This window comes from Balearica regulorum, chromosome 15, assembly GCF_011004875.1.
Source record: "Balearica regulorum gibbericeps isolate bBalReg1 chromosome 15, bBalReg1.pri, whole genome shotgun sequence".
Lineage (NCBI taxonomy): Eukaryota > Metazoa > Chordata > Aves > Gruiformes > Gruidae > Balearica > Balearica regulorum.
This window is the reverse complement of record NC_046198.1, coordinates 15,084,392-15,228,570: the sequence shown is the minus strand read 5'-3', so window position 1 is coordinate 15,228,570 and position 144,179 is coordinate 15,084,392. Positions and strand designations below refer to the sequence as shown.

The window sequence follows — 144,179 nt, the reverse complement described above, 5'->3', positions numbered from 1 at the left end:
ACTTGCCCGTTTAGGCCCTGAAGAACCAAATTAATTCCTGATCACCCGAATCAAACCTAATACGGAAGCAGTCAAAAAGTTTACCTGAAGATCATTTCCTCATGTTTTCATTAACATTTCACAGAAGTTACGTAGGGGTTAATAAGTTACTAAGAGATGCTACAGGTATTACTACACGTGGCATATGTATTCAAGTGCTTGGAGCATCTATAGCTGTTGTGGAGGACTACAGGTGAATGAAACTGCTCAGACTCTGCGCTGTAACTAGAATCCAGTTCCTTCATTTTTTATTTTCACCTTTAGTTCTAGTAATATTTCTGAAAGATCTGAAATATAGCTTGTCCTTTTGATAGGTTGTGACGGGGAGAGTGGAGAACACAAGGACCTGATAACAGGACACCCAAACTAGAGCTGGTTGGAAATGCTTTAGTGGAACAGATTCTCCTCTAAAAAATATAGCTTGAGGGGTGGGGATGGGGATTAAGTATTAATTAGAACATGTTGATATTTGACCAAGAAGTCTGATAAGGGAAAAACCAGAACAAATATTTTTTTTATTTTCTTGCTTTCATGCATTTATTTTATTATTTATATTTTAAATAATATAATGTCTACTTTGAACCTTTAATAATAGTAATGTTATGTTTTAAAGTTTTGACACTTTTAAAATATTTCTATATTGGTAAGAAATTACCAGAATTCTCATTCTGCAGGTAAATAAAAATTTTGACTTTCTGTTCCAATTCAAAATAAAAACAGATTTTGAAATGGCAGCTTTTCCTGCAGAAAGAAAATCCGCCTTTCTAAACAGATGTACATGTGTCTTAATATAGTTTCAATATCACAAAGATTTTCACTGCAATTGACACTAATTGGAGGGGACAGGTGGTGGTGGCAGTGGGGAGGAAATCTCTCCAGGATTGTGTAGAATTGATAACAGGATACACAGAACTAGAGCTGGTTGAAAAATGCATAAATATCAGTTATGTAAGAAATTGATTAGCTAATATTAAAAAAAAACCCCAACAAAATAGCAGAAACTGCAATATAAGGTAAACTAACAGGAATAAGAAAGATACTTTTTCTTTTGTGTCTTCACAAAGAATCCCTAAAGTGTAACTCAAAACGCCTAAGGGGCTCCTGTGACTGCTCCTAAACACCTCCCAAGTAAGGAAACTCACCGCAGTGCAAAAAATGGAGAGTTTTTGTGGTGAGAGGCATTGGAGGAGCTTCATCACCTCGTTGGTTATAGATACGTGTGTTCATGTTTGCATAGAAATGACTGAATCGCTTTTCATCTGGGAAGGCAAATCTTTGGGGAGCACTAGAATAAATTCAGAGTTCAAGGTTAAAATAAATGCAGTTGGTCAGCAATCATTTCTTTAAATTCTCGGTAGCTTTCCAAGCGCGCAAAGTCCTGTGCTCAGCGAGGGAGAAAGCTCGAATACGGACCCTCTGGTAGGTGAGAGCCTGCCAAGAAGCCCGAGTTACTGCAGCATACATTAACACAAGAGGGAGTCTGAGAGATGTCTGTAGCAGGCGTGCTGTGGGAAAGTCTGTATTCCAGAGCTGAAGAAGTGAAGATATTATTCCCAGTAAGATACAGGCTGTGAGAGAATAGTGGGAGAATAGATTTAAGAAGGCTAGATTGATTGCATTTACTTTGAGGATCCGCTGGTTTTGCCAAAGGAGAATGTGAACTACTGAGTTTTCAGGCTTTTAAACCAGCGGACTGACTCCACAGAAACAAAGTGGGCGCTGATAAAAAGCCATGGCAATTAACTTTCAAAAGGTAATTTTTATTACCAGAAATCAGATCACGTTATCGTTAGTGTTTAATACTCATAAACCAAGATGTAACTGAAAATTTTCACAAGACTGAGATGTTTTTCATACTGTAAATGTTTATCTCTAGACAGCTTAAAACCGAAATATATATGAGAAGTATGTAAAGTCGTACGAGGAATTGAAACAAAAGTGCAACGGCCTAGAAACCACAGAGAGAGAATGGTTGGTTGATGTCCCATGGCTTGAAAAACAGCTGCTTTTAAAACATGAACCTCAGCTTTCCTTCCCATAGCCACTGCCTTTCCTCCAGGCACTGGCTCAAAGTGAATCAGCTCAAGGATTAATACTTTTGCACAATGTTTTTGACAAAGTGTGCAGTGCCAGACGGCATGAGCTTGAGCAATGCTGAGCAAGGGGTTTTACAGAGGAGCAATATAGCGCCTTGGAACATCCGCGTTAGCCACAGAAATACTTCAGACCCTTTGATAAACAGCTCTGGAAACAGAAGTGATGTCTCTGCCTGAAATGCTGGAGAGGAAAGCAAAAAGAATGGGTAAAACCAGTCTCCAGCAGCGGGTTCTCAGCGTTCCAGGTTTCTCCCAGCTTCAGCGATGCTGCTGAGATTGGTCTTGGGGTATCTGTGGTTTCCAGCAAGGATGACAAAGTTGCACAGCCAGCTGCTGGTGGTGATCTGGAGTGATCTGGGTTTGCTAGGGCGTTTCCAGTTGTGATGTGTGTAGGTGGAGTAGAGGCAGTGATTTAAAAGACTCTCAGCCTACATCTTGTCCCTGTCAGCTCTTTTGGGATGAGACATGGCTAAACCCCATGGTGAAAGTGGTCTGTAGGAGCCTGGCTGTGGTGGGGAGAGACCTGCCATTCCCCCAGGGACCCGGGCCGACAAGGGCTGCCCTGCAGCGAGCCCATGGCCGGAGCTCTTTATTTATTTGATTTTTTTTTTTTTTTTGGCAGCTGGATGAGGACAAGGACTCAGGTGTAGGTCTGGTGCAGTGGCATACTGCAGTTATTTATCACCGCTGTATATAACCTGCAGCGCTGAAACAACATTATCGCTGACTTATCTTATCTAGTGATTGCATTGTTATAACGCTTCCTTTTTATGTACTGCAAATGAGAAGCTGATAGGAGAAAGACAACCGTGCAATAGGCTTTCCAAAGCAGAATTGACAGAGTGCTGTTCCTGCAGGGGTACATCTCCCAGCGGCAGCTTCCCATTGCATATGGAAGAGGCGATGATCTATCAGTGACTCACTGAATGCTTTTCACTTTATCATAGCAAATGATCAAAAAAAAAAAAAAAGAAAAAATAAAATTTCCATGGCTTTATAAATGTGATAGGAGCCTGTGATTAAAAATAAGGAGCTTAGCATGGGAAGGGTAAGAGCACGGCAGCAGGAGCAGCGGGTTAGATGTTATTGCTGTTATTGAAATGGAGCACAGGGGTGACCACACTTTACAGGAGCTTTATTGCTTCACTCTAGTAAAAATGAATCACATTTCTCTCTCTCAGCTCCTCATTTTTCCCCTCAAAAGACTGATAGGAAAAAAGATAATAAGAAGCTCCAACATGAAAAAAAATTTGACTTTGCACGTCAGTGCTGTGTACAGATGAATGATTCACCAGAATCCATCTCTGTGGTTTTAAGCTGGCTTTTTGTTTGAACTGTAAACATGTCAGACTTTGTAGAGATTCCAGGTTCAGGCCTATGCTAATACTTGCTTTTATCAGGTAAAATGTTACGTGATGGCGTAGAAGGGACTCCTGCTGAAAGTGGTCCCCTTTGCTAGTTTGATGGGAAAAAAGAGAAATCTATATGAAGTCTCCATTTGTGTGCTCTGAGAGATTATTTCCATGGAGGTTTATACTGGCCCCTTAAATGGCATCTAGAGGCGCTTTACAATATTTGACACCATCCTTTGCAGTATTGGAGGGGGTGAACTATACAATTTTCCAACTCTGAATCAATTTTGTGACTCTCCATTCTCCGTTAAGCAGCTTTTACCTTTTGTTGCCGTTACAGTCTGGGGAGTTATGGGCAGCAGAAGGCTCCAGCTATGTACAGACCATTCAAGTCAAGGCTTTGTGCTAGGTGCTGCAGGGACTGAAAGTCATTATTTAGGAAGCCGTATCATAAAAGTACTTGCAGATGTACAAAGGACAGGGCATTGGCACCAGCCTGCAAGCAGCGAAGAAAAATTGAGTTTGTAGTCCTGTAATATGTGCATCTAAACTATGGATCTCGTTGTTCCTACTTGCAACAAAATTGTACTCGTCAACGTTCAGTCTGCAGCAGCGCAGCCTGCCAAAGCTAAGCCGTGCTGTCTGCAATAGGAACACTTTGCTTTCTGCGGTGCCTGGCATCTGACAGTCCTGAAGCATTTTGCAGTACAAATGTTAATTAAGCTTTACAACAGCTTTGTACGGTAGGTAAATACTGTTAACAGACATTGCAGCTAAGGCAGAGGTCTGCCTCTCCTGTGGAAGCGTATCAGGGTGCGAGAGGAGACCCGTTGGGAGGGTAGCCCAGTGTCCGGGGCCAGATTTGCGCTGGAGAAAGCCAGGCTTCAATTTCTGCGTGGCCTTTTGTGCTAGCAAATTGGGACCTACATCACAGCTGGGACTTCTGCTATTATTACAGCAGGAAAACTAACTATAGTAATAGAATTGCTCCATAGACTGGAATAGCAGGATGATCTGTCTGCCAGGGAGTTATTTTGGATTTCCCCCCAAATGAGACTAGAATCCGGCTTTTGATATGCATAACAGCTCCTCTTGTTCCCACTTAACACGCAGCTTTTACTTGTTCCAGAAGCGTGACCTTGTGCCTCAGCTGCGGCAGCGGCACGTTGCGTGGGCTTGCTCTCTGCCAAGCTCGCCGAGCAGCACGCGCGTGCCCTCTGGTCTGGCGTGAGCCTTCATTTCATTCACCCGTTGGTGAACCATTAGCAGTCTGTGTGCAGCTTGTCAGCCCTTCGTGTTCTTCCTTCTGTGCTCTTAGTTTCCTAGCAGGAGGAAAAAATGCTCCGGGCTTGTAGCTGTCACATGTCCTTGTCCAGAGCTTCTCCTCCTAAGGGTGAACGCTCTGTCCGACAGCTCGCCTCCAAGCTGCAGTCCGACGGCCGAGGGCTGTGCCGGGCGTTGTTTAGACCCGTCCGAGTCTTACGGGTAAACTCTGCAGCATCTCTTTGCAGAGGGGTGGGAGGGAGGAGGAGGTAGACAAACTGCCCGGTGCCCTATTTAGCAAACACCTAAAACCTGGCCGGCTGCGTTGCTTTGTCAGACGCTGTATGCTGCAAAACTGATTAAATAAAAATGTAACATGTTCGGGCCAGAAATCGCCCAGTTCAATGTTAACATTGTGTAAACACTCTCCAACTGACTAAATTTCAGCAGATCCAAAAGTTGCCAGAAGCATTCTGATGCTTTCCCTTACTGCCAAAGCTAAAATGGCAACTCCAGCCCCATTACCGTCTCCCTGGGACTCATTAGCATGGTGCCGGCGTCGTTTCTGCCAGCGGTAGGCAGCCGCAGGGGAAAGTGTCACACGTGCAGCTGGTGGCAACCTTCACGCAGGAACAAAACTATGAAGCAAAACTGCAGCGGAGGGGAAGGATCATGCTTAATCGCATGCAAATCAGTGTAGCATCTCACAAAGATTTGATTTGCGTTTTGAGGCAGCTGCTAAAAATGTTGTTTTAACCCCTCTTGGGAGCGTAAGTATATCCAGTAGACGCAGACTAGATAGAGGGTGATTACATTTTCTAATAACTTTAATTTTTCAAGGTAGAACATTTGAAAGCTGCCATGTCTTTCATCCTTGGACCGAGTTTGTTGGGGAGATGTCCATGTAAGGGTAATTGTATTAATGTTAATACAGCACAACCCTGCCAACTCATGCAAAAAATTGCACTAAGAAATGCCCTGCGGATTTGTCAGGACGTGAGAAAGTTTTGCTATAAATAATGAAACATGAAATATAATTTTCAATGCACAAAGGACACGCTTTCTCCTTGCTTTTTATTGTTTCATCACAGGCAGCCCAATACTCAGCGGTGCTGCCTGGGCTCGATCATTACGCCATCAGGCTGCGTATCCTCTTCGCCGAATCAAGCGCTTACGTGCTACCCTGAGAAACTCAGCCAAGCCTAGCTGTTTTCCCATTTGTAAGGGCAAACGATTGGGGTCCTTTGCCTTCCTGTAACCAATTCCACGTGTTGTTAAGCTTGTGTAACTCAGGTGGCTTTTTATTGCCTGTCTCTCAGAAAGCAGCACTAGACTTAATGCAGTTGATTCAACATGACCCAGCTGTAAGAGCGAGCAATATGACGGCCCAGTGCCGGTGAGGAGCAGAGAGGTGCTTCAGGAGGCAGAGACCTACCTGAAGGCTGAGCCCCCAGTGCCCGCAGACAAAGAAATGAGCAGCACGCTGCTGCGCTGGCACTCGGGGAAGAGTCGTTTGCGTCCTGCTCCGCTAAGTTATTGTTCAGGAGATAGCAAATTGGTTTTTCTGTGGCTTCAATCCATTTTGATTTGTTTTCCTGTATTGAAATCATCTGCCTCCAGCTGCTTTCTTTGGGTTGAGTTTGACAGAGATGCACAAATGGACTCGTGGCTCACCCTGTTCTGAAGAACATCTGTAGTTCTCCTCCCTTTAGTTTCTGGTTTGGGCATTTGCGATAGCAATGCCACTGTTAGGGGCCAGGATTCCCTGCTCTGCAAACACAAAACCAAAAGGCAGCCTTGGGCTCAGGGAGTTTCCAAGCTTTATTTTGTTTAGACACACGTTGCTGATTGCAGGTGTATCGGTGGACTTCATCGTACTTCGGTACTGCCCTTGACAAAATCTTCCTAACTGTTACAATGAGGCCCTGCTGAATGAGAAGAGGGCTGCCCAAAGGCTTTGCCATACTCAGGCAACCTTTATGGCAGCAGCCCATTTCATTTCAGCCCTGCAGGGCTTGTCTCCTCCTTCTCCACCCACAGACGGCCGCAGCGAGCAGTTGTGCCCAGCTGCAGGGTTGGTGCCTTCAGCGCCTCTCCATCACGGGAGGGAGGGAGATTGTATCACCCCGAGACAATCTACTGCTCTTCCCCGGTGTTTGCTCAAACGTTTCATCGTTATATTACATGTCTTGCAGGGCACTGTTTTGAATTTGCCTAGACTCATTGAGATTACAGAGCCTTTTATTAACAACTGTTCTCCTCCTGCCTTTCCCTCGCCCTCTCCGAGGTCTCCATACATTGTAAACTGGCAGCTCTTGGTCTCTGGTTTGGGGTCTTTCTCTTGCAAAACCAGGCATGTTCTCTGATCCTCTAACAAGTTTTGTGGATTTGCACCTTTCCTGGTTTTCAACGTTATTTTTTAAAATTGAGGTACCAGGGGATTATAGAATATTCCATCATCGGTCTCACAAGTGCTGCAAATGGCAGTACGTTTAACTCCCTATTTGTTCTTTACTTGTTTATACATCTAAGGATCCTTTTCTAGGTTATCGTCCCTTATTCTGTAGCTGTGCCTAGGTACACTTCTTGTTCCTAGATAAATAACCACAAATTTAGCTTTAAATGAACCTGGTGAAAATGAATGGATTTCCCTGAGATATCAAGGTCTATTAAAAATTAAAAAGATCTCATCTAACTCTGCTCCAGCTCCTCTGTGCAGATTCTCCTTAACTGCCTTAAAATGTTTATTCCTAGATCTTTAACATCCTCTTTAGTTACTCAAGGACTGGAAGAGGTTTAATTTTCCTACTGCCTTTTTCCTATATGGAATGGAAATACGTATTGAACAATTTTACCTCTTCTGCATTATTATTATTGAAAACTTTGCCAGCTATATAGCTGCTGTGCCGCTGAGGTTCTTTTGCTCTGTTTAAACTCTTTGTCCTCAGCCAGGCCTGCGATTGCTTTTTCTCTGTCCTTTTCAGGTTTCCTCATAAATATTTCATCTTTTCTAATTTTGTTTACAGTAATTCCTATTGATTTCCTCCTTTTTAGTCATTTTATATCGGCTTTTTGTTCCTAATTGCCTCCTTCACTTTGCACCAAATGCAAATGTGCTTTTAGCCAAACTTGTTCTTTTTTTTTAATTGTGGTATTGTGGCTTTTGGCCATCTCATGATTTTTTTCCCCAAGAACTCCCAATTCTCATCCTGTCTGCTTTTTCTTTTCAGTCAGTTTTTGGGCGTTTTATGTTCTCGAGTTTTTGGGCAACAGTCCCTTTGAAGCCTCAGGTATAAAATTACGTATGTCACATTTACTCTTCTCCTTTCTGTTCTGTCCTCGCTTTTTAATATCTTTTTTATTATGTTTTGCATAGTATTAAACTGCAATATCTGGATCAGCAACAGTCTTACCAATATGTTTGAATAGCACTTGGAAAATCATGTCCTGTATCTTTGTGGTCCAGACTGTTTGTAGAGACCGTTTTCTGTTCTATCCTTTTCTCAATTAACACAACGAAGTTGAACTCTGAGCAATTTGTTCTGATGTTGTTTCCCTTTCAGCCCTGAAGAAGTACCCATATGCTTCAGGCTGTATCCGTGCGGTTTTTTCTACGTAAATTAATTGGCATAATAAAGGATATTCCTCCTTCTACAAACCTTGCTTGCATCCTTAGATTCCTACAGCTACACTGTTGGAAAATAGGATTTGGTTATAATCCTTTTTAGGAGACTACACTGAACAAGGTCTCCTGACAGTAGGAATATACTTGTGCAATGGCAATTTTATATGTGGAAGAGACTACCACAGGGATAAAACTTCTTGTTTGGGCTGCTGAGTTATGAGACCTGTTGCTGGGAGATGCTGAGAGCTGGCATACGACTAGCATATGCTCCTCGATCTGCATCCAAAGCCACTGCTGCCCCAATTGCTATGAAATAATTTACTCCTGCTGTGGCAGCAATTTTGGGTAGTATTTGGCAGCTCAAGCTGCCAGAATGATCTTGTTCCTATTGCATGGGTGTCCAGCGAGCTATGCAGCAAGCTATAAAGCTAAAAATTCAGTTTTGCAAGAACATGGCAGTTTGAGTTTGCATTCCTCATCAGTCTCTTACTGAGTCACTTTGCCTTGTCATGGCTCTGAATCACTGACGCTTACCTGATGGAAACATTTTTTTTTAATGCAACAGATGTCAGGCCTCGTTCAGGGGCCTGGTGAGTGATCCTGGACTCCAAGTGACTGACTGGGAAGGTTCTTCAAGTCAAACTGATCTGCACAGAGACAACCTTACTTCCTCCCTACTGCACCTGGCAGTGCACTGTAGAGGATGCTTTAGCGGCTGAGTGTGGTCAAATTGAACACCATGATCATAATTTCCTGCAGTAGCCCCCCCCGAAGTATCTCTCTTGAGCATCTTCTCTGGGATTTGAGAGGGCACCATGGTTTTTCATGTGACAGAGGACATCTAGTAGCTCTCTAGATGTGAGCGAGGTCATCATGCCGCATTGCATGAGGTATAAACCTACCCACAGGGGACCCTGAAACACAAACAGCATAAACAAGGTCTGCTGCCAATGAGCTTCTCTGCTCCCCCCTTCCTACCGTGCAGCCGTAGCTGGAAAGGCAGAATCTGGCCCTATTTGTCTGTGCTGATAGTGTCTTCTACTTGGCATTTGTGCAATATCTCTTCCTGCGTTCTTGCCTCTCTCAAAATGCATGTCCCTAGATATCTAAACACATCCTACCAAGAGCGCTCAGCGAGCACGGAGCAGATTGACTGCGAGCCCTTCTGATGCTGAATTCAGCTGACAATCAGCTCCTAATGCCAGCAGCTATTCCTGTTTTGTATCCTCTTCCTTCAATCTGATGTCGACAAGGTCAAGTTTAGAAACTTCTAACAAATGTTACTTTCTCATTAACAGACAGCCTGTTGGGTGGCAACTCCTGTTTTGTATATGCCAGTTGCCATTTTAATCAGCTCTCTCTTCTGTAAGCTGCGTATTTGAATAGCTGGTAATGCCAGAGTGGCGAATGGCGTAAGAGCCAGCAGGTCTCTCTGCACATGTCGTTTAGCTCTTCGTATTTTTTATGGCAATTAGTATTTGAATCCCATTTTCCGAGTGACCTTGACTGTTCTCTGCTCTTTGAGGAGGGAGGGATGAGGTAGCAGAGCAGGGGACATCAGGGGATGGATGGGTGGAGAGCATCATGAACGGTTGCAGCTGGTCCACAGAGCTGTGCTGTTAAAGGGAAACTTCTTCCATGTGGAGAAGCCCTGGTTCCAGATCCCGTAATTCCAGTTTTCCTATACTGCACCTTCAGCATCCTCCACTGATCCTCCCTTGGCTGAGGGCCACTGAAGTTTGCTAGGGACTCAGCTGAGTATCTTAAAGTTGTGTATCCTGCACATGAGGAAGATGAACTCCCTGGTGTATTGGTTTTGGATAATAGGCTGAAGTAAGAGCCCTGCTTTATCATGACTCGAATGGTGACTCTTCTCATCTAATTATCACTGTAATCTCTAACCCAGTGCTGCAGGCATGGATTCAGATATGCACGCACAGCAATTATATAAGCGAATGAATCAAATATAGGTATAAGATATATAAATATAGTGATTTAAAATTGTATTGTGAAGATGTATATAGAAACTTACAAATCCCTTGAATTCCTTGAATCAAATCCCTTTTGAATCATTGGGAATCCTTCCACTGCTGTCAGTAGCCTTTGGTTTGGCTTCTTAATGGTTTTCATTACTGAGACTTACAGAGAGTGCATCTTCCTATGGACGGCTCCGGGCTGCCGGGTCCTGGTGGATGCTCCGTCTGAATGACGGTACTGAAAGTTAACGTCTGGTCGTGATGCGGAAAGTGTGTGAGATTGTTCTTCCAGTCTTGCTGAGGGGCAGAGTCAGGGCTGTTTAAGGTTGAATGAGGGTGGAATGACTTTCCACAGGTTGGAAAGAGGATCTCCAGAAGAGTGTTTTTGTCCAGTGTGCTTTGGGATTGATACCTGGCATCAGCTGCAATGAAACGGCCTCTCACTAACGCTAATCACACTTCCCTCTTGCTTTTCATATTAGATAATGAACGTAGTTATGTACTGGAAAGCCTGCTCTCCCTTTTTCTGCTGTGACAGCATTAGATTGTTGTGATTTATACTCTTCATATAGGTAGTAATATGATTATTCAGTTAATCTATTATTCATTTCACTCATGATCTATTCTTTTCACATTCTTATTCTGTGAGTCAATTTCTCTCTCTGCTATTTTAATAGAGTAGCATTTTAAATTGTGAGAACACCGCATTAAACATGTATAAGATTTAATCTAATTTAAAATGCTTTCTTCTAGCAGGATATGCCTAATAAGCATAAAACCAATAATGTTCAAAATGCTACGGCATATTAACATGACAAACTCTGAAGGATGCATTTTTCAAATAAAGCTAAGCACTAATTAACGAATATGTAAAAAACTTTCTTATCCCTTATCCTCATGCTGTATGATTGACTTGGAAAAAGATCTTTTGACAGAATAGTATTACATACAAGCTGTCTTGAAGTTTACAAATACTATTTCTTGCTGTCTAATGTGATATCTTTAAAGTAACACAAAATCAGTCATACCTCACAGTATTAATGTTATATGGCCACTGAAGTGCCTGTGAATAATTAATCTGCCCTTGATTTAGTGCTGGATGTATGTGTGTGGCCCACTGCTTGAAATGGCTTTTAGATTTCCTATCTGCATTTTTCTGCAGAGCCCATGAGTCTGTTCCAGCCTGCAGCGGCACGGCCTGGCTGTTGCTGCTTATGCTTGCAGCTGTAGAGACTCTTGCCGGGGTTTAATTATCTGGGCAATAATCATTTTTGCTAATAATTTGTTTGACAGAAAATTAAGTTTTGGGCTGACTGAAAAGTTGTTTGAAACAAATTCAGCCTTCTACCTACTGCCTGAGAACTGAGTAATTTTGATGTGTTTTTACGTGAAACATTTTTATTTCCTGCTTTGAAATCATGCTTCCTTTTAGAAAGTTTGGTCAGTGCAAAATGTAAAACCTGCCCAGATGCAAAAAGAATATTTTGCTATCAATTGCACAAATACTTAATCTATCTACAACGAAATTGTCTATTTTTCTGTTTCATTGACAGTTTTCGTGACCCCTTTTAACATTCAGGTTTTGCCCATGCAAGCAGCCCCACTGTGAGGATACAGAAAACAGGAAACCTCTGATCCTACAGAAAGTCAGGCACAAGCCGAGGGTTTATTACGGCTGCGCCGTGCAGCCCCCAGGAGCCTGCGTTTCCTTTCTGCGCGGAGCAAAGCGGAGGGTAGGCAGGCAGCAGAGCCCAGTCCCGTACTATGAGGCTGGGTTGTGGCCAGGACGAGCCCCCCGCCGTGCAGATTCGGAAGCCTTCTCAGCCCTGTCATTTTAGACAAAGGCGCTGGGAGCTGCTTTGTAATACCCAGTGGGAAAACTCATGTAATTAAGCACGTCTCTATGTCTCTGCAGTTCCTGAATCTGCTTTTTAAACCTCCTATTCATTATCATGGTATCGGTTTAATTATAGATTTTCAGCAGAGGCTGACATGCAACAGGAGGTCTAATTGTGCATTCGGTTTCCGGGATTGCTCATTCCCAGCAGGTAACTCCAGGCGCATATGGTGGAATTAGCCATTTGCTTGCACTGCTGACCTTCTCCGCGTGCACGATCTCGGTGCTGCGACCCGCTGCACTCCCACACTTTCAGAGGAGTGAGTCTGAAGTGAGGAAGAAGAAGGCTTGGGCAGTCAGATGAAGATCACTGAGACGGCTTGCTTTATGCTGTGCCTCAGACGATGTAGAAAAATGAGTAATGCTGCAAATTCCAGAATACAAACTCCCGTGGTATCAGGAATGCTTAAAAAAAAATGCTTTCTGACAACAGGTCAGAAGGATATTGGTTCTGAGTGTGGCTTGGATTCAGCGGTGTTTTTCCTTAAGCATCTTGAAGTTCTTGCTAAAGTCAGAGCTTTGCTGAATAATTCTATTTATTATTTGTACCTTGCTAGTTGCTAGGTACTCCAGTTGTAGTCCAGGATCTATTGTGCTGGTTCGAACATAAGAGAAAAATGAGAGTGCTTTACGTTTGAGGAATGTATTAGGAATGTACTTAACTCTACATATCTCTGCCCTGGAACTTGCATAAAGTAAACTTTTATGGGAAAACAACTTTTCTGAACATTACAAAACAAATATTTGAGAAGGAGTATGCATGTATGGCATTTTTTTAATCTAAGGAGGTGCAACTCCCCTTTGTAATTATTCGTCCCAGGAGGAGCTGTGTTACAGGGGTTCAACAACCCCAGACTTAGATGCTGGGACTTCAGTGATGGTTGTTGGTGTGCTGGAGAGACAGATCGCGAAACTATGGTCATTCTTGCAGACATACAAAGTTAAAGCAATCGCCACTTTCAGAACTGGGAAGGATTTTTTCCTGTGTATTCCCCAAGTATTGCTAGGTGCTGTGGGTCCGCCCGCTGCCCACCCCACAGTTTTTCTAACCCTGCAATCCCAGCGAACTTAGAAAAAAACCATCGGCTAGACGGTTCAGTTTTCTGTGGCTGCGGGTGAGTGGCATAACTGGATCTCAGTCCTTCTGCCACCAGGACTGTGTTTCTATTTGCAATGACATCTGCGCCTCTGCAGCACTAGAAACCAAGGTGAGTGGCAGATCTCCTCCACCCTGTGCTCCGCTTAGCAACGTGCCCCAAAACCTGCCCAGAAACTTCCAGCAGTGAAAACCGCTATTGTTTGATTACATTGCTTGGGTTTACAAAATACTGCCCTGCAGGTGAGACCCTTCAGACAATTAAAAGAGCCGGCTTTGATCTATACAGCTTTTCCTGTTTAGGATCCTGGATGCCTCAGCGCTGACATCTCTCAAGCTGACAGTCGGCGTCATTGACTGTTTGGGGAGCTTAGGCCCTGGGCACACAAAGATGCAGCACTCTTCTCTTTCGTGTCTACCTCTCCTCACTTCCATCCATCTTAATAGAGAAGTTATTTCTAGCCCTCATTGTTTTGTTTCTGCTTTCAGCAAATAATGTAAGAGAAAGGTCTGTGACAATTTTGGGAGGCTTTATAGAAAAAGGTTATTGATGGCTGCTACTTCTTCTATGGGCATTTGGAAAAATCCTTGAAATGATGTTTGGTGGCTTGGTGAAACGAATTATTACTATGGTAACAGCTGCTGAAATGTTACAGAAAAGTTTATCTCTACTTTTCCTTTTTTGTTTTTATGCTGACATGAAATCATGTAGCCTTACTGCTGAGATGGTGGCATGACCATGTCAGTAATATTCGTTATGCAGCTTAAAAAAAGAGAAAGGAGCAAGCGTGTCAAAATCTTCGTACTCAGGATCTGAGCACAGCGGTGGAAATAAACACTATCTCACTGAAATAAATTAAGAAGCTCGGAAGAAGAATCCATGCACGTTGACTGGAGGAATCTTATTTTAAATGCTAGCGATTTTTTTAATTAAAATATTATTTCTTACTGGATTTATATCACAATTCTACAGTTATGAGCTGCTATTGTGTTACAAAAAAATTGCCTTTACAGTAGAAATGTCATATTTCTGCCAGCACGCCCAAATCTGCCTTATGGTAGTCAGGTAAGTTGTAGAGAAGGAAGAGCTGAACTCTCTGCCTGCCTGCCCTGGGGCTGATTTGGCACAAAGTGTCGTATCCACCTTGATGGAATAAATGGCCCTAAATTATCAAAAGTGTAAATGCCTGCTCGAGCACACAAAACACAGCAGGAAGGCAAGCTCTGGGCCTCTGAGTGTAGAAGTCTCAGTTCAGTTATCACAGTGGACACTAAAGGATGTGAAAGTGTGGAAATTCAAAATTAAAGTTAATAAAAGTTTATTGCAGCCTTTCTTAAGGGGGAAGAAAGAGTTTTCTTGTTCAGTTCTAGGGTGTAAATGATCAGGACACTGAAGAGCTGCTGTGGTTGACAGTGTAGGTGGACACAAAGAAGCGCGTGGGCAGGAAATGCAGCTTTTTTGTCAGTGTCCTCAGAATCCAGCTGGACTGTCCATCACGGATAGATACTCCAGCCCCGGCAGCTCATCTTACTGCAGGGTTGAAAGAGCCCTTGCCAGGCCAGTAGTTCATTTATCTGCTGTGAAACAGAGTCTGCACTTGTGTACGTCCTCTGGACTTGGGAAGAATTCAGCACCAGCTCAGTTATCAAAGCAGCTTGAGAAATATAGAGCTGTTTTTCCATCTGAGATTGGAGAAGCTTTGTAACAAAAGAAATAACTTTGCTGGGTACATTGCAAGCTCTGCACAGTGGTTTGCAACACTCATTCCGAAATGAAAGTCAAATCCAAGTCAAGGGCAGGAGCTCTTTTTAGCACAGTAATTGCTGATGCTGGTGCTTATGAGCAAAAGAAGGTGCCAGTCTCCTAGGTTTTCCCCAGGACACTTGATTAATTATATATTAATTGTGTTGCAGGAAAGCCTCGAAACAAGCCCATGTGTCTGAACTAGGTGAAATGTCCCAGACTCTGAGGTTTAAAACCTGAATGGAGGCCAGCCCGAACGTTGCACGTGATACCAACCCCGGAGCCTTCATTCAGGTGTTACCAATCTTGAATTGGTCCAGAGTTTGAGACCAGATGAAACACTTTCAGTGTGTCTCCAGGCTGTGTATTGCTTGCACTGCTGCTGTGCGTGTGTAAAGCCTGTCGTGTAGCACGTGTAATGATATACAGTTCAACTTCTTTTCTTTCTTTACAATTTAATAATATTTTTGGATTAAGACAATGAAAGGAGAGGAAGACGTTGTGGAAGACACAGTAATCTCCTGAGAACTGAGGGCAGCTGGGATGCTGTGGTCATTGGGAGCACAGTCCTGCTGCTTAGCCGTGGACTTGGGGGAGAATCCTGCAAAAGCACGTGGTTAAAGGATCTAAACCCAAGTTTGAAATACAGATTTATCATGTCAACGGGGAGAGAGGCAAACTGGAATCTGCTCCCTGGAGTGGTCTCCTGAAACGGTGGGCAACTTGACGCACAACTTCATGTCAGGTATCACGTAAGGCTCAGGCTCGTGCCTTGGCTCAGTGGCCTGACCCCGATATGCTAAAAAGCTATTGAGGTATTTCAGCATTTAACTCCTGCGTGAAACTGCAGCCAGACCTACTATATGTGCAAGTACCAGGCAGGTAGAGGGCTTGATTTCAAGGAATGACTTCTGCTCTGTCCTTTTCAAAACCCTGCCTTTAATGGGCTTTTACAGGTTAAACCTTTGGTGGTGATGAAGGTGACGGGCTTTGTTCTGTCACAAGCACTTAGAAATAATTGATTTGAAGTGACACCTAGCAAACTTTGGGATATTACTGTCAGTTTTATTCCAGTATTTGGGATCTTAGTCCTCCTGCAGCAGTGTAGTATTTCAGGTAATTTTATTTTGTGCAGCAATGGCTGGTTGGGGATGTCTGGCTACCGCTAATTTAAGAAATGGATTGAGGAATTTTGTGCATGGAAAATGAAAAAGCTACAAGTGGATCAGATGGTGGGAGGAAAAGTGGGTTGGCGTATGCAAACACCCGCTCGGCCCCGAAGTGCTGGCACCAGAGATGTTTTTTTACAATTCCTGATTCTTATCCTTTATAAATCAGTGGCAATTAGGAGCAATTCCACTGAAGTGGATGGGATTATCCATGTAAATAGAGATGAGATTATATTTATGGTTCTTTGCAACCAGTCTTAGCAGGGAGTGGATCCTGAGCAAAACTAAAAGACTCAGGTTTGAATACATTTTTAACTTTTTTTTTTTTTTTAAAAAAAAACCCCACCTATCTCTCCCATCACTCCTGCTTCTTTAAATCCAAAATAAAATATCACATGGAGCGCTTTCATAAATAATTTACTTTCTGCCTGACACCAGTCAGGGAGGCATAAAGCTTCCTGTGTGTACATGCTGCTTCTAGAGCTCAGCAGTAACTAGATCTGAATTTAAAACAAAAAATCTGAAGCTTTTTATTTTTCTATGAGGATGGAAGAGGTTCAGAGACTCTGAAAGGGTCAATTCAGGCCCCACCACGGTGGGTGTTGGAAAAGGCACCGTTCATTCATCCTGACCCCCCCAGAGGGGAGCGGGATGACGTGGGCAGGTCTGCCCTTGTGGTTAAGGAACTGGGTGGAACTCCTGGGATTTTGGCTCAAGTCTCTGCCCTGCTCTAGGCGACGTCGGCCGGGTACAATGCAGTCCTGTGCTGAGATTTCCAGGCTACCTCCAAACAAGCTGGGAAGCAGAATAGCTGCATTGATATGTTACGGCCAGGCAGAGATACCTGCTGCCCAGTGGGGTTAGCTAACACAATAGGTGTGTCTTGTTTTCCCAAACGACCTTGCAAAATTACTAAATTTCCATCTTTGACAGGGAGAGTAATTATTGAGCAAGCTGTGGAGTTTGGAGCTGTTTTTCCAAATGTCCTGCATGACCTTGGGCAAATCACTTAGGCAGAAATTTAGTGAAGTATTAGAGCATTTCAGTCCTATTGAGGGCTTATCTCCGGTTCATTTCAGTGGGATTTAGGCTTCCACTTTCTACTTAAGTACCTAAATCTCTGTGTGATCCGTACAAATCTTAAATTTTCTCTTTGAAAAAAGGGGATCATAAAATGTCTTGTCTCACAGGGATGCTTTGAGGAGAAATTAAAGATTGTGAAAAAAATAAAATGTTTGACTATGAGGCTATGTAGCCTTGATAGAGAGAATAGTCATGCATTCCCTAAAACAAAATCTGGAGGACATGCTTGGCGTGAGTGTTGTACAACTGTTTCCAAGCTGGCAAGAGCGCCCAGTCTCCACGTTGCACAAAGATCATTCTATAATTTACAGCAAACCTCTGGAAAATATTTCTTTCACTTAAAAATACAAAAAAATTCTGCCTGTGGGATGGCATCTGCAACATGCTTAGCAAGCAGCATGAGCTCTGTATAATTCATCAAAAAGGCCACACAGATAATGAGACAGGGCTCCTTGCTGTAGCTAAATATTTCTTCCCAATGCTGCTTCAAAATGAAAATTACGGAGATGACGGGCGAAGGGAAGACTTGCTCCAGCACCGGGGCCCGGTGTGTCCCGGGAGCGAGCAGTGCACAGAGCAGCGCCCGTGTCTGGAGGCACCATTTGTCGCCCTACTCCAGGGATGCTCCAGCCCAAAGTACCAAACCGTAAACCTCTCCTGCCCAGCTCTGGCACAGAATTTGGGCTAAAATGTCCAAGCTGAGGCTCAATGAGCTTCAAAAAGCTGTCAGAGCTGCCTTGGGAGCTCTGCTGCTGCCCTCTGCCACCACCAATGCCTTCAGCTGGGGCTGGGATGGGAGAGCTTTCTGGCCCTGGAAAGACCCGAAAAATGTTGCTGGAAGAGAGGGAGAGCTGGGGTTTGGGCTTGTTTTGTTTCCAAATGACATGGTGAGCAGGGCTGAGCTGAGCCTGTTTGTGGCCCTGGGGAAATAAAATGTCCGTGGGAAATTATTCTTTCGCTTGGCACCATTTCCAGTGGGAATCGGTGAGGATTTCAAAGATGTTCCCCCTGATGTGCTAAAGCTTAGCTTAAAAAACCACAGAGATGAAAGGGCAGCCTCCTCTGGCGCGCGATGAGATGTGACAGGGTGAGCGGCTGCTGTTGCAATGAGCTGTAATGAGTTCCTATAAGGAGAGTCACAAGCGCTAAAAAGTCAAATGAACCGAAATGGCTGCGTGCAGAGTGATTTCGGCGCTGCCTGTACACGTGGTGCGTTCAGTCCTGCTCCTTTCACGGCCGTGAAGTTCCCTGTGGGGGGACCTGGAGGGGTCTGGGGAGGGAGGGGGCATTGCCGCGCTGCATAGGTTTGCTCTGCGTGCTGGCCACCTCCCTGGCTGGCTGTTTGTTTTTTCCTTCTTCGTCTTTGAAATGTAAACCGCGGAGACTTTGATACTGTAACAGAAGAGGAGAGTTAGGTGACTGCACTCTACTGAAAAGCAGTTAGGTTATTTCCTAGTCTTACAGCAGTTTTTTTCCAGTCTGCCGTAACTACGGCTGAAGCTGTACTGCAGAGATGCGGGATTTTCCATCACGTTGCGTGAATTTGGCGGGGTTGTCGGGCTCTGTAATTACGCAAACTTTTAAAAGTGCAAACTCTTTGTCGAGTTTGGGGTCTCTGTTCTCTCACGTGTATTATGGCAAACTTGTAGGTGTAATGTGTTTGTATCAATGAATCCATGGTTTCCTTCTCCCTTCTCTCGTGTTTAGTTTCATGAATCTTCCTGAAAGTAGTAAGGAAAACCAGGAAATGATGGCCCATCCCTCTGGCTGTGGGATACCAAGGCAAATGGAAGAGGGCGTTGCAGGAGATAACACAACAGTGAAGAGTGTGATGGGATGGAAGTGCTTCCACCTGCTCTACCTTCCCTGCATAAACTCTGCATTTGATTGCAAACTAGAGAATGAGGGAAGCGACCGTAGAGAGAGGTGTATGAAGGCATCGCTCATAGTTACAAGCAGAGCTCTGCTTACCCTCTCCCCTCCGGTTTGGAGCATGCCCTACAGTCTCAAAACACACTGACTGTGCGACGAGCGCTTCTGTCCAGTGGGTGACGAATGGCACACGGTGACTAGCAGGGACTGGGAATGGCACTACCTATATCTGCTTCCGAAGTGGGGTAACCAAGCTAACCCTGTACGCAGTGGAGATGTAGGAGTTAGTGTGGCAATAACCTGTTGAGTCACTGTTTTTTATTATACAATTATTTGTGTTCAGATCTGATGCCTAAATAATGTGCGATACTGAAACACTGCAGAAAAGGAAATGAATGCAGAGAGCATTGCTGCACACGGCTGAATGTCCCTGCTGAATAAAATCTATAGCTATTTCCCTTAAGCTCTAGTTAATAAGGTTCTAAAAATGATGGGTGAACTCCTTCGGGGCTGGCGTCTGAGTGCAGTTCAGAAGAATAACCCGAATTTCAGACACTTCTTGAAAGCTTCTCTCATCCATTTGAATGTCACGAGTCCTCAAACCTGGGCTGAAACCCCTGCGAGGACACACTTCTCGGCAGTATTTCAAGTTCTCAGGTTCCCACTGGAGAATAGAACTGCAAAGGCACACAAAACTCACACCGTTTCAAGCTTAAAAACAAAAGTTGGTGGTGTAGTGGAAACAGGCAGAGATTTAGGGTGGAGGAGCATCTTTGTGACTGGTTTCAGACAATGGGAAATCTCATCTTTGTTTAATGTATGGAGAGCGGGGAGCCTCTAGATAACAAAGAGGGGAGGGCTCTGCAACCTGTCCCTGTTTACTCAATGTTCATCTTCTTATGAAATGTCCTGCCCGGGGTAGGACAGGTTAACACAGCCCAGGTCACTGTCATCATCTGAACGCAAAGGTAAAACATGGTCCCACGTCTGAGCTGCTGGGATTCCTCTTGTAGCTCAAATAGCGCAGGCAGATCCTTTTACGCACAGAGCCCCAGGGCTCGGTCCTTTTACACGGACTGAGAAACAGGCAGGTCCCTCCTCCCGGGCAGCGATCTGTAGCCAGCTCCCGTCAGCACCACTTGGATGCGGTGCACGTATCCCTGCGTGGTGCGACCTGGTCACGTACAGACCTGGGCTGTGGCTTTCCATAAGGCAGCACCCTTAGGAGCGACGGCAGGTTTCCATAACAGATAAAGTTTCAGTAGGGACCTTCTACTCGAAAGAAATGCTCTTTTTTTTTGAGAGAGAGAGAGCAAGCCATACAGAGCCTGGCAACGCTGGATTTCTGGAGTAGCATCTGTGCTACTTGTCCTGAGTTACTGGCAGACCTGCAGTGCTCCCAAACGCCTCAAAAGATACAGCTAGCACGGTGTTCTGGCAACCGTTTTTTATAACAGAGTTGTTATAAAAGTCCCAATGAGGACAAAGAACTGCAAAGGTGCATTAACGATAAGTGCAATTCTGGCAGTGATGCACTCCTGGGTCACTCACTTCATAAAAGCCATCTTGATAAGCGGGAACCTGGAAGGATAACTTTCAGAAGCAGAGCTCAGATTGTTCCTAGCAGGACCCTTCCTGCTTCCCTGCCTCGCAGTAGCACCCACGGCCTCCTTGCTCTCTGGGCTTCTGAAAATGTCCAGGCGCTATTGGCACAGTTTTGCGAGGAAATCTTGAAATGCATTATTATTTGCATTTTCCTCTTAAGCCACCTAAAATAAAGCCGCCTATTTGTTTTCTTGACGGATTGTCTGTGTGGCAGTTGTCTTTTAGGTTGTGACAGCGAAGCTGGCGTTAAATGCTGTATTAGAGAGAGGACGATGCTATAACCTGTACCTGTCGATGCTTTGGCTTTCAGAATGTTTTGTGGGTTTGCAGGCAAACTGGCTGCAGGGTGTTGAAATGTGAGGACCCTTGTTTCCTCCCTCCCCTCGTGGTGTCTCCGACTCCTCCAGAGCACCAAAGCTCGTCCTCCTCGAATCCGCGGAGGGAAGCCGAGTAGTTTCAGTGCAGTTTACTGGATCCTTCATGCACTCTTGAAGGCTTTTTGATTGCAATGTCATTTCCTCTCAGAGCCAATGTGGTTCCCTCTGTGCCACAATAAAACCACTTAACAATCTTTCTTCCCTTTCAGCAGAAAGGAAGCAATTTTAAAAAATATATAGCCACATACATCTCCAGCATTTCTAGGCTAAAAAATATATCACATTTAAAATGTTGTGGCTGTGGCTCTGCAGGCTCTCCCACATCCGAACAATGCAATGTCATGCTCCAAAACTTCATGACTTCTGAGATTCGGTGCTGGACTGGTAACATATACATTGCATTTTATTGAAAAGCTACAGTGCTGCATATCATTAGAAAGAAAAAAATACTTATTTTTCCACTGATATTGAGCGCTGATTAGTAGCCATGTCAAAGCTGAATTAGAAATATTTTAAATTGTGGCACTCACCAGCAAATAAAAGGCGTATTAGATTATTTTAGAATGTTTTTATGGCTCCATGTGAGTAATTCAACAGATGGTACTAAGGCACTTGGTTATAATGCTAAAGGAACATAAAAAATAGTTTTGCTTAAAATAAGAAAGTAAATTCTCAAAAAATTCTACAACAGTTTTATAGAAGTGTGGCATGAGCGGCATAGATAAAGAATGGAATGTGAATCCATAATGGCGTAACCTGCCTTAAACCCCAAGTAAAATCTCATGCAAGTAGTAATGCTGTCCCACATGCACGTTGATGAAACATTTGCATTCCATGGGGCTGCATCCCTCGTGAAGACAGATGTGAGCACGTAGGTACAGGCTGTGTTTTGCGGAGTGTACGAGTTAGCGCAACAGATCCAGCTGCTGTGAAATCATGCTAACTTTGAGGCATAAATTAGGTGGAAATTTTCCAGATTTGTATTTAAAAATGACATACTCAAGAGCTTTGGAACTAAACAAGCCCCATCTGTTTTAAAAATTGTACAGGACTAAGAACGTGCCCCAGTATATGTCAAAATTTGGGATGTTGTATAAAAAACAGCAACTCCTAGGGAAACAGGAAGATTTTAAAAATATTATTTTGTATGTCTCTTCTTGAAGCAGTTGGCTAAATGCACTCATTGCCTAATCTACTGTTTGTAGCGCTGATCATGAACTATATTCAAGTTGTATTTTCTGATGGACGTGTTTCTTCACATCTTAAGACTGAACCGTATTAGTTGGAAGGGCCTGCTCAGCTAGGAGGGGGCTCACTGGCTCCAGCCAACCCAAGGCCCGTATGCTGCATAATATCTATCTTTAAAACAAAGATGCTTTGGCTGTAGATGCTTCTAAACTTGGTTGTGGTTGGTGCTGCTGAACTGGGAACATCTGATGACGTCTGAATTTTCCATAGCCTTTGCGTCAAGCAACAGTTCCTCTTGGGACACTCTTGTGAGCACAGGGAGGAGAAGGTCATTGGGAGCAGTCAGCACAGGTTGACCAAGAGTAAACAAGCCTGACCGATCCGATTGCCTTTAATGGTAAAACAACAGGTTTCGGGGATGGGGGAAGAACAGTGTGTGTCATTTACCTTGACTTCCGCAAGGCTTTCAGCAGTCTCCCAGAATACCCTACTATCTAGTGTGGGATATTACATTGTGGACAGAGAGACAACTAATGGATTAAAAAACTGAGAAACCTCCTGGGCTCCCCTCCAGCCTGCTTTATCCTGTGACTCTCTGGTCCTCTAAGAGTTTAACATTTTTGGGTTGAACATTTTTTTAGACTCATGGGTGGTATAAACCGGAGTTGACCACAGCAAAGTCAGACCAACATATATTAACAAGGGATTTGGTATTCCAAGTCTCCTGAAGAGTCTAGGATAGAACAGGAGAGAGAGGCAGCTCTGTAAAGTGACAAACTTGTCGTCCATTTGTTGACTGAGTCTAACAGGGCTGCTCAGCTCTGTTTGCTTTCAAGTTTCTCTGCTGGCTCAAATGCTGCGACACGTTACTGTAATGAACAGCAGAACAGCGGCCACACGTCTGTGGCTTGCAGGGGGACTTCTGCACGTTCATTGTACCCAGGAGACACTATATTGCCTGAATGTAAAGTCGCTGTTCTAGGGAGAGAGGGCGGAAAACTGAAAGGTTGTCTCAAAGCTTGCGTAAATAATTAATAGCAAGTACACCAGGGTGTGAGCATATAAGCTAACGCCCTGAATTCCTTTGTGTGATGCAGCTTGCTTTGCTCAGAAAGCGCAGTGAGGCCTGGACAGATGCCCTTGTGCGGGTCCAGCTGAGCCAACGGAAGATGCTGTTGATCCAGATGCTCCTCAGTGCCGCTCTGCCAGAGGTTGCTGCCCGTTCTGTTTGCTGGCAGAAGGGGTGTGCAGGAGCGCGTACGCCTCTGGTTCAGGCAACAGCAGCAGGGCTAGCGCAGGCTGGCCGAGTGCTTGGCGTGAGCTGGCCCTGGGATTTGGCCGATGTGAATTAGGGAACGGTCCCATTGGTTTGCTCAGCGTGGCACACCCAGTGCAGGGCCAGGGACAAGCGCTAGTGAGCGCTCCCCGCACAGCTCGGGGGAGAGGGCAGCGCGCCGAGGCTAATGGCACCGTGCATGGCAGAGCGTCTGCCTGAAAAACGAGTGCAGAGGAAGTAGCGAGCTGTGAATTCACACCCGTCTCGCTGTGCATGAGCTTTCTCCCTTTAGGAGGGTGAATAGATTGCTGTGTGTCACCGCCAGTGAATGAGGATACCCACTTTTTCTGAAAACTCTCTGTAGTGTTGTACACAGGCCTTGATTACCATCCTTTCTCCTTGGCTCTCAGGAGTAGGTTTTACAGAAGCACAGACGTTACCCAGAAAATTCCAGAACCATGGAATTGCCTCATAGTTTTTATGCTTTTTGCTTCACTTTGATATTTCCCCAAAGGATGCTATGCCTTCTTCCATCTCTTTCTGGACAGAAAGTCTCTTTGTAATGTCATGATATTGCTGATGTTTTTCTTCTTCTTTTTTTTTAATTTAAAAGCTTGCTTTGGAGTTGTTTCTCCTTCCATGACAGTCGGTCCCCAAGAATTATAGTAGTTTTATATAATTTGCACATCTGTGTTCTGTCTGTGGTGTGAAAACCAGCAGAATGCTGGTTGTTAATAATAAAAACTCTGTATCTGTTGCTTTCCTATTGCCACTGTGACCCTCCCAAAGTCATTGACAATTCATCATCTCGTAGCAACTCAAAATGAGCAGCACGCAAGGGGTGAATTCCTGCTGGCTTAGTGTGGCTATGAAGTGTCCTCATTGCATCTCACACCCTGACGAGTTCTTGACACAGGAGGACGGTTTCGGTTCACCTGTCGCTGAACTGTGGCCACCCCTGCAACGGGCACGGCAAGTTTTGAACAGGCTCCGTTTGATCCAAACTAAGCTCTCCGGAGAAGGGTAGGATCCGTTGATGATTATTTCTGGCAGACGTTTGCCTGTCCTGTAATGCCGTGGGAGAACAGCTCTTTAAAACACAGGAATGTCAGCGGCTGCAAACACCTGCAGATGTGGGATCTGTAATCTCTCAGACCTCGACATTGCTGTTTAATCTCTGCTATTTGTGACTACAGTTTTGGTTTTTTATGGGAGTCATGTAAAATCCTCTGCAGGAAGGAATCACTGCGCATTTCTCATTTGAATGGCAGAGGATATCGCACAAATACACAAATACATATACACACACACCCGTATGCACATAAAAATAAAACCACAAGGAGCTCTAGTGCACACTCTGGAAAGCCAAAGGGAGGCAGCAGCCAGCACACGGGATGGAGCTGTTGGCTTTTCAAGTGGTACAATAATGAAAAGTAGCCGTGCCTCGGAGTCCTGGGCAGCCCTGACGGCGACAGCCATGAGGGCCCAATACGTGCCTCAGGGACAGTACACCCGGAGAAATGTCATCGTTCCCTGCTAACGTGCTCGTTGGTTTGGAACCGAGGGCTTTCTTTACTGATCAAAGAGCTGCCTTTGATTAATCAGTTTGGAAATGAATGAATTTCTAAGTTCTCGGGTTTTGCTTTTCTTAGGGGACATATTTCAAAAGCCTTTTGATCTTTGGTGATCGGTATTTAGGAGAAGGCAGGTACGCTTTTACAAAAAGAACCATGGAAGTCTTGTTGTAAAGGGTGATGTGGATAAAGCCCTGATGAGAAAACATTCGGACACGTGTTCAGCAGGTCCACACACTTCAGTGGGCATCCGCACACTCACAGGGTTGTTCTTGTCTCATTCTTCAGCAGGATCAACGGTTTTAAAAAGTAAAATCAGGCTGCTGGTCTGTGGGGGAAAAAAAAAAAAAAAGGATAATATCTACTGCAAAGGTCAGAAAATATTTCTGTGGCATCTTACACTAACAGAGTACAGGCAGCACAAATCTTTACAAATAGGCGTCCTGCTGGAACCAATTGAAATGTAGGAGGCAGTTAGTGTCTCTCAATAGTAAGTGTCATTTGATCCCCAGGGAGGCATTTAATGGATGCTATTTCCCTACTGAGAGTCCTGTCTTTTCTTTCTGTACATCATTAGTAATAGTTGAGGGTCCTCCTGTTCATAAAAAATGTATGCACTGCTTACCTGATTTTTCAGACTGTATTATGCAAAAGGCTCTCGTTCCTACAGAACTAAATAGAATACTTTACCTTTAATTATACGGTGTCTTCCTGTCTGCAAGCAGGTTTTCCCCACTACTTAGTACCAAGCCAAAGGGAAGGAAAGAACAAAACAGGGAAAACAGAATAATACCCAAATAAAATAATGGTTACTTGCAAATCCACTTGCCTCTGAAAGTTTCCCCCCTCCCCATCCAATGCCTGGCCTGGATTGGCCTTAAGGATACTTCAGAGTGCAAGTCCGATCTGCGGTGAGATATTTCCGGGCATGGATGCCTTGCTCCTTCTGTGGAGCTGGACCTGCGATGTGAAACACTCATCTTACCGAGTATGAATCATTTTATCCATAAGTGAAATCTTGCAGTTGTTTGACAGGCTGGGGCATGACTATCCTACCGCTGTTAGAGGGAGAACAAAATCGCAAGAAAGCACTCAGAATATCACAAGTAGATCTACCTGGAATAATTTCAGCCTCACAGCTCAAGCTGTAGGGAACCCCAAGCCCTTCCCCGGTGGCTCAGGGACTATATTGACCTATCGCCGGGGCCCAGGATCAGGGGCTGCCATTCACTTTCTGACACCGCCTTGGTTACCAGCTCTCCTGTTTTCCCACAATGCTTTCACTCGAATTTACTTTCTTATAACCTTGATCAACTCCACAAGCGTATAGATTGTTTAATAACAGAAATACCTTACTTTAATGGCCTGATTAAGTAACACGGTAATGCAGAGCCTCCCAGGAACTGCTCGGGCTGCTGCTGGGGATCAGTCGAGGAGCGCGGATGCCTGCCTTTGTGGCACGGGGCACTCGCCTGGGGCGGCAGAGAATGCGCCATGCCGCCTGTCATAAACCAGCCCTGTTTGTCCCCTGTGACCCATGAAAAAGCTCAGGATTCATCGCAAGCGTGAACCGCAAGTGAATTCATTGCACGTGGAAAAAATCCGATAGTGGGCTAAGAAATGGGTTTTGCATTAGACGCTGGCTCTCCAGGCGCTCGCTGTAGGCTGTTCGACATGATCCCGAGAACTGGGCGTTCCCACCAAAGCAAGGCTGCTTTCCTTTCCTCCGGATGCTTTGCACCATCCTGAGGAGCTGCTCCTCCAGGTCTGCTCCTGCGTTTGCACTTGAGCCCATGATTGAGCGCTTTGCTGCAGCAGAATCAAACCGGCCAGTTTCAATATTGGCTTGTTTTTGCTAAATTGAGCGTGTTGTGTTTTGTTACGTAGCTTGGGGTGGTGAGAGAAATCCATTAAGCTTGAAGTTAATTAGTATGGGATGACTGTAATTTATCAAGATTGCCTGAATGAAAGTAAGGGCATTGCTATTTAATTAGCGAGTGCATTTGGATTTTTTAGGTGATTTTTTCTTTTTTTGATATAATTCAAAATATTATAAGTATTTTGCATTTAATGAAAGAAGACTAGACTAAGGGCAGGAAACAGAAAAGACATTAAAAACCTATGGCATAATATTTTTTTGCTATTAAGTACAGGGCGTTGATCAGATAAGAGAGCTTTTATTGCTGTGGTCTGTTCTCATTTTGTATCTAAATCGTAGCTGAAAAGATGCTTTGAATGAGAGAGTCCTAATTTATATTACCAGGAAGGAGTGAGCTTATAGAGCTATCAAACCAGAACGTGCCTGCTTGTTGCTTCTTCTGCTTCCCTGTTTCTGGGACCTTCCATTGAAGCAACGGGGGCCTCCACATGATTTCAAGAAACGTTTACCCTCAGGTGTGTTTTATACAGTGGGCTGCTTGCTTCTTCATTTTCCTGAATTTAAGGTAAGTCATTGTAGATTGAAACTTCACAGTTACTCTCCCTTATGGGAAGCGATACTGCTTTCACTCACAGGAATGGGCCGAGTCCCACCAGCTTCCGATCACGCAGCCTGCGTCCCGCTGACGTAAGGGACGGTGGAACGGGGTGTTGGCGTGTCAAGTGCGCTGAATAAAGTACAGCAAGCTCCGTCCCAGGAGCGTTACTGCCTGCACAACTTGCTCATTCTGTCCATCCATCGCCTTCCAGTGAGAGACGCAGGGCTCAGCCCACACGGGGCGAGCGTTTCTCTGCGTAGCGATCCACACTGAGTCATTAATTTCTCATAGCTGCTTGGGGTGGCGCCCAAAACTGCGGTACTTGTATTGTGAATAACAGGCATCTTTTACTGAGTCTGGTTGTGCTTTTAGCTTACATGCCACAGCGAGGCGTGCATAAAAATGTTCACTGGAAGTCTTACCAGCAGCTCACGCCTGCCATCGTGGGGGTGTGACTACAGTGGAAATATTCTTGTGCATTGGGAGACACCTGCTGTGCAGTCCACAAATCGCAGCTCCACGCTGCCTGTACGCGCCCAGGCTCCTTGTTACAGCTACGGCACGGAGGCCTGATGCCTGCGTTGGTGTCTGCAAAAGGCAGCCTGAATGTGGTGCCCACCTCGCTCCACGGGCTGTAGAAAGAACCAAGATTAGGTGGATGGCCTGCACGGTTCCTTAATCTTGTTAATCTTGAATTTTATGCGGGAATCCGCACCTGCCTCTGCACAAGCAAGCTCCGTATCTCTGTAGGGCTCCCTTTTGCCTCTTGCGAATAGTGATAATGTCATTTCCCTGCCTCCCAGGGCTGCTGGCAGTAAATGAATTAGAAATTTCTTTGGCTGGCATAGTCGTGGGACCAGAGAGGTCTTTCACTAGTGCTCTAGTATAATTTGCTCCCGTAGTTGTGTCAGTTGTTGTGCAAGTGTGGTATTTTGTACAAAACGCAGGATACACTGCGACTGCTCTCCTTACGCACGCTGCTGTAGGGATTACGCACGCTGGCGATGAGCATACCCAGCTCTGAAAGGTGAGGCCCGAGAAGTTTCTGGAACGTCTGCGTTCCCCGCGGCGGTGGCTGCAATTTTACAAATCCCCGTTTGTAGCGCTCGGTGAGCTGTCAAAGCCGAGAGCTGCAGGACTGAACCAGTGTTGTGACGGCCGCAGGACAGCACTTCAGTTTCCACGGAAACCGGCACTGCCTTTCCCAAATCAAGGTGAAGTGGCGGCTGATTATCTAATAATAATGCTGAGCATTTAAATATGAAGTTCTTCACCTTCCTCTTGCTGAAACAATTTCCATTCCTACAGCACCCAGCAAATGCCATAGAGGGCTTGCAAATTCAACCCGTTGTCACAGCTTGGGCTGTCCCCTCTGCTTTCCAGAGATGAAAGACAGAATTCAGCCTTGACCCGTTCAGCCACGGAGCCTTATGCTCTGCTGTTAAGATCAAGGGCTAATTTGTCCCCACATCTACTGCACAAACTGGTACCGTTGTTTATGTGATAAATTACAGAATAACAGAAGTTCTTTGGCTTTACCGTGTGTTTTTATACTGTGCCTTTCCAGAACGTTTTTGTCCTCCAATGCGTTTCCTTGTAGTTAATTCTCATTGCATAAACTTAGCTGCTCGCACTCTTGCTTATCACCTGAATTTAATCGCTCTTTGGTTTTGCGCTCACTGGACTCTTGTTTTGAATCAGTGAGTTTCATCATTTTGCTGAACGTTCCTTTTTCCAGGTCATTGATTTCTAAGGTTAACAAAATGAATCCTCCTGCCGATCCCTGTTACGTCCCACTAATCTCCTTGCTATATCCTGAACCGCTCAATTACCTTTTGCCTTCGGTTTCAGAGGCATTTATTGAACCCACAGATCAGTCTTTTGTGCAGGAAGCAGTTTCATATTGGATTCAGGAACATGTTCATGTGAATATTTCTCATACTTATACCTCAATTTGTTAAGGTTGTTTAAATTTTCTTGGTTAATTTGCTTCTTGACATGCTCTTTTAAGTGTACTATCTCCACTGCTTATTTTTTGCAGGAGATGTCTTTCTTTCTAACCTCTATTCTTTTCCATTGGCTCTTGAATAATGTCTTCCACTATTTGATAGTGTTGACTTTCCACTTTGCAGCACTTTATTTTTTCTGCCTTTCTGAATCGTTTGACTCCATTGCCATCCTTTGTTCATTTTAGGAAGAGAGTAAGAGCCAATAGTCTTCTGAAGGACATTGCTCTGATCTCCTTGATAGGAAACGGGGATTTTCTTAGGCCTGTCTTTCATATCACTAACTCCATGTCCCTCTTTTTTTTTGACTGGGGGTTGATAGCCACTTTAGCCAGGATTATAGAATCATAGAATCACAGAATGGTTTGGGTTGGAAGGGACCTTAAAGATCATCTAGTTCCAACCCCCCTGCTGTGGGCAGGGACACCCTCCACGATCAGTCGTATCTCAGCGTGGATGGACTGGGGAGAGCACGGAGGCACAAAACCAAAGCAGCGATGTTCATGGCCTGACACCCCATGATACCCTTTCAGCCAGCTGGGTGTTAATGAAAGCGGGGCAGAGCATAGGTCTTACTGCCTTGACACGATCTTCCTCCAACGCCAGTGACCCGTTTCAGGTACCTATAACTGAGTCTGCTCTCTCATCGTTATTGTCTTTGCTAGGAGTGCAATATGCAGAAGAAAAGGGTCTTTTTACACATCCGTTAGTGTGCCAAGGGGTTGTCTCTAGGTGTGTTAGGGTAGCAAGGCTCACACGTCTGTCACAAATGTAGTAAAAGAAGCAGCCCAAACTAAACTGGCTGCAGAGCGCCACTGTGCAGCCTGTCTAGGGCCACTGTCACTCCGAGGTGCATTTTTCACATCAGAAATCTGTTATTTCCAGTGCCCCAGGACTGTGTAGCCATTTACAGAACTTACTGACATCCCAGAACAAGTCACGTAGCTTTGGCAGTGGCACTGATGTCTGGCATCTCAGGAATAAGCAATAAAACTGAAGCTGGGGAGAACAACAGCTGCTTTACTAGCTTAAGGAGAGGCACGTTTTTAACAGTGACTGGATATGACTGAAGATCAGGGTTTGACACCAGGGCACTGAGAAGGAATACAAAGGACACCACTCCTAATCAAGAAGCTTGCTTATAAATAGTTTCTCTTTAGGAAAAAAGCCAAAAGAAGTTCTGCTTGGAAAGTACTTTTTGACAAAAACTTGGTTTTACTGGATCATTTGTTATCTTAGATGATCTTACTCTATCTTGAATGTATCAAGTTAATTAACAAAGCCATTCTGAGGTCATGTAATTTCATTCACAGATGAACTAAAGCTCTGGGCTTCTCTGAGGAGACGCAGAAGCTGAATGCATGAGCTGAGCATCCCCAAAACCTCATGGTAAATCCCCTCATATTCAGACAATTCTGTTGCAATCAGTGCATTTGAGAAATTATGACATGTTTGAAAACCCCCAAGCCTGCGACACCCATAAGATTTAAATCAGAGGTGGGGAAGGTGTGTCACATTTAAAAAAAGAAATGGCCACAAAGGCACTTTTGTTTAAAGCCTCCCAGGTACTCTGAAATGTGTCGTAGCAGGGGGTGAAGCCTGGGTGAGCAGGAAGCCAATAGTACACAATAGTCTACAACAGGCACGGAGTTTGTCCAGCCTTGAACATTGACTATGAATTTGAATTTAATATGTTTGCTGAGCTGCTTTGAGCTACAGGTTGTTGCATTTTTTGGAAGAGGAGTTTTGGTGACTGGCTGGGTAGTAATATAAGAAAGAAAAGCATGAATAGCCTGGAAAAAAAAAAGCAGCTACTTAGACAGATTAGAGTTGTGTACTACTTCACGAAGTGCTGGAGACGTGGAGTGTTCTACAGCAGATGCTGCAATCCTACCAAACTACTGCTAGCAGCTAGCTCTCCGTGGGCAGGTCACTAGCCACTACCATCCCACAGAAGCCCATGAACTTAAAAAAGGGTCTTTTAAGACAGGAGGCGAAAAGACAGCATGATTAGGTAGTATGGTTCATTGGAAGCACCTAGGCCTTTCTCAACCTGGATAAGTCAGTTCCTTCCTAGAACAAATACACGTTCAACAACATTTTGTGTGACTTCCATTTCCAGTAATATTGTTGTAACATAGGAGAGAGAGGTATGTTTGTCTTAAGCATTCTCTTCTTTGAAACAGACAGCAGAAGGAACAGAGGAATTACAAGAGGTAGTGAGTGTAGCAAACCTGCACATAAAACAATCTTTCATAAGAATAAAATGCTGTATTTACAGCTGTAAATGTATACACCCGTATAATTTAAAAATACAAAGCTACTTTTACTGTGTTTCAGGGTTTGCTTTTTTTTAGTTCAGAGAGTGAAACACTCGAGTGCTGGACTTAAAGTGGTTAACTTCATTGCATTGGCAAAACCAAACCATCCATGCAGCACTGGGCTTTTAACTCGTCGTAAGTGAGAAAGTTAAACTCAGCAGTTAGTGTAACCAAAGTGCACTTGTGTTCTTCACACTGTGTACGTTTTGACTGGCTTGTAAAAAGAATGTAGAAGTTCATGACTCTCCCTGGCAGCTTCTTGAGATGAATGAGGAAAACATGATCTGCAACATATTTGGCCACAGCCTGACTCTGAATGAGAAGACAGGTTTTTATCAGACAGTGGAGAAAAGTCGAAGTCAGCTACCTGCAAAAGGAACATCAAAGAGATCATTTTTAATTTGGGTCCTACTGGCTCAAGTGAGTCCAGCAAGAATACTTTAGGGCAGAAATGGCACTTGGTCCTCAACCAGTTTCAGTCACCAACTTCAAATAGATTTCCGATTTATATCTGCTGCACACCTGGCTCACAGGCAGTCTCTCTAGAGGTATATTATTCATATTGTGGTGTGATGTAAAGTGTATTAGATACTTTCCAAAGGGCCAAGAAAGCTACCTTTCATTTAGGAGCTCGTGCTTCGTATAAATACGATAATGTAGCAAGTGAAAGCTGCACCAGAGATGGAAGGGAGCTGGGGAGATAAAGGTCACATACTAGGGTCAGGTGGCAATTTAGTGCCACTTTAGGTAACGTACCCCCCCTTTTTTACTATCCTGTATCCTCTCTCACCACCCCCCTGCTTTCTTCATGTAACCACTCTGATGGAGATCCTCTGGAAGGGATACTTCAATGCAAGTATCTGCTTGGGAATATTAACAAACTGCCCGTGACAGCCCTGGCAACTTGAATTATAGTTACAGCTCTCTGCAACAAGCCAGAACCATGCCTGTTGCCTACAGTGTTTGCCTGCACTGTTCAGATTTTTCCATGGAATGGATCAGACATACCAGGGAAATGCTCCCTCCTGCTCTGTTTGCCTGGGGATTAAAGAAGGGACATGGCCGAAAGGTATCTAATTCCTATCCCAGCTCAAAGTAAGAGTAAACTGAATACCTCCACAAGATCTTTTTGTTGTGTGTTACTTCGAAAGGTTGTGTACAGCACCAGTCCTAGCATCACTGAAGCCAGAGCGATGCAGAGCAGGACGAAGAAAGCCGGGTGGATGCCTAGGAAAGAGCACAAGGGCACAGTCCTGGAGTGATACAATATCCTGGGAAGAGGCAACAGGGAGAAGGAAATGATGTTTTAGGAGAAGTTTTCCTATTTTTAGGACAAAGGACATCTGTGTAACAGGGAATAAAGTTTTCAGCCCAGATCACTTCAGGTCTTTCTGAAATCTCAGAAGTGGGAATGTGAGGTTGTGAGGCTGTAAAGGTCTTTCCCTTTTTACCCCTCTTTTCCCTTGAACAGCCTAAAAAACCCCCACCCAGTTACACACGTTAGCCCAAACTCCCCAGGGTGTTGGTACCTCTGCATGAGGATAGGAAGGAACCTCATCTTCAGGGCAGCCTCCAGCAAAGAGGATTTACACCCTTAGCCCTGAACGCACACCGGTGCCGTCTGGAGTGGGCTGCCCTGTCTGTATACACATGCTGGCCCACGGTGAGATGGTACAATATTCTGTGTCACAGCCGGGCTCTCTCCTGGTCTGGTCCTCTTGGCCACCTAACGGCTTTCTCAGAGGATTCGGGGACCCAGTTCAGGGCATGTGTGTGAGCAGGCATGGGGGAGCCCGCAGGGATTGCTGGCTGGGGGGACAGAAACCTGTAATGAAATGGAAGCCTAGAAAATTTACCCTTAAATAAAACATAACTAAATGAAAAAAAAAAGGAGACTTGAGACTGCTTAATGAAGGGAGTGTTACAGACATATATGTTTTCCTAGTAATCCTCTCTAACTACAAGAGCCAGATTATTTAAACTGAAAAATATGTAATTTAAGTAACAGCCTTCCCAGGGAACTCATTAGCTTCAAGATACTCTTGAGACTAAGGGTTCAACAGGATGCAGGAACCTCAGAGCAATTACAGTAGGCACATTACAGGCTCTCCTTTCTCTTCATCCTTCCTATGCTTTTAAGGACCTATACCAGCTTCCAGAAACCTCATCTGCAGGCTGGTTAATCCATAACTGTCCTGGATGTGTTTGAGACTGTCCGTTCCCTGACAGCTGGGAATCTCCATGCTGCTCAGACCAGCTGCTCCTCACCTGTTGGCCACACTTTTATTTCATGGTACGTCTGCAGCATCGTCACGCCGTTCTCCACTCTGACGCTGAGGCAATACTGTCCAGCATCGCTGAAGGTATGGCTGAGATTGTAGCAGGAGCCATTAATCACCACCAGATGGCATTTTTCACCTTCCAGTGGAATGCACTCGGACTTTATAAGCCAGCATAATGCTAGCGGCGGGCTGAAATGACAAAAGTAAAAAGGGAAAAAAAAAAAAAATCAGGTGAAAACTTTGCAAAAATTTCAGCTAAGAGCTGATGAATCACTTGGTTAAAATAGCATAATAATTTTGCAAATAATGAAGTTAATCTAAATACAAATAGAGAAGTAATTAACTGCACAATCGTTTGGTTTGTAGCATTTGTCAACTGAAAAAGTTCTTTGTGATGCTTCTATAAAAGCAAGCCTTTCAGCTGAGAGCTAAATACCTGCGTGGGTCATAGGAAGGCCATTGTGTGTGGAAAACCCCGTAGTCCTTCTCCAATAAAGATAAAAGGAATTTTTTTTCCCTGGACTTCCAAGTGAGTATAGGTTGTTTTTTCTTTGTTCTCCTCACCAGAAGAAATTACTGTCTGTGCTACTGAAGCACATCCAAGACTTTTCTGATTTAAAAACCCCCAACAACCAAAACTGGAAAGAATGTAAGATGAGCTCTGTACAATGGACTAATAGCTGGAAAAGGTAAATAAATTGCAAGGATCACAGTACCCCTTACAATAACAAAAAGGTTTTTATTTGCTATCAAGCAATCTAGGTGCTATCCATTTTATGGCCATGTGTCTTCTCACCATGTCTAGTTGATGCCTTTTATTTACATTTTCAGACCCTTGTTCCGACTGACTCTGCTTGGATTCACCTTATGTGCTATGGACTTTGATTCTGACAACAGATAGAGCTTTTCTTCACCCTGTCTTACTAGTGTTTTGTTCCTTATCTCTTTAGGACATTCTCTGCTAAAGCAAGCAGCATGCTTATGCGTTTAGCTCATTTTCTAGCCTTGTTTTTGATAACCCATCTCTCAAGCCTTTGTCGTTGCTTTTGTAGCATAAACTCCTATTGCATCAGTCCCAGTCCCGTGGCTAGGAGGTTAGGTCTGCCAAACATTGTCCACCCTAAAACCAAGCCTGCTTTTAGCGATCTCAGGTTTGCCTGCAATGGGTTTTGGCTGTTCGTATGTACTTGCCATCTCCAGTTTCCGCTCCTGCCAATGTGCCATTCACCTTCTGAACGCAAACTCTGCTGCTTTGTCTATTGGGACTATTTATGCCTTTGGCAAATGACTCTGCGTTGGGTGCTGCTCACTGATCCTACAGCCCTACAGCACTGATCTGTTTTGGGTTGGCGGTGTTTTTTGTTTTTTTTTCTAAATGCAGCATTAGGCTAAACAGCTCCCAGCAGGAGAATGTGAAAGTGTCACTCTTCTGGAGAATAAGTCACTTCTGCAGTCACGAAGTTGTTATGGTGAAGGAGCTTTCCCAGATGTTTCAGTGGTATTTAAATTGCTTCTGTCATACCAAAACCCCTCACGTGTTCTAAATACTGCAGCTTGAGAAAGCTTGTGCTAGGATCAAGGTGCTCATGACTCTCCAACGTTCCTATGATCCTCACTACATGGAGCCTCTCCGTCTTACTCATCTGGTGGCAATCTCACCTTTGCCAAAATTCTTCCCCAAACCCCTACTCCCGTGTGCCAGTCAAGGGTGGCTGCTATTCAACAGGACACCCTGTCCCTTAGCTTACGGTTTAATTTAGTGCTAGGGAAATTGGTCAAGGAGAAACATTCAAAAGGAAGTTTTAAAATGTAATTATTTCAACTATCTTTCTATGGCTAGTTTTCTTTTAATATGCTCTTGACAAAGATATAAAACTAACATTTGCTTTACATAGGAGGATTCTACTTTTCTGTAAAGATGCAGGCTCTTTCAGGCTCTTAGAGTTCATGGTACTTCAAGTCAGGAAAAAGCAATATTCAACAGTATTTTGTTCAAAGGAAATTTCTTTTTGTTTTAAGAAACAATTCTGGGGGGTGCAACTGACTACTTTAAGGAAACAGTGGGGAAAAACACTTTAATAGACAATGCTTTTGGGGGGAAGTTGTGTTTGCTACTTACGTGCCGTTGATATGAAGAGACAAACTCAAGTTTTCCATCACATGAGTCTCTCTGGAGCCCACTACATTAATACTTTTAACAGCATCTGAGAGGAAGCAAAAAAGCACGTCACACTCCACATGTAAACTTGAAATTAACTGGTTTGTTTTCATAGCCTTTGCAGATTCTAGTTGCATCATCACACAAATAATAATACTTGCCACACTCCCAAAAAGGAATCCTACCAGTAGAGTTGTAAGTTTTCTGAATGTTTTATGATTTTTTTTTTTAGTATATAATCAACTACTTTATTAATCCTTTACATTTTTACTTATGTGTTTATTTGCTCCAGAAGCTGATCAAATCAATGAGACTTTCCTAATGCTTATTTTTTAGGGATAGCCAGCATAAATTAAACAGACAGATCCTTCATAACTTATGGTAAGCATTTTATTGTAAATTTTAAGTGTATGTGAGGAAGATTTTACATATGTTTCCCCATTTTTTCTGCACTAGAACAGTGCAAAGTCCATTTTGCAATGGAAACTCTTCATTGAATAATGTTGACCAGTTCTTGCATGTGAAACAATGCTGAAGTTGTATTATCACATTAAAGCTAGATTGTATCTATACATATATAGCAAGTTCTGTTTTGAATATGCAAAATGTTTTATAATTACCTAACAGCTCCAGGGAGGTGGTAAAATCACCAGTTTTCTGCACCGTTTCTTTTTCATGTATGATGCTTCCAATTTGCTCCCATTCAGCTATGACTTTCAGATGTACCGTGCGATTCCCCATGGTAGAGCAGTTATAGTAGACAAAGGGTTCCTTGGTAATCTGATAAACTCTGTGTATAACATGAAAAGATTTAGGATCAAAATTGCCTTTTACCAAGTCCTTGCATATTTCTGATTTAAAAAGGAACAAGCTCGAATGTATTTTCTTTATAGACAATGCTACAGCAGGTATCAATGAGGATTAATGTCCATGGTATTACCAATAAAACTACAATCAGTATAAGACCTAGAGTATATTTATGCATTTTTATTCAAAGAAACTAAAGATAATGCTAAAAGAATTCACAAAATGGAATAAGAATAGTCAGTAAAGTATGGAAACTACCATTATAGCAAGTGGACTATAAGCTACCCGAAGCACTAAGGCGGGTAACAAAGAACAAAAAACTTCAGTATTCAGAGACTAAAGCTTACATTTCTATTTGCACAAACTTATTTGTATTGGACGTATATTCATCCTCAGAGAAGGAAAATAACCGAAGGTCTTTTTTCCTCCCTACTGCCGAGTGTCTTAAGGGCTAGGTACTACCCACAGGTTTATTTCTGATGGTTATGAGCTATGTTGGGTTTTTTTCCCCTCCATTTTGTTATCAGCTGCGTGTTAACGTGCACAGCCATATTATTGGAGAGACCTAGCCACTTCCAAAAGCTCCTCACCCAAGCTGTCGTATATTTATGAGTAGCTGGTCATAGCAACAGCTACTTACTGACTGCCCAACCGCAAGACAGTATGCTGCTTCCATTTTCCTTAAGTGGACAAATTATTCACGTATTCAAAAGCAACAACCTGCTAATGGAGATCTGCAGGCATAATGATGTTTTAAAATAACAATTTATAAGAAGTTACTTTTTCCAATTCATTCAGATCAGTTCAGCTCGTTGTGCACGCAGTAATACACCTAAGCATGTATTTCAACAAGAAATGTAGGTCTTTAAAACATCACCTTTTTGTGAATATGCAGTGACTTCTGTGCCAAAGTTACCGTAACTCACCTGGTCGACATGCTGAGAATGTACCAACTGACTCTGATTCAATCAGGATTTTCTCTAGATGAGCATCTGAATGAGAGCCATCTTGAATATTCATTAAAGCAAACAAAGTAACCACACCTACCCATCTCCAAAATCCCAGTTGTAGACAAATGATGCTGACTTGAAGTAATGGCTTGGGTCATGAAGACAGAAAGAAATCCGGGTCACGGCGCTCGTGGAGGAACTAGAACCACGCGTGATAAATCTACTGTCTTCTATCTGGGCAATGGTAAGAGTCCCTGTGATAAATTCTGCAGAATGATAAGGTGGAGAAAGAATGACAGCATAGGTCACTTTCATAGCATGCTCCGCGTGAGTATCAAAACAGTATTTAAAATGCACTGCGTAAGTCTTTCTGCTTACTAGTCCAAGTGGTTCAGTGTATTTTATATCTATTACTCAGTGTTGTTACACGTCTTAGTGAGGCAGAGAGCTTAAATTACTTATTTAGGGTTATACAATGGGTCGTGATAAAGCTTCTAATGGAACTAAGAGAAATAATCTTGGACTGATTGAGGTCAATATCAGTTTTTTCTATTGATTTAAAAAGAACTGGGATTAACTTCAAGTATCTAGATCAAGGGATTCAGAATCAAACCAGTATATACGCCCTTCATGTTTGGGGCGGGGGTTTGGTTTGTTTTATGGGGTTTTTATGTTGCTGGTTTTTGGGTTTTAGTTTTAGCTACTTCGACAGAAATGAATAACAGATGCGCTATATATTGTGAATACCGAAAAGGTGAAATTTTGATTTTGCTGTCTGCACGAGATCCTATGCTCAAGATTGTTTACAAGGACTGGCAAAAGCTGATCTAAAAAGACCTCTCTAACCTATGAATAAATAAGTATTATGATGATACACTTATCAACTCATTACAAAATTAATGGGATATTAATTACCAGTAACAGACTTGTACCCTGTTAACAATTCATTAAATCTGGTTAACTGTTCTCTTGATGATGCACAAATAAGAATCACAATTACGGCTTCAGAACGGGGCTGGTAATGCAGAACTAATGGGGGTTGTAATTTCTGAGAGTTATTGGCAGTGAAGCCCCTGTGGCTGCTCTTGCTGGGGGAAGGCAGAAAGGTACACCGGGATCTTCCCTTTCACAGCTATAGAAAGCTTCTATCCCTTTTGCTTGTGGCATGAGAATATAAGCGCAAAGCGAGAAAGGAATAAGTAGATATTCAGCAAGGCAGCAGATCTTAAGAGAGAAAAGATACTTTTATAAAGCTTGGTGTTTCTCAGAGAAAAATCTCAATAGCTATTCCCCAAAATGTCAGCTATGCCCTATGGTCAGCTCTTTTGTCCTCATACATGTCCTTATCTTCGGCTGGGAGCTGGGTCTGTTTTGGAGCGTGTAAGTAGAGTGCTGGGACCTGTGGTCGGAGGGACGTGGTTACTAGTCTCTGAAAGAAGGGATTGTGGGAGGCAGTCAGGTGATATCTCATGTCAATCCCTGTATGAGAGATTAGGTTAACCATACCGCGTTATTGGTCAATTTGTCAAAAAAAAGCCTATTTATGGATATGAATATTCCCAGTGAGCTGAATTTGCACTTAGCAGTATTTGGAAACGCAGCCACGGCTTCCCATCCAATTTCAATACAGTCTGTCAGAGCGTTAAAAGAAAATGCAATGGCTCTGTTGCGCTGATGGCCTCAGTTTTTGTCATGCAACAGGGAAAATCAGTAGGTTGTCACTGCTGCTAGTCACCCTAACTTTAGGACTAGAAATGCTGGGAAGCAGTACGGGAAGCACTGGTTTAGGAGCCTGGACATCACTGAACAACGCTGACGCGTGAACTGCAGCTGCTGAAGTATCTGGTTTCTGCTTCAGTTTCTCTAAGTGACAGAGGCAGGAAAACACGGGCAGCATCACACCTGGTTCCTGGATGTAGGTAAACTACATCATGACCCAGTTAGTCCATCCAAACCCACCTTCGATCAAAGGGCTACACAAATCAAACTGTTGGCAGAAGCTGTATTTACACCTGGCTTTCATTTTTCTGATGCTACCAAAGGCAGCGAGCATCCTGAAGTATACTGAATTCCTGAAGATGCAGAAGTTGTAAAGCCACTTTACCTGTAATCTGAAGCACGGTGATGTTTCTAGCAACTGGCCGACATAACCAACAGTTTCTATGAGTCACCCAGACAGATATGGGAAAAGTCCCAGGAAATTCACCGGTCACATTAATTACAGAGTTAAACCGCTGCTCAGATTTCTCTATCAGAATCAGAGGAGCATAAATCCAGTTGAAGTGATAAAAGTTTGATGCAACACTGTCATTCTTTATGTTTAGACTGGCGTGAACAGTAGCTTGAGCTCCCGTTGTGATGGGACCATTGTTGGTTATTTCCAGACCATACTCCTCTGTGGAAATCAGAAGAAAAAAAAACCCAAACCTTGTTGTACTGCATTTTTTATTACATTTATTTATTTACATGGTTTAATTAGTCAGCTTGTAGTTATGTGACTCACAATGACACTCATCCCAGCAGACTTTACCAACCTTTTTTTTAACCACCATTCAGAAACCTGGAACAGAAACTGTTGCTTGTATATCTGAGTTCAAACAAGTAGCATTAAATAACATGTTAGAATGGGTCCTAGAAATGTTAATAGTAGAAGGGAGCTTCAGACTAGAACATTACAAAAACTTTGATGAGGTTTTATAGGCAGAGCTGGGCGCTGGCTGTAGGTTCAGTGTCACTAATGATCTAACATGGTCACTAAACTTCCAGCTACTGGAAGAAAGTCAAGCTCAGCTCTAATCTCATGAACTTTCAAACTCAGGGATTATTTCATCCAGTAGATTGCTTTGGCAGCTGTGTTGACCCACAAGTCTCCCCCACCTTCCTCCTAGCTGAACAAAAAAGCCTCAGCGCCAGCTGCTTCTTCTCTATGGTCCACCATTGACTTCCTTTTCCAGGGAAGGACCAAAAATCCCACTGTAACTGAAACTCGTACCACGCCTTAGTGGCGGATCAGTGTACTTCAGAAGGGCAAAACCAGGGTTCTTGCTTTCTGACTTTCATGCCTGGGAACAGCAAGGCCTGAGAAGCGCAGGGCCGCTGATACTGAACCATTATCTTGTAGAACAGTTATCTTCCCTGCCACGTTTACACAAGCTACTTCAGCTCTTACAACTACTGCAATGGGCAGAGCATGAGTGAGGTTGGGTTTTATGGAAAGGACATACAGTTTTTCCAAAAAATAGCAGTCCAACAAGATTAAATGACTTGTATGTGTTAAAAAACCCCCACAACCCAAACCCCCACAACCCAAACCCCCAAACAAAAGGAATCGCAACAACCACTGAAAGCTGTGAATTGGGGCAGAGCTGGGAGCAGGATCTGGTTGGTTGCCTCCAACATGGAGCACGTTCCCTCCCTGCATCAGTGCTCTGCCTGGCGAGCAATGGGGCAACACTGGGCAGAGCGGCAGAGCTGTGGGGGTTCTCATGCTGGGAACTTCCCTTCTCCTCTCAACAGCTACCAGATTGCTAACTGGGACCTGAATCTTTGAGCTTCAGAAGCTGCATTTCTCACTCATCCATGAGCTGTAATGTGGAGGGAGCACTGGGGTCAGCTAACCCCCCTCCATACTGCCTTTCCTGCACCCGTCAGCTTGGGATGGGGGGCGAAGGAGAACCCGAGGCATCTACTTAGTGCCCACATTTTATTCCACAGATCGCAGGCACTGAGCAAATCTGGATGCAAAAGGACTGTGAGAAGTAACTGTGTCATTACTGTCTGAGCAACAATTCCACTGTTCCCATTTCACAATGCAAGCAATAGCCCTGGGTTCAGGTTTTTGAGTTAACAGAGAAATGCTTGTGATTTGATGAAATCTGGCACAGAGAGGTTTCGGGTCTCTAGAAGATTCAGGCTATCCTCCACTTTGTTTTAGCAAAACTTGGGAAAAAAATAGCCAGCTACCTCACGCTTATCTAGCACGTCTCCTTGGAGGTTATCATGGTGCTTTACAGACCAGGGCCATGCTGAAGCCCAATAGCTGCAGCAGCTGGAGATTAAGTGACTAACCCAAGGTCACCCAGTGAGTCACCAGTAGAGCAAGACAGTTGATCCAATTCAGGGATTTCTTCTACCTTTTCGACCTCTCTCTGCAAAATGCAGCACTGCGAGGCTACCACAGCCAGAGGGAGAGGCTGCCCAGGTGCCTTGTGACCCACTGCGCTGGGAAACGGAGGAAGCAGAAGTGCAGCTTTTGGGTTAGCAAGTGCAAAGCAGAACCCTGGCTCCTCGGGACGCCCCAGCTTCACCGCAAGCACCAAGGTCGCAGACCAAAGCCTGGGGAGGGGAGGGGGTGCCCGGAGCTGCCTCCATCCTCTGTCATGGCTAGCAAGCCGGGGCAGGGAACTACCACCATCCCCACAAGTAAAGCAGCTCACGCCTGAGGTCTGCCCCCCTCGCCCCGCCGCCGCAGCCTCCCTCACCCCCCTCGCCCACTTCCCAGGAACCGCTCCCCGGCGGCGATGACAGCGCAGACCGGCGGCCCCTTACCTGCCGCCGGGGCGGCGCGGCCGAGCAGCATCACCACGCAGGTCAGCCGCAGCATGCTCGGGGCGGCGGGGGCCATGGCCAGGCACCGCCGGGCCGGGGCCGGGGCCGGTTTCGCCGCGCTGGGGCTGGGCGCTGCCCCCGAGGCCGCCCGCGGTACTGCGGCACCTCCGTGCGGGCCCGTGTCCGTGTCCGCGCCCCCGGGCCGCTCCCCCGCGGCAGCGCCCAACCAGCCTCTCCCGGGGGAAGTTCCGGGGGGCTTGTCTTGCCGACGGAACGGGCTGCTGCAAAGCCGCCGGGGATTTTAAACAATAAATAAATAACGTGCACAAATGCCGCCCAGCTGCAGAGAGGGTGGGCACAGCTCTGAGCGGGTGAGCGTTCGGGAGAGTTTGTATTTTGGTTCGGTGGCCGACACAGCAAAGATAAAGCCTTGTTCAGGCTCCGGTGGGGCGAGGGCGGCTCAGCCGCGGGCAGTTTGGCTGCGGTTACCCGGTCGCTCAGCGTCCAGGCTGGCTGCTGCTGGAGAGGAGCCCGTGAGGCAAAACGTGCGATGGGAGCTCTGGGGAGAACCACAGAGCTCTCACAAACGCAGTGCAGGGCTTGGGTTTTAAGTACTTATGGGGAGCCCCTTCTTACTCCTGGCTGCATTTTTTTTTTTTTTTAATTAATCAGCGCCCCCCCCCCCCCCAGCTTTGCTCCCGGTTCCCCGGCGCGGCGGAGCCGCTTCTGCCGCCGCTTCCCCCGGGCCGGCGCTGCAGCGGCGGGGCAGGCTCTCGGCGGGAGGGACCCTGGCCCGCCCGGGGGACCGACAGCGGCCGCGTCTGTCCGGGGTAACTCCGCGCCCGTTGTTAGCGGCGTCGCGCCCGCTGCGTTAGCGGCGAGCCCGAGGCTGAGGGGAAGGACGGGGCTAGCCGGCCTCGCCTCAGGCGGCGCTGCCCGGCGGCGGCGGCGGGAGCTGGCAGGCGCCCTTCCCGCTTGGCGCAAGGCTGCCGCGGTGGGGCAGGGCAGAACGTGGCCGGGGGTTACGGGTCCCTCCGCGCCGGGGCGCGGTGAGGGGAGCGGGCGGTGCTACGGCTCTCAGGGCCCGCCTGCGCCCGGGGAGATGCGCGGGAGGAGGCGGTGGCCGGAACTGGGCTCGGGCGCTTCCGTTGCGCCCATGCGCTGCCGCCGGCCTCCGGGAGCAACAAAGGAGGGAGCTGGGGGGCCGGGGCTGGCCGAGCTGGGGGAGCCGCGGGGTGAGGAGCGTTGGGGGCAGCGGTGGCAGCGCCTCGGTGGGGCCCGGGCCCGGGCGGAAGCTGAAGCGGGCACGGCGGGAGGTGAGGCCCGGCCCGGCCCGGCCCGGCCTGGCGCAGCGCAGCCTGTGGGGCGTGAACCAGTGCGCGGCGGGGAGGAGGAAGGGGCTGGAGCTCCAGCAGCACGGCGCTCGGAGGCCTCGGGCTGCGGCCGGGAACCGAAAGGGCTGAGGGGCGGGAGGAAGCGTCGCTGTGGCCGTTCACGGGTTGCCCATGTTCACAGGGCGGGCGCCTCGGTGGGGATGGGGTCGGCGTGATGGCGCCCTGGCAGCGGGGAGCGACCCGGCGGCAGCTAACCCTGCGACGGGGAAGGGAAGGTAAGGTAAGGGGATGCGGGGCCCTGCGGGCAGTGCCCCGGCCCTGGGGCGGCCGCGGGGGGACCCGGGTGGGGGTGTTTGCGGGGCAGCCCCAGCTCTTGGTCGCGGCGAGCGCCGTGAAGGGCGGCTCGGCCGAAGCGGGCTGTGCGGGAGAGCTGACAGGAAAGCGCCGAGGCGAGGAGAGAGGTTCGCCGGTCTTTGCAGCTGAATTTGATCTCGGGTTTCTTTACGAGCGAGAACGGCAGCTCGTGGCGGCAGGACAGCCTCTGGCACCTGGGCAGCGGGTCGGGCTGCGGCCGGGGGTACCTGTCCGTTCGGGGCCGGCCGCGGCGCGGGCAGGGTGACAGGCGTGAGGCGCCCGGAGCGTCCCCGAGCCCGCGGCTGCGCCTGGGGGAGACGAACCGAACACGGCGTGAATGTTTGTGCTGTTGATATTCCGCTTTACAGGGACAGAAATGTGTTCGGGTTAGTGCTTAGACACTGTTTAATTTAGGGTTAAATGCGTGAGAAGCCCAGTAACCACTTGTATCTAGAAGTGTGTTCCTGTGGTATTGAGTGCGCTACATGCTAGCTGTTATATTTGTAAGCTGAGCTAAATGTGACAGTTGTGGTTTTTGGAAAAGATGTGTCCTCTTCAATAGGTCGAAAGAATGGATGTAGGTGATGCGATGTCTGCTGTTAACCAGCTGTATAAACTAAGAAATACTTAAAAAAACTTTTGTAGGTGTGTTGGTCGTGATTTTACATACTGAAAGCTGAGCCTTCCTCCTCCAAGATGGCATTCGTTTCAGCACAAGGGCCTACAGTGGTGGACCAAACCACTTTGATGAAAAAATACCTTCAGTTTGTGGCTGCTCTTACAGATGTCAATACACGTAAGATACTTTTTTCTATTGAAAGTTGCAGTTCTTCAATAGTTTGTTTCACAAACACTGCAGCATTGTTTAGAGAGTTGATAAATGTGTGTTAAATTCACTTTGAATTTCGTTTGAGTATTGATCTTTGAAGAAGCAAAGTGATGAATAATACTTGCATGAGCCAAAGTGAGCGAGCTGTGTGTGTGTGCGCAGTTGTGTGATGGTTGGTTGTGAGGATTGTGTGCCTTAAAACTGGGCGGTGATAGCTAAACTGATAAGATCTGATTGCTTCTTTGATCAATGACTCTGATGTTTTCTTTCATAATATAGTTCTACATTTAATTTTTTTGCTCGAATTTCCATTTTCAGCCGATGAAACAAAATTGAAAATGATGCAAGAAGTCAGTGAGAATTTTGAGGTAAATTAACAAAACTCACCCCCCCCAAACAAAACCCCCCAGCCTTCTGAAATGGCAGTCTTCCTGCACTTAAGAAGTGATGTTGTGTATGTTGGTTTGATTTCTGATGTTATGTGTTTAAAATACTAATATATTAGTATCTTGTGACTTATGATTTATATTCTTATAAGTCATTGTTTTTAGGCTTATATTTAGGAATTAGCTAGGTTATTGAAGAATTACAACATTTGGACTTGAAGATCTCTTTCATTCTCTAATCTTTATTCAGTAAGCATTTAAAAAAAGGTAAATTAATAGATTTTTCTTTAATTTTGTTGAATGATATAAAATCTTTCTATTTAAAGTTGTATTCTGTTTAGTTCAAATGTGTATTGTGCCCTCATGAAGCAGAGGCCCCTCTGATTCCTCTGAGTAGTTCCATAGTATAGAAGTGAGGGAGGAGTTGTCAGCTGCAGAATTCTTATGGCATAAAGTTGGGAAGGTTAGGAGCGTTTCAAAATTGGAAAGACTATAGAGGAGGTGGAGGAAGAGAAGACACAGACTTTCTTTGGAAGACCTTTGAGGTGAAGATGCAGGCTAATCTGCTCTTGATAATATTGCATTGTTGTGGTTTAACCCCAGCTGGCAACTAACCCCCCCACAGCCGTTTGCTCACCCCCCACCAGTGGGATGGGGGAGAGAACCAGAAGGGTAAAAGTGAGAAAACTCATGGGTTGAGCTAAAGACAGTTTCACAGGTAAAGCGGAAGCCATGTGCGCAGGCAAAGCAAACCAAGGAATTAATTCCCCACTTCCCATGGGCAGGCAGGTGTTCAGCCATCCCCAGGAAAGCAGGGCTCCAGCATGCGTAACGGTGACTTGGGAAGACGAATGCTGTCACTCCAAACATCCTCCCCTTCCTTATTCCTGCAGCTTTCTATGCTGAGCATGATGTCATATGGTATGGAATATCCCTTTGGTCCACTGGGGTCAGCTGTCCTGGCCATGTCCCCTCCCAACTCCTTGTGCACCCCCAGTTACTCGCTGGTGGGGTGGGGTGAGGAGCGAAAAAGGCTTCAACTCTGTGTAAGCACTGCTCAGCAATTAGGAACACACCCCTGTGTTATCAGCGCTGTTTCCAGCACGAATCCAAACCAGAGCCCCATACCAGCTACTATGGAGAAAATTAACTCTACCTCAGTCAAAACCAGCATGTGCACTTAAAATGTCTTTGTGCCCTTATGATACCTGTCTGCTTTCTTGAAAGCCCTTGAGATAAAAAAACAACTTTGTTTGCATAGTGCCTAGTGTAATACGAATTATGGTTGCGTGTAACGAAATCTAATTGTGAAGTAGGGAATAGTAGTGGAAATCTGTAAAAGGAGATGGCTTTATAAGACTTCTATGTTATTCAAGAAATAATGTGAATAAACTCCTGAAATACCTATATAGATTTTTCAAAAAAATGCTGAGTTCTTATTTGTACCTTTATTAACTGACTAGTATGCTTCCGTATCACAGATACTTCAGAGAGTTGCCTAACAGCACATGCATAAACTACAGCTGAGTTTCCAAATAAACCTCAGAGTGGCCAAGTTAGATTTTTTTTTTTAAGGTAGATCCAGCAGTCACAGATGGAGGAAGCTTGCTCATCTAATATTTCTTCTAACTTCACAAGTGGTCAGTAGTGCAGGATCATTTTCACAGTGAAAAGTAATGCTCAGTTTGGGTGATATATGCATGTACACATATTTTCAGAAATAACTAAAATCTCAATTTAGCAGTGGCTGAAAAGTCACTGGCATCCTAGAGCAATGAAATGTGAGTGTGCTTGTCAATCTTTGTTGTTCAAGAACATCTAGTGCGGTTTTCTTCCCCATTTAAAATAGCTGTATTGTGCCAATTTTATTTTCTAGGTGAGGTGACAGTGTTAAAATAGAAAAAAAATCATACTGAAATCTGGGATTGGAGGAAAGAAATTTATTTGTATTCACTTCTGTGTGTTTCACTAATAGTGCTCTGTAGCGTGCAGATGATTAATCTCTGAATCTATTAAAAAGTTGCTGAAAATGTTTAAGAGTGACTTTGAATGGAACTTAATGTCATCTGTGTAATGTCTATTATACGTTTCCCCATTTTTTGGTGTTTTTTGGTTTTTTGTTGTTAATTAGAATGTGACATCATCCCCTCAATATTCTACGTTCCTGGAACACATCATCCCTAGGTTTCTCACCTTTCTACAGGATGGAGAAGTTCAGTTTCTGCAGGAGAAGCCAGCACAGGTAAACTCTGCGGAGCATCTCTTAACTTTTTGCAATGTGTGCAGCAAACGACTTGTTCAGTGAAATACTTGATTAACCTAGTAAACTGATTTATGCACAGGCTTTCTTGTTAAAAATAGGTCTGTCATTTGGAGCGAAATTGAAAAAGTCCAGTTTCTAAATAAGTTACTTATAAACTTTGTAAATCTGGACTTCCATGAAAAATGAGGATAAACTAGGTGCAACAGAATTGACTTTCTCACTGAAATACGACACGTTAGAAGTTACTAACTTTACTGTGGAATTAAAGGCAAAAGTTGAATTTATGTCATTAAATACTTAACATGGAGTTCCTTAAAGTCCGATAACTTGCATTTTTCAACTGTGAATTTGTTAAATTTGCCTTATTCACATATGTGGGTAGTAGGAAGTATTATGTGTTGGTATATAAACATATGTCTACATGAAATAAAAAGGCTTTTTTTCTTTTTAAGCATGCAGAAGTATTAAGCTGAAAAGGTGTTGCAACAAATTATTGTTTCTTGTGGGCTTTTAAAAAGTTCTATCATATCTTTATTTTTTCTTTTTTTTACAGCAACTTCGAAAGCTAGTGCTTGAAATAATCCACAGAATACCAACAAATGAACATCTGCGTCTTCATACCAAAAATATCCTGTCTGTGATGTTTAGATTTCTAGAGGTATTTTTTTTTTTTCTTCTTAAAATTTTAGCCATGCTCTAAGGCTGCAAGGTAAAGTTATATCAAAGGAAAGGCATCTTGCTCATGCAAATTCATATTGATGGGGCACTTGGACGTTGGTGAGATGAGTATAATTTTATAGGGTTTTGAAGTACTTACGGAGTAGTTGAAGACCGCAACAGTAGGCTCACTAAAGAGTCTCTCTTTTTTTTTTTTTTTCAGACGGAGAATGAAGAAAATGTACTGATTTGCTTAAGAATAATTATTGAATTGCACAAACAGTTCCGACCAGCAATCACTCAAGAAGTAAGTAATAAATCTTGCTATATGGTATGGAACTTACTATTATGCTCTTCAGAATTGTTATTTTGTTCAAGTGGGTTTGTTTGGTTTTTTTGTTTTTTTCCTGCTGTCCTTTTATGTTGGCTGACTTGTTGTGGTAACCATATATTTAATTTTTTTTTACCTTAAAGTAATTTTTAAGAGAGGATTGCATAGTGCTAGCACACCTGGGAAAAACCAAACTGTTAAAGCCTAGTTGGTTTTGCTTTAAGTATTCATGGGCCATATGGTTAGACTAAGAAATAAAATTCCCACTGAATGGAAGAGAATTGGTGCCTTTTTAGTTTGTGAAAGGAAAATCTGGGAAAAGGAATATTATGATTGGTTTTTTTTTCCCCACCCCCTTGTTTCTGTCCTGTGACTCATGAAGGAGTACTTGAAGTTTGCATTTTTATTTTATTCTTTCTTTCCTTGATTTTCTCCTCTGAAGACTTAGTTGGTTTACAGTAATTATTTCTAATAATACCGTATTGGAACTATGTTGAGATGATAGGTAAATCGGATTCTTTCCAAGTGCATTTCTAATTAATACTGGCAGAACAGAAGGAAATAGGAGAACGCTTTCAGATTCTTCATAAATATCATGAAAAATACACTCTACTGGTGACTACAGAGATTCTAAAATTATGATTTTTTTTTTTTTTTTTTTCCTTTATGGTAAACTGACTTTTTCCTTCCTAGATACATCATTTTTTGGACTTTGTGAAACAGATTTACAAGGAACTTCCAAAAGTAGTGGTAAGCTTTCCGTTTCTTAAATTGCCCTTGCTATAGTCAGAATACTAGTTTTTATTTCTAATTCTATCTCTAAAAGATACTGACATAATTACTTTTGTATCTAGTGATACAAAGTAAATATAGTTTTAATAAAAATATTTAACAAGAATACATCTGAAAACAGAGAAATTTAAATTTTGAATTAGAAAAGCTTCTGTTTCTAGCACAGTATTACTTGTATGAGATAAATGAGTTACACTTTTGTTACAAAGCACTAATCAGTTGACTACAGTGATACCCGTGCAGCCAAATGCGGTTTCATTTTTGGGAAGGGTGAGGTGATGTACTTTCCAGCAGCTAGAGTTCTTTAGTGTGCTTGATCTCTGTGGAGGCCGTTGCCTGCTCTTCCTACCTGATACAGAGTACCTGGCTGGATGTTTTTCTTTAGCCGGAGAGCTGCCTTGGCTGGGGATGCTTTTCCACTTCTTGCTGTAGTAGGAGTGAAAGATGGCAGGATATGTCTGTAGTCCTAGTAGATCCTGCAGTGTAAATGTCGTGCAGAGAAGGAAAAACTGTCTGCAATAAGTTGTGGGGAAAAATTATATGGAGGAATTCTAATGAGAAGAATGACGTTTTGACTGTTACTGGCATTATTATATTTTTCTTCTGCTCTTTGCTTGTAGAATCGGTATTTTGAGAATCCTCAGGTGATTCCAGAAAACACTGTTCCTACTCCTGAAATGGTTGGCATGATTACAACAATCGTGGTGAAAGTAAACCCTGAACGAGAAGATAGTGAAACGAGAACAGTGAGTATTCTAACTGCTATTTTACTATGAGGCTCTCTGTATCACAGTACCCCAAATCAAAGGGCAGGTAATGGTAATAGGCTTTGGTTTTGCTTGTTGTTCGTATCACAATTTATTTGTAGAAGGTGATTGAAACTTTTCAGATATTTTCTATGCACCACAGGATTTTTATTTCATATAATACCAAATGGTTTTGTGCTTTTAAAATGTTATTATCACTAAATATAGTGCTATTAAAATGAGCAGTTTCTTTAAAAATGTATTTCAGATACTGTTTTGAATTAATAATTAAACTGTTAATAAAACATGTATTCTTTCTTTCTTTCAGCATTCTATAATTCCCAGAGGATCTCTATCTCTAAAGGTCTTGGCTGAGCTACCTATTATTGTTGTTCTAATGTATCAGGTTAGTATACTCCATTATTTTGCATGTAAATACTTTTTATTACTGAATGGCTTGTGTAACTTCTGCTGGCTAACATATTAATAAAAATGAGTGTAATGTATTTTTGAGATTAAAATATGGTCTAAAAATAAGCCGCTTAGTTTTCTTCACTTTTTCTGATTAGTTCTCAAGTAAGTTGACTATGAGTGTGACTTGTGCATTTCTCTAATAATACTTTATTTATTTTTTTAAGCTCTACAAACTGAACATTCATAACGTAGTAGCTGAATTTGTGCCCTTGATTATGAACACTATTATAATACAAGTTTCTGCTCAAGCGAGGTAAGAGCATTTTAGCAGTATTTTGATGATATTTGGAATAAACTGCTTAAGCCTGCCATTCAGTATTGCCCAAAATATTTTTGTCTTATATCCTCTGATTTCTTGCTTCCAGTCTTACTGCTTTTAATCTGAAAAGTAGCAAGGATTATTTGACTTGAAATTGTCAAAATTCTGTAGGTGAAGTAATTGGCGTATCTGAATATTTCCATTATATGTCACTGATAAAATCCATGGTTGTACAGTAGATCCCAATTTATTATTTGATAATGCATTTTTTTAAAGTTTCTGACAGAAATCTGCATTACCACAGGTAGTCTGTGATGGAGACTGCCTTATCCAGGACACTTGCTAAAGTTTAATCTTTAGTGATACACTTTTGCTCTTCCAAGTTACAGCTCGAGTGAAGCCTTGTGATGTTGTGATACGGGAACTGCTTTTCCTGCTTAGGAGGGATGTTTCTAGGGAGCAGGCTGTGGTGCTGAGCAGGGCAGCAGAGCAAGATCTCTGTCTTTACCTGTCTGCCCAGATGGTCTGAATCAGTGGTTGAAGCTTGAGAGACACAGACAAGTCTGTGGGAGGAAATATTGCTTGGAGAGAAAAATTGCTCCAGTTAGGGGAACGGAGCCAAATGTTTGGTGCTAATGTATTGGCTTGGCTTTCTGCAGAAAGATGAAAATTGTATGGCTGCCTCAGGGCTGCGCGTTTGTGCTTAGAGCATAAGGTGCTGGGAACTTGAATGGCAAAGAGCTTATTGCAAATGGGCTTTCCCATGATGGTGTTATTCCCTTATAAAGCCAGAACCTCACTACAAGATGATGTAATTTGAAATTTCTGTGAATTTTCTGAACGAAGGTATTAAAAAGGAGGAACAAAATCGTAACCACTCTTCAATTTAATTTCAGGCAACATAAACTTTATAACAAGGAATTGTATGCTGATTTTATCGCTGCTCAAATTAAAACGTTGTCTTTTTTGGCTTACATCATAAGAATTTATCAGGTAGGTTGCATTTTTGTTACTCGTAGTGCAAGAGATCTGTAGTGACTGCGGCAGGGAAATGATCAGCAGGACTGCAGTGCATCGGGGACTGGAGAGAAGAGTGTGTGTAGCAAATCTGAAGATGGGGCTGTACTCGGTTGTCCTTTCAGGAGTGTTCTCGTGCGAGTGCAAAGTAAAAATGTGCTGTTTACCTCGCCCTAGGCGTTTATGGAATGGCTATTGTGTTTTATTTTTACAAGTAGACTTCTTAAAGAGAAACAGTTGAGTTTTAATTAACTATTGTTTTGCAAAGGTAAAATAAAGCTTTGAAATAGAATGTCATAATAATTGTATTCATGTTAATTTTTGTCATAGGAATTAGTGGCTAAATATTCTCAGCAAATGGTAAAAGGAATGTTGCAGTTGCTCTCCAACTGTCCAGCTGAAACGGCGCACCTCCGGAAGGAGCTTCTGATTGCTGCTAAGCACATCTTGACAACAGACTTGAGGAGCCGTATGTAGTACTTTTAAAAAATGTATCTATAAACTGGAAAGATTTCAGCTATTTCTGTGTATTTAAAAGGCGTATGGCTTACTATTTGTTTTGGACTATTACGTACTTCTGATTATTTTGGGAGTGCGTGTGATTTTTGTTTTGCCTTTTTTCTTTTTCCTTAAAAAAAAAAAAAGTCACCTGAGTAAGATGGTATACTGAACAAGTGGCTTCTAGCTGTCCGCATATCTGTTGTTCCAAGTAATTACCATTTGATGACAAACATTTGTGTTGGTTTGTAATTGTGCCTACAATTGTATGGATACTTTAACATACTGATCTGTTAACCTGAGTGGAAGTAGTTCTGTCAAAACCTGGTACCATATGTTTGATTCAGCTCATAGTATTTGCCTGTAGCGTAGGAAAGCCATTTTTGGTCTGCCTGAATTAACTAGACTTGGTGAATATGTTCTAATTTGGCAGAATCGCAGAAATGGAGATCAGTGTGCTTTGTAAAATACTAACTTCTATCTTTTCATCTTTACCATGTATTGCCCTTTGTTTTCCTTCTGCTAACAACAATTATGGGGCAGTGTGGTGTCTTGAAGGTATTGTTAGCTTGCCAGAAAAAATAGCATCCATCTTAGTTCTGGAATTTGGTAATGTGGTCACGTGGAAAGCTGTTTCTTTGGCCGGTTTTCTAAAGGAATTAGCTTAATTGTTCTGTGTTTCTCTACCTCTCCTTAATAACTTCTGAACTTGACCAGTTTCAACAAAATTCAGTGGAGGAGCAAGATCTTAAAGATAAGATTTTCTGCATCCTTTGTGAACTTCAGTGTTTGGGTAGTGGAGAGTACCCCAGTTAGTGTCCCCATGGGAGGGATGAACAGCAGGGTGAGCGTAGCAATTCATTGCCCTTGGTCAATGGGCTGACATTTTAGCCTACACACTGCCAATGCATCCCTCCAGCCCTGCTCTGGGCTACCTGGCAGCCTCCAAGGGCATGCAGAGGAGGAAATGCTTAGAAACGTTAAGGAGAAGAGGGAACTTGGTGTCAGAGGAGGAATAAAGAGTGTGAGGAAGAGAAGTGGGATATAAAGTACGTGGACATCTGTAGAAGATGAGGTTTTGGTCATTCTGCTGGTGCAGCTCAATTTACTTGGAAAAATGAGTGTTGAAGGAAGTGTTTGATGTTTGTGGGTCTTGCCATTGGCATTATTTTTCTCATTGAAATAACTTTTCAAACTGAGTCTTCTGTGTTGATTGAGAGTTGGCGAATAATGCCAAATATCTTACTGTGATGCATTTTGTCTGTGTGGAGCTTTGTTTCTGATTCCTAAAAGAGAGGGTAGGGGTGAAACTGTTATCACTGTAAAGATGGCCCCTGTCTAAGAATACTTCATATCGGCAAAATGTGATATGCACATAACTGTTAGATAGAGGTTTTCAAACCTGGCTTAGAAAATAGAATTTAAATCAAATTTAGAAACTTACCTATTTTCATCCCTATTAAGCCATTTCTTTTGAGAATTTAAACTGACGTGTATGTCCATTTCAAAAAGCTGGAATGGTTTATATGGCATTTCTGAAATTCTAATGACTGAATATTGTGAACGTTTCTTAATTTCAATGTAAAATATTCTTATGTTATGAAGTTTAACAATGTGAGAGTTCAATCAGTCATCCAGTGTAAACAATTTATTATTGCTTGCTTTGCTTTAATTTCTCTTACTGGTTCACATTAAGAGTAATAGCACAACACAGGAATATAATGTTAAATGTGTTCAATACACAAAATTTCATTACTGCTTTTCAATTTACATTTTCCTTTGCTTTTTTTCATTGTCAGGATTTGTGTCTTAATCGCTTTGTTTGGCTAACACTAGTTAGCTAAGACTAATTCCTCTTTCCAGAGTGGTTTGATGATCAAAGTCAGTTCCTTTCCAACCATCTTTTTGACTTGGCTTTTTGTCTTTCCAGCTGTAACTGTTTTTGTCGTATCAATGCTGTGGCTTTGACTGTGTACTGTAGTGTTACTCAAAGGGCAAGTGTCAGTGGACTTCATGGTGGCAAGAGGTTAAGTGGAAGTTTCCTTGTACGTGACACTGCCTTTTATAAATTTCAGGAATAAATTTTATAATAAAACCGTTTTCTGACTTAAGATAGTTAAGCATTAAACCACTTTATTTCCTTCACCAATCATTTTGTATAGCTTTTTCTTTTCTGTCTTTTTCTTTTTTTTTAACTTACAGAATTTATTCCATGTATGGACAAGCTATTTGATGAATCTATACTGATTGGCTCTGGATACACTGCCCGAGAGACACTGAGGTATGACAGAAAGTTTGGAATAGCTATCTGAGTGCCTACCAGGGCTGGTTTCTTTCAAGGTTTATTAGTATTTACAACAATGTCTGTATAGGGTCCTAAATCTTTGCTTTAAATAGCTGATTTTATTAGCTTCTAGTGTTGGAAAGGCTTCTGCTGGTCTAAAGAGTGGTTGTTGTTTAACACTTTGACACAGCATAGTAGCGTGAATGTAGGGCAAAATGAGATAAACAGCTGAATGAAAGTTACTTCCTTTTTTTGAATTGCAGAGCATAACCAAAACAGTGGTCATAGTGAAATCATCTCAGTATCTTCCCAGTATTTCATGAAACAGCCTAAATCTTGCGACAAGTGTAAAATCTGAATGAGATTAAACTGTTTTGTCAATAAGTACCTTAAAACTTACTCATTTACAATTGAAGAAAATAAACGAGGACAATACTTACTTCTTTGTGTCTTCAGTAGTCTGCTGCTTTTGCTGACAAAATATGTCGACTAGGAGAATTATTTCCTTTTGTGTAAGGATCAAGTGGACCTTATTGACAACATGTTCTAGATTTAGAAGTATTTGTTCTACTAGATGCTTAAACCTGGTATTTGAAAAGAAATGATTTCTAAATTTTAATAATTTTCATGACTACTTTTGAAATCATGAATTATCAATGATTAATTGTGAAACAGACTACCAACACTGCTTAAAATGTGGCTTAAAACATGCTAATTTGCTTTTAACTGTATTAGATGAAAATGTGTGCTGGGAAAGTTCAGTGGGGGGGGGGGAAGAAAGACCAGAGAGGTAATTGTAGTGTTGTGGGACAGATTAATGCATCTTTGGTTAGATTGTACAGGCTATAATTTGCTTGTGTAATTGAAAAAGCCTTGTGAACTCTGGATTTGCATATAAAAATAGAAAATTTAGATTTAAAAATCTTGGAAACAGCTCTAGGCAGTAACTAGTGGTTAAGTCCAATTAACGACTTAATTTTAATTGTCCTCAATGTGTTTTCTTCATTTCTTGTTTTTACTGATAGACCGCTTGCATATAGTACACTGGCAGACCTGGTACATCATGTCCGTCAGCATTTACCACTCAATGATCTCTCCCTTGCTGTCCAGTTATTTGCCAAGAACATTGATGATGAGTCGCTGCCCAGCAGTATCCAGACAATGTCTTGCAAGCTTCTGCTAAATTTGGTAGACTGTATCCGGTCTAAAAGTGAACAGGAAAATGGAAATGGTAGAGATATTCTTATGAGAATGCTGGAGGTATTAATTTGTTTAAAGCATTCGATAATCAGTTGACTGTCCTATTTTATAATACGTTGTCACTCACATTTTACTTTGTCCTTTCTTCAGAAATGAGAATATGTAGAAACAAGCTGCATACTGTATTTCATTGTAATACTTCAGAGAAGGGCTTCTTAAAATGCTGTGCAGCTGCGGTAATATTTCAAGTACAGTGGAGATGCTTTGCCAACTCGGCTCAGTCATTCAGTGACTTGTTTCAAAGCAGGAAACTGGATGTCTGATGCTGAGGGTAGCTTAACTGTTGTTGTTTGTTTGATGGGTTTTTTTTGGGGTGTGTGGGGTTTTTTTAAATTTTAGTTGTAATCTCCTTTTTTCCCCTCTTAAGGGTATGTAAGAATGGTATTTTTTAACGCCTTCTCGTTATGAGTGGGTATGTGGGGTTTTTCATGGTGGTGGGTTTTTTGTTTTTGTTTTTTAAGTTCTGAAAGAGGATTATCTCGCAGGTCATTGGCATAGCCCAGTACAATCTGTAAAGTGTGAAATATTCACATTTTCAAGATCTACTGATCATTTTTAAGGATCCTCTTTATATAGAGGATTTTTTGAGGGCTTTTTTTTTTTTGTCATCCGTGGGGTAGTACAAGTGAAACACTACCTGCTTGCTGTGGCCAAGTTGTTAATGGAAAAGGTTGCCTAGTGTTTCTCTTGCCACAACATGAAGATGCACTCAGTTGTAGAATAAAACATTCATAGGGTAAATATGGGCTTAATAATCTCATTTTGAGAGCATGTCTTGAAATCTAAATCAAAGTGGTGTTAACACTTTAAGATAACAGAGGAAGCTGTATGGCTCTTGTTTTGGAAAGGGAGATCTAGGAAGTCTGGATGTAGTGGATCCCCTCCATCTTTGACTCTTCTCTGTCACTGACAGACTGTCATGGTTCTGAGTGCACCAGGGAAGAGATTTAGTCATTATTTTAGTCATCTCCAGATTATTTGGCATTACCCCTTAAAATTTCCCCCCCCCCCCCCCCCCCTTAATGTAGCAGCAGTTTAGGGAATGGCTTTCATTCTAAATTCAAAATACAAGTGACATGCGAGTGAAAAATCTTGATGGGATGCATTCTAATGGGTGCTTTATTTCAGATTTCTCAAACTGAAGTAACTTTCTAGTAGGGTTTGTCTTCCAAATAAGCTTCTACTTTTTAAAAAAATCTGTAATGTAGCACAGTTGTCTGGTCATTTGTTTATCAAATTAAAATTTGTAATAATATGCGAATTTAGAGAAGATACATCTAGGGAAGAAGGGAGTGTACAGAACTGTGGTGGTAGTGGGGAAATACCTGAGCAAGCCATGTAGACTTTAAAATCTGGAAAGTACAGAGAACTTTAAACTGAAACCTTGTGTTTAGTATCAGCCAAGAGGCGGAAATGTTGGGGGCCACTGTTCTGCAGGATTGATTATTACTTTCTAAATCTGATATGCTGCGTAAAAGAAAAACTTAAATCTATAATGTATACTTCTGACATGCATTATATAAACATCTGAAAAATTTGAGCTTTTTATGCTTAATAGTAAATATTTATAGACTGAAATAATAAGTCTTATTTTAAGAAATAAAATCAAATAGCTTTTCATTTAAAATTCAGTAGAATTGTAGAGATCTCAGCTTTTTAGTTGATTTTACTAGTTTTCAGCAAATATTTTTACTTTCAGAACTTGTTAAAAATAAGCAAACTACTTTGATACCCTTAAAAATGTTTGCTGTCATTTCAATGACTTCAGAAATAACTTAGTTGTAAGTTTTATTTGTAAGTCTTATTCAATTTAGAATGATTTTTGAAGACGAAACTTACTATCTTTTTTCTTCCCCCTCCCTGCTCTTTCATTTGCCTTTCCTCTTTGTGCCTTAGGTTTTTGTTCTGAAATTTCACACTATAGCACGATACCAGCTTTCTGTAATTTTTAAAAAATGCAAGCCACAGTCTGAACTTGGGGCTGTTGAAGCCGCATTACCTGGAGTACCGACAGCAGCAAATGCAGCGCCTGTTCCTGTTCCGTCCCCTGCCCCAGCCACTCCAGTGGCCCCTGCACCAGTACCTGTATTTGAAAAACAAGGGGAGAAAGAAAAAGAAGATAAACAAACATTTCAGGTCACAGATTGCCGAAGCTTAGTCAAAACTTTGGTCTGTGGTGTCAAGACAATCACGTGGGGCATAACATCATGCAAAGCTCCTGGTGGTAAAACTGCATAATATTTAATTATATTTATATTTATCTTTTGGAAATCTACAATTAAAACTCTCTAGCATGGAAGGAAATAGTATTTTAAATGGTTAACTACTGTCTTATTCTTTATCTTCTTTCAGAAGCACAATTCATTCCCAATAAGCAGTTGCAACCTAAGGAGACTCAAATCTATATAAAATTGGTAAAATATGCAATGCAAGCTTTAGATATTTATCAGGTATGTAACCTGGCTGCATAGCACTTTTATTTATTAAATCTTTTCTTCAAATAGTTTAACTATCAGTGGAAGCATGGACATGGCTATGTTTAATCTTCTGTAGTTGCACAAAGTACTGATGAGATGTAAATGTACATGATTTGGAATGAAGTAACTTTACAAATATGCTACGATATCTCCTGCTGTTGTCTTTTTCCACTCCCGACTTCATGGTTTTAAAATCTGTGCTGAAAACACTCTATTTTAATATTTTTATTGTCACTGTTGGCCATTGTGCCCAACTTCTAGTTGCATGGGGCTTGCATGTGTAATCTGTGAAACCTCAGGTTTTTTTTTCTAAAGGTACTTTAAGAGTAGTGGGGGAAAAGTTGCTCAAATTCTGTAACCAATACGTGTATTTTCTAAATTGCCTTAGGTCCAAATAGCAGGAAATGGACAGACATATGTTCGAGTAGCAAACTGTCAGACAGTGAGAATGAAAGAGGAAAAGGAAGTTCTGGAGCATTTTGCTGGCGTGTTCACAATGATGAACCCTTTAACTTTTAAAGAAATCTTTCAAACTACTGTTCCTTACATGGTGGAGAGAATCTCAAAAAACTATGCTCTTCAGGTATTATGTTTTTGTTTATTTTTTTCAACTGATAATAAACAGCCTGTAGAAAATAGCTTATGCCCTGAAGTACATCAGGCTGAAGCGGAATTATAAATAATAAAGTTGAAATTAGCATGCAAGATTTGAATCAGTCTATAAAACTACTTTGTAAAGATGGATTTTCAAAAGCTTTCCAGACTGAGTGATGCAATGCAAACATGAGCACTTCAGTTTAGGAGATATGAATGGACTTTATTCTTGAAAAGTATTGAGCATTATGGAGTTCTTGTTTTGTTCAGGCTGTTGTGTTAATGTTCTGACCTACTGTTTTACAGAACACAAGTCCTGTAATTAAAATTAAACTTTAAACTTGAGTACTTAAGTTATATGCATGGCTGTTTTCCACTGAGGATAACCTGAATCGCTTGGGTAGCAGTGGAGATGGGAAAGAAATTTGTCTTTTGTTTTTTGTTTAAATGGGTAGTGCTTTTATCCCTCTGTTCTTTTCTTCAACAGTAACTCCTTTGTGGTTTCCTCTTACAGATTGTTGCCAATTCCTTCTTGGCAAACCCTACTACCTCTGCCCTCTTTGCAACGATTTTGGTTGAGTATCTTCTGGATCGGCTGCCAGAAATGGGCTCTAACGTGGAGCTCTCCAATCTGTATCTCAAGCTGTTCAAGTTAGTCTTTGGCTCGGTTTCATTATTTGCAGCTGAAAATGAACAAATGCTGAAGGTAAAGGTCGTTTGTGTTAAAAACAAAATCTGTTTTGACTCTTAATGCATTCTTTGGATGTCTGAAGAAACGTGGAGTTTTACGCTGTCTGACGTTTGATCGTCTTTTCACGTTTGAATCACTATTAGTGATACATCTCCATTTTTTTCCAAATGCCACGTACACTGCCTTATTTCTAAGAGATGCTTTCTGTGAATGTTTGCTTCGTATTTGAAACTCTAAAGTGATGTCCTAATTCTGAGAGTAAATGACTGATACGTGCTTGTGGCCTGATTAGGTTTGCCATAAACCCGTGTAACTTTGTGGTCAGGATATGCTCTCTTGTTGCATATTTTTTCCCCTTTGTTTTCATTTTAATTTAAGACTTTTGCTTAGACTGCAATCACTTTTTTAGTGGTGGTGAATGTTGTTGTCCATTCGTGTCCTATTCAATGCCTCTTGAGTTAGACGTTTCTGTGCTCTTGAGAAGTCTGGATTAAGGAATGTTATTTTTTTTTTTTTTCTATCCACAACATATTGTCTATGTATTCCAAGGATCTGTTTTATGTTGATGAGATCATTTCATTATTCAGTCAGTTTAGAAATACTGAGCTTGAGGCAGGAGTGTGCTTTCCTCATAAAAGTAACAGCTGCCCATATCCAGAAAAAACATTAAGATGTTAATTGAATGCTGCACCTTCTCTCATGATTTCTCTCCATTTCTTTTCCTTCTACCTTAGAATAAACAAAATTTGTGATAGAGATAACTGTGATAGTGGTTTCTGTGCTTAGTGATTTGTTACAACAGGATTAGTTCAGTTTTCTGGGTAGAACAGAGTAGGGCCTACTACTTTTCCAGATTCTTTGAAAGATAAAAGTAATTTGAAGAAATATTCATATAATATTGCTTAAATTCTTCTAATTTGTCATCAGAATCAAGGCCATTTGGATTTTATAAGCTGGAGATCCAATTTAAAGAGTGTGATTTTACTACCTTCGCAGTTTCACGCTTCTGTTACTTTTTTTTTGTTTCAGCAGGATTGATGATATGGGCCTTGGGTAGACAATTTACTTGAACGATGAAGGCTATTTTCAGCATTTGCATAGCAATGCAGAAAGCTTTTAAATGTTAATCCAGAATTGTGTCACTGTTTGTCCCTGATCTATGAGAATCCTTGTATTTATCAACTATTTGTAATGGTCCTTCCAAATTGTTAATGTCCTTTGCTCTGGAAAGGCCACCGGTTCCATGATCTTTTTTGTTTTACTTGTAAAAGTTTGCTTTGAAAGTGAAACTTTAGCATTCACAAAAATTAAGAATTAGTGATGAAGTTAGATCAGGTGTAAATGAATCTTGTGAAATGTCTTCTCTCGTCATTCTGACACTTCTGATTTCTGCTACACATTCCTAGGTTCTGTGGAGCAAGCATTTTTCATTGTGTCAGATTTGCAGTTTTTGGGGTTTTTTGTTTTGTTTTTAATACAGTTACTGCTTGGAGTAGCAAGCAGACTCAATCATTAGGCAAATATGAAAACAGGGCTTAATTAAAGAATGCTCTGGGTTCTTGATACTATTCAAATACAGACTGACTTTTTAACAATTCTTCAACAGCGGTATAAAATTAGCATGGTATCGGAGTACATGGAATAGCTGAAGGTTTTTGATCTGAAAAACTTGTCTCATGCTAAACTCTTGTACAATACAATGATGATAAAGTTGATATTTTATTAATCTTCAAGCTTTATTTTTTTTATAGCCACATTTGCACAAGATTGTGAACAGCTCTATGGAACTTGCACAGACTGCCAAAGAGCCCTATAACTATTTCCTGCTGCTCAGAGCACTGTTCAGATCTATTGGAGGAGGCAGTCATGATCTGTTATATCAAGAATTCTTGCCGCTGTTACCAAACTTACTGCAAGGTAGAACAATACCTTCTTTCCCCACCCCAGTTTCTGATCTTTTTATGTAAATAGTAGTAATAAAGTTATGTTACATAATTAAAAAACCCAAAACTAAAGCCCTAACCCTGATAAGTCGCTTCTGATTTTGAGCTTAGCAGTTGATTAAATATCTTGAATATGGCTTATTTTCATTTACTATCAGCTGCTTCAGGCTCCATAGTTTTGGCTGCTTCACAATTTCTGCTGCTTGTTGTTCTGCTTTCCACTATGGGGCTGTTGAGGTTCTTCTGTTTGTTTCTTTCATTTGTGGGTTTTTTTTTTTTACTATGGATAACTTTGTTAGCATAAAGTATTGAGCAATGTTGCCAGGCCACCACGAGTTTTGTGGGAAGAACGTAGCAGAGAAGCTCTGGTTGTTCTCTAGATGAGGGCATGTGTGTGCACCTGCAGGTGCATGATAAATACAAATGCAAGTAGTGTTGGTTTGCAAAAAGAAATGGAAATAACGATCAGTTTGATTAACTGAGCATTTGTGCTTGCAAGGATTGTGTTCCAGACATACTGAGGATGAGCAAGGAAATGTGGAGAGCTACTTAAACCTAAGGACAAGCTAATTGGAACAATTCCAGGAATGTGAAATCCTGTGGTTCCCATGTACAGCTGTAGGGGCAATTTTTATTGTAGTTAGCAAATATGTGTGTTACCTGTAAATCATTATGTAAAATACATGTCAGTATAGAAGTGCTAGCTAGATTTATGGAATATACAAAATCTTGATGGGACAGTGAATGTACTTGAACTTGTTTAATATTTCTTTTCAGGAGTCCACATATTTTAAAAACAATTTGTTCTGTGTGGATTTTTTTTTATTGATGCAAGGCTGGGGATTGAGTTAATATGTCTTTTTCTGGTTTTCTTCTGCTGTATTCAAATGCTACTTTATTGAGTCTAATATTAAATTTTAGAATATGCATAGGTATTCTTTTTTTTAATATGCATGTACCTACAAAAACATTAAGTGCATAAAATCCTTAGATACAAGTTATTATGAATGGTATTTTGTTTTGTAAATATGTTATTCACAGAGATAAAAGTTTTACAGAATTTATTCTGAATTTAGGAAATAGCAATTTTTAAAAATAGACTGTGGACTTTCTTTTTCTTTTGAGTGTGTAACTTATCAATGATTTTCAGGACTTAATATGTTGCAAAGTGGCCTTCACAAACAGCATATGAAAGACTTGTTTGTAGAGCTCTGCCTCACTGTGCCGGTTCGCTTGAGCTCCTTACTGCCGTACCTGCCGATGCTGATGGATCCCTTGGTGTCGGCTCTCAATGGATCTCAGACCCTGGTTAGCCAAGGCTTAAGAACTCTTGAACTGTGCGTGGATAACTTGCAGCCAGACTTTCTGTATGATCACATTCAGCCAGTTCGAGCTGAGCTAATGCAGGTAAACATGTTGTTTCCTGTTAGACCACAAGAGGTCATTGATTCCCTAAATATTATTAGAAATTTGTGTGAACCTTGGGTTATAAAAACGTGAACAATCTGTCACGAGAACTATACCAGTGATTTGTGTGTAAAGGGCAAGTTGGTGTTGTGCTGTTAAAGTGAAAACTCTGAAAAATTTAAAAGTGAATTCATTGCTTCTTCTATACCCGCTGTTAAGGGGTTAAGGTTAAGACTTGGGACTCAATAGCAAAATATTACTATGTTTAAGATGAATTGGTACAGAAAGTGATAAAAATTTGTTAACTTTTTAACAACAAAACAAGAAAAGCTAATTACTTTAAGCTATCGTGATTGATGGCTATATGAAGTCTTATGTATACACATGTGGCTGAAATCTGGAACAATGTTTTAAATGTGGCTATTTCCCCCAGTACAGTGCTTGCATATACTTTACCTTTTAATTATAATATTTACTTTATTTGCTTTTTATATTTCAAAACCAGCTCTTGAAGACTAATTCACTTCAGTCTTAACTGGCCTTTTTTTTTTTTTAAATTTACAATGTTGTTCATCTGATATTAGCCATAAACATGAAATTACATTTCAGTGTGACAAAGGTTTTGCAGTTGATCACATTAATCTAAAACTGCACTTAGGACCACCTTGTCATAAAGCACTTGAGCTGTTGTGAAGTGAGATGGCTTTTATTCAATATAGATAAGTATTTTTTGGAAGTTATGCAGGATCAATTACCCAGATACAAGAATAAATGTTTTAGTTGACTTTTTTTTTTTGACATTAACACTTGAAAAATTTTGAAGTGTGACTGGTCTGACCATATAACATTTAAAATACTTACAGGCTTTATGGCGTACACTGCGCAATCCTGCAGACAGCATTTCCCATGTGGCTTATCGTGTGCTTGGTAAATTTGGTGGAAGTAACAGGAAGATGTTAAAGGAATCACAGAAACTACAATATGTAGTCACAGAAATCCAAGGACCCAGTATTACAATTGAATTTTCAGACTGTAAAGCATCCATTCAGCTCCCAATGGAAAAGGTAAGAGCTGTGCTGAGAAACCGTCTTACTCAATTTTCCTTTATTACAGATTTTTTGAAGTTTTTTTGCTTGTAAAACCTTCATAAAATATGTGGTATGTCTGCCAGTTCCAGATATGAGTTAATGACTGTCCAACAATATAGAATTTACATAAATAAAAGAGGGTTTTAGGATCTCATGCATACCTGACTTTTTTTTTTATATTCCTCCAGTTAAGACAAAGAGATTTCTAAATAATTTATATTGTAATGAAGAAACAGAATCTAAGCCCATTTATGGTTTTCTTGTTTGCTTCTGTTTCAAGTAATTTTTGAGTTGCCAGACTTGGCAGGTAAAATACAAAAAGTTGTTTCGGAAATCACTGCCAAGAGTGTTTTTTTCTTTTTTACTATGTAGCGATCAGTTGAGAGTCTCCGTATAAGGAAGGTAGACCTACACTAACTTCTTGCATCATTTTGATGTACAAAATTACCAGAAGCTTGCCAACCTGTTCTTTCTTTATTTTTCCCTTTAAACTGTTTTATATGTCACCCCAAAATAATAGATTTAAACGTGCTGTTCTGTTTTTACAAAGTGATGAGATAGGGAGCTAAACTGGCACAAATCAATGCTTTCTGTGCGGTTTTTTTCCCCTTCCTAACTTTTGGTGCACTGCTTAGGTTAGGAGTGGGAATCTGCTCTAAAACTTCCCTATTTTCTTTTTGAAGTGTATAAGAAAACTTGTAGAAACTCTTCAGTGATGATCCAATGATTTGGTTTCGTTTGTTGTCTCTGGGTATAGTACTTCCTATAGCTGCAAATCCACTTTGTACTTGTAGTAGCTTTCATCCACAATCTCAATGTAGCACAAATGCTTAGTTCTCGCTAATTACAGCAATCTAATCTGTGTCTATGTCTTGGGATCTGAGAGAGAAGCTAGCTTCTGAGTTAATTTGGTCTGTAGAGTTTTAATACTTAACTTTTCAATTACGCTTTTCAGAAGTAGGTATGATCTGAATGTGGTAAACAACTTTCTTTGCAGGCAGCTGGCTCTTTGGCTCCCTGCAGCCAACAGGCTTAAAAATAGCTTGGAAAAATGATTCTTAAAATGCAGATAGCTTTACTGATTTCTCTCCTGTACTGAAACTGATGAGTTGAATACATATAAACAGTGTAATTGCTGACATTTTCCTATCCCACTAGGTTTAATTCAGACCAACTTTTCCAGAGTATTTATGCATATAACGTGTTAGTTAATGATACGGAATGATTTTTAGCTTCTTGATGTTGACCAAGATACAATGTTATTTGCTGAATACTTTGTATCTATAAAAAGGAAATGTCAAATTAAAAAGAAAAAGAAGTAGAATACACTGAAAATGAGAAATCCATGCTTTCTTTGAGTGCTTTGGTGCTCTTGTGTGGTGTGTGTAAAACTCATTGTTCTTTTCATTGAGATGCCAATAATGTTATTCAAACAGTGATAGGATGACAGCTAGTTAAGTCAGTAAGTGGAAAGATGGTTTTCCTCTCAAAGGAGGGAAATGCCCACTTCTTTGTAGTGGAGCCTTTTTCTGCATAATCCTGTTAAGGCATGGATGGCTAGATTTTATTTAGAATTGATCAGATATTGAAATTCCTTACTTTGTGCACTCCAAAACAACTTTTATGTGGGTGTTCTTTGGTGTGTGTTTGTTTGGTTTTTTTTTTTTTACTTAACGCCTGTCTCCTTTGTTTTTTATTCCTTCCTTTCTTTTTTGGGGGAAGGATAGAAAGTATCTAGCTGTGAGTTTTATATATATATGTACAAGTACCATAATAGTTTCAAGTCTGCTCTCTCAGGCATTCTCTGCATTTCTTAACTTAGGCAGTCCAAATTGTACATACTTTAAAAGTTACTTTTAATATGTATTAAAGATACTATTCGCTTGATTAAAGACCTTAATGTAAATATTAAGAACAAGAAGTGTTTGGTTACTATCTATCTTTTTTAATTATAGGCAATTGAGACTGCTCTGGACTGTTTGAAGAGTGCTAACACAGAACCGTATTATCGGAGGCAAGCGTGGGAAGTAATCAAGTGTTTTTTAGTAGCTATGATGAGCCTGGATGATAATAAACATGCATTATACCAACTTCTTGCACATCCCAAGTATGACAATTCTTTAAACGTAAATGTGTATGTAAAATTTATAGTGTCTTTAGAATAACCTAATTTAGAGACAACGGTTAGTCTAGGCAATGTATTCTTCATTGGATTTTTACCTACTGGTTTGTCCTGCTTCCTTTTAAATCAGTGCAGGACTTTCCAGTAAGAGGAATTTTGTCAGCATGTTATTTAATGCCAATGGCATGTGTTAATATTTCATAGTTCAATTTTCTTCCCCCTAATCACAGTCCAATGTATAATCTGTTACATATGTTCAGATATTTTTTTTAAAAAAATAATTTTAGTTTAGTGTATTTAAATACTTGGAATATTCTGGTGCTTAATTGTGTTTTAAAGATTAACTTAGATTGTGATGTTTTGTAAGTACATCTAACTTTTCACTAAAGTGAAAGAGATACACAGTTTAAGTTTCATTTAGTGACCAAACAATAGCTAGCATATTCACTCACATAACCTATGTTTGTCTTAGTGTGGGAGCTTTGTATTGATTTTTTTTTTTTTATATCTTTTACAATTTTAGTCATTGATAGTTAATCAGCTTAGTGCTTTTAGACAACTTTGACATCTTTGCCCACAAAGTATGTGCTGACTTTGAGTCCTGCAGTATGGTAAATGCAGCTCAAGAGTATAGTAGTTTTTATAATTTGGACTTGTTAGACTTGACCTAAATATAACTTTGCAGTGAATAGGTTTCGTTGGGCAGTGATTTGATAAATAATGTTTCAATCTTTCAAGATTAAAATCAAATGTCACTTTTAAAAAAGGGAAAAATGTCAAAATACTGAAAATGACATTCTGTAATTGAGTTGCAGTATGATGCCTGTATACCTGTTATTTGTAATATACGTGGCTTCTTCTGAACCACTGGTTTTAAATGTTCCTGATGAAATTGAGCTATCCATCATGTTTGAGACCAGTGGTTGACAAAATTAATATGGACTGAGTGAACTGGTCTAGCTTTGTCAAAATGGGAGGCGGAGAAGGAGTTAGATATTCAGAGCAAACTTTAAATCAAGTACTTGACAATGCTCACGGTTGAGCTGCCAGTACTGCAGTTTGGGATTATAATGAACTTAATGTTGTGTCTTTCAGCTTCACCGAGAAGTCCATACCCAGTGTGATTATTTCGCATCGATACAAAGCTCAGGATACTCCAGCTCGTAAAACGTTTGAACAGGCATTGACAGGGGCATTCATGTCAGCAGTCATCAAAGATCTGAGGCCTAGTGCTCTGCCTTTTGTTGCCAGTTTAATCCGCCATTACACCATGGTGGCAGTCGCTCAGCAATGTGGTAAGTAAAGTGGAATAGCGAGCATGTGGACTGTCATGAGAGGGGTGGAGAAGTTTACACTTTTTCTAATGTAAGACAGTCATGATACTGCAGTTGCTTCTGGGTAGGTATGTTGGTTTTTGTTTGATGACTGGATTACATTTTAATCCTCTGAGCAGTGAAAAATTATTAAGTTTTAAAAGATGATCACCTGATATTACTCTTAAAATGCTACAGCCAATGAAATAATTACAGCTTGGAACAGTTTATATTTCCAGAGCATTTGTGTAACTTGATACATGAAATTATTTTTGCGGATGGTCTTTAATGGGTTGTTTGCACTTGTGATTTCGAAGGACCGTCAGAGGAACCAAGTAAACGTTAGAGCACTGCAGTGTTTGTATCTGTGGAGAAAACTTCTTGTTTGGAGTTGGACTGTATGACAAGTAATTTGGGAAAAGACATACTATAAGTACATCAATTTTCATTTACACATTGATGTACTTGAATTTTTATGATTCTTCATTTTAATTAAACCTTCTTGCAGTGCATAGTCTAGTGCATAGAAGAAAATACTCAAGTAGATGTAATCTTTTTTCTTCTAAGAGTGAAGAATGCCTTACAATCCATTTATATGCAAATAGACACAGTGCTTACTGGGTTTGCCATCACCTAGTGTGAGGAGTTGTGAAATCTAATCGAAAGACTATTCCTATTGGAATATCCATGGTTTTATCTTTTTTTCCCCCCTCTCTCTCTTCTTCCCCAATACAAATTACAGGTCCTTTTTTGCTGCAGTGCTATCAGGTTGGAAGCCAGCCAAGCACAGCCATGTTTCATAGTGAAGAAAATGGTTCAAAAGGCATGGATCCCTTGGTGCTCATTGATGCCATAGCCATCTGCATGGCATATGAGGAGAAGGAGCTCTGCAAAATAGGAGAAGTGGCTCTAGCAGTGATTTTTGATGTTGCAAGCATTATCTTGGGTTCAAAAGAAAGGGTAATATATATATATTTTTTTAAAAAAAAGTGTTCAAATAATCTAGCTTCAGCCAATGCAATTTTGCTTCTAAAATTTTGGACGCTACCAGTGAGCTGAAAAAGCAAACTGATATGTTTCTTTATTTCCAGGCTTGTCAGCTTCCCTTGTTTTCGTACATTGTGGAACGTTTATGCGCTTGCTGTTATGAACAAGCTTGGTATGCTAAACTAGGAGGTGTTGTGTCAATTAAATTTCTTATGGAACGACTGCCACTAATTTGGGTCCTCCAGAACCAGCAGACTTTCCTGAAGGCACTTCTCTTTGTTATGATGGATCTAACTGGAGAGGTATTTAATGAATTAATTATATCAAATAGTATGGAGGGAAACACACTTTTGTTCTTAAATTCACACAGATTGAACTCTTGCTAATCTTGATTTTACTTAACTTCAGAATGTCTCGTATCTGTGATAGTTATGAGTGAATTTTAGTCATGTTAACTTAAACCAAGACCTGAAGTTAGGAACGAGGTCTGTTTTTTCCACCTGACTGCCAAAGACACTGGAATTACGCTTGCTTCTTTCAGAGTAGAAACATACAGGTCGGATTCAGCTCAGTGAGAGAACACTAGATTCGCTGTCACTTGTGTGAAACCTGCTGGGTTTTTTCTTACTCCTGTGCTTATTTTGTAAGATGTTCATCTTATCAAAAAGCTGTATGTAGTTATGGGTACCTAGAGAATGCTGCTTGACCTTTCCTCTGTTGTGGATCATATGGTGACAACATTGCTAAGGGTTTGCTTGTAAAATCGCATCGCATTGCAACTTGCAGTTTTGGAATGAATGGTGGGAAGACTAGTTGAATATGTGTTCTGTTTAACCTCTATATGTTTTTAGCTGTTTGCAGAGGATTCATCAAAATCAAATGCTAAGTTTGTTGATGAGTAGTGCGTAGACTTGTGATCTGTGTTCTGGACTTACTAAATAAAAATAATCAATCATACTTTAGGTTTCCAATGGAGCAGTTGCTATGGCAAAGACCACATTAGAACAGCTTCTGATTAGATGTGCAACTCCTTTAAAAGATGAAGAAAAAACAGAAGAAATCCTAGCAGCACAGGAAAAGTCTTTCCATCATGTTACACATGACCTTGTTCGAGAAGTAACCTCTCCAAACTCTACTGTGAGAAAACAGGCCATGCATTCGTTGCAGGTACTTGCACAGGTCACTGGAAAAAGTGTCACGGTGATTATGGAGCCACATAAAGAGGTAAGCAGAAATACTGACAGTCCAAGTGGGTTTGAAGTTGTCTGCCTGTCTGGATTTGCAAAATGCTTTTCTGAGTACATTTTCCCACATCAGTGAATTAAGTTCTTAGTGCTTTGATAGCATATGTTTGTCATTTGCTAGATCTATTGTTCTAAAATACACTGTGGCTGGAGTACGATAGACATTCATACAAGCTGTGCCTGATTACCGAGCCGGTATTTATTGTGTCTTCAGGTTGATTTACTTCCTGAAATTACGGACTGCTCGTCCTACCACCAATCAGACATAGGCTAGGCCAGGTAGATACTGCATTCTTTGAACCTCAATTTTGTCTCTTTCTCTAAGCATGAGGCATATTGCTATGCCTTTCCCTATCCAGAAAGAGACAATAAAGGTCAAAGCTGGTTTGAAACCTCTTTTTGCTAGATATTCCTTAAAGCTACTTGCATTCATTTTCTTGAAAGACAAGTAAACGAACATGAGCCCACTAAGGGTCACCACAACATATGAAATTATAGATGTCGTTATAGCAGTTTGGGAACATACAGAGAAGCTCACTAATTGATACCTTATTTTCCTAAAGGTAGGTATGGAGGAGAGTGAGAAGTTGGTGTATATGGAAAAAAATTTACATAAATGTTTTTGGTTTTGTGATGTTTTAGGAGCTTCAGATATTATTGTGTCTTGACTTGAACACTTCAAATGCTTAACTATGAATTTCTTTGTTGTTTATAATTTTATGTGAAGTTACTAAAAATCATAGATCTGGTCACAGAGAATATATGATAATTACAGATACTGAGTTGTTTTGCTAATTGACTGTGAATTAAATTAGTTCAGAGAAATACTCTTCTTCTTGCTCGGTGATTTCTAAAGAGGTGCATCTGGAGCCATGATAGCAAATGGAGCCGTGACTAATGGTGGTGTCTTACAGCTGGGTCTGTGGGGTCATTTGAATAAGCTGCTAATTCAGTAATCTAAATTACATTGTGTAGGTTCTCCAAGACATGGTTCCTCCTAAAAAGCATTTACTTAGGCATCAACCTGCAAATGCCCAGATTGGGCTGATGGAGGGAAATACATTTTGCACAACCCTGCAGCCCCGATTGTTTACAATGGATCTAAATGTTGTGGAACACAAGGTTTTTTACACAGAGGTACTATTTTTATCTTCTCATGTTTGAATGTAGATACTTAAGTTGTGATGGTGTTAGAACTTTCATTGTTAAAAATACATATTTTTTCTCTGTGCATTCTAAACTGTTACTGAAATGTAAGATTTTACCTTTTGAAATGTGAACTGCCTTTACCTACAACATAATATCTCTGAGCTAAGCAGAATATTCTAATGTGAGTGAAATATATTAAATGAACTTTGGTGTTGTGCTAACTTCAATATTTATGCACAGTATATCTAGTAAATAATTGTGATACCACCAAAACACACATATTGTTAAGGTTTTTGAGTCCCTGACAGTTTGATACAAACCCAATGTGTAGATTTAACTTAGAGAAACTGTCTAATCCCTTGGTTTTCTAGCTGTCTTGTCCAAACATAAGTTCAGAAGGTCTTTGGTACCAACAGTAATTGCAACTAGCAAGGCAGGAATGGGGTGTAGTTGTCAATGCAGAGGATCCTCTATTTTTTTCCCTTAAGACAAACCCAAAGTGCTGTAGATTAATAAAATGTCTGTAAAGGTTAGAGTGTTATATTGCTATTGTGAAGGTCTGAATCCTAATAGCAGTCTTGGATATAGGTGCAACCTGTGCATTGTTAACTTGTGTACCTCTGTTGCAACCTGTTCAGTGTTTTCTAACAAAACCCGTGTGCATTCGTTGAAAATACTCGCCTGCAAAGAGGAGAGCTCTGTAGGAAAGAATCGTCCCTCTGGGCAGCGATCCGTCACCACTAGAATTACTGAAGACATTTTCAGCACATTTTTTCCCTGTTAATCTCCTTCTGTTCTCTTCCCCCTCTCCTCAGTATTTTCAGTACTATTACTGCCATTGAGGAGGGAAGCTTTTCTGTAGACCTATTCTTTTATCATATAAACAGTCTGTTTGCAAATAGACCAGCTCAGTATTGGCCAACAAAATGCAAAATGGATAATTTTTGCCTGACTTTTCTCTGGTGGCAATGCCAGTGGGTTCCCTTGCCTCTGGCTAACCACTGGTTTTCATGGGAACTTGTACCCTAATTTTAAGTAAAATTTTACCTGTTGGTGAAATTTGGAGGTTGATTAGTGCATAAACTTGGCTCTTTGAGGAAATAAGACTCAAAAGATAACTGATAATAGTATTTCAAACATGATTCACAGTGCTATGCTGAAATGATGGTTTATTTTTCTTCCCTAGTTACTGAATTTGTGTGAGGCTGAAGATGCTGCCTTAATGAAACTACCTTGTTACAAAAGTCTGCCATCACTTGTACCTCTTCGGATTGCAGCCTTAAGTAAGCAAAACTTCCTAAACAAAATTTGCTGTAGATAAGTGTCCTTGTGAGCAACAGGCAGTCTTCTTCCCAAGATCAGCAGAAAACTAGAGCGCTTGAAGACTGACGACTGCTCTGTAAAGGTCACAGTTTAATGGAGAGTAATGGGAAAATATCGCTGCTTTCTTACTGACCAGGATTTAGTTTCTGAAATGAACCCAAAATATTTTTAGACTAGTTATGTTCTATAGCATTAGGAAAACTTTAGAACACTATTAATAGAATTTCCATTCTTTTACTGTTTCATGATGCCTGTTACTTTTGGCAAAGCATGCTATGCTTTAGCTGTCTGTAATTTAAGATGAAATAAAAGAAACCTGAAGAGAAGTAATGTAGAGTTAGGGTTTTTTCCCCCTCTCTTTTGAAATTGAGTTAACAAAGAGAACAAATTTACTTTGATATTTGCAGATGCTCTAGCCGCCTGCAATTACTTGCCTCAATCGAGAGAAAAAATCATTGCTGCACTTTTCAAGGCACTTAATTCGACAAATAATGAACTACAGGAGGCAGGAGAAGCATGCATGAGAAAGGTTAGTGTATTAAAACAATGTTGCTTTTGAGGCCGTTGTTCTCTCTCCTTTACTTCCTTGTTACAAAGCTTCTTGGGAAAGTTCTCTACAGGAAATAATGGCTGCTTTGTTGGGTTTTTGTTAGTCACACGAATATAATTAGGTTTCTGTCAGATGTGGGGTGGCTTTGGGTTTGAACACAGCCATAAAAATTTCTTCTGGTTTAAATTAAGTGCTGTAAGCTCTTGGACAAGGACCGTGGTAAGTCTTTCAGTCTTTGTTTGTCTCGTCTTCATAAATGTTATCTTCTTTTCTAAATAAACAGTGTCAGTCTGTCCCAGCAGTTTCACAAATGTGCATGCCTGGCTTTATTGTAAAAGCTTTTTTTGTGTTTCTTTGTTCCTGAAAGAAGTGGTAGAGACATCATAGTTGGTTTTGGAAAAGTAAGGACTGCTGCAGAGTTACTCTGCATCACGGTGTGACAGTTTATGGTCAGAATTACTATCCTTATGTGGTGCTACACTACACTGTCTGTTCTGTGGATGCGAGGTTACAGTGTAAAGAAGCTGGAAAAGGATATTCTCTCATGATTTGTTGCCCAGTAGATATGCCTAATTCTGATTCAGCAAGATTTTAATACCATTCTTCTAAATACAGAAAATGATAATAAAAATACTTCTAGTCTCTTTGTAATGATGTGTAGATTGTCTGGCATGCAACAGGGAATATAACTGTAGTAATACTGGTGGTTTACATTTGTTTAGGCCATTGATTGATTAGAGGTCAAACATTGTCTTTTCATGTCACTCTGGTCATGAAAGAGAACATACTTTTTATTTATGGCTTGCTGACAGTACGGTTGGGTTGAGAGGTAAGACGGAGCAAAGAAAGGTTGTTCTGACCTATGTATTTGATATAAGATTTTTCTGATCATTTTTTCCCTGTGATAAATCCATGCCCACAGGATGTTTGGTTATGACAGGAAATACTCTCTCCGGCTGCTTGCAGCCAGGTTCTCTTGACCTTTTATGTTACTCAGGATGCATGCAGATTGTACCACTGAAATTTGCTTTATTGCCTTCGGCCAGATTCACAAGCAGTTCTTAATAAAGTGATGTCTAAGTAGTTTGTCCATAGCTTTATATTTAATTTATAGCTGTGGCAGTTTTTTCAATCCATCTGTAATTAAGATCTTCTACTTGATTATTTTATCGAATATCCTACTGTGTGTCAGAAATACTTAAGGGCTTCCCAAATCCATCTTGTCACTATATATATTTCCAGCAATAAATACTAAGCTGTTGCATTCTGAAAGTGTAAAATAAAAGAAGAAAAACCAAGTCAACATAGTTTATTTTAAGATGCTTGCTTGCACAAAAGTCGCCCCCCTCTCCATCTGATTCTTAATCCTGTACTGTCTTGCAGTTCTTGGAAGGAGCTACCATAGAAGTAGATCAAATTCATACACACATGAGACCATTGCTTATGATGTTGGGAGACTATCGAAGTCTGACACTGAATGTTGTGAACCGTCTGACATCTGTCACTCGACTTTTTCCAAACTCCTTTAATGATAAATTCTGCGATCAGATGATGGTAAGCCCATTCAAGTTTTCTTTTGGCTAATATTATTATTGTTGAAAAGTCAAAGAACAATTCGGTAGTGACTCATTGTATATATTGAAAGTAAAAGATTTTTGTTTCACAATTAATAGAAAAAAATAAATCTTTAAACATTTTTAGTTAATTTCTAAAGAGCTAGTAAACTAGAAAGTTAAGAGATGTTCTCTTTAAGTGAAGACATACCTAGTTACGCTAAGGTCTGCCTGGATAAATTTATCTTTTAAGCGAGGTGCCAGCAGCATAATATGCTAAGGAAACCCTTGAAAATATGTTTTACTTCCTAGTGGGCTAAATCTGTTTTGGTGTTTTCTTGATTTATAAAATGGTGGAAGGTATTGCCCTTCTTATTTGCAGTTCTTAAACTGTGTGCGTGAATTCTTTATCCTTTTGCCATGAGTATTTAAATATTTAAATGCATACATATCAAGCAAATCATTGGACAAGTGTAAGCCCATCATCATTGTATATCAGACTTCAGATTTTTGTGTGTTTTAATGTATGTACTCTTCTAACCCCTGCTTTCTTGAATATGGAGAGGACTTTTAACAAGAGTAAACTTCTCAATCTGGGAATGAAAATATCTAATAATTTTTTCCTTTGAACAAACATTTCTGCCTCTACTCCTTTTCTTGTAGCATGTGTTGTCACTTGGTAAAATGGAACAGTATAATTAGAAGAATAACACTAATTATCTTCTCTTTATAGCAACACCTGCGTAAATGGATGGAAGTTGTGGTTATTACACACAAAGGTGGACAACGGAGTGATGGAAATGTAAGTTAATGAATGCTTTTATGTGGGAAGACAAGAAATAAAAAGTATTCATGTTTTTGAATTACAGCAACATTTACAACAGAATGAGTTCCATAACTGATTACACGCTGATGCTTTATTACAAGCTAATGAGCTTATAGGTATATCGAGTATTTGTTACAAAATTTAGTGAGAGGAGCTTCTTATCTGCTGACAACGGTTACTTTAAAGCCTATTCTATACAGGTTGGTGTGGGAACAGCTCATTGATTTTTATTTTTTTTCCCCTCAGGAGTTTCTGCTTAGAAATCTTCTTCCTTGGAATGGCTGATGAGCTCAGCAGTATAATCCCTCTTTTTTCACGAATATGTTTGATGTTCATAACATAGTCCTTTGAAAATTATATCGAATAGTAATATAATCCCAGTTAATTTAAAATCTAATTTATGAAAAACAAGTTCAGTGCTTACCAGTTGAGATCACAGTACAATCCCAAACTAATGGCCCCAATGTTGAACTATGGGAAGCTGATAAATTTTTTTATAAATGGAAAATTGTGCAGCGTAACGCCAACACTGTGTGCTCTTAGCAATACAGCACTGTAGGGAATTCCTGCTTCAATGTTGTTCCATGTGGATTACCAAGGTCCCATAATTCCATTAAGATTTTATTAATACTTTATATAAAAAGTGTTGAGATTTGTTATTGCAACTAGGAAAAAAGTTAATAATTTGTTTTTCAAATTCAACTGAAATTAGATTGGCTTTTTATTTCCCTCAAAACATGGAAATGGCTTAACGGCTTTTCATTATTCTTCTCTGTCACTACAAAGAGAGCTTTTAAATCTGAATTTAGTCATTGCTGTGTATTTGACCTAGAAATTCTGTAATGGAGTAGAATTTGGGTTTTCTTGTTTGAATTTAAAAACTGTGCATTTTTTCAGTTAAACATTTTACATGTTATTCAGGTCAGAGTAGTTGTAAGGCCTTTGTATTCTTTTGGGATTCACTTGTCCTCAAATGTGATGATTACAGATATCTTGCAGATCTTTTTATAGTAATGGTCTTTCAAACCACAATGTTGCACCTCTAGAACAGGTTTTAGTTGTCGCTAAATCACTTTTAATTGCAAATTCTTCTGCTTTTAATGTCTTCTGTTGATATTTTCTATGTAATGGTGTGTTTAGTCTCCTAAACCTGTAATTTTTTTTTAGTGTTGGTTTAAAACCTATATATGTTGAGGGGGAGGTATACACTGGACACTTGAAGGAATCTACTGTTACATCTCGAGGGAGGAGAGATGTGTATGGAAACTTTTTCAAATAGAATTGTGTGACTGCAAAGCTGATTGAAATAGTACTTTCTTTCCCCCTAGTTGTTGCTGTGAAGTTTCCTTAAAAATAAAAGCTCTAGGAAACTGAAGGAGGGCACAGACAGTATGGTCTTTATATGGTTGCTATGACAGTTTGTGTTCATGTGTTTGTATGTACAGTGCATTGTTGCTGTAATTGTACCTTCTAAATGTGGGAAAACTAGGATGGGGAAACTGATGGTCAGAGTTACTGTAGCTGGCCTTTCACTTACTCTGATTTCGTCTTGACCATAGTGAGACTCCCAAATCTGAGATCCTCACTTAAAAGCAATGTTGGGGAGTGTTAGTGGAGTAGGTTGCAGCATTCAAACTGAGCGGTTAGATCTAGGAGATGATAAACGCACAGTGGAGAATGGAATGTGTCAGGAAAGCCCTATGTTAGCTAGCTGAAACAGTACAGGGCACTGTTAAAAAACTTTTTTGACCTAAAGAGTTTTCATATTTTTCCAGCAGCACATTTTGAAGGTGCCATATGATGGTGGTGCTGGTGATGTCATGCAGCTCTCCAGCATGGTGCAGGTAGTGGCTAGTCAGCGAGGCTTCGTAATGAAACAGTCCAAAACTCTATGGAATGAGTTTTCCTGTGTAAATGGAAATTCTAGATGAACTAAAAACTTCAGACATCTCAGTTAAAAATGCTCCATAATAATTAACAACTATTGATGGCAGAATAACTAGGCTCTTTATTCACCTAAATAATTTTATGACGTTCCTGCTGCGTTCCTGAACTGTGACTTGGCTGTTTAGATAAATGAACAAATTAAAACATTGCATATTAAGTAGCAATTAAGATCTAATTCGTTGGCCCAGTGAGCGAAATCTTTGATTTAAATCCATTCTTCCCCTCTTCCCTGCCTCACCAAGGAAAGGTGTGGTTTTTAGGTCATGTCCAGTAATTGAAAAAACAGTTTTTGAATAGATGGCTGCCTCTGACGGTCCCTCCCATGAACAATGGCACCATGGTGGAAATTCTGCGTTACAGCCTATTAGAGGGACTTTATAGTCTGGTAGTTCAGGTATTGAAAGTGGTTTCATAATTGATGCTGGACAAATTTGTCTTTGAAGATGCTAAAATATTTTTCCCCCGACTTAATAATCTCTAATACCTTTTTATTCAGTACAAATATTTCAGAAGCTATGTCTAAACAATGTGCAAGTGGAAAAAAAGGATGGTTTTCATCCTAATTCTTAGGAGAGCATTTCAGAGCATGGGAGATACTCATTCTCTCCATTCTTTCAGTTGAGATGAAAAAATAACCCTACTGAAGTCAGTTTCTGACTGCAACCTGAAGAATAGCATATACTGATTTGTTCATTTATTTGATATTTTTGTGGGCTTTTTCTTTTCATGCTGTGACTTCTGTTTTGGTTCAGCCTGCCGCGGAAGGGGTAGAGGTGAGAAACTCAGTGGAGGCACCAGGAAGTTCTTTGTTGTTGTGGTTTTTTTGTTTGTTTTTATTTTTTTTTCCTTTCTTTTCAACTGTGATTTGTTAGTTTTATTGTTGTGTTTTGGGCAGAGTGCATTGTGCCTTTGAGTGCAGTGCTGTGAATTGTCTTCTGTTTGTCTGTGGCAGAGTTGTTTTGATAACGTTGCTGTTAAGGATGTTAAGCATGTTTGTACTAGGAAGAGCAGGATTTTTAGTTTCTGTGAAGGCATAAGTGCTTTCAAAAGATTTTATATGTGTTCTCAGTCCTGCACTTCAATCCATGAGAGTAGCCCTATGGGGGTCTGTCTAGGCAGATCGTGTTAAAGGGATGGGACCTAATAATTTGTGTTTAAATTCAGTTGAGGAAATGCAATGCACTTGATAATATCCTTTTGTATACTGCATACTAGAAATTGGTTTTAGACGGATGATGAGGGTGGATGTTTTGTTGTGTTTTGGTTTTTTCCTTTCCCTTTTCTCACTGAAGAAAATCCACATTCTGGTTAACTGAAATGTAGTCCCCATTTAAATTACATAATGAAAGAAAAACACAAAATTATTTTGGACTTCAGAAGAATTTAATATCTAGTGGGAGAACAGAGCTGACTTCTTTGAAGTAACCAGCTGTTTGCAAAATATACTGAACCGTGCTGTGAGAAAGCTGTCTGTCTTTTTCTTCATGTCTAGTCTGGGGTTGTGGGGTATATATGAGAAATTATTTAAAAAGAAAGGTCTGCCTTTTTGATGTACGAGCCACTTGGGGTAGTGCAGCGAGCACTCCGTAACTCCCCTGTCACCATTATCATCACACAGTGTTTAGCTGTTACCTGTAAAACACTATCATACTGACAAAGAAAATAAAATTAAACCATGATATTACAAGGGGGGGAAGGGCAGGCTTCCACAAGAGCAATTTTCTCCATACATCATGGTAAGTAGGTGCTGTATATATGTTAACCCTTCACATTTTGTTGCTGGCTATGCTAATGTAGAGAGGGAAAAAAAAAGGTAGGATATGTGATACTGTTTTTATATATTTAGCTGATAATATTAATTTAATCGTGTGTCTTTTTACCTGTAGGAAATGAAGATTTGTTCAGCAATTATAAATTTATTCCATCTGATCCCAGCAGCCCCTCAGACTTTGGTTAAACCTCTGCTGGAAGTTGTTATGAAAACAGAACGAGCGATGTTGATTGAGGTAACAGTGGAAGTTAACAGTGCTGATATTCTTCCTTTTATTGTATTGTTAAACACTAGTGTATAATAATTATAGTACTTGAAACATGGTGTGGGAGCATTTGATGTAATAAATAAATATGCTTTTCAAGCCTTTTAGGTTCTGTTAACATTTGTCTTAGACTCTTAAGTGAAGTTCTGAAATCGCCAATAAATTCTCATCATAGAAGTTCTGAACATTTTGTATCTGCATAAATGCCAAGTCAAATGTATTTTTCTGAGTGCTAGTAAATTAGTACAAAATACTTTGCACTCTGCATTTTTAATTTAAGCTTTATGAATCTTTCAGGCTGGCAGTCCATTCAGGGAACCACTGATAAAATTTTTGACACGTCATCCGTCCCAGACCGTGGAGCTGTTCATGATGGAAGCCACTTTAAATGATCCACAGTGGAGCAGAATGTTTATGGTAAGCTGCGTGGGGAGGGAGCAGGAAAAAGGCCTCATCTTCACAAATCTAAGGAACGAGAAGTTTTTCATCTTTTCCATCTCCCCCCCCCACCCCCCGCCATATGACCTTGTAGTCCTTAATCATGGCCTTACTCTGTCGGGTGTGTATTCTCTGTTTTGTATTTGTTTGTCCTGAAATGTTGATTTTATACCTTTCCAGATCATGTAAGATTATTACTGAAGTTGTAGAGGTTATTTTGATATATGCGAAATATAACCTCTGCAACTTTAGTGAGGAATATAAATACTACAGGATGATATAGCCTTTTGGTATTTTTGCTTTTAACAGTTGTTATTAAAATTATTTCTTCCCCTTCTCCAGAGTTTCTTAAAACATAAAGATGCCAAACCTTTACGAGATGTACTGGCAGCTAATCCAAACCGATTTATCACTCTGCTGTTACCTGTTGGTACCCCAGCAGCTGTTAGACCTGGTTCTCCAAGCACTACCACAATGCGTCTTGATCTTCAGTTTCAGGCTATCAAGGTATTAATTTCTTCTTCTTTGTCCTTGCGCTGGACAGTTAAAACCTCTTCAGCTACAGGCCTATTATGTACAGGCTTTCGTGTGTGTGTATGTATTATATGTAGCTCGTAGAAAAACACTTGTAAAAATACAGTGTTTGTAGTCAGAGTCACTCTAGGAAGTGACAAGAGACTCTAATGAACTATGCATTTTTAATCAACTAAGATAAAAGAGGAAAATATGGCAACAGAAATTAAAAAAAAATCCTTTAAAAATTGATCTAAACTAGTTTTTATTTGACTCTTTTAAAAAATATTTTAGAACCCTTGATTGACCTTAAAGAAGTGTTTTTATATCATTGTTTCTACTGACAAATCTGATGCATGCTGACTGTGCATTTGTCTTGTTTTGCTTTTGACAGATCATAAGTATTATTGTTAAGAATGAAGAATGTTGGTTAGCAAATCAACATTCCTTGGTGAATCAGCTGAAACGTGTATGGGTGAGTGAAGCTTTTCAGGAGAGACATCGTAAGGAGAATATGGCTGCGACAAATTGGAAAGAACCTAAGCTCTTAGCGTATTGCTTATTAAATTACTGCAAGTACGTAAAAACATTTATTTCCTATAGCTTGTGTACATTTTTTTAAATTTTGAAAATACTGTAAAGGTATACAGGGGCACTAAAAATGGCTTGCAGTTATTGAAGAGAAAGCTTAATATATTTCATAATACTGCCATTAGCTCTAAACCCGTGCCTCTGGTACTGCCTCCTCTTGGCTCTCTGCTCATTTAAAACCAAGATTAGTTTCTTCACCAAGTCATCAGCGTAGTAGTTTGGTTTGGGTATTTTTTCACAGAAGCTTTTTATTTTGTGTGTTTTTACAGAAGGAATTATGGTGATATAGAGTTGCTCTTCCAGTTGCTTCGGGCTTTTACGGGTCGATTTCTCTGCAATATGACTTTCCTAAAGGAATACATGGAAGAAGAGATCCCTAAAAGCTACAGTATTCCTCAAAAACGGGCTTTGTTCTTCCGGTTTGTAGACTTCAATGACCCAAACTTTGGAGATGAGCTCAAAGCCAAGGTAACTAAAGCAATTAAATCACAGAAGCCTGGTATTTAGGTTTAATTTTCTTCTTGGGAACTAGGGCAACAAAACTTGCTTACTTAAATGTCAATGAGTTTGATAATTGGCAGAGCCATTTAGGTGAAAATATCATACCTGAAGCAGAGTGATAATAAACAGAGACAGCAATTCATCTTGCTTTCAGTGCTAACTACTTGAGTTTACACTTTCTAAGAATCTTTGCCCTTGGAAGGGGGAAAGAGGTGGAAAAAATCTGTGTGTAGCTTATCTATTTCTTAAGGTTTTATTTATAGTTTCCTTTTGTAACACAGTGTGTCTAACACACAGGTTTGCATATGACGTTACTCAAATGTTGACTGTCATTAGAAGAATCTGGTAGTTGAATATAAATGGGTTTTCGTTTATATTCTGTAGGTGCTGCAACATATCCTGAATCCTGCTTTCTTGTACAGCTTTGAAAAGGGAGAAGGCGAACAGCTGTTGGGACCTCCAAACCCAGAGGGAGATAATCCAGAAAGCATCACTAGTGTTTTTATAACAAAGGTAACAACCCTTGTTTATGTTAGTGTTTGAAAATTAAAACAGAAGGTTGTTCGTCTGTGGTGACTTGACCCTGGCTGGAGGCCCGGTGCCCCCCAAAGCCGCTCTATCACCCTTTAGCTGGACAGGGGAGAGAAAATATGATGAATGGCTTGTGCGTTGGGGTCAGGACAGGGAAATCACTCAGCAATTACCATCATGGACAAAACACACTTTACTTGTGGAAAAATTAATTTATTGCCAATCAAATCAGAGTAGACTAATGAGAAAATAAGCCCAAATCTTAAAAACACTTTTCCCCCACCCCTCCCTTCTTCCTGGGCTTAACTTTAGTCCTGGTTTTCTCTCCCCCCTCCCCGCCAGCAGCACAGTGGGACGGGGAGTGGGGGCTGTGGTCAGTTCATCACACATTGTCTCTGCTGCTCCTTCCTCCTCGGGGGAGGACTCCTCACATTCTTCCTCTGCTCCATTGTGGGGTCCCTCTCACGGGAGACAGTCCTCCATGAACTTCTCCAGCATCAGTCCTTCCCATGGGCTGCAGTTCTTCATGAACTGCTCCAGCGTGGGTCCCCCATGGGGTCACAAGTCCTGTCAGCAAACCTGCTTTGGTGTGGGCTCCTCTCTCCACAGGGCCACAGGTCCTGCCAGGAGCCTGCTCCAGTGTGGGCTTCCCACAGGGTCACAGCCTCCTTCAGGTGTCTCCACCTGCTCCGGCGTGGGGTCCTCCATGGGCTGAAGGGGAATCTCTGCTCTGGTGCCTGGAGTGCGTCCTGTCCCTCCTTCTGCACTGACCTTAGTGTCTGCAGAGTTGTTCCTCTCACATCTTCTCGCTCCTCTCTCTGGCTACAGTTGCTCTTGGTGTGGTTGGCTTTTTTTCCCCCCCTTCTTAAATGCGTTATCCCAGAGGTGCCACCACCATCATTGATGGGCTCAGCCCTGGCCAGTGGCAGGTCTGTCTTGGAGCCGGTTGGCATTGGCTCCGTCGGACATAGGGGAAGCTTCTAGCAGCTTCTCACACAAGCCACCCCTGTAGCCCTCCCGTTACCAAAACCTTGGCAGGCAAACCCAATACATCCTCTCACTTTTCAATCCTGATCTGAATTAGTGGTGCTGTTTCTAAATACCTTGATGAGTTACATCAAATCACATTGTAACTTTGAACTGTTGTGAGATCCATCAGTAGGATTGGACAAGAATTTTCACTTTATGATGTCTTTAGGATTTGAATGTCTGTCTTTAGAAATAGGGCTTACATGGCTGTAATCCCAGTCTTTTTCATAAGCAAAACTTTCCACAACTAAACATCAGTATCTCTGTAATTCATGTCGACTTCATTCAACCAATTAGCTTAGCAGTTATAGAATAGATGATGTTGAAGATGAGGGTTGGGTGGTGGTATGTGGGGTTTTTTCTTTTTTCTTTCTCTGCTGTGTTAGTTTGTTTTTTCCCTTAATATAGATTAGCACTTTGGAAATTCCTAGATGTGCTCATTATTTAAAAGCTGTCACCTCAAGAGGTTGTTTTGTGAGTATTAAACTGAACCAAAAAAGTGGTTATAGTTATTAGTTGTCTTAAAAAACACTCAAAAAGCAAAAAACTTGGACTTTGCTCCTATAGATATTAAAGTTGGGTTGGGTTTTTTTTTGTTTTGTTTTTTCTCACCTTCCTCCTCTCCTGTTTGATCATCCCTGGGACTAGGTACTTGATCCGGAAAAACAGGCTGATATGCTGGATTCTCTCAGGATATACCTCTTGCAGTTTGCCACGCTTCTGGTTGAGCATGCTCCACATCACATTCATGACAATAACAAAAACCGGAACAGCAAACTCCGACGCCTAATGACATTTGCTTGGCCTTGCCTCCTGTCCAAGGCATGTGTGGACCCGGCGTGCAAATACAGTGGACACTTGCTTTTGGCACACATCATTGCAAAATTTGCCATACATAAGAAGATAGTTCTGCAGGTATTGACTACGGGCTTGTATTCACACATTTAAAGGGATGTTGATAAGTTCTGTAGTGTGTTTTCTTTTATTTTAAAATGCAGAGTAGAGGGTGCACAGTAGTTTTGGATGCTTAGTATACAAGTAACAGCTAAATTCATGTGCAACAAACAAATACAGAAGCAGTAAAGTAAATATTAATACGTATTTATTTGGGGATAGGAGAGTATAGAAAGAAGTTTGAGGATCAGTGTAAAGAGAGAGAGTAAATGGGGCAATGAAAAGTCCTTTTGATTGAATTAACAAAACTGGTAATGTTCCCTCATTTAAGAGACAGGCATTTCAGTTGAGACAGAATGTGGAGACCAAAGGAAAACTTAAAATTGGACAGTGGAGAGGGAGGAAGAAAAAGGGAACTTAAGGGAGACAGAATTATACATCATATAGTTACCAAATTATGGGCCTTTAGGAGAAAAAAAATGTGTTGTTTAGAAAACGTATGTTGTAGTTTCTCTTTCATTACAAATGTTTTATTTTTGTAAATATGTGTAATGTTGATCAGAAACTTTGCTGTTTAGGTTTTTCATAGTCTTTTAAAAGCTCATGCAATGGAGGCCCGAGCTATTGTCAGGCAAGCGATGGCGATTCTGACTCCAGCTGTGCCTGCTCGAATGGAGGATGGACATCAGATGCTGACTCACTGGACACGAAAAATCATTGTGGAAGAGGGCCATACGGTTCCCCAACTAGTCCATATTTTGCACTTGATAGTACAACATTTCAAGGTACTTGAACCACTTTCTGTGGTAGTTGCTGTATTTCAGATATCAAGGAGGTAAAATGGCAGCTTGATTAGAAAAAAAACGTAATCTGATTTATATGGTTTAGCTTCAAAAGACATCGCTGTCTGCAAAGATATTGATTTAACACTGAAACAACGATTACAATTAAATAGCAAGCCACTTATTAATCTTTATCGGAATCGAAGTTAGAACTCAAACTGTTAGGTGAAAGTCTGCCAGATGAATTCATTGCACATGCATTAGCAGTGCCCTTTAACAGAGCTGGGGGGATTCTTTAAGAGTTGTTCAAAAAAAGTGCAGAACCATATTCTTTTCCATCTTCCAGTAATCCTTGTTTGTTTGACTTTATATATTCTGTGGGGTTAACTAGGTAACTTTTATTTCCAGCTAATGTATGTTGGGAAACATTAAACGCGTGGGGGAATGCTGCAAAACATCAGTATAGGAGCAGTTTTGAAAATGCATATTAAAATATGACCCAAAGTGACAGCTAACTAACATGGATTTAAGTAACTTTTCAGGAATCTATACCTCAGTGCATTTTGAAAAAATATCTGAGTGTGTCCAAACGTGAGTTGTAGCTCTCTAAAAGGATTGGGAAAAAATTGGAATGATTGATCCTTGAGAGAAATTGGGTATCTTCAAAAGAACATTTTCATTTGGGTACATGAAATCGGTAGTCACTACTGAAAGTTGTGGCCAAAACTTTATTTTCAAAGCACCGGTTACTTTTCTGAATTGCAAAATTTGAACATGGCGCGCATTTAGCGAACTTTGGGATTGAAGACTTTTACCATTTTAGTTTATTTTGACTTTGTAGTTTTTGTGTAGAATTTTATTGGTTAATGGCTAACATGACTGTGAAACCATCTTTTCAGGTTTATTATCCAGTGAGACATCACTTGGTTCAGCATATGGTTAGTGCCATGCAGAGACTGGGCTTCACTCCCAGTGTTACGATAGAGCAAAGAAAATTGGCCGTGGATCTTGCTGAAGTAGTTATTAAATGGGAATTGCAAAGAATTAAAGACCAGCAGGTAGGAAGTCTAAATGAACTGGTAAAGATTGAACTGTTATACAGTTAAATGCTTTTTTAACATGCACATTGTTGATATTTCAGCCAGATTCAGATATGGATTCAAGTGCAGGTGGAGAAGGAGCAAGTTCTGCATCATCTGCTGTTAAAAGAGGATTGTCTGTTGATTCTGGCCAAGAAGTAAAACGATTCAGGACAGCTACAGGAGCAATAAGTGCGGTAAGAAAAATTCAGGATTTGTTTAGATACTCTGAAATTGTAACCTGCACTAAGCAATTTAGTGTACTTGTTTTTTCCACATAACTCAAAACTCCCTGAATTGAAGGTTATACTTTTAGAAAATATTTTGTATCTGTTCTGCTTGTTGTTACCCTCTTTTGTGTTTTGTATACGTGCAGGTGTTTGGACGTAGCCAGTCCTTGCCAGGAGCTGATGCGCTTCTTTCCAAGCCGATTGACAAGCAGCATACAGATACAGTCGTGAATTTTTTGATTAGAATTGCTTGCCAGGTAGTGTGTTTATTCTGATATGCAAATACCAATGTGGCATTAGTAGCCAAAACCATAAACCCCTCTTTTCATAAGAGTCCTTTTATGCTTGGATTATTGTAGTGTTTGTAAACTTTGTTTTACTGAAAGGTTAAGAAACTTTAATGTGAAAGTGTACAAAAAGTAAAATGTTTTTATTTTAAGGAGGAAAGAAATTAAATTTGGTAACCAGTTTCTGTACATTTTTCATTTCACAAATGATGGATATTGTTCACGAGAGGTGTGCTTTAGCATCTTATTGTTGGCATTGTACACTTATAGCTTGATGCAGGGAGCGTGCGCTTTGAAATTAAAGCTTTAAATGTGAACAGTTCCAATCCAGATTTTGAAATTGAAAGAGTCTCCGTTTTACTGTACTGTTGATCACTTGTAGCATTTTGTTTGTTCTTTACTTTCTCTTTTCAAGCGAGTACTATATCAGGAGTGACATGATTGAAATAAACGTGACTGTAGAATTTGGCAGGAGCGAGGCAAAGACTTCAAAAAGTTCACATAAGTGTTTTTTCTTAATTCATTCATGTATTTGCCTGATGCTGCAAAGAGTGCTTGTTCTGTTGCCTAGATGTAATGGCAAGAGTATTTTACCCAAAATCCAAAGAATATTCAGAGAGTTTAATAGGGAAAGATGATGACAATTATGTATCTAAGGATAACGATTGTAATTGTATTTTCAAAATCAAATACATGGAATTACTTTTTCTCATGCAGCATGTGGATGTAAGGCTTTCACCAAATTTTGTTACGAATTAACTTTTCTGGAGTGGGGAATATTAGCTGGGTGTAGCTCAAAGCTGATGAATTTTATGACTTGTGCTTCTGCAGAAGACTCAGCTGGGAGGCAACATGGGATTTTATACACCACAGTCCATTGCACAGAATGGATGTGCTCTTGAAGTATAAAGATGAATTGAGTAGAGAGCTGCGTATGTTTATGGACACCTTGCAAACAGAAAAGATTAACCATCTTGAGCGTGTTCGGAGTTGTAGTAGTAACGCATGGGATTAAACTTTTTTTAATATACCTTTGATGGGTGGTTTGGGGTAATTAGCTAGCAGTTTAGACACTAATTCTTGTGTTTACTATTAGTTGTCAGCTTTTTATGCAGTTAAATACTCTGTGACTATACTGATAAAACTACTTAAGCTTATCCATTTCAGAAATAAGAAATTATATGCTTGCTTGGAATGTATAATAAATTAATGAGTTGGTTAGAAAAGGGTGTCATTTTGTTAACTCTGATTAATTGCCAGGTAAATGACAACTCAAACACTGCTGGATCTCCTGGGGAATTGCTGTCTCGACGCTGTGTCAACCTTCTGAAAACAGCTTTACGACCAGACATGTGGCCAAAGTCAGAACTGAAGTTGCAGTGGTTTGATAAGCTGCTAATGACTGTGGTAGGTAACGTTCTAGTCCTGCAGGTCTTTAGGTTTCGCTAGCACATATGTTGATTTGAATACTAGGGTTATCCGGGTGCTAATTTTTACAGTCTTAATCTTTTCTTCTTTGTAGTGAAACACATAAGTTAAATATGTGAATTGCATCAGTGATTAGAATCTGTATAGCTGAAGTACTTACAAATATTAAAATAGATGTAGGAGCAGGTGGAGTAACTTCCTGTATTACTTTCCTTTTGAAATAGGTTGTAGTTTGCTTGTTTGGATGGCCTGCTTGGTAGTGGTAGGTTTTTTGTTGGTAGGAAGTTTTACAAACTGAGATTGGTTTTGTTGGTTCGTAGTTTTCTGACTACATTATGGCAATATGACATTCACTGAAAGGCTAGCTTCCTGTATTTGATGATCAACATATTTAGTTTATCATCTGTATGCTGTTTACGTGCTTTTTGCCATATGATAAGTTTTTCTACGCCTATTTTATTTGTATCATGCTATTTAATAGACTAGCAACTCTTACTGTGTTAAATTTTTAGGAGCTCTCTTGATGTCACTTTTCTGGGTTTTTTTTGAATACTTTTAGAAACTTTAAAACGTCTTAAGATTGCATGAAAATTTGCAGTGGTCTGTTTTTTCCAAATGTTGATCTACATGTTCTCTGATTTCATAATGCTGTTGTCTTTATGGAGACAGTCCTTGAAAGGGCAAGTATCTACTTTCATCCTGTTCTCCTGTTGGAAGAGTTTTTGATGTGGCTCCATTTGTTTTGGGTTTACAAGCATTGATAGTGCCCCAGGGAGCTCATATTTGTTGCTTTACTCATCTTTTCCTAAGTAGTGTGCAACCTGTGTGAAAATTGCCATTTAAATTCATATTTTTTTCCTGTTGATGGCATTAGATAGCCTACAACAGGAAGAACCGTAGTCAGTTCCAACCACTCTTCACAAGGATTACCTCCTACTCATCTTCCTTACTTACACAGTTGCAAAGCTATTTAAGTGCCAGGCGATGGAGGCTGTGCAGTAACAGCAGTATGACGTGTGGAAAATCATGACTTTGAGTGATTTGTCTGCACTGAGGACAAAGTTGTGCATATCTGTGCTGGCTGCTGAGAAAGAGCTGCATGTTATGTACAGACCAACGTCGCCCTCCCTTTCTGGAACAGAGGGGAAGGTGGTGGAGGTGTAAAAGTAACAGTGGAGAGTGCAATTCAGAGAGTACACGGGCTTCCAAAACGTGAACTGCCATCTTTTTCCTCTGCCTGGACTTGGGAGAGGTGGACATAGTGCACCATGTCTAAGAGTGAGCCAAAATCAAAACCTAGCCTGCTGCGCTTCTCCTTGCTCCACCTCAAAGCAAATGCACTGTACCACCCCTCAGCCCTGAGGAAGGTGGCCATAGTTGATGTTTACTTAATACAAGGTTATGAGCCCTCTGGAACAGGAATTTTATATCTTAATTTTATGCTAAGTGGCATCAGTTATACAGGAGGTTCACAAAAAAGAATGTAGTTTCTGCAGCAAACAGACACATTTACTGTCTTAATGATCATTTTGTAGGTTTACAAAGATATGTCTAGGAATATTTCGTTTTAATTATTATTTTTTTTCCTTCCAAATATCCCCTTTTCTAACCTTTAAGCTATAACTTACCATAGAGCATGCTGTCTTAGCTCTTCACTTAAGGCCTGTCTCTGAAAGATGTCAACAAAGACATAAAACATTATCTTCTCTCAAAAGCATCTCTATCCAGCAAGTTTGCGGGCAGCTTTCAAAACTGAGGACAACAAAAAACATCAGAAGTAACATGCTGTAAATGCTTAAGTAACACTTTTATGGTTAAAGATTTTATAGCACATTGTATTTTACAGTTTTATATTGTATGACTTATCCAAGAGATGGACATGAAACATTGCTGGTGTAGAAACCTCAACCTTATTACAGGGTTTCAACAGATTTAATCTGGATTGAATAATCTGTGTAATACTTGTGTGATTTCCCCCACTCACTGCCTTTTTGTATATGTTCTCTTTAGGAGCAACCCAATCAGGCCAACTTTGCCAACATTTGCACTGGCTTAGAGGTCTTAAGTTTCCTGTTAACTGTTCTGCAGCCCCCTGCTATCCTTAGCAGCTTCAAACCCCTGCAACGAGGTGTAGCAGCTTGTATGACTTGTGGAAACACCAAGGTTTTGAGAGCAGTCCACAGTTTGCTTTCGCGCTTGATGGGCATTTTCCCTACTGAACCAAGTGTGTGGTATTTTCTTCCTCCTTTTATCCTTTATTGCTGCATAACTTAAGTGATTAAGGGTGGGGTAAAGACATTCTTTGGAATGTGCTAATATTCTGTTTTATGATTCCTGCATTTAATGGTCCATTTTAGCTTGCACTTTCAACCTCTGTTTAAAAAAAGAAAAGCTGAAATAAGTGATCGTGTGGAATACATCATTATCCATTGACATAAAAACTTAATAACCTGTGGCTGTCATAACTTTGGTTCAAGAAATGCACGCTGTAAATTTAATGTATTTTTGCAGTTATAATTTTTCAGCTTCAGAAGTGCAATCTTTTAGTTGTTAAGCTTTGCTGTTTTGCTAAAACAAGAGAGATAAAGTGTAAAAAGACAGACAGTAGGTGATATGCCATGTCTTAATATATACTAATTTAGATAATATTTTCTTTAAAAAAAGTAATTCAGACTTCTCACCAAAATAAATTATTTAGTAGTGGTACATTATTATAGAAGACATACAGGTTGGATAATAAAGAAGTTTTATATAAAGGAGGGATCTGCTTGTGTTACCTTGGTTTATCAGCAGAATTATGTTCTGTGATGGTATAGATGACTGTATGTTCACATTGTAACTGTTCTTTCCTTGTTCTGTGGCTGATGTTACCAAAAGTAAACACAACTCTCTAAACGCTGCAGGTACCTCAAGTGTAGCTTCAAAGTATGAAGAGCTGGAGTGCCTTTATGCTGCAGTTGGAAAGGTTATTTATGAAGGCCTTACTAATTATGAAAAAGCCACTAATGCTAACCCTTCTCAGCTCTTTGGTAAGTTTCCCGCATCTCTAGTAGACGTAGGTTGAGTGCCCATTTTTATCTTTGTCATGAGCTTTTATTTTCCATAAGGAAATAGAAATCTGGTGTCATGCAGAGGAAGCTGTGGGAAGCATTTGGAGCTGACTTGAGAGACGAGCTGGGGATGCCTGTCATTTGTGAAGAAAGGGACTGGGAGGTTCTTTGCATTCTGTCTTCTCCTGGTAGCTGACTTGGGAACAATTATTGGAAGTGGGGAGCTGCAGCAGTGCTAGATGGAAGCCTTCTCTATTCAATATGCATAGAAAAAAGATGTAGCATTCAGATTAACCAAAATATAAAGTAAAAGTTAGTGGAAACGTGTTACGTGGAAAAACCAAAATCCCCTGGGTACTTCTCTGAGATAGAATGGAATATTTCAAAGAAACAGTGTAAACATTCTTGCATGTTATTGCCTTATACTTTCTTTTTCTGTTGTTTTTAAAGCCTCATTTATCAGCTGATTTAAATAGTGTAGGAAGATTTATTTATAGATCTTGAATTCTCACTAGGTAAGAAATTACAAAAATACTATTTTTTCCTTGAGTGAGCAAATCTTAATTTTTAGCATTTACCATTCTGAAGAGCAGAAATGTTCTTTTCTTGTTATTTATACTTATTTAACTGGTAGAGAGCGCAGCCACATAATACGATGACAAAGATATTTAGGAATTATCCAGTTTGGCCGAGAACTGGTTGTGTTGGTAACACAGACCTGAAATTGCACAATTTTGGAAGACTGCTGATTTGAATGGCAAATGTCCTTCACGATTCTACTCTGTGATCTGGGTAGATAGTTGTAATTTTGCTTCGGGAATTGCCTGTTTGTCAGATGGTCAGGACGTACTTTATGACAAACTCACCAAGGAAGATGTTTCTTACGCTGTGTCCAGAGCTCACTTAAAAGCAGCACTGCAATCTTACCATCACATGATGCAAATCTTATTAATTCCGTGTTTGAGGCTGAACTTTGTGTGCCAAATTTTGTGTTGCCTGATTAACTGTTTGTTTGTTTGTTTTTGTTAAAGTCTTGGAGAACTATCTGCTCTCAGTCCCTCTCTTTCTGTCCTCCCTTTCTCCCCCTTGCCCTCCATCAGGCACTTACATACAGAACTTTCAGATATTTAGATTAATGGAAAAATAACTTTTTAGTCTTAGACTAAAGACTAAACTTGAGACTGAAACTTTTCTTCAAATCTGTCTGGATTTTTGTAACTTCTAGTCCCATGCTTCTTTCATGGTAGGACAAAATACTTTTGTGGAAAGAGAACATCCCGATTGAAAACCTTACTCCGGTCATGCTCAATCTAAGTTTTATTCCTTAACTATTGTTTTTATTTATAGGTACTCTAATGATTCTGAAGTCTGCATGCAGTAACAATCCCAGCTATATTGACAGATTGATTTCAGTTTTTATGCGATCTCTGCAGAAGATGGTCAGGGAACACTTAAACCCGCAGGCTACAGCAGGAACAGCAGAAGCAAATACAGGTATTTCACATAGATATAAAAGTTAATGATTAGAAGTGGTATAAAGTATTAAAATCTCCTCATCCTAAAGGGATTTAAATGATTTTGTAGAGTTTTGTGTGTATTATTAGGTGTTAAAAAATACTTCAGCATTAGTGAGAAATATTACTGATGTATTGAAGGATAAAAATGGACTTTTGAGTTCCTGTTACCTGCTTAATATATGAATTTGGGTATTAACCCAAACATTTCAGTGAATGGTTAATGAATATTTGTTGAGCTACAGCATATATAGAAATATTGAAATTCTTCAAGAGTTTATAACATTGAGGAGAGGGGGGCTGACTCTTTTTGATTGTTCTATGCTTCTACTTTTTTTACTCCTTCCTATTTGATGATATTGGAAATTGTGAAATTAACTTGTTGGAGCTGATGCTTTTGTTTTTATCTTAAAAGAGCATCTTTTTCAGTCTTTACAATTCTGTCTGTGACACATGAATTAGGTCATGAGTCATTGAAAAAAATCAGATGTTCTTGTAGTGGAAAATCCAGTGCTAGTAAAGAGCACTGTAATTTATTAATGAAAAAGCTACTGAAGAAAATACTTGGAAAGAATTGCTGCTGTTAGATTCCCAGCCCATATTTTAATTAGGTAAATGAGAACCTTGCAAATTTTATTAACACTGAGAAACAATTGGAAAATTATTAAACTTGACAGATAAGCAAGTCGGGAAATTAGCAGAACAGAATAGGTGTGCTGCATCATAGAGAATTTCTTTAATTGCAATATTTCGGTACTGGGGTTCTATGATACCTTTTACCAAAGATATACCGAAATGAAACCCCACAGGCATGCCTTTAGGATTTTGAATGGATTTGGGTGGGTTTTTTTTTTTGTTTTTTTTTGTTTTTTTTTTTTAAGGAGTCTGTCTCAGTTGTTCAGGAATGGAAAGTAGTAATTCTGAAAAGATTATTTTTAGGGATATGTTTACAGGTAACAGATCTTGCTATTTTTGAAGCTACATCTTGCAGATTTCTTTACTAGGTGTTTTGTAGATGTTTACAGAATTCTAACCCTTTTTTTGCATCCATAGCAGGTACAAGTGAACTGGTAATGCTAAGCCTGGATCTTGTGAAAACTCGCCTGGCTGTGATGAGCATGGAAATGAGGAAAAACTTTATACAAGCTATTCTAACGTCTCTCATTGAAAAATCTACCGATGCCAAAATTCTTCGTGCGGTGGTAAAAATAGTGGAAGAGTGGGTGAAAAACAATTCCCCAATGGCAGCTAATCAGGTAAATAATCAGGTAAATGGAGAAGATAAAATCATTATTTCTCTCAAATACTAAATAACTGTAAGTCAGTGTTACAATTCATCTGGTTTTGACATTGAGGATTGTAAGGATCTGTTATATGTGTTTAGATGTCCTTGATGAGGTTTGGAGTATTTTGCATCCCCTGTGAAAATAACTGGAGTTAAAGATGCTTAGTGTTTTATAGGCTTTTATTAGACGTTGGATCTCAAATGCTGTTTTGCTGAGAACTCATTTTAAAGTAGAAGTTTTAAAATCTTGGGTAGAGAGATTCTTCAGGAGGAGGATGACTAATGCTGGTTTAAATTGTGTTATTCCTGTACCATTTTGTGGCCTCCTCCATTTGCCGTATTTTCTGTTGAGTAGTTGACAAACTAGTACTGTGTAAAAGAACCTGCACTTCTAAAAGTATGTTAGATTTTTGTAATCATTGAACAACTTAAACCTGTTTTTAGTCATGATTTTGAAATTCTCTAGCATATATTAGAAGGATAAATGCTTGGGTTATTTTTCTTTTTTACGAACTATGACCTTCTACCAAGCTATTTTCAGTACTTTAGAAGTGAAAGAGTGATATAAAGGATGGCTGAGGTGTACTTTGAACGTACCAGTCCTCTGCGTGTTTTAAGATGAATTGACAAAATTAATCATGTCTTCTTTTAACACAGACACCTACTCTCCGGGAGAAGTCCATTTTACTAGTGAAAATGATGACTTACATTGAAAAGCGTTTTCCAGAAGACCTTGAATTAAATGCCCAGTTCTTAGACCTTGTTAACTATGTCTATAGGTAATTATAGCAATTAATCATTTATTGCAGCCTATTGGTTCATAATTTGTACCATATATGACCTTTATAACACACTATTAATCTTTTTAGGTCTGAATTAAGTGATTTATTCCCCCCCCCGCAAATGCAAAATCCATTAATATCACTGAGACCAAAATACTTATTTATAGAAGACAATTTGAAAATAGGAGTTCCTTAGAAAGGATTTTCTTTTTGACACTGCTAAAACGTCTCCACTGCCCCAACTTCTTCCCTTCCTAGGACACCAGGGCATCCTTATAGCTGGTTGTATTCTAGACACTGTGGTGACAGCTGAAATCTGTCTGTCTTTTCACATCCATAGGGTATAAAGATTTTTTTTTTTCCCCCCTTGGAAATTTATTGTGAATTATACTTTTAGGAGAGTTACTTTGCTAGCTAAACTGGCAGGTTTTGTAGTGTGATGAAATAATTAAAATAGTTACCTTATCAAAAAATGCCAGGTATTTAATTTTGTGCTAGTGATTCATGTTATTTGGAGTTACTGTTTGCTGCTGTTCTGTTTTCTGGTTAACCGTGCAAAGCCCTGGTGTGGACATGGTGATCAGAAGTTTTTAGCGATGAGTATCATTTGGCATTTCAAACAAAATACGGATGTGGCTGACATTGTTTCACAGTTACAATAAGATTTTATCCTGAAAGAGTTTTTACAATAGTTCTGGGGCAGTTTTCTAACAAGCAGCGATATTTTCTGTGCTGTTTCTCTCAAAATGCTGCACCTGGATGCATGCCATGCCATGTGGGCTTCTACACAATGTCAGCTCTTGATTTTTAGTATTTTATATACAAAACCTGGAAGACTTCTTTTTCCAATGTCTCTGTCATTTCATCTCCATTTTAGGGATGAGAATCTTTCTGGTAGTGAACTTACTGCTAAACTTGAGCCAGCATTTCTTTCGGGTTTGCGTTGTGCCCAGCCACTCATCCGAGCCAAGTTTTTTGAGGTCTTTGACAATTCTATGAAACGTCGTGTTTATGAGCGCCTACTTTATGTGACCTGTTCGCAAAACTGGGAAGCAATGGGAAATCACTTTTGGATAAAACAGTGCATCGAGGTAGGGAAATTATTTGTATCAGAAATACAATTATAATTCAAGAAATATGTTTTATTCCCCATTTTTCTTGGCTGTCTGTAAAAGCATTATGCAGCGTGTCTTGTAGTATGTTTATCTGTATCAAAGCTAAAAATACCAAGTCTGCTGCCTCAAATACTTCCAGTGGTGCTTAAAAGTTAATATAGTGTCTAAACCATGAAATGCTGATGCTTGGAAAGTGGCTTTAATATCAACCTTTAAAATCTATTTTCTCTGCGAAGAGCTTAATTACCAGGTTAATACATCTTAAGCAAATCCATCTCTTAGGAGTGATGGTGATTATAAAAAATACAAGAATTGTTATGGTAGATGATTTCGAGAAAACCGTTAAGACTAGAGTGTCTGCTCTGGTGGTATGACAACTGTTAGGTGGGATTACGTTGAAACGAAATTGCACTTTTGGTTGGTTTATTTATGGGATTGATTCTTTTTTGTTTTTAAACAATTTGCATATTAAAACATGGATTTAAAGTGACTGTGAGGATAACTTTGCATTGTTAAAAGTATTGAAATGCCTTCCAGGGAGATAAAAACCACCATTGTGGGTTTCTTTTTGCCCACATCCTTTTTGGTAGGACTTTCACTGTAAACAAGAGGAGTCTGTATACATTAGCTGATTGAAGGCACTAAATATACGTGTTAAAAAGTGCAAAATAAAGAATTTAGTCATAGAAGGTTCCTATCTCTGAGCATTTTTCAGATGAGGCTTGAAAAACAATCTTAAAAGTGTAGTCATGAACTTCAAAATGGTGACAAAATGTGATCAGATTAAGATAAAAATTTATTGTTGTATTTATTGACTAAAGGTGATAGATAGGCCTTAAACATATTATTGCAACTTTTATCTTGCTGACAAGTATTAAACCATAGTGATGTTTTCCTTGAAATATTAGTGAAATGTATATTTAAAAACTCTCCTTGCTTTTTAATGTCTTAGCTCCTGCTGGCAGTGTGCGAGAGAAATACTACGATTGGGACAAGCTGCCAGGGTGCTATGCTGCCCTCTATCACCAATGTTATCAACCTTGCTGACAGTCACGATAGAGCAGCGTTTGCTATGGTAACCCACGTCAAACAAGAACCTCGTGAAAGGGAAAACAGTGAATCCAAAGAAGAGGTAACTTAGAGAAAATACTGTAGAAAACCAAATCTTTTTGATGGAATATAACTCTTCCTATTTTCTCACCGAATAAGTTTGGACAATGATCTGCACAGATTGTTCAGTGTATCTTTTGTTTAACCATGCCTGGGTTTCTCAGAACTTTCTTTCATTTAGCCTTTTCTTTACTATAGCAGTTCTATATTTGAACCTGAAGAACTAGCAGAAATCAATAGTGAGACCTGAAATAAGTTGATTGGAAGGGTATTTTGTATTTGTTTGGAATAAAAGCAAAAGAGCTTGGAAAATATCTGCATGCTTTGAGTTGTTTCCTTCTGTATAGGATGTTGAAATAGACATTGAATTGGCTCCGGGAGATCAGACCAGTACACCTAAAACTAAGGAGCTCTCTGAGAAGGACATTGGCAATCAGCTGCACATGTTGACCAACCGGCATGACAAATTTCTTGACTCTCTTCGAGAAGTGAAGGTTGGTACAGGTCATTGGGTTCCTGACAAATCATTTTAATACTGAAATCTTCAAACTGACCTGACACCTTTCTTTTTTTTTCTCTTTCTCTTGTCTCACACTTCTGATTTTTTTGTAGCTGAGTGTTTTTTCTGTAGACATCTCTTATAATCTGATTTAATTTCTCACTTGCATATGGTAAAAAATTCTTAAGCCTTCACTTAATTGCTAGTTGTTACTGTATATCCCTTTCCTACAAAGTTAAATTTCATCCTCCTCCACCTGCAAGTGTATTTGAACTGTTCAGTTAAAAAAATAGTGAAGGCAAAGACAGAGTATAGGATCAAACAAGTGTATCGGCATATCGGCATCTTATCTTCTTAGGAATTATTTAAATGTAATCTCAGCTGAAAGCTAAGTTGAAATAATTCTCACAGTAGTAACAGCTCTATCCAATTAACTTGATCATTGCTATTACCCAAGTCGTCAACTTCTTTCCTTTTTCCTTTTTTTTTTTTAAATGATTACAGTAATGAATCAGAGTCTCAATCAACATGAAAATAAGATTTAATGAAAATAATAAATTCTTGTTACAGTAGTCTGTATTGCTAAAGGAAACATATTTTTGATGTGTTGGTTGGAAAAGGCATTTGCATTACTGCTTAAACAACTGTATAACTGTGAACTGGTTTTCCTTAGTATTATTTGTATTTTTCCCACTTGTATACATCTCTTTCATTTTGTTTCTAGACTGGAGCGTTGCTGAGTGCCTTTGTTCAGTTATGTCATATTTCTACACCATTAGCAGAGAAGACTTGGATACAGCTTTTTTCACGACTTTGGAAAATCTTGTCTGACAGACAACAACATGTGAGAATCTCTCTCTCCTCACATACAAATTCCTCTTTGTAAATGACTGGTGTTTCAGGAAAATGTATTTGTGTGATAAATGACTTGTTCACTTGCTTTGAGAAGTTTGCCATTCTTTGTGACTAGCGAATGCTGTATACTTCTGTCAATGCATCTTTTGAAATAAATGGGGCTCTTCAATTTGCAAAGAGAAATACACTTACTGAATGATTGTTCCCTGTATTAACTGGATTTCTAATCTAAATTCTCTAATTGAAGAATCTGAATGAACGAGTAACTCTCCTTTATGTTTTTTTCTTCTAGGCTCTGGCAGGTGAAATAAGCCCTTTCTTGTGCAGTGGTAGCCATCAAGTACAGCGAGATTGCCAGCCGAGTGCACTGAATTGCTTTGTGGAAGCAATGTCACAGTGTGTTCCTCCCATTCCCATCAGACCTTGTGTCCTGAAATACCTGGGTAAAACTCACAATCTCTGGTTTCGTTCTACACTGATGCTGGAACATCAAGCCTTTGAAAAAGGACTGAGTCTACAAATTAAGCCTAAACAGACAACAGAATTTTATGAGCAGGAAAGCATAACTCCTCCTCAACAGGTAGTGTTCTATTAATTGAAATACCTTATGAAATGTGAAGAGAGTAACACAGTGACAGTGTAGTACAATAGTATCATGGAGTCAGTTAGGTTGGAAAAGACCCTTAAGATCATTGAGTCCAACTCTGAACCTAACAGGGCCAAGTCCACCTCTAAATCATGTCCCTAAGTGCCATGTCTACAACAACTTTTAAATCCTTCCAGGGATGGTGACTCCACCACTTCCCTGGGCAGCCTGTTCCAATGCTTGACAACCCTTTTGGTGAAGAAATTTTTCCTAATATCCAATCTAAACCTCCCCTAGCACGACTTGAGGCCATTTCCTCTTGTCCTATCGCTTGTTACTTGGGAGAAGAGACCGACCCCCACCTCTCTACAACCTCCGTTCAGGTAGTTGTAGAGAGTGATTAGGTCTCCTCTGAGCCTCCTTTTCTCCAGACTAAACAACCCCAGTCCCCTCAGCCATTCCTCATAAGACTTGTGCTCCAGACCTTTCACCAGCTTCATTGCCCATCTTTGAATACGCTCTGGTACCTCAATGTCTTTCTTATAGTGAGGTGCCCAAAACTGAACACAGAACTCAGTGTGGCCTCAGCAGTGCTGAGTATGGGGGGACGATCCCTTTTAAATTGTTGTATTTAGAAGCTTTGTAAAGTAGCATGGATTTTTTTTTTTTTTTCAGTGAAGCAATTCTTGTCCTTGTGTATTTGTGAATACTGACACTTGCAACGTTGACTGCTCTGTCCTTTACGTACTTCTCATGCTTTTCTTTCATCTGTCATTGATATTTTCATATTTTTCTTTCTCCCTCTTTTACATCTGCTTTTGACACTTAATTCTCTGCAGCACTGTAGAACTAGATGAAACCGTCTCTGCCCCTAATTTTAGATCTTGAGTAGAAGTCTGTATTGTTTCTGTCTCCCTCAAAGGGAGTTTGCTTTCCCTAATCAAGTCTGTTGGTATATGACCTTAAAGAATTATTAGCTAAACAAAATTGAGTTCCCTGTAAACAGGTGACGTTGTGTTTAGTAGTCTGTCAGGTCGTTACAATCTACCTTGGCATGTTTGTGACCAGCTGAGGAAGCCAAATATTACACATTCTTCTTACATTAGAGACCAAGTTGTTGGCTTGTTAAACAATTTTGTTTTCTATGATTTGGTCTGATACATTAGGGAAGACAAGCACGAATCAATGTACAAGCCATAGGGGTTGTTTTGTCACGTAATGCAGCGTTGTTGTTCTCAGTACTTGGTTGTTAATAATTGCTTGCCTTCTAGAGTTTTAAAAAGAGTTTGTATATAAACACTTCTCTATGTCTTTCTCAATTTGCCTCAGAGTAGAACATGTGGTTTTGCTATCTACTGCATTTTAAAATGACAACTTTACTGTGGAGAAATATGTGTGCTTAACATTGTAGGAAATACTGGATTCCCTTGCTGAGCTCTACTCTTTGTTACAAGAAGAAGATATGTGGGCTGGACTGTGGCAGAAACGCTGTAAATTCCCAGAGACAGCAACAGCTATTGCCTATGAACAACATGGCTTTTTTGAACAGGTACCCTCTTGGTATTAGAAATGATTTTGAGTAGTTCTACTGTCAGGATGAATATTCTGGTCAGCAAGAGAATATTCTGAATATCAATAAACAACTTCAGTCTTTTAAAACAGAAAGTGCCACAGCTTCTCAACTGGCTGAAGTAATAGTTTAAGGCCATGCAATACCTAGATAAGGTGAGGTTTTTGAGTACATCCATCCGTTTTTCGTGACATCTGTAATGCTGCCAAATAATGAATATACTCAGCAATGAGTTAACACACTTAAACCTTTTTTTTTTCTTCTTTAATTTAGAATTTATAAAAGTTTTCAGATCACTTTTTTTAAAAAGAAAAGAATATGGAGTTAGTTTGTAGATGGAAGATGGAAAAATAAAAATGATTTTAATTTTATTTAGGCACAAGAAACTTACGAAAAAGCGATGGAAAAGGCTAAAAAAGAGCATGAACGGAACAATGCTTCCCCTTCGATCTTTCCTGAGTATCAGCTCTGGGAAGACCATTGGATTCGGTAAGACTTTAAATCTGATGTAGAACAGGTATTTTTACCTTGCAATAGACGTAAAATACCCAGCTGGTTTAAAGCATTAGTTATGAGAATAAACTTAGCTCAGGATTTAGCTCAGATACAGGGGAAACTTAAGGGAATAAAAAAAAGTTATTTTTCACTCCCTTAACAGACCCTCAGAAGTGATATGCCTGAAGTGTTGTAAAAATGTTATTTGCTAGTGGTGGAAACAGACTTGAGCTAAAATTTGTTTTTCCTATTTAAAATGGTTGTTTGGGGAGACACAAAATGCAGCTCTTCCCTGTTCACAGATTTCTGTATTATAACTGGTAATAAATAAATAAAAAAATCTTCCCATCTGTATAAAACTTGCAGTGCTGGCAAAGCTGTTCACAGACAAACAAATATGCAGATAATATTCTGATACGCAACATTTATAGTCACTTTTATTGAAATTTTATTTTTTTGGTAACCAAATTGAGAAGAGTTTTGATTTTTCTTAGTTGCTCAAAAGAATTGAACCAGTGGGAACCTTTGACGGAATATGGCCAATCAAAAGGTCATATAAATCCTTACCTAGTACTGGAATGTGCATGGAGGGTCTCAAACTGGACTGCTATGAAGGAGGCTCTGGTGCAGGTGAGTGAGGGCTTTTTATGCTAACGTTTAGTTTCTTTGTTTATTTTACTGATTACCCTTCTCACGACTCAGCATTACACTTCATTTCACAGGCATGGCGAACTTCTCCTTGGAAATTTTCTTTGATGTCCCAGGACACAGCTGGGTATTTTAGCAATTGAAACATGCCATTTCAACAGAGAAACGTGGTTCTCTTTTCTACCTGATTATAAAGCTGTACTGTGTAAAAGATTTAGCCAGGGCAGGTGAAAGATGCAGTACATGGTAATGAGTCATTAAAAAGCAACAAATGCTTGCCACAGAAGCGTGTGCCAGCAGTGGCATGTGGAGAAATGCGAAATGGAACCCTTGCAAGTATATGATATTATTTAAAATAGTACAATATTGGGGAGGGACATTTTTTGTATTTTACACCTTTACAGGAACAAATATTCACTCAAATACTTTATTACTGCAAATTAAGTGCTAGATTTCTATCTTTATTCTTTGAGTCTACTTTAGTTCCATTTAAAATAAGGCTCATTTGATTTTACACTGTATCCATTACATGTATTTTAAAATGGTATCAGGAGCACCAGAGGCCGGAGCAAGTGTGGTCAGGAGTGGAAAGTGGAGATCTAATGAGAGATAAGGGGCAAGAAGAGCAGGTAATGATCCTCAGGCAATGAGCCTGGGATTGGGAAGCAATGAGAGGAACGTGAGGTGAGGATGAAGGAGGTTGGAGGAGTACAAATTCGACTGGAAGTGATGGGGTAACTGGGTAAATAGATTGAAGCAAGAAGTTGAAGAAAGTGATTTCCTTTGAGAAAGTGTAAAGTGTAAAGTTTGGTAAAACGAGCAGAGAGGAGAGAGCCATTGAATTAAATGTTGCAGGGTGCGTCAATGAGACTGGCTGTGCAGGAGGCAGGGTTTGGCCTGATTGACAGGGAGAGAGATGGGGATTGGGCTTGGGCAAGATAACCAGGATTAAAGAAAAGGATAGGTTACTTCTGGTGGAAAAATACTTTGATTCTGCCAAAGTAAGTTCATAAAGTAAATAGAATCATAATGCATAAGCACAAAGGCATGCTTAGCTTTTAGATGATTGACTTTCAAATGTGTTCCCCAAACAATTTTTTGTGTGTATAATCTTTATACTAGCAAGTGTACAAGTGAAAATGCCAAGACCGCTTATAAGAAAGAGTAGGCTATTATGAAGTGACACTGTTTAAATGTACAGTCTTGACTGAAAAAAAGAAATAAAGCTTAAAAGTATTTTTATCTCCTCTCAAATTGTGACAATTTGTGGTAAGTTTTGTGCTGGAAGTAAATATAATGATTATACAGACTTCTAGATATATAGGTTTATGACAAAGTGCTGAGGCTTTGAGATAGCACTGCTAGTAGGAGTTGTTTCTGTTATTTCTTTATTTGATGTTCTGTGGAATTGGAAAACTTGACTTTGGAATTTTCTGATGTTCCAAAGTTTCCTCAGAAGCTTAATGCATCGATGATTATACTTTTATAGTTTAATGTAAAGTTTACAGAACCATAAAATACTTTGAGTTGGAAGGGTCTTCTGGAGGTCATCTGATCCGATGGTCCCTTCAGAGCAGGGCCCAAGTAGATCAGGTTGCCTTGTCTAGTAGAGATTTAGTATCTCTAAGAATTGAGATGCCACAGCCTTTCTGGACATATTCTTCATCTGAAGTAGCATAGATGTGCCCTGCTTCTAATATGCTGTTTTAGAAACCAGCACAGTACTTAGCTTCTTTTTTTAGAAACTAAGGAACTTGTCTATGGCGAGGGAGGTAGTTATCATCTTCATTTGGTAACAGATAATACGTATTGTTTGTACTTTCCTGCTATTGACCTTCCTGATTCATTATGGAGTTCATTATTGTGTTCTGCTTGTAATTCATTTTGCTGAACAGCGTGCACTTGTAAAACATTTAACCTTCCCTTTGTCCTTTCCTGGGTTTCACTCATGAGACTATGTATTCTGTGCTATCCCTGCACTTGATGAATGAATGCTCCGTAAAGTTTTGGCTGTTACAGAAGAGTTGGCAGGCAGGGGGCACACTACATACAGAAAACAACACTTGGAAAGATTTAAATCTGGGAGATCTTTCTTTCCAAGTTTCGTGAACTTTTTTTTTTAAAATACAGTTTAAATGTCATGGGAAACATGCTGTAAATGACCCTCCTGTTTTCTTAAAGATGCGACAGAAAATATGTAGGTAGATATTTTTATCTGAGAGCAAATTTTGATTAATTCTTCCCCATGCAGAAAGCTGGCCATATTTAGGTAATGTCCTCCTTATCCTCTCTTAGACATCTTCTTCCCAACTGTTTAAGAACCATGCTATCTGGGATTTTTTTTAACTTTGTATGTGGTTCTATAGAAGATTGAAAACTTTGGGGTTTTTGTAATTTCAAGGAAATGTACCCTCTTTTCACGGCAGGTAGAGTTGTTCATCTGTGATTAGTTAATGTAGAAACATAAACCAGATGTAGTACTGAAATCTGAAAGGTGAGAATACCGCATTAAATCACAAGTGTGGAAAGGAGCTTGCTGATCTTCATTGCACTGTTGCTATATGGTATGACATTACTGGAATTACTCTGCTAAAGATGCCAGAGTTTGGAACTGGAGGGAGAACTGCATATTTAAAATATGACTTTACTGACAAAGCTCTGAGCAGAGTCTTAGGCAGTGTTTTTTTCGTATTGCAGAGAGAGCACCAGAAGAATTAGTCCCTCACTTAATTGGGGTTTATCGTTTCATGAGGACTGTTGAAGTGTTGAACTAGTACCAACCAGTTAATACTGTTACGTGTCAAGCTGACAGTTGACTGTCTAGTTTCATAACATTTGCAAAAGATAAAACATGATTATGAAAATGCTGAGCATCCTTAAATTCCAGTATCTCGCAGGATTAAATTCCTGTATACAAAATATCCAAACAGAATGCTTCATTCTGACAACTTAGTCTCACATGATAAATATGCAGAGTTGTGCATCTCTCTTACTTTCTTCAAAATCAGACTGAATATTACATTTTTTGAATGTAGTATATTTATTCTTCTGTAACACTTTCTTTTGTCAGAAGGGAAAAGAGGTGGATGCAATCAGTATGTTTTACTGTCTTCATAGTTTAGCCTTTGAAGCAAAAGCTGTTTACTTAATTAAAGGTAGCGTTGCCTTTTGATGGAGCCCAAATTAAGGGTGTCCAACCATTGCAGCATTTGAAATGGAATTTTTCAATATTTGTAGTACTGATGGTTCAAATTAAGTAAGTGTCTCTAAAGGTGTATTTTTATCATTTATCAACCCATGTGAAGCCAAATCTGTAAGTAGCAAGCTGCATATGCTACCAAAATTATCTTATGGGTTATGCTTACATTTTAATTAACCACTTTTGTTCTTACAACAATTGGTATTTTGTGTGCTATTTAAGCATGCAACTTCAGTAGCTAATTATAGAGATAATATTATTTGAGAAGCCTTTAAAGCCACAAATAAGAACTGTATTGTACAGTATATTATAAGCCTTGAGTTCGAACAGAATGAAATAGATAGTGTCTGACAGGTTCTGGTTTTGGAGATTTGCAAGTTGAGTAGAAGTGACAATCACAAATAACTGCCGATATGCTTTAGCTGCAGTTATATTAAATGAGATATTTTCAGTAATGAGACATTTACTAAACGACTAAGGAGAAGCCATAAATGGAGCTTTTGTGGCTCTACCCGCAGTCTTTTAAAAGTGTCAGGACACGTTTGCATAAATATTAGGATGTGAAAGAATAATTGAGTCTATGCTGCTATACTCACTACTCCAATTTTATTGCTATTCTTTAATGTGGCTGTTTTTTATCAAGTTCCGTGGTTGATTCACAAGAGAGGTCAGAAAGGATGGCAAATATGTATCAGTTTTTGTAAATCTTTGTGAAACATTTTTAATAATCTACCTATTAAAGTTGAGCTATTAAGATAGCAAGTGGCCTTTGATAGGACCCAAGACTCATTTCCATTTGCTCACATTGCCATTGTGTTTAATGATCCAGTAGATAATGTAATAAAGGAAGAGATTATTTTCCCTGTGTAAGTGTAAGGTTGCTACCTGGCAGTTTCTCTTTGCTGGCTCAGGCGTAAAAGTCAGTTGAGGATAACAGGAATAACAATTGTAATGGTTAAGATACAGTATATCAACAAGAAGATAATGTTGAGGGATTTCTGTGTTGCATATCAAACTATAAAGGGTTTGATATAAAATGGAAGGAAGTCAAAAAGTTCTAGATTTAAGGCCAGCAGTGTCAGCTAATGAGCATGGGTTAAGTGCAAGTTTGCTGTAAAATACAGAATTTAGTTGCTAGACAATATAAGTACTTTCCTGCTTTTAGTTGCCATATTTTTACTGTTCTAGGATTTTAAGAAAATGGTTTAAAATGATTTTAAAATTATTTTAGCACTATGACCTGACTGTGCACCTGTGCTCAGAAATCACTTTGACGTAAGTGGGAAGGTTAGTTGTGGATGACTTAAAATATTATTAACTGTTTATTCTCATAAACTTAGTAATGTCCTAGAGCAGGCAATTAGGAAGTATAATGCTGGCATAATGTGCTGACATCTAGGGACGGGATCCTTTTAAGTGAGAAGTTGACATTACTTGTTCTGGAGGCCCTGAAGCATTTCAGAGGTAGTGTGCGTTATCTGCTGAGAAGCATCTTTTTTCTTTATACAGGGTGAACTGGTTTGCATTAAGCTTTGTGCTCCTGTTGCAAGACTGCTTTCAGCTTGCTCAGCTGTCTCTGAGCTACACGACAGTTGTCAGTGTGAAAATACCCTAACGGCAGGTTGTGGGCAGGCTCTACTCTTGTGCTGAATTTGCAATTTATTTGCTAGCCTGCCCTTGCCAATAGCCTTAAGAGAGCTGAGACTCCTCTAATGACAAAAATTTTGGTGTTTTAGTGTGATATTTTTAGAAAATGAGCTAATTTTCATAAAAAATACCACTGAGTGTTTGCTTAAGAAGGCTTTTAAAAAGATAATTTAAAAAGTCTGCATTTGAGTATGAATGATCTTTTACTAGACTCCTTTCCGTTTCGTTACCAGGTGGAGTTGAGTTGTCCAAAAGAGATGGCATGGAAAGTGAACATGTACAGGGGATACTTGGCAATCTGCCATCCGGAAGAGCAACAGCTTAACTTCATTGAGCGTCTGGTGGAGATGGCGAGTAGTTTAGCTATTCGGGAATGGCGAAGGCTTCCTCACGTAGTCTCGCATGTTCATACTCCCCTTCTTCAGGTACGAATGAAAGGTTTTTTTATTGCCTGTTATTTTCCTGTAGCAGCTTTCAGAACTTTTAGTAACTATGAACATAAAATATTTTACTGTATAGTACTGATTGGTTTTTCATAATGGTATTTTTTTGTTGTTGTTGTTAAAGTTGCAGAATGTGCGTTTTGATTCGGATTCCTTTTAAAAGTTTTTATAGCTTACCTCAATCCATTCTGTTTGCAGCATACAGAGGTAACTTTAAAAATTGATCAGCTGGCTTACCTATTTTTGTGGGCTAATGCATAATGCACCGCAGTATTTGGAGATCTTGAACATTGGGTGGGTCTTGAAGTGAGGTCAGTTCTGGGTGGGTATATTATTGCATTATGTTATTTGCAGGAATGTTGAAATATCCTCCTAAGTGTGCTTTTCAGTTAAACATGTTAAATGTGGTATTGAATTTTGTCAACTCTAATGTACTCCTATATTTTTTTTATTTTAATTTTTTTTTTTTTTTTTAAATCAGAGCATTAACAGTTAGCTCCGTAAGGGAAAAGTGTCTTTAGAAATGCTGGTGTTTCATCCCTGTGGCTTAAGCATTAAGGTCAAAGAACCAAAAACGGTAAAAGTTTGTTGTTAGTGAAGGGCTTTTCAGGTGAGCACTACTACCTTTAGGAAAAATACTGTAGGTACTGGTCAGTGTGAGCCTTACCTTTTCTTTGTCATTTCTACATCATATTGCTAAATGTTCTGATTTGCATTGGGAAGGAAGTAGGAAGGAATCTAGTCTTTAAGTATCTGATATTTCTCATTGGACAGGGAATTAATTGTATACAGGTTCTGCTGCAAAGGAGGGTGGGTTTTATTAAACTAATGTGTGTGCCTCAAAGCTTCAGGCATGATCTTCAGCTTTATTAGTTGTCCAGCTAGCTCATTTGGCAGGTTCTGTTCAACACGGCATTAATGTCTTGTAGTAATGTTGTAAAAAGAATTCCCGTATTGAAACACATTGCTTCACAGACTGAGAGATATGGGTTGGGGAAGAGTGATTTCTGCTCCCCTCCTCTAATCTGATGCCAGGAAAGATGATTTCGTTGGTCTGAGTGGAAGGCCATATTTTAGTAATGCTCCTTGTCTACATGTTGGGTCCGTATTGTCCAAATTTAGCTCTGCTGATTGAAGAGGTTACTGCTTCCAACTAATTGGTTAATTAAATTCCAGTCTGTTGTGGACCAGTCATGTGAGTAGATCAGCTGGAAGATGTGAGTCGGTGATAACCTCTGTCAGGGGCCTTTGCTGAACTGAGAAGGAATGGCCTGCTTGGATCAGACAGGGATGAAGCCCTGTGGCCTTATGAGTTTGTGATCTGAAAGAGATCTATATGCTTTCTGGACAAAAATGGACAAAGCAAGCGTAAAGTTTTGAGAGAAGCTTACTCCTGAAGTAGGGGCAGAATTCTGGCAGTGAAGCAGTGAGCTGTCCTGTCCAGAATGAAAAGAGGGACAGCTATGGAATTTGTTACAAGAACCTTAAAAACAAATAAAACCCCCAACACCTCCCCTGAAAACAAATTTTAAAAAGCCTGCCGAAAGTTGAGTATTATCTAATCTTAAGTAGCTTAATTCTGTGTCAAGATCTTTTAAAACAGGGGAAGAAATTTTTAACTTGAATTTCATACTGTCCTGTAAAATTACTGCAGTATATTGCACATGATTTAACAGCACTGATGTTCAAATAAACTCTCGCGTCCATGCATGAATCCTTGACTTATAAAGGATGAGTAACTTTCCAGTTGGATAACCCAGTACATACACAGAGGATGGGCAAAGCTAACATTTTTTTGTGCCATTTTTCTACTTAGTTACTTTTTTCTTAACTCTGTCATCCATTTGTAGGAGAAGGTAGAGCTCATTGTCTGCTTCTGAATCATAAAAGCATTTTGCTCTCAAAAGGGGGCATGCTATTTTCTGTTTCTGTGAAGGAGTATGCTTGGAATAAGGAAAAGATTACTTTTCTTTCATCCTTGCTAAACAGGTTCTTAGTGCTTATTTAAGTGTGCCATATTTTAGCCCTCAAATCATTAAATATTACAAGGCAAAGAATGTACTGTTTTCCAGCATGTATTCAAATTTAAACTGGTTTTAAGATGCCGTACACCAGGTTCATCTTTATTTTTTGCTGTGAGAAATCTTTTATTTTGTTCACACAACATTGGTAATTCAATTTCAAGACAAGATGTGTTTAAATCTGGTGCTTTTTTTCTTTCTCTTTGGCATAGAAGTTCCTTGCAAACAGTCCCCTTAGAAAATCAGGGAAAAGTACTTGTTTCTTGTCCTGTCAGGAAGAGCTTGTAAGAACCTGTAATGAAATGTAAGAACCATTTTTTTCAGATCTCCAGAGAAGAGAAGAATTTTTGAGAGTACATGTTATTGCCAAGTATAATCAAATGGAACTAGGTGCCTAAATTCATCTTTAAAAAAAAATGGGATTTCACCTTGAGATGCTTCCAGAAGCTTCTTGAGAATGAACCTTGTGTCCTCTGAGTACGGCTGCAGCCAGAGTGCAGAAGTGGTGCTGGGCAGGACTGAGTGCAGTTTGTCACGCAGAGCGTGATCTGGACGAAACATGCCGTTCATTTGTCAGTTAGGCTGACTGGCTCCCTGGTTAGGTGTCCTGATAAATGTATACCTGGCAAAGATTAGCTCTTGTTACTGTGGAGAGAACCTTTGATCTTCAGGAGAGAAATTGTGGAATATCTCAGTGCAACACAACTGGAAATATCGTAATGGGGATGCGTTTCTTGATGAACCATTGCTCAGAGAACTAGGAATGAACGGCACTTGTACAAATGCAGAGGACCTGGCTTTCTGAATTCTGTTTGATATAGTAATTCTGTTTAAGATGAGTATTTTAACCCTGTGTATCATACCCAGTGTGATTCATAAGTAACTAAACCTGCGTGATCTAAGGTACCTCTACTAAAATGACTGTACTTGTGGGTAGAGCTTACACAGCAGCCCATACCTTTGATTTTTTATAATATAAGTTGATGCATCAGATAAAGTGAATGAATACAGAAGTTTTCTCCATTGAAAGGAAGTTGTCAAGTAAATAGATCCAATGTTTCATTTGTTTGAGCTGATACAATACATCTAGAAGGCTTCCTGATGAAGTTAATTCCTTCCTGGTAAGCTTTCACTGGTATTTCAAGTTTTTCCTCCCCTAAGAATGGTAGTATCGGCAGCATGAAAGAATTAATATTGCTAAATAAAGTATTTAAATGCTTTCAGATATCAATTAAAACAAGCTTTTAAAATAATCTAACATGTATATATCCCTCATGAAGAAATGATAAATTAGTCACTGACTGACAGAGGTACAAATGCAGCCATGAATTTGCACTGCAGTAATTACTTTTTTTTTTTTAATATCAGATAGTATGTGATTAAATACCTCAGAGAAAATTAAATTTATGTGATGAATGGGTGTAGGATGAAGGTTAAGCTATTGTGAGAGCTGATACTGAGATGATTGTAGGAAAATATTACTTTGTTTAATTTATTTTGTTTCAAGAGATTTCACTCTAAATTTGGACTGCCTTTTTTTTTTAATAGTTATCTTATTTGGTTGATTAACAATGAATACAACTGTTATCTGCCAAGTGGTAGCTTAGAGAATACTACATTGGTTTTATTGTACTACAGGTAATTAAATTCCATTAAAGTTTGTGAGCCTTTTCTTCAGGTTGTTGAAGTTTTTAAGAAAATGTCTGCTGCCTTTAGTAGGTTTGAGACTACTGCCATTTTCTGTTTGTTCCTCTCATTAATCTGAGGGTAGTAGATGTCAGTGAAAAACCATTCCTCACTTAAGTAACTTCTCAAAGCTAAGGTCTTTGCAGAATATGTTAAAGTACCACCTTCAGGAGCACATAGACGGTATTTCTGTACATTCCAATTTCTGTCAAGAAGCAGATCATGACCATGGAGTTTATACTAGTATAAGTTCTGTTAAAAGTTGTGGGGTTTAATTCATAAAAGTATAAATTCTGTGCTGGTGATTTAGTGGATGAATTCAACATTGCAGTCAGTGACTAAAGTGTTGAATCGATCTCATGGATTATATTATTTTATTTTTTTTGCTATTTTGTTACTGATTAGATTGGTTAAAGGTCATTTATGCAGCTAATAGACAGGTTCCTAAACCAGCAAAAATAGTTTCATCTTTACCTGATCACTTAAAGGTGGCATCATTCATAGAGACCTTTTTCTAACAGTGAAATCGGCCAGCTTATTGCACTATCATTTATGATATTTATGTTGTTTAATGTTTTCTAGGCAGCACAGCAAATAATTGAACTTCAAGAAGCAGCCCAAATAAATGCAGGATTGCAACCAACTAATCTGGGGAGGAACAACAGCTTACATGATATGAAGACTGTTGTGAAGACGTGGAGGAACAGGTTACCTATTGTGTCAGATGATTTATCCCACTGGAGCAGCATTTTCATGTGGAGGCAACATCATTACCAGGGTAAAACTGCCTGGTCCAGCATGCATTCATCATGTAATTTTCCAGACAACACATAGTTTGAAATAAGTTCTTTTTGTTTTTTTTTTTGTATTTAAATCTACGGGAATGTTGTTGATTTTGACAAATGTTTGTTTTTATTCAGTTTCCATTTAAGTGTTTCATTATCTTAAGTCATCATTTCATATGTATTGCTGTGTAAGATATTGCTGTATATGTAATTTCATTTATAATGACAAACATTTCATGTTTTATTTCTAGCCATTGTAACTGCCTATGAAAATAGTTCTCAGCATGATCCTAGTTCCAATAACGCTATGTTGGGAGTTCATGCTTCTGCATCAGCAATTATCCAATATGGAAAGATAGCTCGAAAACAAGGGCTGGTCAACGTAGCTCTGGACATACTGAGTCGCATTCATACGATTCCAACCGTGCCCATTGTGGACTGCTTTCAGAAGATTCGCCAGCAAGTTAAATGTTATCTTCAGCTAGCTGGAGTCATGGGCAAAAATGAATGTATGCAGGTACGGTAGCTTTATCTCCGAAGTTGTTGTTGTTGAACTTGGAGGGTTACAAGGGCCGTCAGATACGTTGATTTAAATAAACTGCCTGTATACAGAACAGGGTCTGAATTTTGTTGGCCATGTTATACCATACGTTAGCCAAGTAAACAGTAAAGTGGAAATAAGGGGTTTTTTTGAAATCTTAAAGACAGAAAAATGGGAGGAACTTTGAAAATTATATTATTTGCAATAGGAAGAAACAATGTTATTGCAAGACTAACTGAAGCTCTAAGTCAGTTTTGAGCGTCTGGCTCACAAGTGATGGATGCTGGCATACTAAAGTGTAGTCGTATATGTTAAAAGAAAATGTGATTGTAGGCAAAACTGACCGACATCATTATATGGTCAGCAAACTGGGACTTTATAATAATAATCTAATATAAATAATAATATTACATAAAAAACAAGGTTGTAAAGATAACCCATCACCTGATGAATGTTGTTTATAGTATCTAATAGTTTTATATAGGCCAAATAAATTGTCAGTTCAGATTTTTTAAAATGAAAGTTAAATACTAGAAACTCATACTATGTAAATTTCAAGAGAATATTTTGGCTGGTTTTTTTGGTGGCACTTTCATTTTAATAAAACCTACCATTTTAGAAGGCTTTTCTCACTACGGCTTATTTAACAGGGTCTTGAAGTTATTGAATCGACCAATCTGAAGTACTTCACCAAGGAGATGACTGCTGAATTTTATGCATTAAAGGGAATGTTCTTGGCACAGATTAACAAGTAAGTGTGTTGGCTGGAAGAGGCACTAATACACATCTGAGCAAAATGCAGCTGAAGTATTTCAGGACAGTATTTGAGCAGGAAAGTTGTTCCATATGTTTATAGCAGCCTGAAACTTGTCACAACTGTATGAGAAAGTAAAAGTATATGTGAGAGTTCCTTTGCAGTTTGAAGATGTAATGGTTGGTCATATTTCTAAGCATTGTAGGAGAGCACTAGTTAAACAAACACTGCACCAGTTCTTTTTAAAACAGTTTTATATTTCAAGGGGTGAGATGGGAAGAGGCAGAGAGAATAGATTTGTCCAAAGCTTTGCAGCTTAAGATACTTTTTCCCCATTCCCCCCCTCCTGGTTCTGCGAGTACCTACTTAAACAAACTGATGTCTAACTGACATCTTGGTGTAGTTGGCAAAAGGAGATTTCTTTAATTACGTTCTTAATGTCAATATCGCATATAAAACCAAGGGCGGGGGGGGGGAAGAGTTCAGTCTCTTAAGTTTACAGCTACTTAAACAAAATTAACCTACCTCTTTGTTTCTCTCATTTCTGTTTCGTTGTTCCTTGTATGTGTCCCAGTAGTAGCAGCAACTAGTCACGGCATAGGGAAATGTGTGGTGGCATAGTTCAGAGCACTTAAACAAATCTATGTGTCATACGCTATGGAAATGCAACACTCACTTCAGATAATTGAATTGAAAAGTCTAATGTGGTGTGCGTTGGAGACATCTTGCGTTGCAGCAATTGAACACCTAGGTGCAAGCCTTGCTTTCACACAACTACTTTTGTAATATTTTTGCTTTATGCTGACAGACATCTTACTATTTTGAGGAAGATCTCTTGAATTCAGTAAAAAAAGAATCTTAGCAGTCAAATTTTGTTCAGTGATGCCAAAAAAACTCCTTCAGATTTCAACAGCTTTTAGCATGCATGGTATTTTATGGCAGTATTGCTACATGTTACATACGGGTAGAATAATTCCTTTACCACTATATTGTGGACACTTACGGAATGAAATCCATCAGGTTTTAAGCTGTACACTGCAACCTCACAGCAATTTAAGTCAGGACATGATGAATATCATCTTCTGTGGATACAAGAGAGAATTTTAAATAGGCAGAATGTAATTACTTTGATGGAAAGTGCAGTGGGCTTTTTTTTATGGCCATAAGCGAGCTTACTTTCAGTTGAGGTGTAAAGAGAAGAAAGTGTACCTCCCCCTGCCTTTTAAAATTATTTTTTTTTTAATTCATGCAGATAAAGGCAGCAAAACTCTCTCTGTGTGTTCTTTCAAGGTGGAATGGATAAAGGTTTCTGCTTTAAAACATGACTCTGATGTACTCACAGTTTCATAATCTTACCCAAACCATACAGGCGTTTTTTCGCACCTCAGTTGAGGTCAGGAGCGTAGGAATGTCACGGTTAGGAACAATGGTGGTGTTGAACCTGGGTGACTACTGGTTACCTGTGTGTCAACTGAACTGGAAGTTAAAGGTCACCTCTGCGCTTGCATCTCCCTGTACTGCCCATTTGCTGAGCAAGGTGATAGAAACCATTTTAAAAAAGTCATCTCTGGTGTCAAGAATGACGGATTGTAGAGAAGGAGAAAAGAAAACCGAGCGAAAAGTCCCCTTTTTATAAAGGGGAAGTAGCCATACAAAGTCATCTATCAGGCTGCTGCTGTGGTAGCTCACTTCAAAACCTCGATCTAAGGTACAGAAAGCCTCTGAAAGCAAGTAACATATTCATGTAACATGGAAACTAATATGTACTTTGAGAGACAAATTTGTTCTCCTTTTTATAGTTTTGCCTCAATAGCTGATCATTTTAATTTATGACTATAATCATCCAAACCAATATTTTTATATAAAAATACTTTACAGTTAATTTAAAAAAATTAGTCAAGCAAGTGTTACATTACTTTTGTATGGTTTATTTCAATGCTTATTCTATAAGGGAGAAGTGAAGTACTTTCTATTAATAAAGAATCTTGGAATGCTTTAAAAGTTTCTTCATTTCAGTAAGGTGTATGTGAGTTTTCTCGTCCTTTGTTTTTAAGCCTGAAAAGTTACACAGATTCAAGGGCTCTGTGTGTGTATATATATATCTGTATTGAGATATTTATATGAATGAATGAATCATGCCAAATCTTGAACTAGGAACACTTGAGGAAATCTCGGGAAGACTTCCAAAGTATCAGACAACTAATCTTTTGGTTACCAAGAACTGTGTGATTAACTTTCGTATTCCTTCACCTTTCCTGTTGAAAAATAAACTTTTAAAGCTGTGGGGATGAGGAACTGACTTTTTCCAGATAATGTGGATGGTAAATTTTTTCATAACTTTGGTGGGAGAACAGGTAAGTAAGACCTAGTCCTCTAAAGGATATTTAGTATAACATCTTCCCAACGTTGCTTTTTCTTACTCCTTTTTTTGCTCAGCAGAGAAGCACTTTTTAATGCATTTGCTTCTGCTTTTCTTGTGTTACCATTTGTTCTTCTGTCTCACAGTATCATACTCCATTGCTTGGGTTGCAATTGCAGTGCCCTGAAAGTTTTTTAGGTTTTTTTTCCAGGGAGTATCCAGAGATCTCAGACATTTACATTATTGTTTCCATTATGAAGCATTTACTTTCCCAGGTGCTGAACTTTAAGGAAAGCTAAGACAAAACAGTCGTAAGAACGTATGAAAGAACTTCATGAAAAAATAGCATTGAGTATTAAGAAAGTAATTGAGTACCCTATCAGAAATCTGACTGGTACATAACTTAGTAACTTTTTATAAGTGTAAAACTAATATTCTTTCTTGTCACAATGCAGGTCTGAAGAAGCAAATAAAGCTTTTTCTGCAGCTGTGCAAATGCATGATGTGCTAGTGAAAGCATGGGCAATGTGGGGGGATTACCTGGAGAATATCTTTGTGAAAGAACGTCAGCTTCACCTGGGTGTGTCTGCTATTACTTGCTACCTGCATGCATGTCGTCATCAGAATGAGAGCAAGTCAAGAAAATACTTAGCAAAGGTAAGATCTAGATGTTTAAAAAAGAATTGGAGCGCTACCACTTCAGAAAAGGCTGGGATAATGTTCAATGCCCAAATTTGTGCAACTGGAGAAATATCAATTAATGATGGAAAGCTTTCATTTAGGCAGACAGTCTGCATCTGGTTGCTGTTGGGTCACTGTGTGTAACTCAGTGTTGTCCTTTAAAATGTACTTTAAAAAGTAACCTAATTTCATGTCTGTTTATCATCACTATTGATAATTCATCTTACCTTTTATCTCAGTATTGCATTTTATTCTAAATAGGCCTTTTCTGTAAATTTTTACTCTAATTCCACAGAATTTCAGCCAAAGCTCTTTGTATTTTGTATTTCTCAGTTTGCAGATATTTAATCTCTGTGATGAAGAAACTTTTAAAAATGATAGCAGACTGTGAAAGACAATCTATTTTGAACATGAAACAAACACAGAAAATATTATTTTGTTTAGATTAAAAGTGGCCTCCGTAGCACTACGAAGTTTATTATTCTCCCTATCTGGTTGCCTATCTGTTAGTGATTTTTAGTCAGTGCTTAATATATTTGCATTTAAATTAAATTGTAGAAAAAGTATCATTTGGGGTGGACAGTTAAAATAATTAAAAACACCCAAAGAAATACTGAAGTTCTTGCATCAAAGTTAATTTATCTGAATAGCATATTTTAGGTTCTATAAACATGCCTCATTTTCCACGCTCCCCCCAACCAAAAACTCAAGGAATTTGTGGAATACAGTCACGTTCATTGGGGTTTTTTTCTGTCTTGTTTCACAGCAAGTAGTACACTTAGATTTATTTTGTACATCATTTAAATATTATTTCTAAGGGGAAAAAATGACATTGGCCAGACAGAATGAATGTCAGTTCTTGTGTCTGAGGCAACTTTAACACTTACAGGGACTCCACTATCATATTAATAAAATATCTGCGGGTTTTTGTGCATCATAGTGATTGACATGTCTTGAATTCAAGCCCTGAGATGTCCTCTTGAAATTCTCTTTTAGGTTCTTTGGCTACTGAGTTTCGATGATGATAAGAACACGTTAGCAGATGCGGTAGACAAGTACTGTATCGGTGTCCCACCCATTCAGTGGTTGGCCTGGATTCCGCAGCTGTTGACGTGCCTGGTTGGCTCAGAGGGCAAACTCCTCCTGAACCTCATTAGTCAGGTACGGAAGAGACTCGCTAATGCTTTATGGTCTGTAATCTTTGGTTTCAAGATGAGATACAAATATTTTTCAGAGCAAATTAAGAAAATGCCAAACTTTAAAAAATACTGTTGTTGGCAACTGTTGATGATTTAAAAAACGCTATAAGCAGAATATTTTAAATTTCAAAGTGTTACTTAATGAGATTAAATCCAGTGAAATTCTATGCTATACGTACATGGGGCATTACAGCTTTCCCTCTGGAATTCTATTTATTACATTTTTGTGAACATTATAGAACACATTTAGAAATACCTAGTTAAATGCTTGTAACGTAGGAGTAGGGATAAAGAATTATTAGTTTGCCCTGTAGTCACTAAAGCTATTTCATTAGTGCTTTGGTTTTTATTAGACTTGACTTTAAAAAACAAGGCTCTGTCTGTCACAGTCAGAAATCTTTACTGGGGCTGTGTAAATATTCACTTGCAGTTTAGCATGACAAAGGATTAGACAAATAAAGGTAAGGTTTAGGGAGTTAGATGAAGAAACTTCATGGACTTCCTGGATTTGTACCTCTGAACTGACAGACAGGAGTTTTGATTAATCTTGCTTTGGGATTTTAAGATTTTACTGCCTATTGCTGTCTGCTGTGAAGCAGAATCTAAGAATAGAACATATACCTGCAACTTAATGTAAAGTTGGTTTAAACATGTCTGTAGACTAAAGGAGAGTAAGTGACTTCTTTCTGTTAACGTGGTTTTAGATACTGTTTCGTTATGGCTTAGTGCAAACAGAGTTCAACATCATGTTTTCGAAGATGTTAACTGTTCATGGTCTAACTTCAGCTCTGTTTAGAACCTGGAAGCATTTTGATGTTTGTTCATTCAGGTTAATGTAAAACAATTGTGAAGCCCTGTAACGTACGGGTGAAGACAGGAAGCTCTACGTTAGCCTGTACCCCAGGCCACTTCTGTCTGCAGTGCTCCGCTGTTTCCTGAACGCTGGCAAAGGACAGCTGTTGTGCTGAATTCCTCCAGTATTCTTCTGCTTTCCTTCCCTCTTGATTTTTGAGATACGGACTTGATGATTCATGTGGGTCCCTTCCAACTCAGGATCTTCTATGATTCTATGATATCCAGCTCCTTTTTTATACTATGCCTTGTGTTTGATCTTTCAAAGCTCTGAGAATGTGTATTTTTGTAGGGAGAGAGTATGTCCATGTGTGTTTGCATGTGCATTGATACTTGTGTACATAATTCTAGGTAAGTATGTCTGTGCATATGTCTCCATATGTTTCTTTCCCTCTCTCTTCATAAAATTAAAATGAAACTTTTGAAAGACTATGTGCCCAAATAGCTTAAGAAAGCAAAGTAGCTAAGTCAAAATTTCTGATGCGTATTCTTAGTATTGTCTTGCAACATCAGTGTCCTCAGCTGTCTTCTGCCAGCAGACAGAAAAAACTGATTTCACTGAGTTTCAGTGTGAAGCATATATGTGTTAGGTTAGTAATCTGTCACAAATTCCATGTTACTGAGCAGTTAAATACCACTGAAAAATTTCTATCACTTACCATACCCTTTTAGATGGAGAAAGAATCCATGATTTAGTAAAATTGTGGCTGGAGAAGCCTCTAATCATGTCTTCAGATGTGCTGTATTGTGGGTAGTACTTAGACACATCATTTCTTTCCTTTAATAGATACTGCGATTTACAGATTTTAAAGGGGATGCTGAATGTTAATACCTCTTCAGCTTTTTTTTTTTTTTTAAATGGAAGCCATAAAATCTTTTTTATTTTTGGGTGAAGTTGGTATCCTCTTACATTAAGTGCCATGATTAGGTGGAGTAAAGTTACTCTCTAATGGGCCTTCTTATCAGGTATCATAGGGCTTGCTGGGAATTGTGGCCTAATTTAAAGACTAACCGCTGTCATTATGTCTTGTTTTTCTTCCATTATGTACATGAGTAAGATCTGTGAGCTGGCCCAGCTGGTACTCTGGCATTATGCTGTTTCCAGGTTTATTGGGCAATATGATCTGGAAGCCCTGATTAAGTAATGCCTTAACAGTGTGCGTAGGGAGTTACCATTTCGTCCTTTTTGGGTTTCTGTTACTGAAAGAGTCTTTAATTTCCTGGTTTTCCATAAGCTGTTATTTAAACCAAGGAGCTGATTATTACTGAATTGCACTCGTTTACAAAGAGAATCTGTATGTGTTGATCTGATCTGTAGTCAGTTTTCCTTAACTGAGAAATATGTCTATGTGTTTCTCCAAATAGGTGGGAAGAGTCTATCCCCAAGCTGTCTACTTCCCTATCAGGACCCTCTATTTGACCTTGAAGATAGAACAACGAGAGCGCTACAAAAGCGGTGAGCTTGATAATGATCAAATTGTTTGGGCTTTTTGTAACTTAGGTATTATTTTGAGTTTCACCTGATTTTACTGGAAAATAGATTCTCTAGAAAACACGTACCCACTTATCAAGGCTAAGGAAAAAAATTCTTGATAAACTTTGCTTGCATTCATTTGTTTCTGTGAAGTTACATCTACAGATGGCTTGAGCTGTCTTGAATTTTCTTGAATAAAATACTCACCAAGAAGAGTTTCATCTCCTTCATTGTCATGTCACCTTAATTTTGAGAATCACATATTCTTTACTGGATTTTTTTATCTTTAAAAATTGATGGAGAGGTAGAAAGTTCTTGGATTACAAAGACAAAAGAACATCATAGTTTTCTAAGATGTTTAACTTAGATTGGAGGCATGAACCATGCAGCATTCAACTTCTTTTCAAATGAGTCAAACTTTTAAAAATAATTTAACCAAAGATGAGTTCATGTAACTCAAGTGAGGTAAACTCTTAGAATAATCTATATTTTAACATCTCCATAATAACTGGTGAATTTTCAAGTAAAACGAGCATCTAAGTTTACACAAAGTAAAATCAACTTTGGCTTTGAAGAAATGTTTGTGATGTGGGGAGAACATTAAGCAACTTGCACAACACCTTTTTTTCCAAGAACAAATCCTATTTAGAATTGTTATGTCAAACAATTCCACAGAATGTGGTTGTTCTTTTGTCTCATGTAATCTCCTGGAAATCCCAGGAGAGCTACTTGAAGAACACTCCCTCTGTTCTGTATTCTTGTTACAAGTGCATTGTTTATTTAATTGCCCTTTTCACTTGGGAATCAGTTCACTAAATTTCTGCATAAAATTTTGAAGGGCACTAATTAAATAATGTCTTATTTTTCTTTGGGTGCTCCTTTGGAGGAGGAGGAGATGCCCACATACCACAATACTTCCGTACATTTGTATCCAGGTTTCTGTGCCAAATTCTTGGTATTGCCACGTGCACATTCAGTAATAACCAGTAAAATATCTTCCTGTAGGTTCTGCCACCGGCTACTGCTGTGTCGGTGGCTGGCGTGGGGCAGTGGGGGTCATCTGATAAAGCAAAACTCTGCTTAGTCACTGTCTGATGTAGTTGTGATGCAAGAGATCAGTTGTACTAAAAGAGACGCTCGAGGACAAGTTGTGTGTTGTTGGTACCAGCATGTTTATTCATCAGTTATGTGTGAAAGATCCACTGAAAAGGGAGGGAAGGAAAACCCCATAATTTAAATAATTTGATCCTATATGAATTAATGTCAGTTACTTCAAGAGCATGGTTTGGTAGTGTAAAAGCTAAGGCTACCCCTCCTTGCATTTTTGAAGAGTGTTTGTATTGTTCCAACTTTGGGAAGTCTGCACCACTGAAGAGCATTTGGAGCAGAGTTTTTTTTCTAAAAACTCAAATTTTCTTTCTAAAACCAAATTTTCTCGAATTTTCTGGAATTCAGTAGGTAATACATGATTAATACTTCATGCAAATCTAAAGCAAATTCTTGGAACAATTTATTTCATGCGGTCATGTATCAAGTTTATAAAAGGTAATTTTATTATTTTTTTTTAATTTTATTTTTAAACTTTCCAGATTCTGGGCAACAGCAGCCAAGTTCAGTTGGAAGTCAGTCCCACTCTGCCTCAGATCCTGGGCCAATCAGAGCCACGGCACCAATGTGGCGATGCAGCAGAATTATGCACATGCAGCGAGAATTACACCCAACGCTTTTGTCTTCTCTGGAAGGCATTGTGGATCAGATGGTCTGGTTCAGAGAGAATTGGCATGAAGAGGTATTTGGCTTTAATACACTTTCATATGTATGTATTGTCTAAGGAAAAGTTCACTGCAAAATATTTATCTAGAATTATTTTTAAACGTTAAAACATAACTGTTTGTAAACTTATGTATTTGTAGAACTGATGGTTCTGTTTGGAGTTTAAAGGAGCTTAGTTATTTCTGGAAACAATACAGAGATTTCCCAAATTTATTAACTTGATGAGTGCCTCTAGGATTTAAGCTGTTGCTTGTACTAACCGAAAATGTATATTCTTACACTAAGTTTCACAGATACCAGTTTCTTCTTTGATCTGGTGGTCTGTGACAGGTGGTGATTATTTTCTGAAGTTTGAATTATAACAGAGAGTAGATGGACGTACCACTCCATTTTTTTAATATTTGCCTCTCAGAGCATCGGGCTGTTCTGTTCCATCTACTTAGCACAGTGTGTGTTTGAAGAAGGATTCCACATATCACATAATTTTGTAATGTATCACAAAATATGAAATCTAAAGCTTAGCTGCTGTTGAAAGAGCAGAGTTTACGGTGTGATGCAGCATTTCCACTGCTCAGTTCGTTCAGTTGCGTGCTAATAAGAATCAGAGCTGCCATTCTGACTGACCCTCTGATGCACTTTAAAAATAGTTTTAAATATATGTTTCTGAGAGGATAAGTTTCTTATATAAATGGTGTTAAATCAGAAGGCCTAATTTTCCTGACCGTTTTGTCTTTTTGGGTTTTTTTTTCTTTTTTTTTTTTTTAATCCTTAGGTCCTTAGACAACTGCAGCAGGGCCTGGCGAAGTGCTATTCAGTTGCCTTTGAGAAAAGTGGAGCCGTTTCAGATGCCAAAATCACTCCTCATACGCTAAATTTTGTGAAGAAGTTAGTCAGCACTTTTGGAGTAGGTCTTGAGAATGTCTCTAATGTGTCCACCATGTTTTCGAGTGCAGCCTCAGAGTCACTAGCTAGGAGAGCACAGGCAACAGCTCAAGATCCCGTGTTCCAGAAGTTAAAAGGGCAGTTTACAACAGGTAAATGTTTGGGTTTGGGGTGGTGGTTTTTTGGTTTTTTTTAAATGATACTTTTAATCTCCAGAGAAATTTCCTCACCATAGTTCAACTGTGAAGGTATTCTGCTTCTTTATTCTTCTTCCAGTATTTTCCTGAGAGAGAATACAGAAAACAGCACTTTTTTGTCATTCAACAGACCTGAAGTAGTTTGTCTGTTCTGGTCTTCTGTGCAGTAATAAAGATAATACAAGGGAAAAACAGACCTCAACAAAGAGAATGAGTATATCGTTATATTTTTATTAGCTAAAACTGCGGTCAGGATTACATATGTGTTTAAAGATGAATTAGATTACTTCACTATAATATTTTTGCAATTTCCATAGAGCTGCCTGCTATAAATGAGGGACAATAATGACCTCTGTTTTATGGTGATGCCAGAATTTAATGAAATGTTCACCCCAGAACTCCAAACTGACAATATTGTGTGAAGTCTTTCAAAACAGCCTACTTCTGATGAGGAAGACTAGTGTTTTGGCTAACTACATTATAGAAATCCAATTACAGAAATTTACGTCATTGTTAGGTAAATTGAATCAATAACTTTAATCAGGTCTAATAAAAAAGATACTTAAGGAAGCAGCTTTTTTGCTTCATTTGTTTTCTCTTTATCAGTGGAGTTGAGTATCTCATGTTGAATTAAAATTCTAGGAAAAGCTTGTGTATGGTAGAGTGTGGGTTTGATATATTTGGTGAAGAGTGTTGCGGCCATGCAGCTTTATGTCGCAGAAGGTGACACTGGTTGGCCTCACGGTTGTGGATTGCCAGGATTTTGAATTTTGCAGAAGTCCAATCTAAACTACATCAGCTTTTCCTTAAAGATAACTGTAGGATTAGATGAAAATGAATAGTTAAATGTAGTTGTTGGTGGTTTTTTTTTTTTTTAACAGAACTCAAACTTAGTGGTTGTTCAAAACTGTAAAGAGAGTATCTTTGTGAAGACCTGGGTTTTCATCTTTTTCTGAATCTGCTTCTGTCTTTACCCTACTGGGACTCTGACTTAGATGGTTCTGGCACAAGTTAAAACTCTTATCTTAGCTTTTATAATGATTTTTAAACCCCCTCCCTTTCCACATCAAGCTGGTTCCTCTGCAAAAGTGAATCTTGTGTTGAAAAGTTACTCTTACTAGAATTCTAAGTTACATAAAGTTGCCTTAACTTAAAATTATTGGAGGTCAACACAGATACTGAGCATTTACAGAGTCTGACAAGTAGACTTGTGGTGTTTTTTCAAGCATTTTACTGATAATGTTGTGAAAATAAGTGAACTGATGGAAATCTTGCAAAGGGAACTCAGTTGTAGATGTGACCTATATATCTTGGGCACGCTATGTGTTGCATGATGTCCTTTTTGAGGCACAACACTTGCATGACAGCAGATAATGAAAGTCCTGATCCACATGATTAAATTTTTAATGGATGAAGTGTACTAGGGAGGGTAATGGAAGTAGAAACGTTTTGTGTCTTTGATGTAAGTTTACAGGGGAAAAAATACATTTAGTACAAGTTTAGACTTTTCATTTTTAGTAATGGTTTACATGTCTTTACATTAGTAGTACAATCATTTTTTTATTTATTGCTTTTAGTGTTGTTGATATGCTCAGGTTTTGTTGGTTTTGAGTTATTTTTAGTCTGTCATAGTACCTCATAGTTTCTTTTCTTTGAGCATTAGAGAGATTTGGGTTTTCAGAAGGTGTAAAGGAAAACTAAATACAACACTAGGCTTAAGTCTACAAAATCTAAACTAATGTTTCAGCACGTTTCGAGAGAAACAATTAAGAAAGTTTAATCTGATTCAGTTGCAGTTTTAGTTAAAATAAGAAATGGAGAGGATTTTCAGTTTTTATATGCTGTTGCGTATTTTTTGCGTGTCTTTTTATAAATGGCATTTAAGGGTTTCAGTTTTGCTATCTAATCATAGCATTTATAAACATATAAAATAATGAACATCACCATAGGCCTGGACATAAAAGTCAGGTAAAGTCATAAAATGAAGTGTTTCTTAGTAAACTTCAGTTTAATAATAAGTAATTGCTTTCTGTGGGTTTTTTTGTTGCAGAGTTCATGTTTTCAATGTGATTAAACATGAATGTCAACAGGATTAAAATAATTATTTTGCTTAGTGCTAGATTTGATTTTATTTTAATCTAATAAATTAATTATTTTAATTTACAAAGGAAGGGTGGGAAAACAGAATAAATTAAACTGATCCATATACTTATGCATTTTTGTCAATTTATTATGCAGAAAATGAAAAGTTTTTTATTAATTTTGCAATAACAGTAAAATGTACACAAATAAATGAATAGGATTGTGATTACTGTACTAAAGATAGCAAAGGCTGTTTTAACATCTGAGAAACCATTTGTAAATCATGCCTACTGTGTCCTTTTGTCACACTAGAATGTTCATGTTTGTTTTTCTGATTCTCAGTACCAGTTGCATTTAGATGATGGACAGATAATTACAGTGGTTGCCTTCCATTTCAAAAGTATCCAAGCTGAGGAGCTGCCTTGGAGTAAACTGTTTTCTTCAGTTATTTCCATATTAATGTTGACAGCTATGTTTTACAGACACTTTCAACTCTGGTTGCATAATCTCTTCCACCAACATCTGAGTTGCATCTTGATTCCTGTTTGGAGCCACTGGGGACCCTCACACCATTTCTTACATTCTAAATGCTTTGTCTGCAACTGCCTGGACTGCTGGAGCTTTGATAGATCATCTTTTTCCATCCTAATATTATGTATTTTAAAACTAAATTTTTCTTTGACTTTTTTTTTCCCTGGAACTTCAAATGCATAGTTCTTTGACCATCTGTTCTTTGTTCCTTTTCTCCTTTTCTGCTAAACCTTTGACATCAAAGAACAGGCAAATGCTGAGAAATGCTCCCTTTGAGAGCTCTCTCAGCAGTGAAAGAAGGAGAAAAACTGCCTCAATTGTTCTTTTGTGGGCAGATGATAGCTTAGAGTTTGGATGGTGCTTCTTTCTGCAACCATCTCGCCATTGAAGCCGAATACGAATGGAAAATTCCAAAATATACCCTTAAAAGCTAAGATAATTTTCTTGAGAGTTTTAGCACCCAGCACAGTGAATTCTGTACTGCAAGTGGAAACTCTGTAATCAGAAGGAAACTTCTTGAAGTCCTACTGTTTCTCTGAAGTGTGGGCAGAGGGCAGGGGGAAGAGCTCTGTTACTAATTTTCAGCTTTTTTAAGGATTTTTTTTTTCTTCTTTTCTCGAGAGTGAGCATAACATCACTTGGGTAGCTCTTTCTTTACTTCCATTCAAAGTTTGAGGTATCAGGATGTTATCTAGAAAATCCAGATCAAGAGATTGGAGTTAGCATCATGTTTGACCTTGGTCTGGTCTTTGCAGTCTTGGTTTTGCTGGAGCTGAGCGATAAACCAGAAGTCCTGCTTTGTATTTCTGCTTACCTGTGCCTGAGATTTTTCATGTTTGTTGGTGCTTTCCAAAAGCTCTTGTGAGGTTAAAAAGAACATTTGGGAAAGTACAGAGTATATAAATGTCTGAATAATAACTCCAAAAGCAAGACATCTCTTCTCTCTCGGAGAATGCTTGGATCTTCTGCAGTATTGGATGTATAAGGGATTTGAACTCCTCTGCAAAGCTGAACTTGCATTTCAGTCCAAAGTGGCACCTTATGTGATGAGTGTCCTGGCTTTTTAGTTGAAGATCTTTGGGTCATGAACTTCTCGTGTAATCAGGCTTTGTCTATGGTCAGAACAATCTTTACAGTCTTGCAAATGGACTGTTGCTTGCTCCAAAAGCATTAATTGCTTGTTACTTTTAACTGATTAGAGCTGGTTTCTGCCAGTGTAGCAGAAGGGAGTTTTAGTTGTTGTCCTAATTTGGAGGGGTTTTCTTTGTTTTCTAATGCTATGTTCACGTTCTGTAGGTCAAAGGGTTTGGGTGGACATGGGGTTTGGTACTCTAATTTTGCTAACTGAAGTGTATTTTTTTTTTTGTGTTGCTTTATGAGAAGTGGTGGTACAGCCCTTATTCAAAAAGTGTTCAGCTTTGTCTAGTTGTGTTAAGAACCATCAGGATTTTTTAGGTCTGTTGCACTGGCAGGAAGATTATGCCCCTGTTTGTCCTTTCTTTGAGAGTGGCCAGAACTGTTTACAAGGGCAGGGAGTGACAGGACAAGGGGAATGGCCTTAAGCTGAAGAAGGGGAGACTTAGGCTAAATGTTAGAAAGAAATTCTTCCCTGTGAGGCAGGTGAGGCACTGGCCCAGGTTGCCCAGAGAAGCTGTGGATGCCCCATCCTTGGAAGTGTCCAAGGCCAGGTTGGATGGGGCTTTGGGCAGCCTGGGCTAGTGGAGGGTGTCCCTGCCCATGGCAGGGGGTGGAACTGGATGGGCTGTGAGGTCCCTTCCAACCCAAACTGTTCTGTGATTCTGTGAACTTGCCAATCGTGCTGGGTTGGATGGGTTCAGGTAGCAATTTTTGAAGCATTCAAGACTTTGAAAGAACATGTTTGTTTGAAATACATATATCATACTGTAAAATCTTCAGGAGTGTTGAGAACAGAGAGCAAGCTTCTTCAATTGCAGTCTGTATCACGATCTTCTGTGAATATCTCTATCAAAGATGAGGGGGTCAACTTCCTATTCCATTTACAAAAAGATGGTGTAAGTAGTAAGGTATTTTAGACCAGCGTGTGTTAACTTGAGAAAGATGTTCTTCAGAAGTAAGTACTGAAAAATTGGATGTGTTTGAAACAAAAATACTATCTATATAGATTAAATGTCTGCAAAGCAGAGAGACTTTGTACACAAATAATGTTTGGCTTTGTATTTCCCTTTCGTCCAGCCAAAGTGATTTTTCTTCTCACATGGGCTGTCTGTGACATGAGCAAAAAGACTAATTGAACTCTCTGTTTTTCCCATCTGCCATTGGGAAACAAAACAACAAAAATCTGAAAATAGGCATTTGAACAAACTAGAGCTATTCTTGTGGTGAACTGAATGACTTTTTTTGTAAGGAATAGATATTGATGCATAGTTTTACTACTTTAGTGATTCTCATTAGCACAAAAACTAGTTGCAGTTTGGTGATACTTCCCTGCACTTCAGGGATTCAGGAGATAAATGAGTCAATAATTTTGTCACATCCCTGAAATGATTTACTCCCACAGCTCACTAGAGGGTAGGCTTGGGATTATAATAAGAGTGTTTTACAGTGATACTGCAATAGATGCACTGCCCATACCAGGTAGAAAAAGAAAAGAGAATGTTACAGAGTTACAGTAATTTCTAACATTCAGAAATATGAACCTGTATTTTTCATTATAGATTTTTTTACTTATAGAAGTGGAAAGAATTTTGTATGTGCTGGGTTTTTTTGCTCTGTTTTGGGTTAGTAGACTTAAGACTTAAACTGAAAGCTTTTAGCATATCAGAATACTATGGATACACAATGCAATGTGTTGGGTTATGTGTTCTCTGATGTTTTGTTTAAGTAACAGAACAGCAAAATGAAAGGAATCCTAGGTTGCATTATTTTATTTTGGTTATAGTATCCTCTACATGCAAAGAAGAGAACTTAGAGAACAAGAATCTATGTATAGAATTGTATGAAGCATTCTGGCTGAGAGAACAAATGTTCTAAGCTTGCTTGTAGCAGTAAGTCTTGTGGATAATCAGAGTTTTGAGTGGTTTTAATTGGGGTTGAAAAAATACTCTTATATGCAGTAATGGCTGTGCACATGTACTTAATTCACTGTTAGCATACTTGCAGATAGATGCTTGTAGTGTATTTATGTGGTCAAACTGACTTCCCTCTGAGCAGCATTCATGATTGGTTTGGTTTGGGTTTTGTTTTTCGTCAACTTAGGAAAGTGCTATGTGCACGTAACGTGCTGAAACATAGGTTCTGCATTAAGATTCAAAGTTATTTTTGAGACGATGTTAATTTTCTGTGGTATTGAACCATAATGAAGATTCTGTTTGTTCTGCTCTAGCTGTAAATCTCAGAAATACTGAAACATTCTCTCTTCTTTTTCTCACTGTTGCTTTTTCACTTGTACCATGTTGAACTTAACAGAGTCTAAAAGATGCTGGTTTATAGCAATGCTTTTTAAAAATTCAAGTCTGTTAGTTAACTTCCACAGTTTGGGATGCCATAACTACCAAATTTTTTATCTTCTTACCAACTGTGTTTTAATCTGTCATTGTTGTGGTACTGAAGTATTGAACCATCATTTTGTGAATGTGGTTTATTCATTTTCCCTCTTTTGGGAAATTCAAACACATTTATTTATTTATTTATTTGCTGTGTTCTGAAACTGTAGTGAAAGCAGTGTTGAGAAGATGGCATTTTTGTTGGCCCAGAAAATGATTGATACCGCAGTGATTTCTGTTACAGAATTATCTGCATAGTGTATTGAAGACCATGTATTGACCTTGAGAAAGTTCTTCACTTTCGTGGGGGCTAGAGAAGAAAGTTGCATGCTGCAGTACTGTTATGTTGCAAAGGAAAGAGTAGGTTGTTTGCATAATACTGTCATTTTTTGCTTAGGCTGTCATAGCTGTTCTTCCCATGGTGGCATGCAATTGTTATCTAAGCCATGAAAGAATAAAGAGAATTTTCTGGCAGCTCACAATAGGAGAATATTAGTAACAGCAATTTTACTACTTGTCCTGAAGTTGCTCAGATTCTATGTTGTATTGTCAGTTGAGGCTCTTTCATCCCTCTTAAAAGTAAAAAACCACTGCTGATTATAAATAAATAAATCACTTTTAATGAAGCAGGCAGAAAATTATAGTGCTAGACTGTAAAATAAGCTTTTCCCTCTTTCACTAGATGATCTGATCTAATCTAAGCGATTGGTTTATTACTGCTTGCTTTCTATGCAGTCTGTCTGGTTGAAGTATATAGACAGTTAAATACAGTAATATAATTTTAAATTTTCACAGTATGTTTTTTCTAATGTTTGCATCACTGCAAAACAGGAAAATCTTGGGAAGTTAATCATATACTAAATAATAGAGAATATTTTAGAGCTGTGTAGCAAAGAGGTAGGAAATTCTGAGAGGTTTGAATTAAATATAATTTTAGGACTTTACTAAAAAGATTTTCTACAGAGAGATGAAATACTCAACTGAGCCTGTCTTGTAAAAGCAGTACAGCTCTGCGTGTGCGTTCGATTTGCACTACCGGATTGGATGATTTGTTCTCCTCCAACATCCAGTTGTAGTGTTCTTGCTGTTGTACGGTCCTATACCAATTATACTCTGACTCTGCCTTAATGATTCTCGTGTCTCTTCTGTGTTTGTCTGAACGGGCTAGTTTTTCTTTGTGTTTAGGGTTCATAGGTAGCCATGTTTCTCTACTGGATTTACTTTCCTTTTTTTGTGTGAGTTGCTGATTGTAGCAGCTTTCCATTTGACTATAGTATTCGAGACCAGTGTGATGCTTTTTTTAACAGGTCTGTGTACTGTATGTGGGACTCCTTAAAGTATTTTGCTTGAGGGCATATGGCTGAAAGTACCTCTTTGAAAATGCAGACTTCAAACACTTGATAGTTAAATACCCATATAGAATTTGAAATGCTGAGAATGTATGTATATATTTTTTTTAATTATTTTTTTTTGTCTTTCAGATTTTGACTTCAGTGTGCCAGGGTCAATGAAACTTCACAATCTTATCTCTAAACTGAAGAAATGGATCAAAATTCTGGAGGCAAAAACTAAACAGCTTCCGAAGTTCTTTCTCATAGAGGAAAAGTGCCGCTTTCTAAGTAATTTTTCAGCTCAAACTGCAGAAGTAGAGATACCTGGAGAATTCCTTATGCCAAAGCCAACACATTACTACATCAAGATAGCAAGGTAACCTAAAACCCTTTGGTAGTTGTAATTATGAAAACAGAGAAAACCTCTTCCATCCGTCCACTCTGCAAAAGTAGATGTCATGTACACTTCATATATTTAAATGACATATATAGAGTCATACTCTGGTATACCACCTTTCTTTTTTTCTCCTTTGGTAATCTTACATTGCCTCACTAGGCAACTGTCCTGTTATATGAAGAGTATATTTGGTTTTCTTTTATGTTGATATAAGTTGAGATTAGTTTTGTTGTAGTCCATAGAGGTATTATTCTTCAAAATAGTGATAAACGTCTGATCTGATGATTAATTTTGCTCACGAACTGTGTTTTCTTAAATAAACGTATTCAAACAGAAGAGCATTTTGACTACAAAATAGGAACCGTGGGCTAGCTGGATAGTAGCATTGTACCTTACAATACAGTTGCACTGCCTTACTTCTCTGGTGGTTTTGGTTGGGGTTTTGTTTGTTTTGTTTTGTTTTTTGTTTGGCTTGGTTATTTACATCAGGATTTAATATCAGAGGAGATTAGCTGAGGTGCTTTAATACCCTTTTCTTCCTGACAGGTTTATGCCCAGAGTGGAGATAGTTCAGAAACACAACACTGCAGCTAGAAGACTCTATATCCGAGGCCATAATGGAAAGATTTACCCCTATCTGGTCATGAATGATGCTTGCCTGACAGAGTCTCGCAGAGAAGAGCGGGTATTACAACTTCTTCGCCTTTTGAACCCCTGCTTGGAGAAAAGGAAGGAAACCACAAAAAGACATCTGTTTTTTACAGGTACTGAAAAGAGAGATTTTGTTTTATTTTTAAATATATACTCAAAGTTTATAATTGCTAAAGTTTTTGACCGCAACTAATCACTGATACTGAAGTTAAGGTAAATTCACATCTGTCTAGGTGATTTAGTCTTCTGGCATTGTAGCATGACTCTGAAGAGGTTAAGTTGATTGCATGTGATCTAGGGTGTTTTTAGGAGAGTTTACACGCATCATTTATAGTATAAAGTAGTTGTGAATAACATAGATAAGGTAGAGACATGCCCATTGGATCTGTTGCTATGGAAATGGATACATGAACAAGCATTTAGGGACAATTGGGGAGGGACAGAACAAAACTTTTTCTCCCCAAGTTGCAATATATGAATATTGAATTTCATTTACCTCTTAAACATAACACAGAAAAAGAAAGAATTTTTTTATAGAGCTTGAAATTTGATACGTAGTTTTTAATTCTCTGATATGAGACCATATCTTTGTAATTTTTGAAGTAACTTTATATATCCATGGTGATGTTAACTTTCAGGAATTTGTACTGACTGGTTAGTTGTTGCCAAATAAAATTCATTCACAATCTAGATTTTGGATGCAGGACTTCTCTTGGGTGTACCTTTGTCTTCTTATAGAAGGTTACTTGGTTTGGAGAGTGCGCTTTGCCAACAGCATTGTCTCGCAATGCTTAAACATTAGGGAGTTACCAAACATAATGATAGGGAGGCCTTAATGAGGAGGGTTCCTTTGTGGTTTATGTGGATAAATTGCCAAAATGCTCGTGTAATAAAATGGTCAGGTATTTAGGCATTTCAAAATAGGAACTGAATGAAGGCCAAACACACAGTCTTAATTCTTTCTCTTTCCTTGTGTATCTTGTCTTTTTCATGTGTTGATTATAAATAATTTATTCTTGAAGTGAGAAACAGAGAATATCAATGTCTCACCTGGCAACATACTTGATCTGCTTGTGATTCAAATACAATTGCAGATGTAAATGCTTTAAAATAGTTAAATTCTTGTGTTTCCCAGATGCTGAGGCTGTTGGCGAATTCAGCTTACAGCTGTGTAGTTACTTCATAGTAATATATAAATACTTTCCATTTCAGAAGGTCAATGAATCACTTACTAACTTGATATAAATGAGTTCTGTACATTGCATTAGTCAGTTCTAATAATCCTTGGTTGGTGAGCAGGAAATATATTATGGACAAGGGAAACTTTAATCAAAGACACTAAGACAAAGCTGCTGCTTTGCTGTTGTCCTTTTAAAAAGTGCTGGAATCTGATTTTTTAAAAGCATGACTTTATCAGTCTTCCTGTTTGGGCTGATAGTATCTGGTGCCATGGAGTTGCTGTCATGAGTTTAGGTGGCCAGATGATGCAAGTTGCTCTTACAGAACTAGAAATGTGTATTTCAGCTCTAACTTTAAAAAGACCAAAATGTACAAGCCAAAGGATTTGTTATAAGAAAAGGTAAATATAGTATCTCTACATATGCGAAGACAGTTTTGCATCACTCTGAGGCCAAAATAGCAGAAATGGAGTAGATAAAGCCTTGAAAGATATGATAAAGAAGGCTACTGATACAGAAATACCTCCTCTATATAACATGATTAGTAAAGTAACGTGTTTTCCTTCAAAGAGCTGTTTTTAAACTACAGTGGTTTTGGAAATAATTCTGTACTTGTGGTTTGATACTATGTGAAAGAACCTAAAGAACATTCATTTCTCTGCTGCCAGAGGTTAATGGAAGCAGACCAGAAGAAACAGCTCATTAACACCCCTTCCTTCTGCAGAATGCGTTTTCTTCTTTATGATTGAAGAAATTACATCAAACGATTTAAATGCATTTAAACAAGTTTTCCCTGTATTTCTGAGGTTAATTATTATAGCTGCTGAGGGAAGTGCTGAGAGAACAGATTTGGTGGTAACTGGAGGTCGCTGTCAGACAGCACACACAGTGTCAGTGGACAGGCTAGCTGGGGAAGAGGCTTGTCCGTCGTGGTGTTGGTGGGGTGCACATCAGCCTCCACAAGATGATAGATCTGTTGAGCACCGTGAAAGTGCAAGTCAGGTTTTTGCAAGTTTACTGCTCATCAGGGAAAAGCTCAGTGGCTTCAGTTTACTACTTAGTAAATGTTTTGCTGCAGCTTCCCTATGTTACTTTTCACATAGTGTCGTTTAAACATCAATTTCTCAACTATGCTCAGATTTTTTTCCTCTGGTTTTTCTGAATCACTTTAAATATCCTATTGAGTTCAGTAGTTTCGTTCTTCAGAGTAATTTTTATTGTCATAATGCCAGTATCATGTAATCAGATACTACAAACCCGTTTGCATCTGAACAAAATACTACCTTCTCTTCTGCAGATAAAGAAAAGTAGGAATAATAATTTTTTTTTATAATATAGTTGAGATGTTTCTGTTAAGATAAAAATCTGCTATCCTACTTGCTTTCTTTTTAACTGAGCTTGTGAATTAGTTATGAGTGTAGTAATAAAAAATTTCTCTTGATAAACTTCAGTTGATTATCACAGCCATGTTTTAAGGGCTGATACGTGCGTGCTAATTCTTCTTTCAGTATTTGGGTTATGGATTAACTGGTTTTGTTTTGTTTTGTTTTGCTCTCTCTGCACCCTGTCCCATCTTCTCTTATCCTTCTCACATGACTCCTAGTCCCTCGTGTTGTAGCAGTTTCTCCGCAGATGCGTTTGGTTGAAGACAATCCCTCTTCTCTTTCCCTGGTGGAGATCTATAAGCAACGCTGTGCCAAGAAAGGCATTGAGCATGACAACCCTATTTCTCGTTACTATGACAGACTGGCAACAGTCCAAGCACGGGGGACTCAAGCTAGCCATCAGGTATTAGAATATATAAGGAATTTTAATCAAGGGCTTTTCTTGCAGACTCTACGGTGTCCAATCTCCCCAAAGCCCCGACCCTTCACTTCTCATTAAGTGTGAGACAGATACATTTTTGCAGAGCTGGTGCTTTGATTTTTGGGGGGTTTGTTTTGCTTTTGCTTAATGTATTCTTGGGAACTCCTTACAGCTCTTTGGTGTTTTGTATTATCTTGGAAAGCTTCAAAAAAGCTGCATTTGTTTTACTCTTAAGTTGTTTTGGGTAACTGCAACCAAAACCAGACAAGGCATTGATTGCTTTTTGGCCCTTTCATATAGCACTTTGAAAATAATTAATTGATAACATGGGAAATGCCATTCCTAATTTCCATAAGCAGTTACAGCATGGTATGGTGATGCAGGCTTCTCTGTGTTATTCCAATGTATCTCCTGAAATTGCCAGTGGATTCATTTCATCGAAATCAAATAGAAACATTTGAGTAATCTCACCCTAATAAATGATGGTACTCGGAAAGAACAAAGCTACCTCTCTCTGTAACCTCCATCAAACATCCAATTGTGACAAATAAGGTTATTTTATGTTTTTTATCTTAAGGTTAGTGCAAATTCTTACATAAAATGCCAGTCCCATTTCCAATATAGCTATTAGAAAATACATGGTACACATGTATCACAGACATCATTTAGAGAAACTGTATTTCCAGACTTTCTTTGTTACAAAATAAAATGAAGTGTTACGTAACATCTGTTTCTATTTTGAGAATTTTTTCTTCAGGTTATGAAACTCTTTAACAGCCATTTAATTGAAGTCAGTGTGACTATCATGCTTTCTGGTGTAATGGAACAGATCCTAACTTTATTTCTTTTTCTAATTGATTAGTATGTGCTACAGTAATTAAATATTCTGGTAGACTGCAAATGTTTACATCTAGGGAAAAAAATATTGCACAGTGTTCACTTACAGATCCAGTTGATTACAGCTCTCAGCTTTTATCTTTTTGTGTATTTGAGGTAATTTTGCTGTAATAATACGATACAAATTACTTCACACAGTGTCTTTGCCTATCTTGTGTAATAAAAATCCTTTACCTTTTACCCTGTATCTGAATTAATGATGCAGAGAGCCATCCTTAGGTTGCATGCTTTGTAGGTCCTGTGTATAACATCAAAGCCTGTCATTTCGCAAAAATAAAGGATTTATTGCTGAAAATTATTTTATTGCTGCAAAACACACATCCAGCTTGCACTGAAGCTAGAAAATAGTGACGTATGTTCCGTTAGTTTCCCATAAGGAAGTGCAGCATCGTGACTTGAATGTCTCTTTCACTCACTTCTGAGTTTCTTGAAAGTCTCGAATAGAAGGTAATTCAAATCCGGTTATGTAACTTTTCAGTCTCATGTTTTCTGAGATGGCTCTTTGCAGTTCTCATGCTTATATGGCTTCATTAAAAACTTAGTCTTTTCAGATAAAGAATATTTTCTAGCTGTGCAAAGGATGGGCTAACAAAGATGTGTTTTGAGAAAAGTCAGGAAACAGTGTTGGATTGAAAGCGTCCAAGTTCAGGATGTTTTTCCCAAAATGGGATACAGCAGTTGAGAGAAGTTGGTAGTTGCTTTTGGCATATTTGTCTGTTGCTAAGAAGTGTATTAAAAATGATCTCTTTCAAGTAATACTTTTCATATGTAGGTTCTGAGAGATATACTTAAAGAAGTACAGAGTAACATGGTGCCGCGCAGTATGCTCAAGGAGTGGGCTTTACATACATTCCCCAACGCTACGGATTACTGGACTTTTCGGAAGATGTTCACTATTCAGTTAGCCCTAATTGGCTTTGCAGAATTCATCTTTCATTTAAATAGACTCAACCCTGAAATGCTGCAGATTGCCCAGGTATGCTTTAGTTTGTTCTAGATGCATGCTGTCGTCTTTGATCAAATGGAAATTTGGACTATACTTTTGAAATTAGTCAAAACGCCAATTCGATCTATATAATTAACAGTGCATTTCAGTAGGCTTTTCATTTATATGTGACTGCCTGTCATGCAGGTAGTAATTTAAACTGCAGTCCCCGTGGACATCGGCTCTACCTTCTGTGGTGAGAATTTAGAACTTTGTAAAACAGTTTTTTAGATACTGGAACTGTTCATGTAAATGACTGATAAGTCTCTCTTTTTAGTCCTCCTTCAGATATATTGCTTTGAACATATCTCTGTGTCAAACAGATTAAAAAAAAAATTAAAAAAATGTAGAGCTTCATTTTCTTAAAGGGGAATACCCTTTTTCAAATACTATTCTCATTTCATCATTGCCATCACGTCAAGCTACAGCTCCTATTAATAGTGATTTTTCTCTTTTAACCCAACATTTAAAATGAGGCTTGCCACCTTGGTAGGGCAAAGGTGGTATATATTAAAGTCTTAATGCTGTTTTAATACGTGGAGGGCTATACTCTGTATAGCAATTAAGGTTCTTTAATCCCTCTAGATAAACATCCAGATGTTTACCTGGAGTGAACAATGCCTAGAGAATGCTTACCTGGAGCTGGGATGCATAGAGACTAGAGATCTGTCTGTCAGCATGACTCCTTATAGACCGTGCTACAGAAGAATCTACTCCTTGAGTTTTATATTACGATAATGTGTATTTAGTGAGGGGTTTTGGACACACGTTTTGAGAGAAATATGTACCTGTCTTTGTGCATGCCTTTAACTTTTTCGATGAAAAACTGTTTGACTGAAAGAGTGAAAAGCTGTGGGAATGCTATTTGTACTCTGAGTATTAACAGTAAACAAAACCCCAACTTCTTTTGGTTTCATTAATGAAAATCTGTTCCCTTAATTACTTTTGTGTATCTTGCTTTTAAATCCAGGATACTGGCAAGCTAAATGTAGCTTACTTTCGCTTTGACATTAACGATGCTACTGGAGATTTGGATGCCAATCGTCCAGTTCCGTTCCGGCTTACGCCAAACATTTCTGAATTTCTTACCACCATTGGGGTGTCTGGTCCACTGACTGCATCTATGATTGCAGTAGCTCGCTGCTTTGCACAGCCAAACTTTAAGGTTCGTATACCTTCTGTATACCTTCTGAAAGGTTGTTTGCAGGCGTGTTATATTTGGTAATATATGAACTGAACAGCACTTTCTTGGTTAAGATAGAAACAGAACAGTCTGTGTTTGTTTTTAAATCTTACCCTAAGGTCATCACAAAGGCCAGCTGAAATGTTTGCAGTTTGGCTTTTTGGAGAAGAATAGGAGGAAGATAGGTGTGATTCTGCTCTTAATTCAATTTTTTTGTCCAGGCATGTTAATTCAGGATGATTGTTTCAGTACTCTAGCTTCGTAAATACTTACAAATTCTGGCAGTGGTAGATAGTAAAATGACAAATGCAGTATCATTTAGAATTTTCATAATAATCTGTGAACAGAATTGCATCTTGGCCCTTTGTTAGGGGAATAGAATGCTAAAGATATACTGTTACTTTGATGGATTCTAGCTCTTAGCAGGGTGTAGTTTTCTGAAGAAATTGTCTAACTTCCTTTTAAATTCTAATGCTTTCCAAAAATGAGCTATCTTGCACTTAGGCAAGCAATTTGCACCAGAAGGACATTGCACAGAACGTACTGTAGCTATGGTGTGAGCTAGTTACTCTTTAAAAGATGGAAAATACCCTAAAGTGATTTTTTTCTTTATAATACAGAAAGCTGTGTTAGAATTTTTTTTTTTTAATAATTCATCATTCTACCTTACAAAGCCTTGTCTATACGTGCAAACAAATTTGCAGACATAGCCTGTAATTTCAACATCTGAATGATGCGTACCCAATTAGACTTGCCGCATCAATTTGGTTTGGCCTCACCTCGAGTACTGTGTGCAGTTCTGGGCGCCTCAGTAGGAGGAGGACATCAGACTCTTAGAGTGTGTCCAGAGGAGGGCGGCAAAGGTGGTGAAAGGTCTCAAGGGCAGGACGCTTGGCTTGTTCAGCTTGGAGATGAGAAGGCTGAGGGGGACCTCGCTGCAGTCCTCATCTTCCTCAAGGGGGGAGCGGAGGGGGGGGGCGCTGATCATGGACGTGAGGAAATGGGATGAAGCTGCATCAGGGGAAGTTCAGACTGGACATTAGGAAAAGGCTCTTCTCTGAGAGGGTGGTGGGTCCCTGGAACAGGGTCCCCAAGGAAGTAGTCATGGCACCAAACCTTCCAGAGTTCAGGGAGCATCTGGATGATGCTCTTAGTCTTATGTTTTAGTTTTAGGTAGTCCTGCGAGGAGCAGGGAGCTGGACTCGATGATCCTTACGGGTCCCTTCCAACCCGAGATATTCTATGATTTCCTGAAGATCAGAGCACAGGTGCCCATTTATTCTTTTTGGAGCAATGGGTGCCTAGCTCAGTTCAGGCATGTAGTGATTATTGCTTTAGATTATCTGTCCTTTTTTTTTTTTTTTTTGGACTTAAGAGGAATGCTTTTAACGTTTTCTGCATTTATTTTTGTTACAAATGTGCATAAAATATATTTAATATGTTTAATATATGTTGGCCTAATACCTTTATGTATTATAAAATGTTTTATTTGTTATGTGCAAACAGTGAATTTGACTGAGACTGGATACCTAGAAGTTTGTTTTAGAAGCTCAAAACTGTTGGAGTTAACAGATTAATGTCAGTAATTTGACTCAGTGATGAGAAAAAAACAGGAAGCTATTTGTTGCAGGCATTTCTTTTTCATCCAAGACTAGAACTGACCTATATATACATATGTATAAACATATATGTATGTATGTTGCAGTCAGCATTCTTTCCCTATCTGGCAGAACACAGCATTCCCTGAGAGTGTAATCATTGCAAAAAAAACCAAAAAAACCCCAACTTTGCAAAGTGCTCTTACTCTTTGTGCAAGACTGGTGTGTATGTGTGTGGGAAAAGTCGTAAATTTAGTGGAGTAGTTTAAAAATAGAATGTACATGACTGTATTTGTGCATGAAGCTCTTACTATATGTTAGAATTTATGTGATTTTTCATTTCTGTAGGAGTCACTGTGTTGTGCTTTCATAATGAAAGCTTTTTATGAAAAGAAAACCCTTGAGAGGAAATAGTAAAGGCAGTTGGAAGCCACACGCATCTTGAAAGACTGAGATTGTAAAGCGGGACCAAAAGTGTCAAAATGCCATTGACAAGTCTCGTTACAATTCTATAATCCCTGATGGTTCTTTGGATTAAATATAATAGTCTGATTTTTCTCCTTCATATAGGTTGATGGCATCCTAAAAACTGTGCTACGGGACGAAATAATTGCATGGCACAAAAAAACGCAAGAGGATACTTCCTCTCCACTCTCAGCAGCTGGGCAACCCGAAAATATGGACAGCCAGCAGCTGGTTTCCCTAGTTCAAAAAGCTGTTACTGCTATCATGACTCGACTTCATAATCTTGCTCAGTTTGAAGGAGGAGAAAGTAAAGTCAACACTCTGGTAGCAGCTGCAAATAGCTTGGATAATCTCTGTCGTATGGATCCTGCCTGGCACCCCTGGCTGTAACTTGAAATTTTCAATAGCTTTTTCTGCTGCTGTTTGTGGTGTGAGCCATATATTGTGTTAAGAAAATGTGAAAAAAGCTTTCCAGACCATGGCTTACCTGTCACACTGCATTTTGTCAGTCTTCATTTTAATCGTGTTTAAAGGAATAGGACAATTTTACTGTTTTTAATTTCATGAGAGGACATTTCTTCCTGTTCAAAAAACATTGTTTAATATGCAACAACAGCTTTCACAAATAGCTTAAAATGAAGAGAGGAAACTTAAATAGTGTACAGAAAAATCTTATTTTATGATGAGGACTATAAAACTAGCACTGTTAGATTTAGGGTCTGCCATTCCTAATGACCTGCAGTATATTAATTTTTTTATACAATAGTAATTAAAAAAAAAACAGTATTCCTAGTTACCAAATTTTACTTAATCACTGTCCCTTCATTACACCAAATTGAAGGCACAAATAAATACTTCTCGTTTAACTTTGGTTCAAATTTACATGAATAAAGTTGGTTTGTACAGAGAATTTTGTACCAAATGTATAGAGGTGACTTCTTGTTAGGCACTGAGAAAATGATGATCAAATTGTGCTAGCTTTTCTTGGAGCACAGGCTATGTACAGTAAAAGTGTAAACCACTTAGGGTATTTGGTTTAGTTGTGGACAGTGTAGGGGGGGGAGGGAAGTTTATAAAAAGGATGGAAAAAGTCATCCTTTGATACATGTATTTGGCTGTAATAGATTAAAAAAGTAAAATCTTACAAAGTTCTCTCGTTGTTTTTTTTTAATGTTTAGAATTACAATAGCTTCTTTAGAATGAATCTGTTTCTTTGTAATTTAAGAAAATAGCAATTTAAGCTGATCAGATCATCTTTCTGTTGTGTTAGCGTTTTTTATAAAACTTTGGTGTTGACAATGTTAAATTTGTACAGAGTGATTTTTTCAAAATAAATATTTTGTAAAACTCTCTATGGTATTCATTTTATTTAGACTATTTTTAATATAATACTATGGACTAAATAGACACAAAAGCAGGTGTAATCTTTAATAAATGAAGCCAGCCTGTATGTTTAAGGGTGATGGCTGTATTAATGAGATGTGGGTGTGATGTTCTCATGTATGGTGTTGAATTTGTTTACAGAAGAGCTGCAAATAGGAAGTATGTATATGACAAGAACATCTTCATTCAGTGTACAGTCGTTCTTCCTAGCCAGTCAATTAATGTGTTAACCATCTGTTTTCTAAATGTTTCTTTAAATCGAATAGTCTGTTTCGTGTCTACAAGAAATAATTGTTCAGAGACCAAGATTTTATCTGCAGATGAACTCTATTAGGGGATTTCTGCTGTTCCCACAGAAACAAAGATGATCTTGATTGCCATAGCAAAGGATGGGTCGGTCAGTCAGTCTGGTTTTTTTTTTTTCTTTTAAATAAACAGTCACAAGGTTCTTTAGAGATTTCAGAATAACGTGAGAGGCACAATTGAAGTTAATCTGCACTGTTCAGTAGTGTACTGTTTGTGAGAGTGGGGGAGTGTCTAAAAGCCAATCTGATGACTTTTCCTGGGTGCGTAAGCTCACCTGCAACTTAACAGATGAACCCAACTTGTTGGTTACCTGCAGATCAAGGCTTGCGGTAGGTATGACTGTAGTCGAGTCATTATTTAAAAACAAAGCAATGCGTGCTTTCCATAGGTCTCTTAGAGTTGCAAAAAGACCTGTTAGTTCATCTTCACAGCCATCAGCGGGACCAGTCAATTGATACAGACTTGAGTGTCAGCATTCTGCAGGGGTGCGTGTCCCTCTTGGCTGTTCATCTTCTACCGCAGTTCTGCTAACACCAGCAGCACTGAACCTCCTGTAGAGAGAAGCGATGCTGATGGACAGAAAGGGCTATGTATGTATGCATATACAAATATATAGAAATACACAGAGTTTGCAGCCATGACTGTAATATGAACTCAAAATTGCTTAGTTAAGTTGATGAATTTAAACCCATTTGAAGTCTAAGTGTTAAACAGGTTTTTACTGTTATGTTCGGCTGGGAGGCATCACTTTGTCATGTCAGACCTTGGCTATCGGTAATTTGCTCAGTCCATTACCTTTCAGGTGGGATATTCCAGTGTTGTACTGGGCATGAAGCCTTTGGGGCTTAGTACAGAATACTTTGCTATAGGTTAGCAGTGCATAAATGTTACAGTATGTGCCAATTAAACATAGTGTATAGAGGAATGTCTAGTTTTGCTAGGTTAACATGAATTTGCACCTGCTCTTTGACTAGTAACAAGTACATCTAGTATTAGAAATGAAGATACCTTGCACTCCAACTTAAATGCATTTTTTCCTCCCTTGGGATATAGTATAATATAGCAGGAAAAATAAAATGCAATTTTGAAAATAAAAAGATATTATTGACTTGTAAATGAAAAGGAAAGCTTTACCCTTAGCTCTTGTAAATTAAAATAAATTTGCAGTAATGTATTTATGGGAAAATGTCGTATTTTTAGAGAAAAAGCCTGGAAAATAAATGAATGTTCCATTTTCATTGTAAAATACAACACAGTATTAAGGAACAGTGATAAATTTAGCATATTCTGTGTAGGAGTTGTAATAATCTAATCCTAGAAGTTTCGGAATAAAAAGTGAATTGGAAATACTTGTTTGCTAGCTTAAACTGCAACTGCAGTAATGCATTACATGTTTCTCTGAAATTATTTCACTTGGAGGATTTCCCATGCAAGTTTCTTTTCAGTTCTTTCTTAGGTGAGATGGACCAGAGCTTTTCCCAGCTGAATCACTTCTGCCTTTCCCATTAGTTGGTTTAAGACCTTAGCAAGAGCAAAGGGACTCTCACCAAGCAAGCCAAGTAGGCACCTTTCCGAGGTGCCTACTTCCCCTGCGTCCAGAAGAGCCAGCGGCAGGTAAGGTCCAGCAGAAACAGATGGTAAGCATTCAGCCCTCCAAAGCTTAGAAAAGAATGGTTGACCTGAACCATAGCCATGTGATGACAGGTAAGGCTGGTCAGTCTGTGGACTTGAGGTGCAGGCATTTAGATCAAGGGGATCAGCCTTTCTGCTTGACATAGTTCTTAGGTGGATCAAAGGATTTGATTTGATGCCTCATCCCTGGAAGTGTTTAGGACCAGGTTGGATGACACTTCGGGCAACGTGGTCTGGTGGAGGGTGTCCCTGCCCGCAGCAGGGGGGTTGGAACTAGATGATCTTTAAGGTCCCTTCCAACCCAAACCATTTTATGATTCTATGATTTGTTGTGGAATTTGGCTGGGAGGAAGAGTTTATTACTTCTCACCGGATACTTTTTGGTTTAGATTATTGTTCTGTTTCCTTGTATGAGGAATAAAGTGTGGCCCCTTTATTCCCACGCTTGATTTGTGTGCTCCTTATATAGGGAAGAGAAGATGATAGATTGAGTCATGCTGCATGCCAATATATACAAGTGGAAGTACAAATACATGAGTGATAAAGACTATATAAGGATTTGGAAAACAAACATATCTTTTCTTGGCAAAGTCTTGCTTCCTTATCAAAATCATGTTGGCAAGAAGAATCTGAACCTTCTTCTTATAAAACATAACGCTTCCTGCATGTGTCACAACATACTCTATAGGCAGTCATTCACAACTAAGCTTAGTGCTTTCATGACTTTGAAGGGAATTGTTGGCTTCCTTTTATTGAAGATTGTAACATTTGTAGCTGTGAAATACGGCACACTCTGCGTTAGAGGAGTTGCAGTATTTTTTCCTTAATCATTTGCATGTCTTAGATATGTCCAACTCTGAGAGATGACAGCATTCCCTGAAAGGAAACCATCAGATAATTCAGCCCCTTTTCTGTTGAGGATAGAAATCATCATGGAGAAATGAGAATGTAAGTTAAGAGAGACAAAAACTTTGTTGTTTTTAGATTTATGACATCTGTCTTGTTTATTCAAATATACTTCTAAAAGACAACTTGGGGTGTGAGGGAGCAGTGCTAATAGGGAGAAGAGAGTTATTTTAATGAGGTCTCCGATGGTGTTAATGTGCAAATGTTAATACTTGGTTCCCTTCTTTCATGAATATATGCTATGGATTTACCTTACTTTGTGAGAAAGCTTACACAGTTTTACTCCAGAGCTTTACCACTGGCTCCAAGGTGGTGAATCCTGAAAGATTTTAGTTATACATGAGCATTCTTCAGAGTCTGGAGGCAATCTCCTGCAGTATCTTGTATGATCAGCAACGGTCCATTAGCAGGTAAGTGGTTTGACATAGTACAGTATATGAAGTTCCTGATTATCTTCAAGAACACGCGGCATGTATCTTAGCTACGTTTAATTTTTTATGATGGCAGATAAGGGTTCCCTCTGTCTCATTAGTTCAGATATATGCTCAATATGCATCTTGCTGAGCAGATACTTGAAAGTGAAATACATTAATTGTCAATTCACTCTAAGTATTCCCTTTAAGGTTTCTTCCCTCAGATTAGATATTACACCAAAAAAAGCTCATGTTATTACTCTAAAATCAAACGCTTGAGAATTAAGAGAGATCAAACTTAAAATTGTCTCTGCAATTGTGTGCATGGGCATTATGCCATTCTTAAAATTCCTCCTGTTGTGTTTTTGGGTTTTTTTCCTCTGTAGAGGAATCTTGGACAGATTTGGCTGGATCTTCATGAAGGTAACTGGTGACAAGTCCTTGACACCAAAGTTGTGCCAGCCATATTTTAAGCCTGTATGAAATGCATAGAGATATACATGTCAGTAGACTTTTGCATACGTACCTGTGTTGGTGTGAAGTGGGCTGTATGGTAGGTTGCTTGAGTGACAGAAGTATTAGTAACTAAGAAGCAGATTTGGCATGAAAAACTGTAGAAAAAAAAGTGAGCTGTGGATTTTACTTGGAGAATAAATAGTTGTCAGGTTTCTCAAATCATACTGTATTATTTCAATCTCCTGATTTTTGTAATCATGTTTGGCTCGGTCTTTATTAGACGATGCTGCTGCAATTTAACCATTTATTATTACAGTCTGCTCTCAAAGTAGATTATCAGAATTCATTTGCTTGTGTGAATTATACTCCAAAACAAAACCATTTAACGTTAGCTGGGTGTTTGAGTCCACCCTCTGAAACTGGGATGCCACTTTCCTCTCCTGTAATTGGGCTGTCCGTGAATTGTCAGATACAAAGAGAGCAAGCGAGAGATTAGTTATTACTGGAAGAAGATGACTCAAAGCATTTCAGCAGCAGACAATGAAAGCTCTGTTTTGTAATGGCAGCAGAATAAAGTTGCTTTTAAGGCTCCGATCCGTTTCAAATACGATATATGAAATGTTCTTTTGTGGTGT

At 39.4% G+C, this 144,179-nt stretch overlaps 2 protein-coding genes and 1 non-coding gene across 14 annotated transcripts; 2 read left to right on the top strand and 1 right to left on the bottom strand.

Moving 5' to 3' along the window:
• Positions 1-31,834: 31,834 nt before the first annotated feature.
• On the bottom strand, positions 31,835-43,269 carry TMEM130 (transmembrane protein 130). 2 transcript variants are annotated; one of them, XM_075768067.1, is made up of 8 exons: positions 42,782-43,267; positions 40,338-40,628; positions 38,331-38,499; positions 37,097-37,266; positions 36,438-36,522; positions 34,305-34,507; positions 33,151-33,263; positions 31,835-32,403 (listed from the first exon to the last, which is right to left on the bottom strand). In XM_075768067.1, the coding sequence occupies exons 1-8, from the start codon at positions 42,855-42,857 to the stop codon at positions 32,227-32,229; spliced, it is 1,284 nt and encodes a 427-aa protein (XP_075624182.1). In that variant the 5' UTR covers positions 42,858-43,267; the 3' UTR covers positions 31,835-32,226. The 2 variants fall into 2 exon arrangements, with proteins under 2 accessions (XP_075624182.1, XP_075624183.1); XM_075768068.1 differs by lacking the exon at positions 31,835-32,403 and adding an exon at positions 32,836-32,899 and having other exon boundaries at positions 42,782-43,269.
• Positions 42,807-139,795, top strand: TRRAP (transformation/transcription domain associated protein). 11 transcript variants are annotated; one of them, XM_075768055.1, is made up of 72 exons: positions 42,807-42,822; positions 44,297-44,390; positions 45,115-45,265; positions 45,617-45,666; positions 47,816-47,926; positions 48,501-48,605; positions 48,828-48,911; positions 49,629-49,685; positions 50,348-50,473; positions 50,802-50,879; positions 51,112-51,200; positions 52,103-52,199; positions 52,554-52,692; positions 54,924-55,002; positions 56,031-56,265; positions 58,162-58,489; positions 58,618-58,715; positions 59,131-59,325; positions 59,851-60,042; positions 61,779-61,944; positions 63,121-63,377; positions 64,241-64,441; positions 66,421-66,599; positions 67,683-67,882; positions 68,643-68,860; positions 68,992-69,189; positions 69,851-70,111; positions 71,107-71,268; positions 72,467-72,563; positions 73,011-73,132; positions 74,537-74,707; positions 75,440-75,508; positions 79,366-79,485; positions 79,813-79,932; positions 80,296-80,460; positions 80,861-81,042; positions 81,327-81,525; positions 81,943-82,071; positions 83,767-84,033; positions 84,591-84,797; positions 85,694-85,852; positions 85,936-86,070; positions 86,250-86,360; positions 87,651-87,797; positions 89,829-90,042; positions 90,722-90,847; positions 92,216-92,362; positions 93,436-93,650; positions 94,325-94,446; positions 95,327-95,540; positions 96,517-96,696; positions 97,022-97,168; positions 97,898-98,017; positions 98,321-98,608; positions 100,026-100,163; positions 100,561-100,673; positions 101,174-101,309; positions 106,407-106,598; positions 110,906-111,134; positions 111,360-111,625; positions 112,300-112,400; positions 115,218-115,419; positions 116,440-116,604; positions 118,860-118,950; positions 120,558-120,757; positions 121,514-121,775; positions 129,439-129,664; positions 130,232-130,449; positions 133,118-133,302; positions 134,990-135,193; positions 136,173-136,367; positions 138,554-139,795. In XM_075768055.1, exons 3-72 carry the CDS (start codon positions 45,166-45,168, stop codon positions 138,836-138,838), a joined length of 11,586 nt encoding a protein of 3,861 aa, XP_075624170.1. In that variant the 5' UTR covers positions 42,807-42,822; positions 44,297-44,390; positions 45,115-45,165; the 3' UTR covers positions 138,839-139,795. The 11 variants fall into 11 exon arrangements, with proteins under 11 accessions (XP_075624170.1, XP_075624175.1, XP_075624179.1 ...); XM_075768064.1 differs by lacking the exon at positions 42,807-42,822 and adding an exon at positions 43,918-44,016 and having other exon boundaries at positions 66,421-66,572; positions 93,436-93,638; positions 110,906-111,101; XM_075768062.1 differs by lacking the exon at positions 42,807-42,822 and adding an exon at positions 43,918-44,016 and having other exon boundaries at positions 66,421-66,572; positions 93,436-93,638.
• LOC142604069 (small nucleolar RNA ZL1) lies at positions 45,395-45,539 on the top strand. Its single transcript, XR_012837965.1, has one exon. It is a non-coding gene; the product is annotated as a small nucleolar RNA ZL1 (small nucleolar RNA).
• Positions 139,796-144,179: the final 4,384 nt, after the last annotated feature.

Coding starts and splice junctions, on each gene's coding strand:
- TRRAP (XM_075768055.1), top strand. CDS start 45,166: ATGGCATTCGTTTCAGCACAAGGGCCTACAGTGGTGGACCAAACCACT. Junction 63,378..64,240: donor TTCGAGCTGAGCTAATGCAG/GTAAACATGTTG, acceptor AAATACTTACAG/GCTTTATGGCGTACACTGCG. Junction 106,599..110,905: donor TTCATACTCCCCTTCTTCAG/GTACGAATGAAA, acceptor AATGTTTTCTAG/GCAGCACAGCAAATAATTGA.
- TMEM130 (XM_075768067.1), bottom strand. CDS start 42,857: ATGGCCCCCGCCGCCCCGAGCATGCTGCGGCTGACCTGCGTGGTGATG. Junction 40,629..42,781: donor CCGCGCCGCCCCGGCGGCAG/GTAAGGGGCCGC, acceptor TGATTTCCACAG/AGGAGTATGGTCTGGAAATA. Junction 32,404..33,150: donor AACAAAAAGATCTTGTGGAG/GTATTCAGTTTA, acceptor TTCCTTTTGCAG/GTAGCTGACTTCGACTTTTC.